This window comes from Dasypus novemcinctus, chromosome 19 (assembly GCF_030445035.2).
Source record: "Dasypus novemcinctus isolate mDasNov1 chromosome 19, mDasNov1.1.hap2, whole genome shotgun sequence".
Classification (NCBI taxonomy): Eukaryota; Metazoa; Chordata; class Mammalia; order Cingulata; family Dasypodidae; genus Dasypus; species Dasypus novemcinctus.
Genome location: NC_080691.1, coordinates 83327583 through 83460345, shown reverse-complemented (window position 1 = coordinate 83460345; position 132763 = coordinate 83327583). Strand labels below are relative to the sequence as shown.

Here is a 132763-nt window from a genome sequence, read left to right as displayed (position 1 = left end):
GTAGGTGGCCCTGATGCGAATCGTTAGCTCAAGTGCGTGCTCCGTCCGGGTCTCCTCGGCTTCCCCCAAGGCCCTGTGTCTGCGCTGGGCCCAGCTGGTCCCCACCTGACGCTCAGTCGTCGCGTCTCGGGGCTGCCCGGGCAGGGCAGGGGCGGCCTCCCTGCGAGCTGTGGGCCTCTTCTGCGGTTTTCTAGGGGCTGGGCGGGCTTTGGGGAAGATGAAAGAGGGAAAGTGCCATTTTCATCCCACAGGGCACGCCAAGCATTTTTCAAAATCGAGTTTACGTGGACCGCGAAACGTTTTAACTACGTTTATGTGTACAATCCAGCCGCAGGAATTCCGTTCCTGATGTCCCGCCGCCACCCACGCATTCTCATCAGGCGTTTACCGTCTGCGGCAGGCAGGGCCCTCTCTTCTCCCTCCCACCCCCCCAAGCTCAAACCCACTTTCACTCTCTACAAATTTGCATACGTTTTTAAAAAAAAATGTCCTTCCTCTTCCCTCCCCCCCCAGTTGTCTGCTCTCTGTGTCCCTTCGCTGTGTGCTCTTCTGTGTCCTCTTGCATTCTTGTCAGCAGCACCGAGAATCTGTGTTTCTTTTTGTTGCGTCATCTTGCTGTGTCAGCTCTCCGTGTGTGCGGCGCCATTCCTGGGCAGGCTGCACTTTTCTCACCTGGGGCGGCTCTCCTTACGGGGCGCACTACTCGCGCGTGGGGCTCCCCTACGTGGGGGCACCCCTGCGTGGCGCGGTACTACTTGTGCGCATCAGCACTGTGTGTGGGCCAGCTCCACACGGGTCAAGGTGGCCTGGGGTTTGAACCCTGGACCCTCTGTATGGTAGGAGGACGCTCTATCAGGTGAGCCAAATCCACTTCCCTGATGGATGGATTTTTAAAAATGTATTCTAGGAAGCAGATTTGGCCCAAGGGATAGGGCGTCCACCTACCACAGGGGAGGTCCAGGGTTCAAACCCTGGGCCTCCTGACCCGTGTGCAGCTGGCACAAGCACAGTGCTGATGTGCTCAAGGAGTGCCATGCCACGCAGGGGTGTCCCCTGCGTAGGGGAGCCCCACACACAAGGAGTGCGCCCGGCAAGGAGAGCTGCCCCGGGTGAAAAAAGCACAGCCTGCCCAGGAATGGCACCGCACACACGGAGAGCTGACACAGCAAGATGACGCAACAAAAAGAAACACAGATTCCCGGTGCTGCTGACAACAACACAAGCAGACACAGAAGAACACGCAGCGAATGGACAGAGAGAGCAGGCAACGTGGGGTGGGGGGGAGGGGAGAGAAATAAATAAAATAAATCTTAAAAAAAAAAAAGTGTTTTGTTACCGTGCATATAGTCCATTATTTCCCCTTTAACTAACCTCAGGTACCTATTTCAGGGCTAATTGGGTTGGGTTCCTGATGTGAGTTTTTAAACACAGTATTTTTAAAATAAAGTAGGTGCTTTCCAACATCAGAGGCCGCACCGCACGCCGTTTTGTAAGGACGCGCAGACCTCACGGGCGTTTCCCGTCGGGGCGCTCCACCGTCCCCGGTATTTGAGACAGGTCTTTGGCACTCTGGGGCAGCCCCCCCACACCCCACCCCGGCACCGAGGGTGGAGCCCCCTCGCGCGCAAGGCCGGCCTCTCCCGGGCCTGCTCTTCCTTCGCCGTCGGGCGGAATTCTCGGAATCGGGCTGCTGAGGCTCTCCCGGCGGGCAGCTGCCGTGCGCTCGCGGCTGGGGTCTGCGAGGCTGGGCCGCGCTGTCTCCGCAGCCCCGGGAAGTAGGTCAGGGCTGTGCTTCGGTGATTCATGTCCAAGGACGCTGGGAAAGCTCCGGAGCGGACGGCACGACCCCAGACGCCGGCCTGGCGGCCCCTGGGAGGACACACCCCCTTAGCCCCCGGGGACCCCCGCCCTGCCCCGCGCCCTCCGCTGTCGCCGGGACAGGTGCAGCCTCTGAAAGCCGCTGCGGCGATTCTTTCCACGACGGCCAGCCGGGCACCTCCCGCGGGGCAGCTGTCCCAGGACGCCGGCCCCGGGCCTCGCGGAGCTGGCGTCCTGCCCGCCGACGCCTCCCGGAATCTGCCCCTCTCCACGTCTCCCGCTCCGGTGCTGATTTTTATTTTTCCCGTTGGTTTTTATAAAGGGGTATTTATTTGGGGTCGGGGCTTACAGATACCAGGCCATGATTTTTTTTTTTTAATTAAATTCTTGTCCAATATTCTCTTTTTTTAAAAAAAGAGATTTATTTGTTCACTTTACTTTTTTCTCTCCCTCCCCCCACCCTGCTGTTTTGCTGTCTGTGTCCATTCATTGTGTGATCTTCTGTACCTATTTCTCCTTTTGTCTTCTTATTTTCTCTCCTCCAGGATTCACCGGGATTCGGTCCTGGGGACCTCGGATGGGGAGAGAGGCTCCCCGTCAGCTGCGCCACCTCAGTTCCTGGTCTCTGCTGCGCTTCACCTTGACTCTCCCCTGGTCTCTCTTTTGATGCGTCATCATCTTGCTGCGTGACTCACTTGCATGGGGCACTGGCTCACCACGTGGGCACTGGCTTGTCACACGGGCACGCTTTCTCTTCTTTTTCACCCGGAGGCCCCAGGGATGGAACCCAGGTCCTCCCATATAGTAGGTGGAGGCCGTATCACTTGAGCAACATCCGATTCCCTGATGATTTTTATTCATTGTGGCAAAATATATAAAACAGGGAGGGAAGCGGACTTGGCCCAGTGGTTAGGGCGTCCACCTACCACATGGGAGGTCCGTGGTTCAAATCCCGGGCCTCCTGACCCGTGTGGAGCTGGCCCATGCACAGTGCTGATGCGTGCAAGGAGTGCCGTGCCACACAGGGGTGTCCCCCGCGTAGGGGAGCCCCACGCACAAGGAGTGCGCTCCATAAGGAGAGCCGTCCAGCACAAAAGAAAGTGCAGCCTGCCCAGGAATGGCGCCGCACACACGGAGAGCTGACACAGCAAGATGACGCAACAAAAAGAAATGCAGATTCCTGTGCTGCTGACAACGACAGAAGCGGACAAAGAAGAAGATGCCTAAAATAGACACAGAGAACAGACAACGGGGGCGGGAGGGGGGAAGGGGAGATAAATAAATAAATAAATCTTTAAAAAATAAAATAAAATAAAAATAAAACAGGGAGGGCATGTAGCTCAGTGGCTGAATGCCTGCTTCCCACATACAAGGTACTGGGTTCGATCCCAGGTACCTCCTAAAAATATACGTGTATCTAGACGTATCACATAAAATTTGCCTTTTAGCCTTTTTTTCAGTGTCTGATTCAGAGGCTTAGTTACCTGCATGAGCTGTGCAGCCACCGCCCCTGTGTATTTCTAAATTCCTCTTATCACCCCCGAAAAAAACCCCCTGCCCCTTAGCAGCCCTGGCCCCCCAGCCCCTGCTGCCCGTCCCCGTGGCTCTGCCTCCCCTGGACGTTTCCTGTCAGCACGTCACACGGCAGGGGCTTCGTGACCGTGTCTTCCGGGGGGAGATGGAGCAGCGCGTCGCTCCTCTCCACGCCGGGCGCCCTTCCTGCAAACGCAGGGGGTGAGAGGCGAGGGTCGGGGGGATCAGAGACCCCCTCCCTCTCCCTCTCCGGGGGCACAGACACCCCCATCACTGGGGGGCACAGACCCCTCCCCCTCCCTCTCCAGGGGACCCGGCTTGGCCTGATGGGGGCTCTGGGTGTCTCGGGGTCCACCCGTCCCAGGCACTGCCGAAGGAGCCACAGCGAGAGCAGGAGGCCCCGGGCCAGCTCTGCAGCCGCCGCGCTCCTAGAGCCGAGTGCAGAGGCCTCTGGCTGAGCTCAAGCGAGGGACCCCCAGGGGCGCGGGGGTCTCAGGTTGGCCTTGGCTCCCGAGACCCCCTCCCCGGTCCTGGGGTGCCCTTTCCCACCCTTCTCCAGCCCGCCTGGGGCGCCCTCCGGCTGGACACGGTGACGCTGTGGCGCCGTCAGCGGAGGGGCAGGCCCACTCTGCGGGGCCGTGGCACGAGCGGGTTGACGCGGGCCGGGCGCACCGTGGAAGTCCGCCCCGCGTGGCGGAGGCAGCCAGGGGCCCAGGGAGGGCAGCTGAGCGGTGACATCACCGGGAAGCCGCGAGAAAGACGGTGGTGTCCCGGTGTCCTTAGGCCTTGCTGTTTGCTTCCGTGATGACTGTCAAAGCAGGACACGCTCGTCGTAACACTGAGTCGGGGCCCGGAGAAGCCACCGCGGCAAACGGGAGAGCTCCCGGTTTCCGTCTGCGCTGAAACGACGCGCGACTCTCCAGCGGCTGCCTTGGCACAGCAGTTTGATATTGTCAGTGAATTCCAAGAAGAAATTCCGGATGATGTTTGTGAACTGGTCCGATCCTCTGGGCCTATTAGAATAGACTGGATTCAGAGGTTTCACTTTTACTAGACTGAATAATGACGAAGGGAAGCGGATGTGGCTCCGCCAATTGGGCTCGTCTACCAGGTGGGAGCCGGCCCACACGGAGAGCCGGCCCACGCGGAGAGCCGGCCCATGCGGAGAGCCAGTCCAGGCGGAGAGCCAGTCCAGGCAGAGAGCCGGCCCACGCGGAGAGCCAGTCCACGCGGAGAGCCGGCCCACACGGAGAGCCGGCCCACGCGGAGAGCCAGTCCAGGCGGAGAGCCAGTCCAGGCGGAGAGCCGGCCCACATGGAGAGCCGGCCCACACGGAGAGCCGGCCCACGCGGAGAGCCGGCCCACGCGGAGAGCCAGTCCAGGCGGAGAGCCAGTCCAGGCGGAGAGCCGGCCCACATGGAGAGCCGGCCCACACGGAGAGCCGGCCCACGCGGAGAGCCAGTCCAGGCGGAGAGCCGGCCCACAAGGAGAGCCAGTCCAGGCGGAGAGCCAGTCCAGGCGGAGAGCCGGCCCACACGGAGAGCCAGTCCAGGCGGAGAGCCGGCCCACACGGAGAGCCGGCCCACGCGGAGAGCCGGCCCACACGGAGAGCCGGCCCACACGGAGAGCCAGTCCAGGCGGAGAGCCGGCCCACACGGAGAGCCAGCCCACACAGAGAGCCGGCCCACACGGAGAGCCAGTCCAGGCGGAGAGCCAGTCCAGGCGGAGAGCCGGCCCACATGGAGAGCCGGCCCACACGGAGAGCCAGCCCACACAGAGAGCCGGCCCACACGGAGAGCCAGTCCAGGCGGAGAGCCAGTCCAGGCGGAGAGCCGGCCCACATGGAGAGCCGGCCCACACGGAGAGCCAGTCCAGGCGGAGAGCCGGCCCACACGGAGAGCCGGCCCACATGGAGAGCTGCCCACACGGAGAGCCGGCCCACGCGGAGAGCCAGTCCAGGCGGAGAGCCGGCCCACACGGAGAGCCAGTCCAGGCGGAGAGCCAGTCCAGGCGGAGAGCCGGCCCACACGGAGAGCTGGCCCACGCAGAGAGCTGGCACAGCAAGATGACACAACAGAGAGAGACACAGAGGAGAGAAAATAAGAGACACAGCAGACTGGGGAGCTGCGACAGACACAGAAGAAGGCACAGTGAATGGACACAGAGAGCAGACAGCACGCACAGAGCTGCAAGGGTGTGGGGAATTGACCACCGTGCTTGGGTGACTTTTTTTTAAGACTTATTTATTTTTATTAGATCAGTAATTGCGGTTCTCTCTGTGATGACAGTGCAGAGAACTTGCAGTCTGCTGGATTGTCGACCTCTTCCCTCCGTCACGACGAACGAGCCAGCATGCCGCGGCGTTGCCGCCTCCGGGCCGTCCTCGGCCTGGTGCCCTCAGACGCCCCAGGGTCCTGCTGCTGCCCCAGGCCCCCGCGCCGTGTCGGCCCCCGCATCCCTGAGGCCCTCGGTCCTTGTCTTGGGGGACCCTGCCGCGCCGAGGACAGCGGCCGGGGTGCTCCGAGGACGGCGCTCTGCCGGAGTTTGCTGGAGGTTTTCTCACGATTAGACGGGGCGCTGGGTTTGGGCGGCTCCTTCCACAGGCCACGCGGCTGAGGCGCAGGGCGGGAAATCATGAGCGCTCCCGTTTTCTGCAATTATTTAGGGGATTTTTTGCCTTTTTAAAAAACTTTATTTTGTACATTTAATAATTGAAAATATGAGCAATTAAAAGCTGAAAAGAGGGAAGCGGACTTGGCCCAGTGGTTGGGGCATCCATCTACCACATGGGAGATCCGCGGTTCAAACCCCGGGCCTCCCTGACCCGTGTGGAGCTGGTCCATGCGCAGTGCTGATGCCACGCAGGGGTGTTCCCCACGTAGGGGAGCCCCAAGGGCAAGGGGTGCGCCCCGTAAGGAGAGCCGCCCAGCGCGAAAGAAAGTGCAGCCTGCCCAGGAATGGCGCCGCACACACTTCCCGTGCCGCTGACGACAACAGAAGCGGACAAAGAAACAAGACGCAGCAAAAATAGACATAGAGAACAGACAACCGGGGGGGGGGAGGGGGGAATTAAATAAATAATCTTTAAAAAATAAATAAATAAATAAAATAAAAATAAAAAACTGAAAAGAAAACACAGTTGAATAAAAACATCCATTTCTCAATTAAATGTAGTGGATACCTATAGTTTTTTTTAATCATACATGACGTTACACAACATATTTGGTTCATAGTGACGCAGTCCTACGGCATTTGTCCTTTTGTGTCTGGCTTGCTTCGCTCAACATAATGTCCTCCAGGCTCGTCCATGCTGTCATATGCTTTGCAACTTCATTTCTTCTCACAGCTGCATAGTATTCCACCCTGTGACTAGGCCACAGTTTGTGCATTTATCTGTTGATGGACACCTGGGTTGTTTCCAACACTGATTGATTGATTTTTTATTTATTTCTCTCCCCTTCCCCAGCCCTCCAGCTCTCTGCTCTCTGTCCATTCTCTGTGTGTCCTTCTGTGTCCACTTATATTCTTGTCAGTGGCACCGGGAATCTGTCTCTTTTTATTGCGTCATCTTGCTGTGTCAGCTCTCTGCGTGTCCGGCGCCACTCCTGGACAGGCTGTACTTTTCTCACGCTGCGCAGCATTCCTTATAGGGTGCACTCCTTGCACGCATCAGCACTGCGCCTGGACCAGCTCACCACACGGGTCAGGAGGCCCTGGGTTTGAACCCTGGACCCTCCATGTGGTACGCGGACGCCCTAACCATTGAGCCAAATCTGCTTCCCTCCAACAATTATTTAGCTGTGATTTTCCAGAATCTGAAAACAAAAAATACCTTTTTGTATCCCTAAAAACAACCCCGAAACAACCCAAGTGTTGTGGTCAATTTTGATTAAAAAAACAGAAGGGGGAGTGGCTGTAGCTCAGTGGATGAGCACCTGCTTCCCACAAGCAAGGTCCTGGGTTCAAGCCCCGGTAACGCCTAGAAAAAAAAAGCACGCCTTTCTGGATTTCGGCAGGGACTGCCTCTCCTTACAGTCGGTGGCTTCCAAGACCATTTCTTCAATATGAAAAAGGCCGAATACGATGAGCTGCCCTCGATGCGTCTGTTTACAGCAGCAGGTCTCAGCCGGGCGGTTCCGCCGCCAGGGCGCGCGGGCCGTGCCTGGGGGCGTCTTCGGTGTTCACGACTGGGGAGTGGGCCCCAGGGAGGCTGCCCGCCACCCTCAGTGCCCGGGAGGCCCCTCTGCCGAGAGCCATCGCCCGACCTCCGCTGCGCCCGGGGAGGAGCCCTTCGCAGAGGGACGGAGGCCCAGTCCCCAGGGCCCTCGTCCCCGAGGTCACGCCGGGCCCTTACCGTCCCCGCCTGGCCGCCGGCACCCACACCCGCTCTCCGCGCACCGACCCCGCTGTCCCCGGAGCCCTCCCCCTGCCGCCGCATCGCTGCTTTCGCCGGCCAAGGCCGCATCTCCGTGTCGGGGCCGCGCTGGCAAGCCCCCCTTTGACAGGCCGCCCCCCGGGGTTGGCGCTGAGTTTGGGGCATGGACAGCGGGGCCCCAGGGCCGACGGGTGGCCAGGGCCCGGGGCTGGCTCCCTGCCTGTGCGGTCCCCAGGCCGTGGACTCGGGGGCTGAGGCTGCGACAGGCCGGAAGGCTCCTGGGGTGGGCTCGGCGCATCGTTTTTATGACCGTTATTTTGTTTTTCAAACTTTCGATTTTGAAAGAACTTCGAAATTACAGGAATGTTGCAAAAACAGTGCCTGGAGCTCCAACAGACCTGCCACCCAGATCCCCAAATTGACCAACTTCCAGCATTTTGACACTTTAGTTAGATCAACCTTTCTAGCTATTCATCCATCCACCTGTCCATCCACCCATCCATCCATCACTCGCCTGTCCATCCTTCTGTCCATCCACCCATCCATCCACACTTCCACCATCCATCCATCCTTCCATACATCCATCCACACATACATACAGCCACACTTCCACCCCCTCATCCATCCTTCTGTCCATCCATCCATCCATCCACCCTTCCAACCACCGTCCATCCTTTCATCCATCCACCCATCCTTCCACCCTTCTACCCACCCAGCCATCCTTCTGTCCACCCACCTGTCCATCCACCCATCCATCCATCACACACCTGTCCATCCTTCTGTCCACCCAACCATTCATCCTTCTATCTGCCCATCCATCGCCCTTCCACCCACTTGTCCATCCCTCCCTCCATCCTTCCATCTATCCACCCTTCTACCCACCTGTCCATCCTTTTGTCCATCCACCCGTCCATCCATCCTTCCAATCACTAGTCCGTCCTTCCATCCATCCATCCATCCATACACCCTTCCACCCACCCACCATCCTTCTGTCCATCCTTCCATCCATCTGCCCATCCATCCATACTTCCATCCACCTATCCATCCATCCATCCATCCACACATACATACAGCCACACTTCCACCCACTTGTCTATCCCTTCATCCATCCTTCCATCTATCTACCTTTTCACCCACCCACCATCCTTCTGTCCACCCACCTTCCACCCACCCATCCATCACCCACCTGTCCATCCTTCTGTCCACCCACCCATCCATCACCCTTCCACCCACTTGTCCATCCCTCTGTCCATCCTTCCATCTATCCACCCTTCCACCCACCTGTCCATCCACCCATCCATCCACACTTCCACCCACTCATCCATCCTTCTGTCCACCCACCCATCCATCCTTCCGTCCATCCTCCCTTTCACCCACCCATCCATCCTTCCATCCATCCTTCCATCTATCCACTCTTCCACCCACCTGTCCATCCTTCCGTCCATCCTTCCATCCATCCTCTCTTCCACCCACCCATCCTTCCATCCATCCATCCTTCCCATCCATTCATCCTTCCATCCATCCTTCCATCCATCCTCCCTTCCACCCACCCATCCATCCTTCCATCCATCCATCCATCCATCCTTCCTTCCCATCCATCCATCCATCCTCCCTTCCACCCACCCATCCATCCTTCCATCCATCCATCCTTCCATCCATCCTCCCTTCCACCCACCCATCCATCCTTCCATCCACCGCGCATTTTCTGAACACCTGAGAGTAGGATGTAGACATCCTGCTCCTCGACGTACATCCTGCCATGTACATTTCCTAACAACAAGGATTTCCGCTCACTTGTGTATCCACCTTTAGTGCAATTGTCACATTCAAGAGATTTAAATTTTCTTAACGCTCACCATCTATACTCTAATTTTTTGTGTGTCCCGACCATGTCCCTTTGAGCCCTTTCTCCTCCCTTGTTAGATCCTTGCTAACAAGCCCTGCGTTTAGTTGTCCTCAGCTCCTGAAGCCGCTCTCCTCTTGAACTGCGGTAGCACCCCAAGCCAGCGATGAGGAGGTGTTCATCGCATCACGGTGTTGTGCTATGCTCGCTGCCCGCAGTGCCGGAAACTTCCATCACCCCAAACGGGAAGGCGCCTCCCCGAGGGGCACAAGTGTCGCCTTCCCTCGGCAGGAGGGCTGTGGATTTAGCGGTGTCTGTTTTTGGAGGGGGGTTTCCCTTGTCTTGGGACAAGGGAAGAGGAATTTGAAGTCCCCGGGCAGTTCGCCTTCAAAAGAATTCTGTCCTCGTGGAGCTTGAGCCGTGGGTGGGACCGGCCTTTCCACGGGGGTCCCAGGAGCGGTGAGGACGGGGAGACCCCTCCAATCCCCAGGACAGAGTGGACCTGTCCTCTCTGGAGTGGGGGCTGAGGCTTGGGACAGAGCACTTCCTGGTTGGGCTTGTTTTTTGAGACGTATTTTTATTTCTCTCCCCTTCCACCCTGTCCCCCCGTTGTCCGCTCTCTGTGTCCATTTGCTGTGTGTTTTTCTGCATCCGCTTCTATCCTTGTCAGCAGCACTGGGAATCTGTGTCTCTTCGTTGCGTCATCTTGCTGCATTAGCTCTCCATGTGTGTGGCACCACTCCTGGGCAGGCTGCGCTTTTTTTGCATGGGGCGGCTCTCCTCGTGGGGCGCACTCCTTGTGTACGGGGCTCCCCTATGCACCCCTGCATGGCTCAGCACTCCTTGGGCACATCAGCACTGCGCATGGGCCAGCTCCACACGGGTCAAGGAGGCCCGGGGTTTGAACCGCGGACCTCCCATGTTGTAGACGGACGCCCTAACCACTGGGCCAAGTCCGCCACCACGTTATGTCATCTTGTTGCGTCAGCTCGCCTTCTGCAGGAGTCACTGGAGCCCAGCCCGGGACCTCCCATGTGGTGGGCAGAAGCTCAGGTGCTTGAGCCACATCTGCTTCCCTTTACTTTTTGTTTTGAAATCATTCTCTATTCGCAAGAAGATGCAGAGATGTAGCGGGAGGGCCCTCGCGGCCCCCGCCCGCCTCCCGCGGCTGCTGACCTCTCGTGCCAAGAGAGCGCCAAGCCCAGGACGCGGACGCGGAGTCCCGCTTACGCAGATCCTCCCGGTTCCACGCGCGGCCGCGTGCGCGTGGCTTCCCGCTAGGAGCGCTTTCGGGAAGAAGGCGCCTTCCGAGCGCGGATGCAGTCAGCTAATCCACACGTGTGGAGATAACAAACGGCCGAGGTGCCGAGGAAAAGCGTCACTCCCCTTCCGTCTCCGCCGCTCCCCTCTTCCGAGAAGCGGCACAATTGGAAGCGGGTGTCAGAGTTTCACACAACCAAGGAAAAAAGGCGCGTTTACCGAGAGGTCGCCAGCTCTGCTGTACCCAAAGAAACGTGTGCCGGGAGCGCCGGCGTCCCGGGGGCTCGGGCCAGGCGCAGCCGTCGCCGGACTCGCCTAACGAGGCCGCGCACCCCTCGTTCGGGACGTTCAATTCATGGACAGCAGCCCGGGGGCGGGTGCCGCGGTGGCAGCGACGGGCTCACGCTGCGCGGAGACACAGATGGCGCTCGACACCTCGTCGCCCTTCCTGACACGCTCGTGGCGTTGTTTTGGAAACTTCTCTCTCTCCACCTTTTGTGACTTTGACATGGAGTTTTCTGTCGAGTGTAACAGTCACAGAATGAAATTCTGAAAGGCAAGATGCAAGGAGACTAACGCTTCCTTATGTTGTACTCCACTTCCTTTTATCGAGATTATGATGTTAATTTTAACGTCGTAATCCTTTTTAAAGTCCTTAAGGGAAACGGACTTGGCCCAGTGGTCAGGGCATCTGTCTACCACATGGGAGGTCCGCGGTTCAAACCCCGGGCCTCCTTGACCCGTGTGGAGCTGGCCATGCGCAGTGCTGATGCGCGCAAGGAGTGCTGTGCCAAGCAAGGGTGTCCCCCGCGTGGGGGAGCCCCACGCGCAAGGAGTGCGCCCGTGAGGAAAGCCGCCCAGCGTGAAAAGAAAGAGCAGCCTGCCCAGGAATGGCGCCGCCCACACTTCCCGTGCCGCTGACGACAACAGAAGGGGACAAAGAAACAAGACGCAGCAAATAGACACCAAGAACAGACAACCAGGGGAGGGGGGGAAATTAAATAAATAAATAAATCTTTAAAAAAATAAAAAATAAAAAAGTCCTTAAAAAGCCTGCGGGAAGTGGGTGCGGCTCAAGCCCTTGGGCCCCCACCTACCACATGGGAGGTCCCAGGCTCGGTTCCTGGTGCCTCCTAGAGAAGAAGAGTAAGACAGCGAGCTGATGTAAGGGGCTGGCGCGGCAAGTCAAAGCCACGCAATGACGATGTAACAAGATGACGACGCAACAAGGAAACACAATGAGAGACACAACAAATAGGGAGTGGAGGCAGCTCAAATGATTGGACACCTCCTCTCCACATGGAAGGTCCTGGGTTCGGTTCCCGGTGCCTCCTAAAAAAAGGAAGATGAGCAGACAGTGAGCACAAAAACAATGAGGTGGGGGGGAGAGAAATAAATCTTAAAAAAGCAGGGGAATTGCATCCATCAGCCATGTGGGATCTAAGCCCCCCTCTCGATTTAGAGGTGTCCACAGGATGGAGGAATAAAATATGGATTAGAGTGGACTTACTGGTGTTCTACTGCAGAACTATTGTGACTCTAGCAATGGAAGAAACTATCATTGCTATGGAGACAGTGGCCACGGGAGTTGCTGAGGGCAGGAGAGGGAAGATGAAGTGTGATGGGGCACTTTTGGGACTTGGAGTTGTCCTGAATGATATTGCAGGGACAGATGCTGAACATTGTATATCCTGCCATAATCCACTGAATGGACTCGGAGAGAGTGTAAACCACAATGTAAACTATCATCCATGCGGTGCAGCAGTGCTCCAAAATGTATTCACCGAATGCAGGGAATGGGCCACGATGAGGAAAGAGCTTGTTGATGTGGGAGGAGGGGGGTGAGGGGTGGACGGTGGGATGTGTGGGAACCTCTTATGTTTTTTAATGTAACATTTTTTGTGATCTATGTTTTTTTTTTTTTTAAAAAGACAATAAAAAAAATAAATCTTTAAAAAAAAGAAAAGCCTGTGCACACCAAGGCTTGTACCGTAAACTGACTTGTGAACTGTCGTGACTATAAAGCCAACGCTTCCGGTTTTAATATTTTTAGAAACTTACTGTGATAGTAATAACATGAATGTGTGACTCTAAGTTATCCCCTTCAACCCTTCTCAAATGTACGTCCAGTGGAACTGCTTACAGGCCCGGGGTCCTGCGTTTACCACCGTCCGTTACCAAATCTCTCTCCGTCGCCGCAAGAGGAGCTCTGCCCCGGGCAGCCCCCGCCGCGCCCGCCAGGCCCTGCGCTCCTCTCTGCCCGCAGGGGTGCCCGCCCCGGCCGCGTCGTGGACGTCCTCGGGCCGCCTCCGCCGCGCTGCGCCTGGCCTGTCTCACCCTGCAGCACGCTCACGGGGTCTCCCCCGGGCGGCGGGCCTGGTGCAGCGGCTGAGCGCCTGCTGCCCACGGGGGGGTCCTGGGCTCGGGTGGCCATGCCTCCCGAAAAACCAAAGAAACAAACGACAAAGGAAACAAGTGAGAAAACTACCCAGGGCAGCCAGTGAGAGAGAGAGAGGAAGAGGGAAGGAAGGAAGGAGGGAAGGAGGGAGGGAGGGAGGGAAAGAGGGAAGGAGGGAGGGAAGGAAGGAGAGAAGGAATGAAGGAAGGAGAGAAGGAAGGAGAGAAGGAGAGAAAGAAATGGGGCTGCGGTCTCGGCGACGGCTTTAGACAAAGAAGAAAGCTGTTGTCTGGGGACAACGCACGAGGAGGCGACGTGGGACCTTGAAGGAACACGCGAAAGTCATGGTCCCTCAGTGACGTCTGGGAGAAGAACAAGGAGACAGAGAAGAGCAAGACAACAAATCCTGGCGGTGATGCTTTTTGAAATGCAGATGGCAGCGCGCAGCCTGCCCCGAGCCGCGGAGAGTTAAAAAGAAAGGCAATCGGGAAAAAAAGAGAAATCAAAGCCAAACGGGACGGAAGGTGCATGGGGACCCCGCGTCGACCGCGGCCGACTGGGCCCTGAGAAGGGCCCTGGGGACCCCAGGACAGTGGCACCTGGGGGGTGGTGTGCCCTTAGCGGGCGTCACCGTCGGCGCCGCTGTTGGACCCCAGTGGGGCGGCGGGCAACTGCCCGCCTTCTACGGACAGCTCTTGGCCTGTAGCAATGGCATTTGTGGTGCTGCCCTAATTTTTTTTCACACCCCTTCATAGTTTTGTGCTCACCGCGTCCTTTAAGAGGCACCGGGGACTGAACCTGGGAGGGAGGAGCTCAATTGCTTGAGCCATGATCGCTCCCTGCTTTGTTGTGTCTCTCATTGTGTCTCCTCTTCGTGTCTCCTTGCTGCATCATCTTGTTGCAGCAGCTTGCCGCGCCTGCCCGTCATGCCAACAGGCTGTCTTGCTCGTCTTCTTTAGGAGGCACGGGGAACCAAACCCAGGAACTCCCATCTGGTAGGCAGGAGCTCAATTGCTTGAGCCACATCCGCTTCCCCCTCATTTTTTTCTTGTTGTGGTAAAATATATAAGAGAGGAGCCACCGTTTGGCCGTTACTGAGTGCTCTGCAGTGGCGTTTGGTACATTCGATTCCCGGCGCCTCCTAAAGAAGATGAGCAAGACAGTGAGCTGACGTGATGGGCTGGGGCGGCGAGCTGACGCAACAAGGTGATGCAATGAAGAGACACAAGGAGGAAATACAATGAGAGACCCAACAAGCAGGGAGTGGAGGTGGCTCAAGCTATTAGGTGCCTTCCTCTCACACAGGAGGCCCTGTGTTTGGTTCCTGGTGCCTCCTAAAAAGAAGACGAGCAGACAACACACAGACATGGAGGGCAGGCAGTGAGTACAAATAATGGGGGGGAGGGGATGTAAATTCTAAAAATAAGGAAGGAACGAGGCCCTGATACGCCCAACAACATGGAGGTGTCTTGAAAACAAGACGCTCAGTGAAGGCAGCAGGTACAAAAGGCCAAGGATTGTCTGATTGCACTTACACGAACTGTCCGGCCAGGCAGAAACCCAGAGAGAAAGGAGATTGGTGGGGCCAGAGGCTGGGGGGGGCCTGGCGGAGGGGCCTGGGAGGGGCTGCTCATAGGTCAGGGTTTCTTTTTTTTTTTTTTAAAGATTTATTTTATTTATTTCTCCCCCCCCGCCCCCGCCGTTGTCTGTTCTCTGTGTCCATTCACTGTGTGTTCTTCCGTAACCGCTTCTATTCTTGTCAGTGGCACCAGGAATCTGCGTCTCTTTTTGTTGCGTCATCTTGTTGTGTCAGCTCTCCGTGTGTGCGGCGCCATTCCTGGGCAGCCTGCACTTTATTCGCCCTGGGCGGCTCTCCTTACGGGGGCGCACTCCTTGTGCGTGGGGCTTCCCTGCGAGGGGACACCCCTGCGTGGCACGGCACTCCTTGTGTGCATCAGCACTGCGCGTGGGCCAGCTGCACATGGGTCAGGAGGCCCGGGGTTTGAACCTTGGACCTCCCGTGTGGTAGTCAGACGCTCTATCAGCTGAGCCACGTCCACTTCCTGGGGTTTCTTTTCTTTTTTTTTTAGGAGGTACTGCGGTGGAACCCAGGACCTCATACGTAGGAAGCAGGCACTCAACCTCCGAGCCACACACCCTCTTCCCATAGGGTTTCTTTTAAGAACCATGAGAGAGTTCTAAAATTGGACTGCTGTGAATGCTGAAATGCCCTGAATTGCACATTTTAGACAGGCGAGCTGCATGGTGTCTGAATTCTTTCTCGATAAAGCTTTTTTTTTTTTTTTTTAAAAAAAAAGAATATCAAATGAAACAACTAGAAGTGGAGAAGGGTAGCTCTGAACAGAAGCCGGGGAGTGGCCAAGAGGTAAGTGAGTGGTCTGCTTTTTCCAGAACAAGCTATCTAATATTTTTTCAAAGTTTAGTTAAATTAGTTTTAAGTGTCTGACAAACAAACTAGTGCAGCATACATCCTTTCTTAAAATTATTTTATTTACTTTGGAGGTACAAGGGATTGAACCTGAGACCTTTTATATGGGAAGCAGGCGCTCAACCACTGAGCTACACCAGCTCCCCAGCAAAATAAATGTTTCTTAAGATTTATTCATCCCCCCCCCATCTGCTTTCTGCTCTCTGTGTCTGCTCGTCTTCTTTCTAGGAGACTCTGGGAACCAAACCCACGACCTTCTGTGTGGGAGAGAGGCGCTCAATCACATGATCCACCTCTGCTCCTGGTTTGTTGTGTCTCTCTCTCTTTTTTTTTTTAAGATTTATTTTTATTTATTTCTCTCCCCTTCCCCCCCACGCCCCAGTTGTCTGCTCTCTGTGTCCATTTGCTGTGTGTTCTTCTGTGACTGCTTCTATCATTATCAGCAGCACCAGGAATCTGTGTTTCTTTTTGTTATGTCATCTTGTGCATCAGCTCTCCGTGTGGGCGGCGCCATTCCTGGGCAGGCTGCACTTTCTTTCGCGCTGGGCGGCTCTCCTTACGGGGCGCACTCCTTGCGCGTGGGGCTCCCCTACGCGGGGGACACCCCTGCGTGGCAGGGCACTCCTTGCGCGCATCAGCACTGCCCATGGGCCAGCTCCACACGGGTCAAGGAGGCCCGGGGTTTGAACCGTGGACCTCCCGTGTGGTTGATGGGCACCCTAACCACTGGGCCAAGTCCGCTTCCCCGTTGTATCTCTCGTTGTCTTTCCTCCTTGTGTCTCTGTTGTTGCACCATCTCGTTGTGTCGGCTTGCCACACTTGCCCGCCGCACCAGCTCGCCTTCTCTGAGGAGGCACCGGGAACTGAACCTGGGACCTCCGGAGTGGTAGGCGGAAGCCCAATCCCTTGAGCCACATCCACTTCCCCTAGCAAAATCCTTTGTAAAGAACTTACCTCGGAACCAGTTTCCCTCACAATCCAGAAGCTTGTGCGTGCACGTGCACACACACTGTTAAAAGTTGCCTACAAAAGGTCTTGCAGGGATAATGAAATCATTGTAGATTCCTAAATTCACCTTGTACGTTGGACGTTTCCCACCCAAGCCTTTTTGGAGAAGACTCCGCAAATCCAATGCACAAGTCCCATGTAGCTAGAAGAGGGTTTGCCAGATGTAGCAAATAAAAGCACAGAGCACCCAGTCACATTTGAATGGCAGGTACATAATGAATAATTGTTTGGTTTGAGTGTGTCCCAGATATTGCATTCTAGAAAATATCTGCTATGTCCCTGAATTGAAATGCAACTGGGCGTCCCGTACGTTTTTCTGGCAAACCCTAATCCACGCTGCTGCTGCTGATGAAATTGAACTAGACTTGCTGCCCCGGGGGCCTTGACTGTTACCGCCGTATGGCCTGCTCTGGCCGAGACTCAGGCCGGGCACTTGGGAGACGCGCTGAAGCTCCCTGGGTGCAGCTGCTCAGGCTCAGGAAGAAGGGGCCATGTGAGCTGCGTGGGGCCGATGCAGGGGGTGGTTAGGGGTGGGGGCTGGACAGGGCTCGATTCTGAGGAAGAAATGTGGGAGCGCAAAGGGAAACCTGATTCTGCACACCAAAAGCTGATCCAGAAGGCCAAGAGCTAGTGGAGGCAGGGAGGAGAGGAGGCGGGGGCTGACAGTGGTCCAGGCAGACAGAGGCCCTGGAGCTCCCACCCCAGCTCCTACAGCCTCCACATGCCGCAACAGCCCCCAGGGACCCCTGGACAGCCAGTGGCAGTTCTAGAGGGAATCTTTTCTTTCATTTATTCACAGACCCATATGGGCATGTGCACTGGGTGTGGGCGTATACTCCTGCCAGTCTGGCTTCTGGTCGTCATTCTCAACCGCGGGCGTGGGGTGAGGTCTGCGGATGTGTTTGGTTGTCATGACTAGGGCTGTGGACATGAGCGGGGGCAGCCCGGGAAGCTGCTCCACCCCCCCCTCCCCGGTGCCCAGGATGATCTGGCCCCCTGTGCCGGCTGCCGCAGGGGGAGCTCCTGCTCTGTGCTCTTGAAGGCCATGGGCGCCAGGGCGGGTGGTGCAGGGAAGGGCTGTCCCCAGCAGCATCCCGGCGGTCCGTGAGGGCGTCCCCTTGAGGCCTGCAGGCTCGGGTGGGAGCCCGGGCTCACCCGGTCGGCTTACGGTCCAGCGGCCACCAGGACCTCGACACAGGGTGAGACGGCTCCTGTGGTGGTTAGCTCGGCAGTGGCAGCCGATGTCCGGGCGCCTGAAAGAACCTGCTCCAAGATCGGCCAAGGGCTGGCATCATGTCGACGGTGTTTACAATTCGTACCTTCGGGTTCTTTATTTATTTTTCTGTTTTAAACAATAACAAGTCCCACCGGCCCGCGCAACCTGCCAAACATAGCGCACTGCCCCAGGCCCTCTCCCAGGACGACCCCCACGCCCCCTGCCCGCAGCACGGCTTCTAAGGCCCCAGGGTTCTCGGGAGCCACGGCGCACAGAGTGATTGCGTGGCAAGAGGTTGCGTTGGGGCTTTGTTGCTGGCCTTGGTAGCTTGGCTCTCTCTGTTTTGTGTGGTGACCTCTCTAATAGCCGCCTTCATTTGATAGGTCTCGGCACCTGCCCCCGGTGCCTGGGGGCCTGCCTCGCCCCTCCGCCCCTGCCCTGCTGGCTCTCCCGCTGGGAACGCGTGCAGGAAGGGCTCGCTGTCCCTGCTTCACACACAGGGCCCCCAAAGGGAGGCTGCCCGTCCCCCTCCCCGTTCTGCCTTTGTCCCTCTCCAGTGCCGCCCAGGCACCCTGTTGTTCCCACTGCGGCGATGTCCTCCTGCAGGGCCCTTTCGCCGTCCCTTTGTGCCCCTTTCATCTGACGTCCGTGAGCACGGATTACGGCCTTTTCCTGCACACGCCCGGGAGCACCGTGGAGATGGACTCCGGGGCCAGCTGGAAAAATTAATTTCTCCCATGCTCTACAACACCGCGGGTGACATGCGGGCTCACCTCGGTGAGACGTCGCTGTCTGAGGGAGACAGCAGCCCGTGGGCGAATAATAATTGGGCCGCGTCGGAAGCAGCATCGTGGATGGGTGAGGCCGCGCGCGGCAGGGCTGCGTAACGAAACGGCTCTCGGGCCCTGGCATCCGCTGCGCCCCACAGAGGAATCGGGGGCGGGGAGAGGAGCACGTTGGCCTTGGGCTGTGCTCACACGGCCAAAGGACGTCACCTGGCCACGTTGGGGTTCAGTGGGACAGAAGGAGGCAGTTCGAAGCGCCCAATGAGGGAGGAAGAACTCAGCTGACGGGAGCGCGCAGGGCCCGTAAATAAGCTGTGCCCCCGATGTGGGGTTCAGAGGGAGACCTCGCCCCGTGGCATCACCAAAAAGCCTGGGGCGTGAGTGGACCCCAGGGAGAGGGAGACAGACGGACAGAGTCCTCGAGAACAAGGTGGACGCTATACGTGCTCTTTATTGGAGAGGCCCTGGGCCTGCTGTGAACGGGGGTCCGCTCCCCAAGGAGGAAGGGGGGCCAGCTAGCACCTTTGTCCCCACCCCCCGAAGGTGGCGGGCACTGAAGGAGCTGTGACAAGGGATCACGAGCTTAAGAGGCCCCAGTGGGTGACTGCGGAAGTGGGGGTCTGTACTGGTCAGCCAAAGGGGCGCTGGTGCAAAATACCAGAAGTCTGTTGGCTTTTTTTTGTTGTTTTAAAGATTTATTTATTTTTCCCCCCTCCCCTCCCCTCCCCCGCACCCTGCTGTTTTTGCTGTCTGTGTCCATTTGCTGTGTGATCTTCTGTATCTATTTCTCTTATCATTTTCTCTCCTCTAGAATTCACCAGGATTCGATCCTGGGGAGCTCGGATGTGGAGAGAGGCTCCCTGTCAGCTGCGCCACCTCAGTTCCTGGTCTCTGCTGCGCTCCACCTTGACTCTCCCCTTCATCCCTCTTTTAGTTGCATCATCATCTTGCTGCGTGACTCACTTGCACGCGCACTGGCTCACCACAGGGGGACTGGCCTGCGGCGCAGGCTCCTGTTCTCTTCTTTCTCAGCAGGAGGCCCCAGGGGTTGAACCTGGCCCTCCCTATGGCGGGCGGAAGCCCTATCATGTGATCCACATCCGCTTCCCACGTTGGTTTTTATACAGGGTATTTATCTGGGGCAGGAGCTTACAGACACCAGGCCCTAATGCATCAGTTACTTCCCTCACCAAAGTCTATTTCCACGTGTTGGAGCAGGACGGCTGCCGGCGCCTGGGAGGGCTCAGGCTTCCTGGGCTCCTCCCTTCCAGGGTCTGGCTTCCCTCTGGGCTCAGGGCTCCTCTCTTCTCTTGCTGTATCTTTTACCTGTGGGTTCCCACCCTCCAAGGGGTGGGGACTCAGCACCCTACTGACGTGGCCCAATCAGAGCCCCCACCATAACTCAGTCACACCCAGGTACAGACCAGTTTACAAACATAAGCCAGTACCTATTTCTGGAGTTGACGACCCTGTCAGACGGCTACGCTGGCCTTCCTCCTCGCGGGCTGTTCTGGCCCCCAGAGGCGCAGCGGCAGCCGGCCCTCCCCGTCCGCGCTCCAGTGGAGCACCCCAAGCCCAGGGTTCTGCTCTCCTTCCCACGGGGAAGCCCCTTTCCACTCATGACTCGACCCCCATCTGCCGCTCCACTCCTCGGCAGCCACTCCCGGGCTCCACATACCTCCCCAAGCACTCAGAGAACAGCTGCGGGCGAGCACGGGGGCGGGGGGGAGGAACGACACGGACACACCGGGAAGCTTCCGGAATCACCACTGCTCGACGCCGGGTACTGTCGCCCCCATTTTTACCCGGGCGAGTCAGGACCAGGGCAAGGCCCCCGAGAGGCAACACCAGCCCGGGTCCACGCTCCTCAGGCCGCCCCCCGGTGCTTCCCACGGCACCTCGCCTTCCCAGCTGGGCCCTCGCCGGGGGGCTCGGAGGGTGCGCCCGGCCACCCAGAGCTCTGCCGGGCCCAGGGGAGGCAGCTGGCGGAGGAGAGCCCCGTTTACGAGCCGGCCTGGCGTCCTCAGATGGAGCCCACCGGTGGCCCCGTCCCGCCGTGCGCCCACGACTGGCCGGTGGGGGCGGGCAGGAGCGCCGTGCCAGCACCGTCCACCTCCCCTCTGGCCCTGGCAGCGAGCAGAATGGGCCGCCACTCCTGGGCAGGCTGCACTTTTTACACGAGGGGAGGCTCTCCTTACGGGGCGCACTCCTTGCGTGTGGGGCTTCCCTACGTGGGGGACACCCCTGTGTGGCAGGGCACTCCTTGCGCGCATCAGCACTGCGCATGGGCCAGCTCCACACGGGTCAAGGAGGCCCGGGGTTTGAACCCTGGACCCTCCATATGGTAGGCAGACGCTCTATCAGTTGAAACACATCCGCATCCCCCCTATATTTTTTATGTAACATTTATGTAATCTCAAGTTTCTTTCAACATAAAAAATTATTTTAAAAAAAGGTGGGGTGGAAACCACCTTTCCTGGGCTGCCCACACCTCTGAGGGAGGGTAAAGACCCCTGCCGAGGACGCCCCTGGGCTCTCCCTCTCCACCTCGCACTTCCCTGGGCTCCTCGGATGAGCTGGGTTCCGTCACCTCAGGGCTTTGCACAGTGTTGCTGTGTAAGCTCTGAAAGCCCTGTCCTTGCTGGACATCAGGTTTCAAGGTGAAGTGGCACTTTCTGGACCCCTCCCCGTGCAGACTGCAAAGGGGTTATTCTCAGAGCTCCCGGCACGACTCTGTTGTCAGAACCTTAACAGAACCTGTCCTTTCTCTGGCATGCGACGCTGAGGGTCCGGGCCCTGCGGCCTGCTGCAAACCTCTGCCTTGTACCTCCTGGGACCTCGGTTTCCTTCTCTGTAAAGCGGGTGTGGCAGCCTGCTCTGCGGGCGGCTCCCAGCCCCGAGAGCTTCGTGTCTCCTGGAGTCTAGCCCTCTCCCTTCGTCGTGAGCCGGCCTTGGGGCCCGCGTTCCCCGGGAGAATCAGAAGAGAGGCCACGTGGCGCCAGGCCTGGGCTGCCTGGCACCCGGCAGCCTGCTGCTCCTGTGCCTAGCTGACCCGCAACCTGAACGCCACCAAGGCCCGTAGGAGCAGCCGCCGCCGAGCAAGTAAAATGTTTGCTGTGTCATCGGCTTTCGGAGAGGTTGGTAGGCAGTGATGGTCCAACTGGGGGAGATAATTATCCCAGCAACCCCGAGGAGTCTTGTGTGAAATAAGTTATAAAGTGCTAGTGCCGGCATAAAGAGCTGAAATGCTAGTTACTTTATTAAACATCTTCTCCATTGGGCTGTGAGCTCCCCAAGTGCTATTTCCCACAGCCCAGAGCCTGTGATCGAGTAGTCACTCAAATATTTGTTTAAAGAATGAATACAGGGATGCGGATGTGGCTCAACAGATAGAGCATCCACCTACCACCTGGGAGGTCCAGGGTTCAAACCCCGGGCCTCCTGACCCGTGTGCAGCTGGCACAAGCACAGTGCTGATGCACGCAAGGATGTCGTGCCATGCAGGGGTGTCCCCCGCGTAGAGGAGCCCCATGCGCAAGGAGTGTGCCCGTAAGGAGAGCTGCCCAGCGCGAAAGAAAGTGCAGTTTACATGGAGAGGTGACGCAGCAAGATAATGCAACAAAAAGAGACACAGATTCCCGGTGCCGCTGACAAGAATACAAGCAGATACAGAAGAACACAGCGAATGGACACAGAGAGCAGACAATGGGGGGGATGTGGAGAGAAATAAATAATAAAAACAAATAAATTAAAAAAAAAAATGAATACGGGGAAATGGATGTGGCTCGACCAAATGGGTTCCCGTCTACCATATAGGAGGTCCAGGGTTCGATGCCCAGGGCCTCCTGGGGAAGGCTAGCGGGCCCATGGGGAGTGCCAGCCCATGTGGGAATGCAGCCCCGAGCAGGAGAGCCAGCCGATGCAGAGAGCTGGCACAGCAAGAAGACACAACAAGAGACACAGGAGAAAAAATAAGAAGACGTAGCAAAGCAGGGGAGCTGAGGTGGTACAAGAGAGTGATCGCCTCTCTCCCACTCCGGAAGGTCCCAGGATCGGTTCCTGGAGCCGCCTAATGCGAAGACAAGCAGACGCAGAACACACAGCGAATGGACACAGAGAGCAGATGCCAGGGGCAACAGGGGCAGGGAGAAATAAGTAAAATCTTCAAAAAATATAAAAGAATGAAAATGTAGCCTGAACCATTTTGAGTCTCAGTTGAACTAAGGGTCTACGTCCAAACCCTCACGGATGCCTGGCAGTTCTAACAGGACCCACCCTGCTTAGAAGTCAGTTATGGTTTTAATTACATTTTTTTCTTCTAATGGAAATACAAACATTTCTCTCGTGTTTTTCAGACATGGTGAAAAACGATTTCCATTCATTTTTTCAGCCAAGAAATGGTGGGATGTTTAGGTGATTTCTGATTTTTTCCATGCTCTAAATCAGGCTGCAGAAGGCATCACTGCACAAAAATCTTTGTGCACATCTGATTCTGTTCTTATGATAAATCCTGGGAAGCGGAAATTGCGGGGTCGGAGGTCTGGACGTTTTCCAGCCATTTGACAGAGAACGTCAAGTTGCTTTTCCGAAAGGTACCAATTCACATCCCCAGCGGCGCCCGTACGTGAGTGCCGGTCTAATACCCCACACCAGGGTCGAGCATTATCATTTCTTTCATCTTTGTTAATTTGATGAGGGGTGAAAAATGTATTAAGTTTGTTACTGAACCATGAACTAAATCAAAGATTAAAACACACGCACACCTCAGGAGCCGGTCTGAACCCGAACTGAATCTATATTTTCCAAGATGATTGAACTGTAACATCAAAATAGCCTCTGAACTGAGACTCAACCAGGGTTTCCATCCATTCAAGTCCCTAATTAGGCCATAAGGGGACCCCACTGGAAACCTTGACCACACCTTGACCTTGTTAACACCGTGCCACAACCCCCAGCCCCCTGCTACGTGTTTCTAAGCAGCTTTCCCGGTGTCCAGGGCTCCCACCCTTCCCCCACCCCCTGAAAAGGGCCCGGCTCGAGCGGAAACTCAGAGGCCCAGGGAGGGCTGACTTGGCATCTGTGCAGGTCGGGAACCCAGCAGACAGGGGCCAGGGGGGATCTCGAAAGGCTGGGTGTCCAGACCGCGAGGCGGGTGTGTGTGTGCGCCTGTGCCTCTGGGGGCCAGGAGCCCAGCAGTGTGGGGCGAGCACCCCGGGGAGGGAGACGGAGATTCCCAACAGCCCCAGGGGCCCGGTAAACCAGCGGCCGGCTGCAGCTCCCCCCGCGGATCAACTGACATGCAGCCACCGGGGCCCCGTGGAAGCTGCTAACGCACAGCCTTTCCTTCCTGCTCGAGAATCCTTTAGCCCCGGGGCCAGATTAGGGCCTTCAGGGACCCAGACCCAGAAAAGCTGCAAATCGAACTTCCAGCCTCCCCGCTCCGCGTACTTTTTACGCAAAACTCCCATTTGGGAGGGCTGCCGGGCCTGCGGGGCTGGCGCCGGGTCCCTTGTCCGCAGACCGGGAGGCATTTCGAGGCCGGAGGGGACCCTTTTGAGAGCAGAGAGCTCAGGCCAGGGCCGCTTCCCTGTCTTGTGGTGGAGACACCTTCCTTCGGGGGCGTCTCACGGCAAGACGCAGGGCTGCCCTTTTGGGGGTACCTGCGGCGCCCCGCACTCCGCCTCGCAGGCGCCTGGGCCTCAGGGGAACCAGAACTTCTCCCAGGGGGTCCTGTCCCTCCCGAGGAGAGGCCAGGGCGGCCGGGAATGGCGGGGTCGGCGACCGGGGCCGCGGGGCCGCCGGTGGGGACGCAGCTCCAGCGCGGGGTCAGTGACCCGTGCGGGATGTGCGACTCGCTGGGGATCTGGGGCCCGTTCAGGAGGCCCACTGGGGATGTGTGCCCTCTGCGGGGTCCGCGGCCCACTGGGGATGTGTGCCCTCTGCGGGGTCCGCGGCCCACTGGGGATGTGTGCCCTCTGCGGGGTCCGCGGCCCACTGGGGATTTGCCACCCCTTAGGGATCCGCGGCCCCGGCTCCTGGAGGCCGCGTGGGACAAAGGGTCCCGGGCAGGCGTCGGCCCGCGGCCTGCCGGGGAGACAAAGGAGGGGAGCGGCGGCGAGGAACAAAGGGGACAGCGCTCAGGAGGCGGGCGCCCCGGGGCTGCTTTTCTTTTTTTCATTCCTGAAAAAACACAAAAAGCGGCCAGCAGTCCTGCGACGCGCGCGGGTAGGAGCCCAGAAGAGGGAGGCCGCCGCCGCCCTCTCCCCTCAGCCGCCGCCCGCCCCTCGGCCGCGCGCCCCCCTCTCCCCTCAGCCGCCGTTGCCGGCTTCGCGCCCTCCCGGGCGGAAGGGGCGGGGCGAGCCGCGCGGCGCGGGGGCGGGGCCCGCGACGCGGCGGGAGCGCGCGCGTCCTATTGGGCGACGGCCGTCGGGGGCGGGGTCCGGCGCCGCCGCGAGGCTGGCTCCGCCCCCGCGCCCCGCGGGGCGCGTCAGAGGCGGCGGCGGCGGCGGCGGCGGCGGCCGAGGCGGCGGCGGTGAGCGCGGGGCGGCGGCGGTTGGCGCCGCGGGCTGCGAGCTGCCGCGGTCACCGCCGCGGCCTCCGGGCTCGGGGACGCCGGGACGGGCCCGGCGGAGGCGCCCGGGGTGAGGGCGACGCGGCCCCGCGGCCCCCGAGGCGGCCGGGCCGAGGCCTGAGGCGGCGGGGCCGGGGGGGAGGGGCGAGCCCCGCACGGCGCTGCCCTCGGGGCGCGGGGCCCCGAGCCCCCTCCCCGGGCCGCGGTTAGCAGCCCGGCGCCGCGGGCCGCAGCTGTCCCTGCCCCGCCGGGGCCGTCGCGGCCGGAGCCGCCGCCGTGCGCCTCGCAGGGGGCTCTGTTGTGCTCGATTTGGTGGTCCTTTTGCGCCGCGGGCAGCGATGGTCTCCCGCCCCGGGAGGGGAGGGCTGCGAGCTTGGAGGGTGGACAGCGCCTCCGAGCCGAGGCGGGAGGCCGGCTGCAGCCCGGAGGCGGCTCATCCCGGAGCCTTTTAGAAAGACTCCAGGCCGAGCTTTGGGGAGGGCGCCTGGGCGCGTCTTGTTTATGGACGAGAAGGAGAACTGCGATCCAGGCGCCTCCCCGGGGGCCAGGCGCGTCCCAGCAGTGGGTGGGTTCTGCTGTGTGCCTCGAGCCCGCCCGCGCAGAATCGAGGCAGGCCCTGGAAGGCGAGCCCGGCTCCCCTTCGCCCCTGAGGGTGGCGCCTGCGTTTAAATGGCCAGCGAGCGGCTCTCCGAGTCACCGTGCCAATTTTGTTGCAGGGCACGCGGGCGTGAGACCTCCAAGTACTCGGTTTTTGCCAAAGCGTTACCGCTGGCCCCATGAGTCTCAATCATGATGGATGCCAAGTACGTCCTCTGCAGATGGAAAAAGCGATTATGGCCCGCCAAGGTGACAGCCAGTTCGTCTGTAATTTTCAGGAATTAGAAGTGACTTTTGGGTGACAAGTAAAATCTTTATCACGAGGTACCTAGGAGTAGCCTCGCTGAAGGAACTGAGCCGGAACAGTTGGCGCCCAAGTCTGTTGGCATCGGTTTCCCGTTCAGTGGGGTTTGGGCCTGTGCTTACCAGGTTACGCTCCCAGACATGAGCACGCTTAAAAAACAGCTGTAAAAAGGCTTGTAAGGCTGTAACTCAAGGAAGTAGCTGGCAGCGAGCCGCGTGATAGTAAACGATGCTAGGATCTTGGCGAGGCTTTCCAGCTATGCAGTAAAAAGAATGCTGGACCGCAAGGCCTGAAACCTGGCCCCTAGACTTGGTGTGCCACGGACCCCTTGTGCCTCCATTTCCCCATCTGTCAAATAAGGGGGATTGGACCCAAGAGCTCCGGAGTCCTGCAGTTGTACACCTTTAGAATCATCCCCTACGTTCCTATGTATGTTAACACTTTTTATTTTGTCAACTGTTTTGTCTTACCAAGGATTTCCTTTTTTTTTTTAAACATAGGTATTATTCAGATCCGAGATGTCAACAAAAAATAAGAGAAAAAAGGAGTTTTTTCTAGATGTTCAAATACTCTCTCTAGATGAAAAGTTAAGTGTGGCGGTTTATTTATACTATTTTTTGTATTTGATTTCTGATACATCAAAAAGAAAGGGGAGTACGTGCCCAAGGACATCACATCTGTTAACTCATTAGCACTCATAATTTTATGATAACAACTATTTATATCAGTTTGGAGATTGAAAAATCTATGCGAGGTGATCTATAAAGACAGCACTACAAAAATTAATTAAATATAAATTACATACCTGGGATAAACTCTTTGGGGTTCATATGGGGGTATATCCTCCCCACAAATCTGCGTGGGTTTTTTCCCCAGAAAATAATTGATTTTGAAATACTTGGTTTTTGAGCCTGTCACTCAATAAGAAACTATTATTCAATATGCAGAAGGCAAATAAATAACTATTGGGTAGCACTTTACTGTCCCGCTCTTGATTATTTGGTAACGTCTAGGTATAGCCCACCTGGAATGGTGGTGATTAAAATGCCCAAATCGTGTGGGATTGTGGTACCCACATGTAAAGCACTAAAAAAGCAATAAAACAAATTTAGCCCTAGTTTTAAGTTCCCTGACTTCCCCACCCCTCTCGCAGAGCTTTTCCCCCCTGCCCCACTCCTTACTGCTAGATGTGTCTTCAGAGCTGTCTCCTGAGCTTGTTTTGTCCCCAGCTCACACTTTCCCTGCGGCTGGGAAAGTAATTGAATACTTGAGTTTAAAAGGAAAGCACATCCTTTTAAACTAAAACACACCTGCTGGGCTGTAAACAGCTTTTAGTGACATTATCATCTACTCTGAAAACCTAACAAAGGAATTATTTGTGCAGTTGAAAGTAGGATTTGCCTCATAAAAGTCACAATTTAAATTCATCTTTACTCTTAAATCCAGCCAACCTTTTCTGTCTTAAAAGGAGAGAGAGAAAAAAAAGAACATTCACCAGGGTCCTTGCTGCCTCTCACCTCAGGCATATGAATTCCTAGTTGGCTGTGACTTTTGGTTTAAGTGGAAGGTTGAGAAGGAAGAAAATGAATTTAATTCTTTTGTCATCTAAAAGAAAAACATGTTTGAAAATGTCTTCGTGGCATTGGCTGATGGCGGATAACGGTTGTTTCTGTCTCTGCAGAATTAAGGTGAAAAGCACAGAGGTCAAGATCCTAAAGAAGTCTCAAATTGAAGACATTGCCTCCTTATTAGGTACGAGCCTATTTCTAAGGAACCATTTGGTTTTACAGTGAGTGTTTGGGAGAATATAGAGACTCAAACCTCTAGGTGAAAATTTATCGCCCTCACCGTTTTTTTTTTTCCTTCATACCAGGGATTGTGAATTCCCTGAGCTGAAGGAGAAGGAAAAAAAATGGATCTACATCCTTATTAAACATTTCCAGAATTTGCCTCTAGACCAGATCCTATTCTCCAGAATGGCCAGTGGTGAGCACCAAGCACCCCTGCTTGCATCCACGGCCTTCGGTGTGCTCAGGGCACTAAGTGGGTTTCTTTCCGTGGAGAGAGGGGAGAAGCACGGGCTCCTGCTGGCAGGGCTGGCTCCACATCTGCCCAGGGCTTGGAAGCATTTGGTTTTGCGTTGAGATTTCCACACCCGAGCCCAGGGGAGAAAAGACGGGCCCCCTGCCGTCTGCGTCCTCCGTGTCGGTGGCTGCCCATCGTTTGAGGGGCTTCGGCAGGTGGGAGTGGGAGCCTCCATGCCTCTTCCTCCCCAGCAGACCTTCCCTCCTGCGCTCAGCCTGGCTGCCCCCGCCCCACCCGCCTTGTGTTTTACGGTGAGGAAGACTTTAAGGCCCGCCAAGCCAGGGCCAGGGCCTCCTCGGCACGCACACCCCCAGCTGGGAAGTGTACGTGCGGCCTGGCGCTCACCTAGGCGCGGTTAAGCAAGCCCAAACACAGAAATTACTTTGTCCCCTCAGAGTGGGAGTGTTGAGTCCATTTGCAAAGAATTACTAGTTGTGCAGAAAGATTGACCAGAATTCCTTCCAGTGGTGTGTATAAAATAAGGTCTATTTTTATATCTCTTCAGAAAAACTATGGTTTAGGGCAGGATTCATTTCTAACATACCTTAGGCCGTGTTGACCTTCATCTCTTGAAAGCTGTCCTCATTGTTCAGCTCGTGTTGGGGGGATGGCTCTTTGTGGGTGCCTTTAATATTAAACGGGGAAAAATAACTGTTTTGATTGAGGTATTATGCCTGCTGAGTTGTGATATTGCATCCATCACCTTGTTCGAATAAATAGCACCATATCTGTATGTTGGGATGAATAAATAAAACTATTGCAGGAGGGAGGTTGGGCTGAGATTTAAAGGCCCAGGATGCTCTTTTCCGGCTTTGGAAATGCCCTTCCAAAGAAGTATTGACAATTTCCCCACCCACAAGGAGTCTTTTTAATCGGCTATTTCTTGCCCTCTCCCGGCAACTAAGAATACTTGTCAACAGAATTCTTTATTTAGTCTGCTCGGTTTTTATTGACCCTGATTGAATTTGAAATTCTCAGGCTGAGAGAGGATTTGCAAAGCATTTGAATACATTCCGTTTGTGGTATTGTTTTGTAACTTTGGGAATTTATCTCTTTAATGATGAGGTTAAGGTCAGTACATGTTTTTGTTTTTGTTTTTGTTTTAAAAGAACCGAAGCCTCAGGACCCTGAACAAATAGCTGTTGTTTTGTAGCCTTGTCCCTCTTTTGGGGAAATGGAGGTGAGAAGTGTTACTCCTCCTTTCCACTCACTTAGATGAGAGAAACAGCCATCAACATTATTAGACAGCCGGGGTTTGAAGGCAGTGCTGTGGGAGTGGCGCTCGGTGTGGGAGTGGAGCCAGCATGGTTTCTTTTCTGTTCTTGCAGCCACACAGAATAAGGTTACTGCCTCACCCCTGGAGGAGCTGGCCTACAGGCGGTCACTTCGAGTGGCCTTGGATGTTTTGAATGAGAGAGCCAGGTCGAATCAAGAAAGCTCTTCAAGGGAAGAAAGAACTGCTCTGTCTCAAAGTGAGAAGCCCGTGGAACCAGCCTCCTCGCTCTCTAATTCTCACTTTTCCTCTTTTTTCCATGAAGACCAATCAGGCAGTTCTGGACTTGAGGGAGGTGAGAGTGGACAGCAGAGCTTGTCAAGTTCGCCCTCTTGTAAAGAGGAGCTCCCAGGCAGAGCATGTCTAAGGAAGGAGCGGGGGGAAAGGGACACCCCTCGAGCCCTGCTCTTCTCTTCCGTCGGAGATGGTCCTCGGGACAGTATTGGATCAGGAATACTCCAGAAAAATTGGACTAACTCAAGTAAAAGGGGAAGAAATTCAGCTCAGAAGTCTGGCTTGTGCCAGAACGTGCCTTCACTTTCAGGGGGCACATGTGAGATAGACAGAGAGAAAGAGACAGGCAACTCAGCAGCTGCGTCCTCACCTCCCGAGGCCGGGGAGGAGGCCGCACGCGCCGAGGCGGGAGGAGACCCGGTCCAGCCATCCGGAAGCCTTGCCGTGCTCCCGGCCAGGCGGAGGAAGGCGGACGATCCCCACCACGGGACCAGGGCCTGCCCCCGCTGGCCCTGCCCTGGTGCCAGAGCACGCTCTCCAAAGAGGCTGTGCCCGGACAGCAGCCAGAGGCCCCCAGCCTGGGAAGGGGAGATGGGGGCAGCGCGGCCCCCCAGGCGGGGGTCCCGGGGCTGCATGACTTTGCGCAGTGTCTCCAGGCGCGGCCCGCCTCTTCACACTCCTGCAGACAGAACGGGAGACCTTCGTTGTTCAGGTTCTGAGCGAGCAGAGGAAGGTAAAAGTGTCTCGGTGGAAAATTGAGAGACGAGAGGGTGGAGTTTTGGTATTCCTGCTGCCCATTTTGGAGACAGGCCCTTGTGTATTTTTAACCAGCTCTTAATGAGCTCGTTACCAAAATAGATGCGGAGCTGAGATGTCCGAATTCTTTCTGGTTTGTCTCTCCCACTGGGCTGTGATTATGTCACCTGCTCCCAGATGTCTGTGCATTTTTTTGTCTTGAGCCAGAGGGAGCGGAGCGGGGGCCCGTGGTAGTGCACGGCAGAGGGATTGCGTGTGGAGGCGCCGGGAAGCATTGTGGCTGTGATAATGCTGCATCTGCTCCCCACCGGGGATTAGCTCCTTTTTTCTTAACTGTTGCAGAAGCAGTAATGCATTCCCATTAAATTGGGCAGGAATCTCAACGGTGATTAACTCACTTAAAAGGCCGCTGACTTTTGAAGAATTCCTGTGTAGATATATTTTTGTATGGTTGCAGTCATGCGCTATAATTTTTTCCATTTTAACATTGTATCATCTGACTCCGTTTTGAAATGCTAATTCAGAAATCCTAATGGCTGCATAGTTAAGCATCTTGAAGTCTATTCTCTCCACGCTTAGCGGATAGATTTTTGTCTTTATTCTAAACTTCTTTCGTGGGCCAGTGCCTCAGCACGGCTGGAAGCTGCAGGGAATGATTTGTATCCCTGCCATGTTCTGAGGAGGAAGTGCCTGGCCCCTGTGTTGGCCCGCAGCTAACTCTGGGTTCCTGGCACCCTGCTCCCGCGCCGCCGCGAGGGCTGGAGGCCGAGGACTAAACCACACCAGGTCACCAGGAATGCCCACCTGGAACGCAGCCAGCGGCCAGCCCTTCCGACTGCCGCTCCTTAGGCTTGTCTTTCACTCTCCCTCTCTCTCTTTTTTAAGCCTTTTCTTTCTTTAAAATGTCCTTGAACTGAAGCATACCCCATTGAATTTGTGAGTGAACTTGTGTGTGACACAGGGTCTTTCCTTCTGCACTGATGGTCTCGTATCTCAAAATATTTTTCTTGGGGTGAGATGAAGCACCAGGATAATACCGTGCCTGAGACTGACGGTCTGCTCTGACGCTGTTGACAGACCATCAGTCTTCTGGAGAGTCGGTGGAGTTTAATTCCATGAATTCCCTTTTGGAGGAAGACGAGGAAGATGAGGAACCACCAAGGATACTCCTATACCACGGTGAGAGACGACCCGTGTGCTTGCCGTCCAAACGATACGCGTGAGAGAGAGCCTCTGACCCTCCAGTTCAAGGTCTTGTGATTTAATTTTCCTCCTGAAACCGAGACCTGGACAGGCCCTAAGAGGTCTCCCGTTTAGGGTCCTCTGAGCAGGGAGAGACCCTTGACCCTGCCAGCCCTCCCCGTTAGAGCCCTGCTGCTTTAGCTTAGCCTCAGCCCCTCTCCTCCCCCTCAGTGGGCAGGAGCGGGCTAGGAGGGGAGAGCAGGGAGAGGGCCATTGCTGTGGGCCTCGCCCTGCCTCTGCTTGGGACTGCCCTCGGCCCGTCGGGGAAGGTGCTGCGTGTGTGTCCAGGGAGGCCGCGTGTCCAACGCGGCTGCAGCGCTTCACCGCCCCTCCGGTGAGTAGCTCTTTTCCCCAGAGGAAAGTAGGCATCCAGGTAGCACCGAGACCTGTGTGGAGGGGATTAGGTCTGAACAGACCCAAGGATTTGGAACCCACAGTAAGCAGCGAGTTTGTTTGGTGAATGAACTCATTTAGAATCAATGGCCTTTTTTTTTCATCTTGACATGGTTTATTCTTGTTTTTTATTTTGACTTATTTTTACCATTTTATTTTGAGAGAATTATAGATGCACAGAATGTGGCAAAAATCGTCTGGAGAGGTCCCTGGGCCCGTCCCCCGCTCCCCCAGTGCTAACACCTTGCAGAGCTCAAGCGCAGCAGCACAGCCAGGATGTTGGCTTGGGTTCTGTCCACCGAGCTCTCGCACTCGCTTCAGATCTAACACGGCTGCGTGCGGAGCCACTGCGCCTGCGTAGACTGTTGTTAGGGGCCTCGCTTCTCCCCAGACTGCCTGAGCGCTTCCGCCGTGCTGTCTGTGTGCCCGCAACTTCACGTTCTCTGCTTTTATTGCTTAATGATACCTTAGCCATTTTTATGTTTCCACATAGTTTTCTCATTGTTCTTAGTAGCAACTAGTTATTATTTACTACAGGCGGGTGAGGGGTGTCTCCGTCCTCTCGTGGTGCTGGGTGCTGGAGGGCGCGTCAGATTCTTCTGGCCTGCGTTTCTTTAGGAACGGCTCCAGGAGGGGGGCTTGCGGCAGGCCAAGGGGCCCTTGCTTCCCCAGAGGGCCCTTTCCAACCTCACCGCAGCGGGGGGGGTCGGGTTTCCCACAGCCCCGCCAGCCAGCGGCTGCTCTTACTTTTGCTTCCCTTTGGTTTGGTTTTTTGACGGGCAAGGCTGTCCTGATAGGGCCCTGGCGTTTCTCTTAGAAACTGCCCTCCCTCCAGGTGTTCTAACCCCTCCTCATTTTGGATGCAAGCATTTTTTTCTAGCTTGCCTTCCCCTTTTCATTTGGTCTTATTTTTTGCTTTACAGGCCTTTTAGTTTTTAAATATAATTAAAATTTTAGTTTTTCCTTTCTGTAGTAGTGTCAGAACTGATGCAGTCTTCATTTTGAGTGTCTAAATAGTTTGTTTTCTAGTAGTTTTTCTGTTACTTGATTTTTAAAATTATTTACTATGGTGGTTTTTTGGGTAAAAAGTGTAGTTAAATTCTTTTCTTACTTTTGTGGATACCACATGATCATTTAAATAACCTTTTTTTTTTTTTTTCGGACCCATATTTCTCAGGCAGATAAGTTTCTTAGAAATTAAGATCTTCTATTTGGGTCTTTATCGTCTCATTACTGTTTTCTGTCACTCCTTTTTTCAAAAAATGTTTTACTTGGAAGTAATTTTAGATGTACAGAAGAGTTGCAGAGACAGCCTAGAGCATGCCGCTGCCCCTCACCCAGCCCGCTGCATGGCGGCATCTCCCGTCCCTAGGACCCAGCTAAGAGGTTGACGCTGTCCCACACCCTCTTCACGGGCCTGTTTTGTTATGTCGTTGTAATTGGCCGTCAGACTCTGCCTCGGATTTTAAAGTCACCTTTCAGACCTCTTGATCTTACGACGTGAATTGTGTTGCCATCCAGTTTAAACAATACCACAACCATTGTTTTCTGTAGCTGCTGCACTTGGTGCTCGATATGGATTTGACTTGTGTCTTCTCTCTTTTTGTTTTTCTTTCTTTCTTTTTCCCTTTAATTCTAGAACCACGTTCGTTTGAAGTAGGAATGCTAGTCTGGCTTAAATACCAAAAGTACCCCTTCTGGCCAGCAGTGGTAAGAGCAGCCTCCGTCTTCGCCGAGAAGTTGAGTCACACCCCCACAAATTTCCCTTCCACTTGTCCTCAATTTTTGATAATTTGATCTGGGCAAAATGTTTTCATGATTTCATTATTGGAAAGAATTGGTGGGTTTATATAAGCAGGATTTCTGGAGATAAAAATTTAACTACGTAAAAGTGGGTTTGGTCATTTCAGCCCAATTTTTGGTTGGTAGCTTAGTGACATATTTACCAAGCAGGCTTAGAAAAACCATGCTTGAGAAAAACATGAGCAGTTTGCCTCTCTTCAGTGTTGTGCACTTCAGACTTTTTTCTCATTAGACCTCGTTACTTTAGATTCTCTGGTAGGGGTTAGTTTGTATAAAAGCAGATATTTAAAATCCTATCAAAGTTGACCCTTGTGTTGGATGAGCTTAAATGTAGCCAGATTCTCGGCTTTGTTTCTCCCTAAGCCTAGAAGTTGCAGATTAGTGATCTGAATGTTCTGTTAGGCAGAGGCACTGTCCTGACTTACTCCGTCTCTCTTTCATCTTCTCCTCTTGATCTCCTCTGTCATCGACAGCATTCTGATTTTTCTAGCGGTATTTCTTTAATTTTATTAAGACACATTGAAGTTTAAGTCCAAAAGTATTTGCTTTGCAGCAGTCAGGAGAAGCTTTTGTTGTTTGATAAATCTAATCTTACTTGTCACCAATGCGTCCTTGCATATGGTTATAGGAAAAATAGAATTAAAATCTGTAAAGTATTTTTCCAAGATAAAATTTATACCTTAAACAAATTTATAGATAAACAGGGGACAGTGAGGCTCCCCCTGGGGTTTCGTGCAGCTTCTGGGTGTAGCTACAAGGGAGGCTGAATCCACCGGGTGCTTCTCTGACCTCCCTGGAGCACGAGCTCCCCAGCAGGCGCCCGGACTTCTCTGCCCTGGGTTAGCACCCTCTCCCCAGACCTTTCTGGTCCTTTCCTCATTTGCATGAGTCCCCCGGGGTCTCCGCTGGGTTAATGGGTAACTAATGTGAAGTAGACTGCAGGGGCGGAAGCCCAACAGCTAACCTTCCCTGAGACTCTGAGAATCTGCTCTTTAACAGCTGTTCGGCCCTCGCTGTGAGGTGGGGAGCGCCTTTACACTATCCACATGTCCCCGTGTGGCCGGCAGCTGTGGAAAGCACTAAATTTGAGTCAGGTCAGCGTGGTACCAGTCCACGACTGGCGACCTTGGCATGTCCCTGAGCCGTTCTCAGCTCACTTTGCTCACTGAAAAATGAGAATAAACCTCAGTTTATTCAGTTTGCCGGTGGGGGAATCGAGCAGGATGAGTGTGCAGAAAAGCAGCCCGCAGCAGAGCAGTAGAAGGTGCTCCTCCTCTAGTAGAACAAAGAAACAAGTGCCTGCTTCTGCTCAGGTGCCAGGCCACTTAGCGTGGCACACGCAGCGATGTGTGGGCCGACCTCTTGGGGCTTCCCTGCTGTAGACTGCCTGTACCACCCCCAGCGTCGGTGACAGTTCCCGTGTGGGTCACTCGTTTACCAGAAAGCTACCTGGGGCAGGGGGAGGTAAATGCTTTGTCTTTTCTTTGTTCTTGATGCTTCATTTTCTTGGATTTGCCAACAGGTCAAAAGCGTCAAGCGAAGAGAAAAGAAAGCGAGTGTGCTCTTTATTGAAGGAAACATGAATCCAAAGGGGAAAGGGTAAAATGCTGTCCCTTTCTTGTCAGTGGCCCTGTGTTTCCGTTCCCAGGTGAAGACCTCTGCTCTCAGCAGACGCCCACGGGCCACGGCCGAGCCCCGGCGAGTGGGACGCGGCAGTGCGTAGTGTGCCCTTCAGACTGGTCAGGAAGAGAAACCCAGAAAAGCTGGATTTAAAGAAACGGGCCAGACCGTCCAGGTTCTCACACCTGTGTGCTGAGCCTGGAGGCCCTGCGCCCATCCCTCGGGGGACCCCACCATTTCTCACAAGCTTTGATGCAGTGGGGACAGCGCCCCTGCTCCACCTTGCGTGTTGCCGTTGGGCTAACTGGCCATCACGGAGGCTTGGTAACAAGGGTGTCCAGCTCCCTGCTGCCGAATTTTCATCAGACACTTCTGTGGGTGGCAGATAATTCATTCGCTTTCTCAACTAAGTAAAAACTAGCCAAGTTTTTATCTCACACCAGTCGTTTTTGACCAGGTCCTCCTTTGTGGGATGAAAACGTGCATGTCTTGGCCTATGAAAAGCCAGCTTTGAAACAGTCCCAGGACTTGGTCTGGGCTAGCCAGGCATCCCTGACCCTTCCGTATTTCTGGGGTGCTGCTGCCTCCCACTGGTGGCTGCGGGTGTCAAGTGAAGAAGGCTTGCAGGGTGTGGGGCCGTACCCCCTGCAGCCTGGTCATGTCCCTCAGACCCAGGTGGTGTCCCCTCGAGGTCACCCTGCCCCCCCCCCATGCTCCTGGCTCTGGGCGTCTTCCACAGGCAGCCGGGGAGAGCACAGGAGCATCTGATAGAGAAGCTGGCGCTGCACGACGCTCTGGTGGCTGCTCTAGCAGGAGGGGAAGGTTTTCTAGCTCAGATGAAGTTCATTCGTGTTAACTTTCTCCTCTCTGCTTCATCAAGTTTCACAGTGTCTCTTAGAAGATTAAAACACTTTGACTGTAAAGAGAAACAAATACTTCTGGTAGGTGGATATTTTTTGTGCTTGTTTCTTTAAATGGTTTATCTTGTGACTCGTGCCTTTGTCCTCTGTATGTAGTTCTTGAAACCCAGGGCTTGTGTGTACTTGTGTAAATGACCCTGGAAGTAACTCGCAGCCAGCCGGGCTGCCAGGAGCGGCCCGTGCCCTGCCCTGGGTGCTGCTTTGTGGGCTTCTCTGCACTGATTCCTCACAACCACCCTGGGACATTTTTGGCTCTTTCCCCCACGTTACAGGTGAGGAAACTGAGGCCTGGTGAGGAGGACAGTTGCCCAGGGCTGCGGGTCGAGGCGGTGGGGAGCACAGAGGCAGGCGGGTTCTGTCCACCGCCTCCCGCTCAGGCCGGGCCGCCCTCGCCGGTGTTCACAGACGTGCGTCGAAGGCGGTTCCGGGAAGAACAGCGCCCTGTGCCCTTGTGGCTGACGTCCCCCGAGATCCTTAGCTCTAACACATGCCGTGTCGGTGACTGACGGGCGGCTGCCCTTTCCACCCATCGTGCAGCCTGGGCACTACTCATTTTTGTTGTACCAACTTTCAAAAAAGATTCGGTGTGGAGCACTAAGGGGCTTGTTTGGCTCCCACCTAAGGCAGGTATTTTCCCTTCCAGTGAGTGGGGGGCGGCCTTTGCTGTCGGGGGTGGCCCCCACGAGCGTCCTCTGGAGAGAGCGTCTCTTCCTGCCGAGTGGGCTTCTCGGACGGGAGCGCTGCCCGGCCGGCCGAGGCAGAGGGAGCGCGGTCTTGGCAGGCAGCGCGCTCCTCCTGGGGCTCCGTGGCGGCAGCCCATGGGCGCTGACCGAGCGCGGGGTCTTTATCTTTTTTAGTCCTTTGAAAGGTCGGCCCCCAGGAAGCACCCCGCGCTTCTTTCATTTTAACACTCGAGGGGGTGAGCCTCACTTCGCCTCTCTCATCCGCTTGAGCGTGCGAGGGACTTCTAACCTGTGGCCGCAGCTGGGCACCCAGGTTCCAGTCGGAGCACCCAGCAGCAGGTGCTGGCGCGGAGCACCCCGCTTGAGTCAGCTCTGCTCGTGTGAGGAAGCAGCTCTTGGAGCCAGTCTCAGGAGTCCAGATAACTCAAAATGGGGCAGTCCAGGCTGAAGGGAGAGCCCTTGAGTTGAACTTTAAACGGAAAGAAGGCGTTTTATCACAGAAATACGGGTTTCGAGAACATTGCGCGCTGTGTTTGAGGTGGCACACACACTCTAAGGTCTACTGGCTGACCTTTGCCCCTGGGAAATCTTAGTTTAACCTCTTGTGAAGTCGCGTGCATGGGGATCTTTAAAGGGTGGTGAGTTTCGCCTCTTGGGAAGTGGGTTGTGCAGGTGGCACCCCCGTGTCCCTCGGTGCGCGTTTTTTCCCGTGGCATCGTGGGGGTGATCACAGCTTTGTGGCACGTAGCGGCGTGCTCTGTAAGCGTCTCCCTTGGAAGGAGCTGCCTGTTGGCCATCCGCCTGTGGGCGTGTGCGGCTCCGCTTTGCCTGGTGGGCCGGCCCCTTCTCCCCTGGAGCCACCTGCTCTGCTCTCACCCCATGACTCCACACACCGCAACAGGCACTGGACGGTCCAGCACGCGACGTGCGGGGGAGCGGCGGGGCGAGGGGCTGGGTCATGGTCAGCCCCGCGGTGCCCGTCTCCCTGCGTGAGGCTGCCCTCAGTAGTTTCACTGCTGACTTTGCCCAGCCCTTTGGGGCACCGTGGCAGGTCCTGCCGCTGTGCCGAGCTTCCCCCTGCAGTCTGCGGTCAGTGCTTTGTCTGGGGTGAGTCCGCCCTCTCTGGGCCTTGGGCAGGTCCCTGCGCTCTTAGGATGGTTCCTGCAGAAGGCTGTCGAGCCCGCCTCCGCTGGCAGTGCCAGTGCCCTCAGCCCAGGCAGCCCATCAGGGCCCTTGTGTGCGATTCCTTCCCGGGCCTGGAGTGGGGCGAGGGGCGCCTGGAGGCACGCAGGGCCCAGGGCTGTGTTGGGGGCTTTTGGACCCCTGCGCTTACCGGGCTGTCGGGTCTTGTTGCAGGACAAGGCCAGGGAAGCTTTCAGCCAGGCCATCGGCTGGTGCATCTCCCTCATCACCGACTACAGAGTCAGGCTGGGTGAGTGAGGGCAGGGCAGAGGCCCGGGCGGGCGGGACAGAGGCCCCGGGCGGGCGGGGCGGGGCGCGCCCCTCCAGGACTGTGGCTCCCCGAGGCAGGCAGAGCTGCCTCCACACCCCCAGACCTCTCGAGTCGGGCCCAGGCCGGCCTTCCCGTTGGCTGGAAGAGCGGCCGTGTGAGCCAGTGAGGATTATCCTCAGGCGCACAGGCCCCTCGGCACAAGCAAAGTCGCCTGGGGGGAACTTCACGGTGGCATTGTTAGTAAGAATGCCCTGACTTTTTATTTATCCCTTGGAGACTCGCACCCTCAAGCGCTGAGAGCAGCTTTTTGGGGTGGTTGAGGCAGTAGCCCGTGTTCTGCCCCCCTTGATGGAAAGCCTGAGAAGGGGTGTCTGGTGCAGGCTTCGCCGAGAAGCCCTGAGACGAGGCTGTAGGTCTGCTGGGCCTGAGAGCATTTCCAGAGTCTCCTCTCAGGTCGGCACGTCTCCCCACCTCCTCCGCAGGCTGTGCTTCCTTCACCGGCTCCTTCCTGGAGTACTACGCCGCCGACATCAGTAAGTGCACGTGCCTCTCCACTGGTGCCACGCTCTCGGAGCCCTCGGGCGCGTGCCGCCTGGGCGCCCCGGAAGGAGGACCTCCCGGCTGGGCGCCGCCAGCAGTCTTAAGCCCCTCGTTGTCTCCTGGGAGCGGAAGTGTGACCCTGCCCACCCCCTTCTGTGGTTCCACCTGCATGTCAGACGTGGGGCAGGCAGCGGGGCTGCCAGCGGGCCTTGCTCTCCCTGCAGTGGGCACCGGGGCCTGGACACTACCCACGTAGTGGCCTCAGAAGCCCGCCCCGGCACCCCTGCTCTGCGGGCCCGTCAGCCCAAGGGACTTTCTAAGTTAATGTTTTAGAGTGTTGCCTAAATCCACTGTCAGCAGGCGTTTTCATTTGTTGACAGTGGAGGAATATGCCGTTGCTCCTAATTGCTGAAGGAATGATACCCGTCAGGGGGCTGAGGGCTGGCAGCGCTGTGTCTTCTTCAGGTTGACAAGCAGAGGTGGGGAGGCCCTGCCAAAGGCCACGGAGCATTCCCTTTAGTGGCTGATTCTAGAACGCGCGTGTCAGGGAACCCGCAGCCTCTACCCTGCCCTTCCCCACGCCCCAGGCGGCAGGGCCTGCCTGACCGCGCCTGCAGAGGCCCCACGGTGTGCACTGCTTTTGCAGGTTACCCCGTGAGGAAGTCGATCCAGCAGGATGTCCTGGGGACCAAGTTTCCTCAGCTGAGCAAGGGGGACCCCAACGAACCCGTGGAGGGGACCCCCCTGGGGAAGGGGAGACAGCCCCACAGGAAAGTCCTCCCAGACCGGTCACGGGCCGCTCGGGACCGGGCTAATCAGAAGCTGGTGGAGTACATCGTGAAGGCCAAGGGCGCCGAGAGCCACCTCCGGGCGATTCTGAGAAGCAGGAAGCCGTCCAGATGGCTGACGACGTTTCTGAACTCGAGCCAGTACGTGACCTGTGTGGAAACGTACCTGGAGGACGAAGAGCAGCTGGAGCGGGTGGTGAAATATTTACAAGGCGTCTACCAGGAAACGGACAGCAGAGTGCTGACGCGGATAAACGGTGACAGGATACGATTTATCCTGGACGTGCTGCTGCCCGAGGTGAGCGGCTGGCGCGGCTGGAGTCGGGGTTCTGCGGCGCTCCAGGCTCACGCGGCAGCAGCTCCGGGAGCCCGGCGCTCATCCGAGTGCTCCGCGCCCGAGCCTGTGGCCGCCCGGAGCTCGGCTCCTGCTGCTCGGCCGTCTGGTGGGCGTCTGAGTGGGTCTTGGGAGTTGAGAGCGCGGCGCAGCTGGGGAATGAAAGCCGCACGGGCTTCCTCCGGGTGTGTAGATAATACCTTCCCTCAGCGCACGGCGTGCAGTCTTGACTTCAGCTGGGGATCCGGGGTCTGGCGTAGGATGCACACGACTATTTTGATTGTTTTTAAGTTCACATTTGGAATTTAAGAGAAGGCACTGTTGGGGGTCTGTTTGCATCTGTTGAAAAACGTTACCAAACTCCTAAGGTCTTTGCTTTATAACTGTGGGAATCTATGGGAAAATAAAATGGGCTGATGGACCCTGCGGTGTCCCCGCCCGCTATTCTTGATCAGTTACCACTTCCTGGTGTACCTCTAAACGGGTTCTTAGTGCGGGTGAGTCTCCCCAGGGCACCGGGACCATGTCTGGGACACTTGGTTTTCACGGGGCTGGGGGGCGTGGCTCCTGTCAGTGGGTAGAGCCGGGACGCTGCCCGGCAGGGGCTCTACAGTTAGTGCTGAAGGACTCTAAACGCTTTTTCACTTGACCTCAGAGCTGTTGTTTTACCTGGCATCTGCTGAACATCTGTTGTGTGTTTTATGTTTTCACGGTGAACTGAAGAGTCCTCAGCTCTGCCTGTCACGGTCGGGTCCTGGCCCTTAGTCTCTGCTTTCAGTGCCGTGAACGTTCACTGCTAGCCCAAAAGATGAGGTTACTGACATAATTAATTCAGAGCTTTCCTCACAAGCTGAGGCTTCTGGGGTTATACAGGAAACAGACGTGCTCAAGCCAGGCCAACAGTTACAGAGTCTCAGGCCTGAGGCTCCCTGGCTGAGTTGGCATGCCCTCTTGCAGGCGATCATCTGCGCGATCTCTGCAGTGGACGAGGTCGATTACAAGACGGCCGAAGAGAAGTACATACGAGGACCATCGCTGAGCTACCGGTAGGCTGTTTGACTCCGCGTCGTCATTCTCTTGTTTATCTTTTTTTTTTTTCTTTCAAGATTTATTTATTTCTCTCCCCTTCCCCCACCCCCACCCCAGTTGTCTGTTCTCTCTGTCTATTTGCTGTGTCGTCTTTGTCCACTTCTGTTGTCGTCAGCAGCTCAGGAATCTGTTTTTTTTGGTTGCGTCATCTTCTTGCGTCAGCTCTCCATGTGTGCAGCGCCATTCCTGGGCAGGCTGCACTTTCTTTTGCGCTGGGCGGCTCTCCTTACGGGGTGCACTCCTTGTGCGTGGGGCTCCCCTATGCGGGGGACACCCCAGCATGGTGCGGCACTCCTTGCGCGCATCAGCACTGCACATGGGCCAGCTCCACACGGGTCAAGGAGGCCCGGGGTTTGAACTGTGGACCTCCCATGTGGTACACGGACGCCCTAACCACTGGGCCAAGTCCGCCGCCCCTCTTGTTTATCTTAAAGCCTTCAGTTCCCCTACACGCTAGTAGCTTTGATTCAAGGCCATCAACCTTCACCTCTTTCTTAGAATACTTCAGATGCCTGGTTGTAAACATATGGCATAAACTTAAAATACTCAGCATTGGGGAGCAGGTGCGGCTCCGTGGTTGAGCGACTGCTTCCCAGGTACGAGGTCCTGGGTTCAATCCCTGGTATCACCTAAAAGAAAAACATTGTAGAAAAACTGAAAAACCCAGCAGCACTTGGCAGAGTGGTTGCCGCTTGGCGGGCTTCCTTTTCCCTAGACAAGCTTGGGCAGTGGACCCAGGGCCCCCAGCTGGTCACTCGGGGGCCTGTCCCCCGGTGGCAGCCCTCCCTCTTGCTGTCGTCGGAAATCCACCCAGAGTCCCGCTTGCCACAGGAGCGACACAGGGCTGAGGCCCTGCGCGTGCTGGGGCTGTGCCTGCTTTTAATCTCTTGTTGCAGGGACTGATGTGTGTGTTTTCAGCTTTCTTCTCTTCTCGCTCCAACCCTGTGGCTGTTTCAGAAAACAGCAAGATTAAGAAGCCCCAGCCGCCCCTGGCTGGCAGCTGGCCGGCCAGAATAGAGCTGTGATCTCGTTGTCTCTTTCCCTCGGTGTGTTTAGCCACCCTTGGATTTTGGGCCCCGGAGCCCCTAATCCCAGCCCGGGCGTGTTGCCAGGCCTTGCCGGGGCCGGGCGGGGCCGCCTGCCTGGCAGTGACAGGCTGAAGACTTAACTTGAGCTGGGGAGAGGGTCTGCGGCCAGGCCCGCCCGGGCCAGGAAGGCGGGGCTCCCCCAAGTCCAGGAGCCCCGCAGGTGCTCCCCGGGGCCCAGCGTGGGCAGGGGGCCTGCCGCTGCTGTGTGGAGCCCGTGCCGGGCCTCGCTGGCTGACGCCTGCGCCAGGAAGCCCTTCTGAACCGTCCAAAGAAGGTGGAATTCGGCGCTGTTTACCGGAGTTTTGACCCAGCTGAATTAGCAGAACACGAAGGGCCTTTTGTGACAGAACCTTGGTGTTTTTGTCACTTTAGTGCTCTAGCAGATGCCCTTGATAAAGAAACGAGGAAATGGCGGTCCCAGGAGAATCCAAGGTCGTAGCTGGGGCACCTCCAGGGCCGGGCCGTGGCGCTTTCTCTTCTCTAACTCCTCCTCAGAGATGCTTGCTGGCGTAGCCCTGCTGTGGCAGCCTCCGTGCCGGTGTAGGCGAGCAGTGCAGGGTAGTTAGGCCACCATCCTGTCGCCACGGGGACACGACGAGCAGCACCAGTGAGCAGCGTCCGTCGTTGGCCTTGGTCCCCACCGGTGCGCCGCTGTGGCCCAGCGTTGGGGGCCCGTCCGTGCTGGTGCCTGGATGCCCTGTGGTCACAGTCCCCTCGTCCCTGTCATCCGCGGTGACATTTACATCATCACGTGGAAGTTTGGCTCTGTTTGGCCTCAGCACCACCAGGCTGTGCTGTAAAGAGCTTTTGCGTTCTCTCCACTGTTGTCAGAAGAATGCCTCTCTGGGCTGTTTTCTGTTGAAGTGGAGCACTGCCATTTATCTCACCGATACCTGATGCTTTGCTCGGCTGACCTTCAAGATGGGCGTCCCCGTTGGGTCACCGCCTCTGGCCCTGCAGCAGCGCCTCCTCCCTGGGGCGGGCTGCTCCGTACGGGTCCGCGTGTTCCTGAACGGGTCGGTTCTGGAGGGTGATTTGACGCCTCCTGTTCTTTAATTACTGAAGTATCAACTTGTGTTTTCTGAAGGGAAAAGGAAATCTTCGATAACCAGCTGCTGGAGGAGAGGAGTCGGCAGCGGCGCTGAGCAGCTCCGGCGCCCATGGAGCCCACGCGTCTGCGCCGCAGGGAGGCCTTGGCCGCGCGGTTGGCGTGACGTCAGCCCCGCGCCCCGCTGTACGCGAGCAGTGCCTGCAAGACGACGAGGGGCAGGGGTCGTTCTGGCTCTGCCTCCGTGTCCCCTGCATCTGGATTTCCTCCTTCCACACCTGTGAAAACACGCTTTTAATTAACTTGCGGGTCGCCGGGACTCCTTACTATCTTTTGGAAGAGTGGATCTGAAAAAGTTTTTAAAAGGATAAAGTAGCATTTTATTTCGTATCATTGTTTGAAACTATACGCACAGTTTAAGGTGTTCGTTCTTTTTTTTAATATTAAAAAGCAGTGCTATCAGATAACAAACAGCAGGGCTTTACCAGACTGACGCGGCGACAGCGCTCCAGAACGTGGTTTGACTCTGCCGTGTCCCCTCCCTGTGGTTCTGTTGGGATAGTCCCTGTGTGTTCTCTGCCAGGCATTTATTTTTAGGGAAAAAATCTTTGGAAGAGGTAGGAACAAAGCCGAGGCGCTTTCTTATGTCTTAGCGTTTGCTGTGCTTGCTCGGGCAAGAGAACAAACTGAAAATAAATTTTTCCAGTGGCCTCTTTGCATTGAGTCCCTACATGGGTGGACGGGTTCAGGTGCGGTGCTGGCCCTGCCAGGCCCCCCCGTGCACGTGCGGCTGTGTCCACTCCCCGGGGCCGATGCTGGGAATCTGGCTGGGAGGCGGCACACCATCCACAGCAAGGGACCGGCCAGTCCTGGCTGGCGGGTCCCTCCGGGTGCTCAAGGCGAAGGCTGTCTGCGCCCCGGGCTTCTGTGCCAGTGGCTGCCTCAGGCGAACTTGTCTGTCCTCAAACACATCTACAGAAATGCTCTTAAAAGGCAGAGCCACAAACCCATGAGTCACCTCTTCAAGGTGACACGAGACCAGCTGGCCTCCAGGGCCTCCCATGAGCATGGATGCGGAGGGCAGCATCGCACACCCGACCTCTGCGCCCTCCTGCCCTGGAGCGCTACGCTCCACGCATGGTTCTCGCTGTGCCCCTCCCGTGCTGACGCAGCTGCTAGCCGACCGGACGCCCTGGGGGTGGTGGGAAGGCCCGTCCACCCCCTTCACCCTAACCCTCCGCTGCAGGGGAGACGATGAATCCCACCAGATGCCAGTGTGCGGTGCCCTGAGAAGCGTCCCAGGCGGAGGGCGAGGGTGCGCGGTCAGTGAGCACGAGGCCGCGTCGTCACGCAAGGGGCCCTTGCAGATTTCACCAGGTGTCAGAGTAGAAAACCCGGGCTGGGCGAGCCCCCCCGCCCCCCGGGCCTGGGGCGCAGGTACGCAAGCCTCCCAACCTTTGCACCGCGCCCCGGCAGGTCGATGCGCCCTGCGGGGGATCCTTCTGGGCCTGGACAAAGGCGGGCGCAGGCCTCGCAGGCAGCTGCCTGCGCTGGCGCCTACCCTGCGCGCGGTCCAGCACGGGAGGGCGAGCGCCCGTCTTCCCAGGAGGTGCCAGGCACAGCGCAGGCCTAGCCTTCCGTGTTCTGAACTGGGTAACGGGGAGCGAAGGCCGCGGGCGTAGACGTGACCTTGTAGGTGAAACATGCCTGGGGTGGGGGACGTGGCCTGGCCGGGCGTCGGGGTCCTGAGGTCTTTGGCGTGTGCGCTTGGCTAACCCTTACCGCCGTCTTAAGGGCCGGTGGTTGAGGTCACTCAGGCTGGAATTCAACGCTCGCCCAGGGCCCAGCTTTCCTTTTTCCACCCCAGACCCGGGAGGTCCGCGCGGGGGCTGGCCTCCGCCCTGCGCGCTCGAGGGCGCGCTCTGATCCCGTGGCCTGGCGACCGGCTGCCCCACGCACATTTCATGACCTCACAGGAGGGACCTGGGGAAGCTGTTGAAGCGTCATGCGGCGCAGAGCGAACACGCGACAGGTGAGAAGATCACAGCAGGTCACGTGGGTGCTGCAGGAGGCATGGGCGCGCAGGCTGCCCGCTCGCGCGTGTCCCTTCACCCGGCGCTGCTGGTGAGCGGTTTCCGGGGACCGCGAGGTTGGCGTTTGGAAGCGGCACTAAGGCCATGGGGGTGGGGCTCGGCCCTCTACATCGCCAAGGATGGGACAGAGAGCTCCAGAAAGGCCCGGAGGAAACGGCTGGCTGCTGCTCCCCCGTCCTTCCGCCGGTGGCCGCGTCCCGGGGGGGTAGTGCCCAGAGCACGCGGGCTGCGCCCCAGCCCGGGGCCTCCCGTGCTTCAGTGCCCCCCGCGCCCCCATGCCCCCTGCTCTGACGCTTGCCCTTTGCAGCCCGAGCTTGTCAGCGCTGGGGGCTGAGAGCGTCCCGGGCGCCCCCATGCCACGCTTGCCCTGACCGTGCCACGAGGGGAGAGCAGCCCCTGCCTGCGGGGGCCCAGCGCGCACCCCCTGCCCGCCGCCCATCCAAGGCCGCGGCTCCTGCCCTCCTGCGCCCCGCAGCGCCCGTCCCGCTCCCTGGCCGCCCGCCCGCGCCCCGGCCTTCCCCTCTCCCCAGCGCCCGCCTCTGGGCCGCCCCCTCCCCGCCCCTCCCCTCCGCCCTGCGCCCCTGCCCTGCGGGCACGCCGCAGGCCTGGCGGCTCCCCCGGAAGCGGCGACGCGGCTCGACGGCAGCCGCTCCGGTACCAGGGGCTTCGCACCCCGCGGCGGGCTGCCGACCTCCGCCTGCCTCGGCCCCTGCGCCCCTAGTCCCGGCAGGCGTGGGGCCTGCGGTCCCGTCTCTGGGTGGTCCACAGGGCCACGGGCCGAGGCAGGCCGCTCCCCCGAGCCAGGCCGACGTCGGGGGGACCTGCTGGCCCCTTAGGGAACTGCCCCGCGGACCTGCAGGGCGGGGGGCGCCAGTCAGCCGGGCCGGGAACGGTGGGGTGCGTCCTCGTTGGCGTGGAGGCTGAAGTCCCGGTACGCCTGCTAGCAGGCCACTCTTTCCCGAGCTGCCCTTTCTCAGGTCACCAGTCACTGCGCACTGGACTTGGGCCCACCTGATGACCTTTTTAAAATTTTTAAATTAAAAATTTGTTTTTCAGATTTTTGAAGAAGCTTTAGATTACGTGTTTCATCGAAAATATACGGGGGCGGCGGACTTGGCCCAGTGGTTAGGGCGCCTGCATGGGAGGTCTACGGTTCAAACCCCGGGCCTCCTTGACCCGTGTGGAGCTGGCCCATGTGCAGTGATATGCGTGCAAGGAGTACCCTGCCACGCAGGGGTGTCCCCTGCATAGGGGAGCCCCACGCACAAGGAGTGCACCCCATAAGGAGAGCCGCCCAGCGGGAAAGAAATTTCAGCCTGCCCAGGAGTGGTGCCGCACACACAGAGAGCTGACACAACAAGATGACGCAACAAAAAAAGAATCACAGATTCCCATGCCGCTGGCAACAACAGAAGCGGACAAAGACGACGCAGCAAATAGACACAAAGAACAGACAACTGGGGAGGGGGGAAGGGGAGAGAAATAAATAAATCTTTAAAAAAAAAGAAAATATAAGGTGGGGAGGCAGACGTGGCTCAGGCGATCGGGCGTCCACCATGTGGCGGCCCTGGGTTCGATTCCCCGTGCCTCCTGGTGAAGGCCGGGCGGGCTGGCAGTGTGGAGAGCTGAGAGCAGACAGCAAGGCGGAGGGGGAGTAAACAGATGAAAAAAATCAGTAAATATTGAAAAAGAAAGTAGGGGACTCCCATATTCCCCACTCTCCCCTCCCCCACTCCCCCTTAACAACATCATTACTGTGTACATTACTGTGTACATTTGGTCTATCCATTATGGTTTACACTCTGCACCGCACAGTTTTACAGGTTTTGACAAAATATGTAACGGCCTGACTCCATCACTGCAACGTCATTCAGGGCGATTCCAGTGTCCCCCAAACACCCCGTGTCCCACCTATTCTCCCCTCTCCCCTAGCTCCTTTCCACCTTATGTATGTTGCTCCTCAATCTTGAGGAATTTTTTTGTTTTTGTTTCTTTCAGGCGCCAGGGACCTGGGGTTGAAACTGGGACCTCGTACTTGGGAAAAGGGCGCTCCACCCCTGAACCCCATTACTTCCCTGCATTGGTGTTTTCATTTGTTTGCTTGTTGTTTTTGTTTTGTTCAGGAGGCGTCGGGAATCAAACCCGGGACCGCCACGTGGGAGGCAGGTGCTCAACCGCTTGAGCCAATACGCGCCCCCCCCCCCCAATCTTTAGGATTTGGGGATGACGATGCCCGCTCAGCTTCCGACAGAGGGGGCTGACGGCCCTTCAAAGGACCTGCTGACAAGGGGGCTTGCGCCCCAGGGCCACGGCCTTCCCTCACGCACACCCAAACGCTTGAGGACGAGGGCAGCAGCCTCGGCGGCCGTTCTGAGGGGCTGGGATTCGAACCGGCAACTCCTAGACCCTCCACCTGGCGCCCTCCCGGCTGAGCCATCTCGGCCCTGCCCCGTCCTCTCCCCGCCCCTCGCTGAGGCCCCGCCCTCTCCCCGCCCTTCGCTGGGGCCCCGCCCCCGGCAGGCAGCCGGCGCGCCTCGTAAGGCTTCGGCCGCAGTCACCTGGCGTGTGTCTCTGTGGCGCAATCGGTTAGCGCGTTCGGCTGTTAACCGAAAGGTTGGTGGTTCGAGCCCACCCAGGGACGCGCTTTTTCCGGCTCCGCTTTTGCCCGCGCGCTCCACATCGCTCTTCCCCGCCGGCTCCCGGGCCAGCGCAGCCGTCCGGAACCTTCCGCCCCGGGGTCCCGCCCCCCGCGCGCGCTCGCCGGGCGGCTTTGGGCGTCGGCCCCGGGCACCCGGAGCGCGGGCGGCGACGGACCGCCGCGGTTGACTTGAAAACGGGGCCAAGATGGCGGCGCTGGCGGGTGAGCGCGGCGACTGCGCCCTGGGGGCCGTGGGGAAACTGAGGCCCGCCAGGCGCGACGCCGCGCGCCCTCCGAGTCGGGGCCCCGGCACAGCTGCCGTCCTCGGAGCGCCCGGCCGGGCGCGGACACCGCCGGGGGCCCAGTCCCCACCTGTCCCGGCCTCTCGGGGCAGCTGGGGATCCCCCGAGGGGCCAGTTACCCCGAGACGGACATCCGAGTGTGAACAGCCCCCACCCTAAGTCATGTCGTCAGTCTGGCCAGCGTGACCCAAGGCCCGGGGTCAGCCGTGCCATGAGGTCCCCTCCCTTAGCTGAGGACAAGGCCCAGACCCCTGGGCATCCTTTACACACCCCTCTTCCCCGGCACCTCTTCAGTGGGCGCCGGGTAGGACAGGGTGAGAGCAGGGCACGCCAGGCCGGGGGTCCCGCCGCGCAGTCACCCGGAGGCGCGCCCGGGGGGGGACGCAGGCCCCCGAGCCTGGCCGTGGAGCAGCGGGCCTGGGGGCCCGGGGGCCTGGGGGCCGCGGGAACCTCACGACACCCCGCGCCCGTTCTCTCTGCAGCTCCCAGCTGCCCGCACCTCCCGATGATTCTGGGTCTGCGGTGAGTGTGGCATCAGGGACCCCCGACCTCTGCCCGCCATGCCCTGCACAGCTCGGGACTCCTCGAGCGAGCGGTCTTAGGGGACCTCGGCGCTCCTGCGGCCCTTCAACGGCACCGAGCGCCCCCCTGGGCCCCGTGAGGCCCGCCCCGGCCTGGCTGGAGCCCGCAGAGCGTGCTCCGCCCGTGGGACGAGAGCGTGTGGCACGCACCCACCCAGCCAGGCTGCCCCACGACGCCGTACCAGAGAGAAACAGGGACCCTAGAAGAGGGACCCCGGGCCTTCGGGGAGGAAATGGCTCGGCCTGGCTTTCGGGTTTGCTTTCATAAGGCTTTTTTTTTTTTTTCCCTTACTTTCTAGCTCTAAAATCTTCGTTCATTGTAAAACAAAGAAAAACTCGGCCAATTCAGAAAATTATAAACTGAAAACCAGGCGCCCTCTAGAGCCAGGGCCGGCAAATATTTTTTTCTGCGCAGGACCCGAGTAGTGTGGCCTGTGGCTCTTGCGGAGCCTTCTGGAATTCCCTGCGGAGGCTGAGCGGGCCCCAGGGGCGGTGCGGGGGGCCCGCGGTGTGAGCGACGAGGGGGGTGGCGGTCTCCATGGCAGGCGTGGTCAGTGGCACGAGGCGGGGCAGTCGGGAGGGTCCCAGCCAGCTCCAGGGCCCCTGCGGGCTGCATCCCCACTCCGGCGGGGGCCTTTGGGGTCTGCGGCCACCACTGACGCAGGGTGCCGACCCCCCCGCAGCTCCAGTGTGTGCGCCGCTGGGCTGGCACGAGGGGTCCATCAGGCCACGCCCCCCGAGGGCCCGCGCAGGTGAGGCTGGCCTTGCTGGGAAGGTGCCCTCCAGCCCCACCCGTGCCCCCACCTCTGCATCAGCAGGTGTGTGTGTGTATGTGTGTGCGTGAGAACTGCAGGCCCTGCCTTCATAGCCCTGTCCAGTCCCGGCCGTCGGGTCCATGCCCCCTGGGGCCTGTCCCCTGGGATGCCCCCAGGATGAGGGCAGGTGCTAACCCTTGTGCCCGTGTGTCCCTGTGCCAGCGCCCAGCCCGCGACGAGGGCCGGAGCCGTGCTCCCCAAGCCCGCGATGCTGCCCAGCAGCCGGGGCGAGTATGTGGTGACCAAGCTGGACGAGCTCATCAACTGGGCCCGCCGGGTGAGTAGGCGCCTGCCCGGCCCCCGGCCCACCGCTGCCACGTGCACGGGCATGTGCAGACACACGCACCCATGCAGGCTTTGCAGCCCATGCGGTGGACTGGCCTCTCCTGGTGCCCCCCATGAGGCACCCCTGCTCCCCACGGGATCTTGGGGTACCCCCTCCTTTTGTGCACCCCTCTTTCTAACCTGGAAAAGTCATCCTGCCGGGAAGTACAGAGGCTTCCGGGTGACAGTCCTGCCCTCGGCCGCCCTGGCCGGCAGGGGCTCCCCTCGGCGCCCGTGCGGCTCGGCTGGGCCTCCGGGACAGCGAGCCCGGGCCCGATGTTTTCACGAACGATTAGAAATTGAGATCGGTTCCTGCAAGCACCGTGGCCCGAGCACTCCGTCTGTCCAGGTGCCTGGGCCCCCTGGGAAGGCTGCTGGGCGAGCCCCCGCCCCCTGCCCCTGACGGCCGCCCCCCGCAGAGCTCCCTGTGGCCCATGACCTTCGGCCTGGCCTGCTGCGCCGTGGAGATGATGCACATGGCGGCGCCCCGCTACGACATGGACCGCTTCGGCGTCGTCTTCCGCGCCAGCCCGCGCCAGTCGGACGTGATGATCGTGGCCGGCACGCTGACCAACAAGATGGCCCCTGCGCTGCGCAAGGTGGGGTCCGTCCCGCTGCCCCGCCACCCCGCCACCCCGCCCCGCTGCCCGCCCCGCCGCCCCGCGCCGAGCAGCTCGCAGACGGCCCGTCTCTTCCAGGTCTACGACCAGATGCCGGAGCCCCGCTACGTCGTGTCCATGGGGAGGTGAGTGCGGGGCCGGGCCCCGGGACGGGGGGGCCCTGCAGCCGCTCTGCCGGCTCCGCTCCCATCGGGGGTGCGGCATGTAACGCGCGTTCAGGAAAGCCGCGCGCGGGGCGGCAGGCAGGGAGCCCCCAGGCAGGCTCCAGCGCGCCCCTCCCGGCCCCCCAGCCAGCAGCAGCGGGCCTCGTCCTGACGCGTCTGCGCTTTACAGGCAAAGCAATTCCTTTCTTTGCAGATGGTTTTATTCTCACCTTTTTAACTTACCATCATTTCATCATTTGTCCATTTCTTTAAAACTAGTGGATTTTAAAAATTGAAATGCGATTCGGTTGCCATAAGCTACCTGTTTAAGGTGTGGGATTCGGTGACTTCACCTCCTTCACCGAGTTGTTCAGCTGTCACCACCACCGATCTTAGAACATTTTTATCACCAGTGCCCCCAGCCCCCACTCCCCAGGCCCGGCCCCGGCTCCCTGCAGCCGCGAGTCCCCTTTCCGTCCCCGTGCAGTCCCCTCTTCCGGGCTCTTCAGATCCGTGGACTCATCCGGGACGGGGCTTCCTGTTGGCTTTTTTCCGCGCGCATCACGCTGGCAAGGTCTGGGCAGAGCGTACAGTGTAAACGTTCTTTCTCTTCTGACGTTTCACCGTGCTGACGTACATAATGCAAAACTCGCCCTTTTAACCGTTTTGTAAGTGTGTAACTCGGTGGCGTCAGTTAAATTCTCAGGGGTGTGGCACCACCACCACCGCCCATCACCAAAACTGTTCCTTGCCCCAGACACTCTGCGCCCTTGAAGCAATAACGCCCCCACTTCTACCCCAGCTTCCGCCAACCCCCAAGGCAGTTTCTGACGATGTGTCAGCTTATTTTAGGTATTTCATCTCGGGGGTTTATGTGACATTTGTCCTTTGGTGTCTGGCTCGTTTGGCTCAGCAGAGTGTCTTTAACGTCCTTTGTGTCGTGGCATGTGCCAGCACTTCACTTTTTTTTATGGCTGAATGATATTCCATTGTACAGATGTACTAGTATCTTTTTTAAAAAAAAAGATTTATTTATTTATACCACCTCACCCCCTCATTGTTTGAACTTGCTATCTCTGTTCGTTGTGAGCTTGTCTTCTTTTTAGGAGACACTGGAAATGATCCTGGGACCTCCCATGTGGGAGGGAGGTGCCTAATTGCTTGAGCCACCTCGGCTCCCTGCTTTGTTGAATATCTCTTTATGTTTTCCTCCTTGTGTCTCTGTTGTTATCTTATTGCATCAGCCCTCTGCTCCTGCCTATCGTATCAGCTCACTGTCTTGCTTGTCTTCTTTAGGAGGCAATGGGGATAGAACGAGGACCTCCCATGTGGTAGGCGAGAGCTCAAAAGTTTGAGCCACACTCATTTCCCTGGACTAGTATCTTAATACCAAACGGGCATAGAATATTCACTTAACTAGTTCCCTGTTGCTGGGCATTCCAGTGATTTCTGTTTTCATGGTAATGCCATGTGTTATACTTTCACGCTTATAGTTATGTTTTGTTTGAGATCATTTTTCTAGGATGGATTTCTAAAGCTTCATTTGAGTCAGAGACGGGGACTGTTGGCGAAGGTTTTTTTTTTTTTTAATTTTTTTTTTTTAAAGATTTATTTATTTATTTAATTTCCCCCCCTCCCCTGGTTGTCTGTTCTTGGTGTCTATTTGCTGCATCTTGTTTCTTTGTCTGCTTTTGTTTCTTTGTCCGCTTCTGTTGTCGTCAGCGGCACAGGAAGTGTGGGCGGCGCCATTCCTGGGCAGGCTGCTCTTTCTTTTCGTGCTGGGCGGCTTTCCTCACGGGTGCACTCCTTGCGTGTGGGGGCTCCCCCACGCGGGGGACACCCTTGCGTGGCACGGCACTCCTTGCGCGCATCAGCACTGCGCATGGCCAGCTCCACACGGGTCAAGGAGGCCCGGGGTTTGAACCGTGGACCTCCCATATGGTAGACGGACGCCCTGACCACTGGGCCAAAGTCCGTTTCCCGTTGGCGAAGGTTTTTGACATATTGCCTGATTGCTTTGCAGAAGGGGCTGCACGCGGGCTTCTGCCAGCGCTGGCTTTTTGTCCTTGCCAGTCTCGGCTTTCTCAAAGCGTCTTCTGACTCGACCCTTGCCTAGCCCTGGGCGTCAGTCGTGGAATGCCTTCCATGGGGGTGAACGCTCTTCTGCGTGTTTATCGGTCATCACCCCCGTGGAGGGTGTCCAGCAGCCGGCTCGCGTGTCCAGCTGCTTCTCTGACTCCTCAGCCCACTTCTTCCCCTTTGCCCATCGCCCAGGCCCCTGCTTGCGCCGAGGGCGGGTGCAGGGCTGGGCGGGCCCTCGGGCGCAGCGCCCACAGCCCGCCCCCTCCCTCCCTTCCAGCTGCGCCATCGGCGGAGGGTACTACCACTACTCCTACTCGGTGGTGAGGGGCGTGAACCGCATCGTGCCCGTGGACATCTACGTGCCAGGTGAGGGCGCCCTCGCCGGCCCCACCCACCCGCGGAGGCCCTGACGCGGTGGGCTCCCCCCGTCACGAGGAGCAGACTCGGGCCAGGAGCTCGGCAGCGGGGGGTGAGGGGGCTCAGCATTTTAAGCAAGCGTCTATTATGGTTGTGCCTGGTAGAAGCCAAAGGCCAGGAATGCAGAACCAAACCAGACACAAAAAACGCTTCTGGAGGTCAGGGTCATCGTCCCAGAGCGCTTGTTCCCAGGGAAGGATGTGGGAGAGTCCCTCAGAGCCAGGCCGGCCGGGTGACCCGGCCTCGCAGGTGGAAGCACGCTGCCGCCTGGGCCTGAGCGCCAGGCACGACCGCTCGCGCGGGGCTGTGAGGGTATCCTCGTGGTGTGTGAGCTCTTCTTATACAAGGTACAGACGTGGCCGGGACGTTCCCATGGAGGCCGGCGTGTGTCTAACAGGCCGTGCTCGGCAGCCCCCCTCCAGGAGAGTTCACGTCATTCCCAGCCCCTCTCACACGGTTTGCCCTGTGACTCCAGTTCAGTGGGAAACTGCACTGCTTCGTTTAACACTGAGCAAGTATTTGTCGAGTGGGTGTTCCAGGCCCGCTTGGGCCAGGCTGGGTCCCGTGCAGGCCGAGGCGCCTGTGGTGGGGTGGGCGCCTAATCGGGCAGCCCCCGCTCCCATCCGGGCTTGGGGCAGCTGGTTCCTGCCCAGCTCCCCGGGCCCCTGGGTCTGCCGGACCACCCAGGCCCAGCCGGACCCTGGCCCGGAAGTCGAGCTTGGGGACCTCAGGCGCGGCCACGCTGGCACTCTGCAAGCTTCCGCGGGCACAGGCGCCCACAGTCCAGGGCTGGTTCCCCACAGCCTGGCCCAACGCAGGCAGACCCCCGCCTCCCCGAACCCCCCCCCCCCCGGAGCCCTGCCCCCTGCGGGGACACCAAGGCCCCAGGAGAGCCCCTTGGCGGGGGAGCTGAGTCGGGGTCCTGTCCGCAGGCTGCCCACCCCCCGCCGAAGCCCTGCTCTTCGGCATCCTGCAGCTGAAGCGGAAGATCAAGCGGGAGAAGAGGCTCCGGGTGTGGTACCGCAGGTAGTGTGGCCCGCAGGCTGCCAGGCTGCCGCCCGCGCAACTCGAGGCCGCGAGCACATCAATAAACCGTGAACCCCACAGCGCTTCCCGCTGCCTGCCCCGCGTGCCCGGGGTGGATGCGGGGGGTCGCCCAGGCTGGTGGAGGCCCGAGGGGCGGTGGAGGCTGCCGCCGCTTTGGGGTGCACACGGGTGGGCCCCTGGGGGCTGGGGAGCGGCTCACAAGGTCTCCACCTCCTCTGCCTTATGGATGAAGCCACCGCGTGGGGGTGACAAGGGGTGATGGGTGATAAGGGGGGCCTGGGCCCGGGGCTCCAGCAGGCGGATGCTCCTGGGAGGGTCTGCGCCCCGGGCGGGAGGCGGGGTCCGGGGCTCGGCACCGGGGGTCCGGGGCGCCCGAGGCGGGAGGTGGGGAGGGGGCGGGCTCGGCCGGGGCGGGTGGGGCGGGCGCAGACGCTGCCGAGGTCCGCGGGGAGCGGCCGCAGCCCTCGAGCACCCGCCGAGCGCCTGCGGGCCCTGCTCCCCGCCTGCCCTCCGCGGGGCTCGGCGGTGCGGGCGGGCCTTCAGCCCAGGGCGGGGGGAAGCCCCGCACGGGGACCCGCCCCGTCCCCGCCGCGCGGTCCGGCTGCTTCGCGGGGGCGCGCACGGCGCGCCGGAACCTTCCTACTCCGGGCTCGGCCCTCCGTGCGCGCCGGACGGCTTTGGGCGGCGGCCCGGGACCCGGACGCCCGCGGCGACGGACCGCAGAGGTTGTCTCAAGGCCGCGGGCGGGATGGCGGCGCGCGCGGGTGAGCGGGCGGGGGTCGGGGCGCGCGCGGGTGAGCGGGCGGGGGGCTTGCGCCCTGGGGCAACAGGCCCGTCGGGCGCCCCGCGGCCCCGCAGTGTCGGGAGGCCCCGCGCGGCCGCACCCCGGTGACGGCGAGGACACGGCCCGGCCCCTCCGCCGCGGCCCCGGGAGGCCGGTCCCCCGCCGAGCAGCTGCGCCGCCCGCGCGCCCGCGAGGTGGCCGAGGGTCCGCAGGTCCCCAGGCAGCGGGCGCAGAGGGCCTGGGATCCAGCCCTGCGGCTGCGAGGGAGGCGCTTCCAGGGGGCGCGGGGCGGCGGGGTAAAAAGCCCCCTGAGCTTGAGGGCGCCAGAAGTGGGGAGTCCCTCAGATGCCCGCAGCCCCCCGCAGCCCCCGCAGCCCCCGCAGCCCCCGCAGTCCCCGCAGTCCCCGCAGCGTGGGGGGGCGGAGAGCAGCTGAGATTTCTGATGGCGAAGAGTTGCAGGTCCAGCTCAGCCTTCCTTGTTTTGTTCGGGTTTTGTTTGTGTTGTCCTCCTCCTTCCTTTTACTGGTCTTGCTTTCTTGCAGTTTTTCAGGTCCTTACTCAGCCCTTATCTTCCTCAGAATCTTCTTTCTCTGTCCATACTTTATTTTTCCATGTTCAACCCAGGCCCTTCTGCTTATACTTCTGTGTTTGTTGGCTACGCTCAGAGCTGGCTGGAAGGTTCGTAGCCTGTAAGCAGTTGAATACCAAGACGATACTTTCGCTCCCAAGCAAGTCCCTGGCCCCCTGAATTCTCCTCCGGGCCCCGGTTAAGAGTGCCTGATCTGGAGAACCGTGGCTTTGCCGGGAGCTCGTCCTGATGGGGACACGGAGGTTCCTTTGAGAGGGGACGCTCACCAGGAACCGGGGCTTCCCGTCAGCAGCCTTTCCCGCCTGTCCTCCCCGCCCCGCCGGGGACATGCGGGGGCGCAGGAGCAGGCTGTGTTCTCGACTGGGCCACAGTTGGGGCTGACAGACCCTGGCCTGGCCCCTTGGGCCTCCCACGGCCCCCACAAAGCCCCTCTCTCAGGCTCGCTTCTCCGTCAGGCCTACACCCTGGTGTCCTGGTGTCCCCTCACGTGCCAGATCCCTGGGGAGCTCCTGCCCCGAGTGCCCCATCTCTGCCTGGCAGCACTCCACTCATGCTCCAGGCCTGCCGTCCAGGAAGTTCTCCAGGGAGGCCTCCGTCTGGACGCGTCCCCTCTGCCTTCCTCTAAGCTGGCTGTCCTCGGGGGCACTCAGCTGGTAGGACAGCGCGGTGCCATCTCTTGTCCCGGAGGAGGAGGGGCCGTGCGCACCCCGGGTCTGTAACCCTCCTACCCCACAGCCAGAAGCCGGGGGGCGTCCACGGGGTTGCCTCCTAAGCCGTGCCTGTTGAGGGTGCTGAGCTTGCGCAGGCGAGGGGGCGCTCAGGGCGGCCCTGCTCAGGGACCCGCAGGAAGCAAAACGGTGGCGGGAGGGAGAGGGCCTGGGCTCGGGTTGCTGGGGCTGAGACCTGAGCCACGGGAAGGCGACGGAAGAGGCCCTGGGGCAGGCGCAGGTTGGCCCGTGTGGAGAAGGGGGACCGGGCACCTGGGCGCGGCCAGGGAGGGCGTCCCGAGAGGAGGGCTCTCCTTCCAGGGGCCACCAGGCTTTACCCGGGAAGGGGCGCTGCGTCATGTCCTAAAGGACCCCTCGTGTAGAGCTCAGGCCAGCGATGGCGTTTGAAGAGACGGTTTCCTGAGGCTGTCCCCTCTTCTGACACCAAGGGCGGGTTTGCGGAGGGTGGCTCCCAAAACAGAGAACATGCTGGAAGGACTTGGAGTTCACCGAGAGCGACTTGGAGTTCACCGAGAGCGGTTCTGCGGGTGGTTACAGTTCCCCAGGGAGGGGCCACAGGTGGAGCCGGCGGGGAGGGGCGCCCGGGGCAGCGTCCAGGAGGGGAGCCACGGCCAGAGCTGCCCTTGTCCTCTCTCCGACAGCCAGGACGGGTGACTCGGGGGCGTTGCCTGCCAGGGCAGCTCAGCCGGGCCTTGGAGCCCGGAGCTGACGGAAGGCTGCTTTCCCACGGAGTTGATGTCTGTCTCTGGGTAGATGAGGCAGGTTGCCCGCCCTTCTGCCGTGGCCAGCCCCCACCCAAAGTCCTATCGTTAGGCTCCCCAGCCAAGAGGCCCCCCGGCCAGGCGTGACGCTGGACCCCGTCCGTGAGCTGAGGACAGCCCATCCTGGGCAGGGCTACCCTCCGCGCTGCTCCCCACCCTGCTTTCCTCAGTGGGAGCGGAGATGGGCGGAGGGTGAGAGCAGGGCCCGGCAGGCCACGCGGTCCCCTGGAGCCGCACCCGGCGGGGGGACGCAGGCCCCCAAGTGTGGCCGTGGGGCAGGAGGCCTCTGGCGTTTGCCCTCCTGGGCCCCAGGGCTGCGAGAACTCACTGCCCCCCCCTTTCCCCTGCATTGTCTCTGCAGCTCCCGGCCTGCTGCGGCTCCGGATCCCAGGACTGCGGTGAGTGGGGGGCCAGGACGCATGGGGACGGGCAGGGGGAGGCTGGTCCGAGCAGACGGGGGCTGGGGGCTTTGAGGGGGTGGGTTTGGGCTGGCTTTTTGGTTTCTCATAAGATTTTTTTTTTTTTCGCTATAAAGAAAATACATCTGTGTTGTGAAACTAGGGAAAAATTGGCAAAATCAGAAAAGCATAAAATGAAGACTGGACACCCCGTAGGCGTGGGGTGGGCGAGCTTTTCCCACCGAGAGCCGGAGGAGACGTGCCGCCGCACTGCAGGGCGCATGATGTCTGTCCCGGCCGCAGCTCTGCCGTCGCAGCGCGGAAGGCCCCCAGGACAGGGACGGGGTGGGCAGGGCCGGGCACTGGTGAATCTCCTGGCACGGCCTGGCAGTGGGCTGCTTTGGCCCTTGGCGCCCGCGTGCCTGCAGTACCCCCGTGGCTGTCCTGGCGCCCGCGTGCCCTGTAGTACCCCCGTCGCTGTCTGGCGCCGCCAGCTCCCGTTTCTGCACGCCTGCAGCTGTAGGGTCATGTGGGTGGAGCTCCCTGGGGGCGCAGGCGCCTGCCGCGGGGTCTGCCGTGCGGGGTGAGTGCCACGGCCCCCGGTCCCGCTGCAGGGCCTCTTCCTCGCACGCCCCCCGCCCGTCCATTTCCCGGGAGGATTCCTGCGGGAGTTCTCGCTGGAGTCCGCCCTCGGGGGTGACGGCCCTGCAGCGGGCGAAAGAGGGTGTGGTGGTCCCTGCGTCCTCTGCCCGGTGTGCTCGGCGGGGTGAGGCGAGGCGTGTCTGGGGCTGCGCTCCAGGGGCCTCTGCGGGCCTCGGCTTCACCAGCTCCGGGAGGAGCCGTGGCGCCTGGGATGGCCCCGACCGACGCGGGGTTCCCTCTGCAGCTCCGGCGTGGGCGCGGCTGTGCGGGCACGAGGCGTCCACCAGACCCTGCCGACGGAGGGTCCCAGCAGGTGAGGCCGGGCTTCCCGACACGTCCCCCGCTTGTCCCAGACCGGGGGCTCCTAACCAGGGGTGCGGCGGCCGGGGTTGAAGTTCAAAAGCACATTGTTCTTGTAGGGACAAGGGTGTGAGGAACTTAGCAGGTGACACGCAGCAAGCGTGGGCCTAGCGAGGGGCTTAGGACAGGAAGGGCTAAGGAGCGCTGCCCTCGACCCACTCCCCTTGGCCCCGGCCTGCCCCTGGGGCGCTGCTGGGGGCCGGCCCGGGACGGGGGCAGGTGCTAACCCTCGTGCCCGTGTGTCCCTGTGCCAGCGCCCAGCCCACGACGAGGGCCGGAGCCGTGCTCCCCAAGCCCACGACGCTGCCCAGCAGCCGGGGCGAGTATGTGGTGACCAAGCTGGACGAGCTCATCAACTGGGCCCGCCGGGTGAGTGGGCGCCTGCCCGGCCCCTGGCCCACATGCATGCGCCGCTCGTGCACTCGCGGGGCCGTGGCCTTCCTCGCTGGGCTTCCCGGCAGGACCGCGGGGTCGCCTGCTCTCGTCTGCCCCTTCCCTGACCCCTCACGGCGCTGCCTGGCCCTGCCGCAGCGCCCACTCCGCTGAGCGCACCCCGAGCGGCCCTTCCTGCAGTTCCCGGCTTCCGTTGCTCATTTCCCTTTACTGTGGAACTAGTTAGAAAGGTAGACTCCTCAGAGAGCAGGCCCCTCTGCCCTGAGTTAGGCCAGCACGTGCGCGCGTCTTCCCTGGCTGTTGACGCATGTCGCGCACGTGTGTGACCCGCCTCAGCCGCCCTGCCCGGGACAGCGGCCCCTTTCAGCCCGGCGTGCTGCTCCCACGCTAGGGAGCAGGGCTCCTCGGCCGCTAGTGACGTGGCTGCACCTTGGCGCTGTGCCGCCGCTGCCGCGCGCCACCGCAGGAGGCTCGGTCCTGGGAAGCACCGCCAGTGGCGTTGGGCCCGCCAGCCCGCAGCGTCACCCGGGGGCCTGGCCCTCTGCACTGCCCCATGCACCGCCCAGCCCCCCCAGGCCCTGGCACCGCGTGCATCACCTTCCCAGCGGCCGTGGGGGGAGGGCAGCGGCGGGGGCCAGAGCGGTTGGCGCAGGGGCTGGCCCAGGGGCGTCAGGGAAGGCTGGGACCCGCACACAGAACCCTCCAGAAGCCGGAACGCTGCCGGCTTCCGGGTACAGGCCGAGCGGGCCGAGCGCCCCGGCCCCTTCCTGAGGCCCTCCAGGAAGGGGCGCTGGGGTGGCTCCCAGCACTGGGCCTGGGAGGCGCTCAGTGGGGGCTGTGTTCAGGCGTAATTTCACGCGGTCTCTTCTTTCCCCACGTGGTCTCGGGGTGTGGGAGCGCGCGTTACGGTTCTCCTGGCTGCACCGGGCCGAGGGCTCAGGCCCAGCTCGTTTGGCCCATGGACGCGCGCCCGAGGCGGCCTCTGGGCCCGGTGTCGTGTGTCTCGGAGGCGGCTGCTACAGGGCAAGCCTGGGCCTGCAGGGGTGTTTTCCAGTCGAGGCTGGAAATTAGGGTTTTCTCTTAACGCATCCTGTTTCTTTAATTGTGGGCGAAGGGAACCCATTTTGGGTAGTCCCCGGGCTCCCTGGAGGGGCCAGGCCCCCCCCACCCCTGACGGCCGCCCCCCACAGAGCTCCCTGTGGCCCATGACCTTCGGCCTGGCCTGCTGCGCCGTGGAGATGATGCACATGGCGGCGCCCCGCTACGACATGGACCGCTTCGGCGTCGTCTTCCGCGCCAGCCCGCGCCAGTCGGACGTGATGATCGTGGCCGGCACGCTGACGAACAAGATGGCCCCTGCGCTGCGCAAGGTGGGGTCCGTCCCGCTGCCCCGCCACCCCGCCACCCCGCCCCGCTGCCCGCCCCGCCGCCCCGCGCCGAGCAGCTCGCAGACAGCCCGTCTCTTCCAGGTCTACGACCAGATGCCGGAGCCCCGCTATGTCGTGTCCATGGGGAGGTGAGTGCAGGGCCGGGCCCCGGGACGGGGGGGCCCTGCAGCCGCTCTGCCGGCTCCGCTCCCATCGGGGGTGCGGCATGTAACGCGCGTTCAGGAAAGCCGCGCGCGGGGCGGCGGGCAGGGAGCCCCCAGGCAGGCTCCAGCGTGCCCCTCCCGGCCCCCCGGCCAGCAGCAGCGGGCCTCGTCCTGACGCGTCTGCACTTTAGGGGCCTGTAAACGTGGTGCCCGGCGGTGCTTTCAGACAGCTCCGCTGAGGTAGAAGCGAGAGCCAGCGGTCCCTGGAGAGGGGCGTGTCTTCCCTGTGTCATGACGCGGTTTAAAGTCTCTTGCCACATCGTCAGGGCGCCTCAGTCCCTTGACTGGTAGAGATACAGTTCACAGGCCGTGACGCTCGCTGCTTTGACGCGCACGATTCAGGGGCTTTTACATAAGCCCAGAATCACCCAGCCGTCAGCACGGCCGCTTCCTGCCCGCAGAAGCCCTGTCCCGGCAGCCGCCCCTGCCCGCCCTGGCCCCTCCCGGCCCCCTTTGTGTGGATCGGGCGGTGCGCCAAGGGGCCTGCTCCACGCTGAGGCGTCCCGGCGTCGCTCAGCACGTCCCGGCGTAGTCGGGACGCCGTTGCACCGACTGGTGCTGGTAGCTGAGTCTTGAACAGCTGTGGCGTATTCCAGGGCTCGCTTTACTGTCCTCAGCTGGACTTTCCGGTGCTTTCCGCCTTTGCTGCTTGGCGGCTGGGGGTGGGCCCGGGGCCGGGTGAGGTCGGGGGGGCCGGGCGTGTCCTCAGGCTGAGCCACCCCCCCACCCACCCAGCTGCGCCAACGGCGGAGGGTACTACCACTACTCATACGCCGTGGTGAGGGGCTGTGACCGCATCGTGCCCGTGGACATCTACGTGCCAGGTAAGGGCGCCCTTGCCGGCCACACCCGCCTGCGCTGCCCCCACGCGGTGGGCTCCCTGTCACGAGGCATAGCCTCGGGCCAGGAGGAGGAGGGGCACAGGCCTCCCCGGCTGCACCCCTCGAGTAGGTGCTGCGGTTCTGCGCAGACGAGACAAACTTCCTGGAGTTCAGGGCCATCAGCCCAGAGCCCTTGCCCCCAGGGGGGACGCGGGAGAGCCCCTCAGAGCCAGGCGGGCCAGCCCCGCAGTGGAGCACACCGCCTCCTGGGCCTGAGCGCCAGGCCTGAGCGCCAGGCACGACTGTGCGAGGTGCGAGCCCCCGTGGCTACGCCGGCCCTCACCCGTGGGGCAGCGTCCAGGGCCCTTTCCCCCGTCCCAGCAAATGGCCCAGCCTCAGCGCAGCCCCCCAGCCCAGGGGCCCCAGCCCTGCTGCCTGGCCGCCTCCCACCGCCCCAGCCCTCCCTGCACCCCCACGGACCCCAGTCCTGGGCTCCAGCCTTTGCTCTGGCACCGGGGGCTGAGGCCTGGGGTCCCCACAGCCGTGGTCTTGCACCTGGCTGGACGCCTTCACCTTCTCGCCAGGCCCCTCCGTCCACTGCAGCCCCCCGAGGGCCAGGGCCAGCCATCCGAGGGTGTCCCCTGCCCTGCAGGGCCAGGAGCTGCTAGTGTCCCCCGGCCCCAGGCGTGAAGGCGGCTCCGACCCTCGGGTGTCCCGCTGGTGTGCACTTTGCAGCGTCAGTGCCAATGGTGCCCCGGGCCCGCCTGGGGGCTGAGGGAGGAGGGGGCTGTGGGGCCCAGGCCCACCCTGCACCCCTGGAGCCTGGCCTCCCAGCACCGCCCCCGCCAGGCCCCGGGAGTCACAGGCCGGCCTGCCCCCAGGCTGCCCGCCCACGGCCGAGGCCCTGCTCTACGGCATCCTGCAGCTGCAGAAGAAGATCAAGCGGGAGAAGAAGCTGAGGATCTGGTACCGCAGGTAGTGCTGCGGTGCCGGGCTGCGTGCACCTGCCAGCGCGGGCCGGACGTAGTCAATAAACCCCCCGCTGCCTGCCGCCATCGCGTGCTGTGTGCCCTCCTCCCCACGGGGTCCCCAGGGGAGGGTGGGGCAGCAAAGTGGGGGCCCCCGGCAGGCCGTGTGGTGCCAGTGCGCCCCCAGGCCCTCACTGCACGGTGCAACCAGGCGTGGCCTCGGGGATGGGGTGGGGTCCCCAGGCCCTCTGGCCTGGCTTGGCAGCAGGGCCCCCTGAGGAGTCCCCTGGGGTCCGTGGGCTCTGGCCCCCATTCCCGCTGGGCAGCTGGGGTGGGCACTGAGGTCCGCCGGGCCCCAAGGGGCCTGCACGGCGGCCCCAAGCCCACGCCTCCTGGGGTCTCTCCCCACCTCTCTGCCCCTGGGGAGGTCTGGGATTAAATGAGACGCGCTGCGCGCTGCCTGCAGGGTGGCTGCGCCGTGTTAGCGTTTATTTCAACCCCCACTCTGGGAGGGAGCGAGGGGTCGGGGCCCTGGCCCAGCCCACCAGCCCACAGGGCACCGGGACTTGAACCCGCGGCTGCGGGCTCCTGGCACGGGGCAGGGCGGCGGGCGGCGGGGCCTGCGCTCAGCGCTTGGTGACCATGGGTGTGATCATCTGCGGGAAGGCGTAGTAGCGGCAGTCGGCCGGCGGGCGCAGCGCCATCAGCTCCGTGCGGATGTCCTCCCGCCGGAAGCCCGCCTCCAGCAGCGCCGGCACCTGCGTCTCCTGGCGGGGCGCGGGGGAGGCGCGGGTCACGTGCCGCGTCCTGGTTCCTGCGGCAGCCCTGCCCTCCCGGGAAGTGCCCGCACCACGGTTCACCCCCAGAGAAGGGAAAGCGCAGGGCGTGCCGTGAGCTGCTGCCGAGGGGCGGCGGGCTCCAGGACTGCAGGAACCTCCGCGCCTGGCCACACCTGGGCCACCGCCCCCGGGGCTGCTCGGGGCAGAGCGAGGCCGCCCTGGACGTTACCAAAGAAACCAGCTCGCGGGCCGGCCCGGCCAGCGCCCTGCAGTGCCCCCCTTAGGCTGGCGCCCTGCGGCCTCCGCTCCAGGCCGGGAGCCGTGGACAAGGGCCTGGACAGACCCACGAGGCACGTCCTGGAGGGTGGGGCCGAGGGGGAGCGCCCGGTGGCCTGGCAGCGGGACCGGAGCCTGGAGGGTGCGGGAGCCGCAGGGCGCCCAGTCCACCAGCACCCTCGGAGCGGGGTCTCTGCACGTGTAGGTGGTGGAGACGAGGGTCCCGGGTCAGAGTGCCCCAGCCCCGCCCCTGCGAGGAGACCCCGCTAGGGGGCCGCCTGGCGGCACCCCCAGGCCTCCCACCCGCTCGGCTTCTGCCACCGTAGGAAGCATCTCCGTGGTCTCCCGCCACGCGTCCCCGAGGGCTGGGGAGGGGTCTGGGGTGCGGGGCCTCACCTGGAACATGGCGGTGAGGTCCGAGAACGTGGACCTCATCAGCTCGCCCCAGGACGTGAGGTTGCAGTAGGTGAGCACGCCACCAGGCTTGAGCAGGCGGAAGGCGTGGGCCTGCGGGCGGGCGTGGGGCGCAGGGCGTGGGGCGGGCGGGCTTCTCGGCCGGCCCCCCCACGGCCCCCGTGCCCGCGGCCCCCCTTCGGGCCCCCCCAGCCCCCATGCCCGCGGCCCCGGTGCCACCCCGCGAGGGCCTACCTTGATGAAGCTGAACTGGTGCGTGTGCCACGTCTCCTCGGACAGCGGGTACGTGTCATACAGGATCCCTGCGCAGAGCCCAGAGCTTGCGCCGAGCCGCCTCCGCGGACGGGCACGGCCTGGGCCCTTCACTGGCCTGACCTGCCCTCCCCCCCGCCCTGGGCTCTTGTCGCAAGGACACATCGCGGACGCCCACCTCTTCAGAAGGCGCTTCCGCGAGCATGTCCCCAGGCTCGTGTCTCCCCTCCCCACCTCCAGCACCCAGAGCCCCTCACCATCAAAGTGGCCATCTGGCAGGGTGGGCGCCACCTCCTCCCACAGGCCTTTCAAGGGGACGACCTTGGGACAGAGAAGACTGAGGGTCAGAGTGGTCCCTGGGCTCTCCCTGCTTAATCTTTTACTGACAAGGTGGGAGCAGAGGAGCTCCCAAGGGAGACCAGTGCCCCCTACCCCCTCGGGGAGCAGGGCCTTCACCAGAAGCAATGGGGTGCTGGGGGGGCTGCAGCCAGAGGGCACCTTGTGGGGCTGCCTCTGGGCCCAGTCCTGGAGCCGCTGGAAGACGCCGTCGTTGCACTCGATGATCCAGTGCTCGTCGATGGGCGCCTCCTGGATCTTGGAGGCCGCGATGGCCATCCCAAAGCCCACTTCCAGGACCCGGCCCCCTGGCAGATGGAGGGCACGGAGGTCGGGCGGCGGGCCCGGGCAGAGGAGGGCACAGGGTGGGGGAGGGCCTGCAGGCCAAGGCCACGGCGCGGGCGGAGGGGGGCGGGGGCGGAGCTCGGCGGCCCTGAGAAGGCACAGCGTGGGCCGTGGCCGAGGGCCAGTGCGCGGTGCATGGCGGGGAGGGGTCCGTGGCCTGCCGGGGCGGCCGGGCCTTGGACTTCGAGCTGTTTGTGCTGGCAGCCCTCACCTCTGGTTATTTTTCTCTCCCCTGCCCCCCTACCCACAAAGCAATCTGCAAGGAGGGCAAGGCGGGCCTGGGTTCAAGGTCGTGGGCCGAGCTGCCGGGGGGCGGGGGAAGGCCTGGGAGACCCCCAGCCCTCTGCAGGGAGGTAGTGGCTGTGCCTGTCAGGTGGGGACACTGAGGCCCGCCTCTGGAGGAGGCAGCAGGTGGCTCCAGCTGGCAGGGCTGTGGAGACAGCTGTTTCCCCGCCCTCAGCAGCCCAGAGCTATTCTTAGCCCAGGGTAGAGCGCAGGGGGGTTCCCGGGGTGGGGGTGGGGGTGGGGGAGCCCTCTGGCCACTGCACGCCCCCCACTGTCCTCTGGGGGGCGGCCCCCTTCACCAGGCCACCGGCCCCTTGTGCTCACCCCAGGCTGGGAGCTGGGGCTGACATCCACCAGGATCCCCCCTGGCCCGCCTGGAGTGCCCGCCCCCCTCCCAGTGGCATGGGGACCCTCACTGCCCCCGCGAGAGGAAGTGCTTGGTGCTTAGGAAGCGCCTACTGTGCGCAGGCCCTGTGCCTGCAGCACCCCCATTTCCAGGTAAGGAAGTGGAAGCACAGAGAGGCGCGGGCGCCAGCCCCCGGGTCTGAGCACCGTTGCTGCCCCAGCCTCAGTTTACCCCCGTCCCCGGGGGCCGCGGTCCCGGTCCGGCAGGGGCCCACCTCTGGAGGAGGCGGCGGCCGCCAGCGCGTGCATGTACGGCGCCTCCCAGCGCTCCATCACCGGCTTGCCCAGGATCTGCAGGTGCGTGTCCGACGCATCGTAGGCCGCGGGCGCCGCGCGCCACTCGGGGCTGCAATTCTCGCCGGGGGCGAAGATGGGGGTCGCGGCCGGAGCGCTCATGCTGCAGGCTGGAGGACGGCCCCCGACTGGGATCTCAGCCCGCGCGAGCCCGGCCCTGCGCGGCCTTGTGGGCCGGGGGCGGGGCGTGCGGGGGGCGGGGCGTGCCGGGGGCGGGGCGTGCCGGGGGCGGGGCCCGGGCGGGCCTGCGCGACGGGCGGCCCCTGGCGGCCACCCAGTGGCCCCGACGCCCGGGGCCGGCGCTCGGGGGATCTCTGCGGCCAGCGGCGGGCTCAAGGCCCCACCCTGCCACTGGCCCGCCCGGGGTTCCTCTGTCGTCCCAGCGCAGAGACCCAGGAGGCGCTGTGTTTGTCCTCGGGTGAGGTCCTCCCGCCTGGCCCCTCGGCCCCCTCCCCAGCTGCTGTCCAGGCCACCGTGATGGGACCTTGGCTGAGCATGGCTGGGGCTGCTCCGCGGATGTCACCCAGGTCCACGGACGCCCCAGACTGCCCTGCCTGGGACAGGAAAAGGCAGGCTCTTAGCTGGCTATTCCCATGCAGCAAACACTCCCAGTCTTAGCAGCTTAAAACATTTGTAAGGATTTTTTTTTTTAATAGCAGAGGGGAAGGCGTAAAGGAAAAGTAAGGACAATCTTAAAATACACAAGAAAATATTTTCTTAGTAAGCTCAGACCATTTAGTAGAGCAATAGTGAAGTCTGATCTGTTCCAAATGGATAGATGTCTTCCCATAATACCTTACTATTTTTCTAAAAAAGTTGTAGGTTTTTAGAAAAGTCAGGCAGAAAATACAGAGTTCCCAAACACACGTTTATTATGACACAGTTTCTGTGGGTCATGAATCCAGGTTTGGCTGGTGGCTTAGGCAAGCATTTTATCTTTGAACTTGAGTTTCCTCTCCTCTACAATGAGATAACCACCATAGCTTAATGTCACTGGATGAATGAAATGTGATCGTGCATTGTCTCCACTCCTCATGGGAGAACCTAGCTGTTGAGTAATTATTGCCTCATTTCATAGAGGGCAGACAGGCTCAGAGAGGGCAAGTGACTTCCTCAAGGGCACACAGCTGGGGGGTGGCACAGGGAGATCTCACTTCCAAACCTCACTCTTTAACAACAAAAAAAGAGAAAATGTAAGAACTTTTTTCTTAGAAAAGTGGCACATTTTTATAAAAATACTCAAACACTGTACAACATGAGTCAGCAGACTACAGCGCACAGGCCAAATCCATCCTGTTACCCTTGTTTGTACAACCTGCTAGCTAAGATTAGTTTTTGCCTGTTTATATGGTTGAAAAAAATTCAAAAGAAAAAACACTTAGGGATCGATCCCAGGACTTTGTACATGGGAAGCAGGCACTCAACCACTTGAGCTACATTCACTCCCCAGAAAAATCTTTTTTCTTTTAAAGATGTATTTTATTTATTTATCCCCCCCTCATTGTTTGCAGTCGCTGTCTGCTCTCTGTGCCCATTTGCCGTGTGCTCTCTGCTCGTCTTCTCTTTAGGAGGCACTGGGAATGAAGCCTCAATCGCCTGAGCCACCTCAGTTCCCTGGTTTGTTGTGTCTCTCATTGTCTTTCCACTTTGTGTCTCTTTTGTGTCATCTTGTTGTGTCAGCTCACCTTCTCCAGGAGTCACGGGGAACCGAATCTGGGACCTCCCATGTGGTAGGTGGAAGCTCAGTCACTTGAGCCACATCTGCTTCCCCAGAAGAGTATTACTTGACATGCAAAAATTACATGATTTTGTGTGATCAATGTATCTTAAAAAAAAAAACAACTAAAAACAATGACATGACATTCACATGTCCAAGTCCACAAATAAAGTTATGGACACACAGCCATGCCCCTTTGCTTACATGTCAGCCACGGGGCTTTCTGCTACAAGGGCACAGCTGAGCCGTTTCGATGGAAACTGCCTGGCTCCCAAAGCTGAAAATATTTATTATGTTTATAATATTATGTGTTTATTACCTGACCCCTTTTATCAGGAGTTTTGAAAAAATTACCTAGGGTGCTTTTTTTATTTTTTGTAGGTTTTTTTCCACTTATTTTTTAAAAGATACTTTGAATGATAAAGTAAAAAAAAAAAAAGATACTTGGATTACATAAATGTAGCTCTTAATGAGGGGCCCATGAACTTGAATTGAAATTCAAAAAAACATGACTCTCGTGGGGTCATGTTGGTCGGGGTGTGACGTAGTTATGAAATGATCCGCAGTACACTGTGGCCTTAGCAAGGGGTCCGTGGCTTTCACCCGACCGGCAAAGGGGTCCGTGGAACAAAAAAAGGTTAAGAGCCCCTGCTTTACGCAGAAAGCTTGCAGACTCCTATTTTAGAGCAATGAGTCACGGAAAGTGAAATTTGTTCATTCATCAAACACGCACTGTGCACCCTACTTGGTGCAGGCCCCGAGCCCAGCCTTGACCCTGCAAGACCACACAGCCTGCTGGAGAGAACAGGGTCCCCCCAAAACCCTTGCCCCCCCTAAAACATGTGACCGTATTTGGCAATAGAGTTTTTGCAGATGTAGTCGGTTAAGCTGAAGTCACACTGGGTTAGGCCCTAAACCCAACGCCCGGTGTCCCTCTACGAAGAGGCAAGGACAGACAGGGACGCAGAGGGGACGTTATGTGAAGACGGAGGCAAGAATGGAGCTGATGCTGCCAGCAACTAGAAAAAACAAAGGAGAATCCCTTCCCAGAGCCGCCTGCCTGCCTGCCTGCCGCAACGAAAACATGTCAGGCGGCTACCACGATTACAGGTCTCCATCGCTGCCCCCACAGCTCAGACCCCTTGAGGTCTCCACCCCTTGCCCAGGCAATGGCAACGCACCGGCTGCTCATATTCCACGACATCATTTTTAAATTAGTAACCCAAACTATATATTGTGTGTTGGACACACATATATTTAAGCCAGGAGCAAATTCAGACCAGTATTTGCACACCTGTTTGGGCCTGGGGTGGGAGAGAGGAAATGAATCAGGAGGAAAGAAAACAGGAACTTCATCTCTTTAAAATGATCTGGGGGAAGTGGACTTGGCTCAATGGATAGAGTGCCCACCTACCACGTGGTAGGTCCAGGGTTCAAACCCAGGGCCTCCTGGCCCGTGTGGTGAGCTGGCCCATGCGCAGTGCTGATGCGCGCAAGGAGCGCCCTGCCACGCAGGGGTGTGCCCCGCGTAAGGGAGCCGCACGCGCAAGGTGTGCACCCCATAAGGAGGGCTGCTCAGCGGAAAAGAAAGTGCAGCCTGCCCAGGAGTGGCGCCACACACACAGAGAGCTGACGCAGCAGGATGACGCAACAAGAAGAGACACAGATGCCCGGTACCGCTGACAAGAATACAAGTGGACACAGAAGAACACACAGCAAATGGACACAGAGAGCAGACAACTGGGGGGTGGGGGAGGGAAGAGAAATTAAAAAATGAAATCTTTAAAAAAAATGATCTGGAACATGTGACAAAATGCGGCCATGTTCATTTCCATGGCGGGTATGTGGCTGTTGGCCATTTTAGCCTTTGTTGGTGTTTGTGTTTTTAAGAATATATTATTCTGAGCAGTTTGTGTCTGGTTTCCTTCATTTGACCCCATTGTGTGCATCTTATATGCCCCCCACTTCATTGTTTACCACTTACCAGTGGGCGGACATGTGAGTTATTTCAAATTTTCAGGACTTCTAACAGTGGGGCTCTGTTATCCTGGGGCATCTGTGTCTGCACACTTGGCCCAGTATTTGGGGATAAATTCAAAGTGCGGTTGTTGAGTTTGCCCAGTTAGGAAGGAACTTGCCAGCTCGTCCTACATTTGTGCTCAGCACGTCGCCAGCAGGAGGCCCCACCCCAAAGTCCTCTGCTCTCCTCTGTGAACTTCCAGGGCTCACCCGGCGAGTAGCCAGACCCTCCTCTCCAAAACCTCACTGAGCAGGGCAGCGAGGACCGTCGCTGAGGGGGGGACAGGACACGCGCCCAATGCCACTCGAGGCCGCTCACTTCTCCTCTGCGGAGCCTCCATTTACCACCTGGAAACAGGTTCTAGTAACTGTGACTCCCTGCCAGTGGCTACATAACTGCTGAAACGGGTATGGCAGTGCCTGGCACACTCCGACGCAGGCAGGCGGGCATGTGTTACGTGTTTTACTATCTGCCTGTGACCTAGTTCCTTTGTCCTTATATATATTTAATTCTACATTGCTGAGTACATTAAAATTTCAGGCTATGGAGAGGCTGGGAGATGGAGTGGAAAGTCACCATCTAACAAAACCTCGCATTTCATCTATTCATTATCTGTCAGTGTAGACCCGGGCTCCTCCCCGCGGCACTGCTGACACATGGGGCCGCATTTTCTGTTGTGGGGGTTGTCCTAGGAGGATCATCTAGCAGCACCCCTGGTGTCTGCCAGTAGCACGCCGCCTCCCCCGAGTCCCAAACTGTCTCTGCCAGCCCGAGTGTTCCCTGGGAGCCATAATCGCCCCCAGGGTGAGAATCAGGGGTGTAGACGATGTCGGGAAGTAAAACATCCCTTGGTACACGGCAGGGGCTCTTTGAATATTTGTCGGTAATCACTGGATTAACCGATAGGCGGATACGATGCCAGTTCTGCCCCCGACTCTCAGGAGTGCCCTTGCGTGACTCAGCCTCTCTGACCATCGGTTTCCTTTTCTCAGAAACGGGAACACGGGACGCAGTCAAGGCGAAGGAAACGACGGCGACGTGCCTCGAGCGGCGCCAGCCCCGGCGCACCCCAGCCGCCAACCGCGCGCGCCGCGGGGACTTCCGCCTTGCCATTTCAAAACGGAAACGGAAGCCGCGCCGCCGTCCCGCGGAGCCCAACCCTGGCGCGGGAGGGGAGTTGGGGGGGCCCCCCCCGTCCCCCCTCCCTCCGGCACGCATGCGCCCTCGGTCGCCGCACCCGCCCACACGTGGGCCGGCCCGCGAGACTCCACTTCCCAGAGTGCCCCGCGGCGCAGCCGGAGGCCGCCCGACGTACGGCGGCCGCCACTGCGACGGCGCCGGCCCCGACGCACGCACGCCGCGCCCCTGGCTCCGCCCCCGGAGGCCCCGTGCGGGAGCGCGCCCGGGCGTGCGCAGGGGCGGCGGCGCGGTGGCGCGGGGACGCGCGGCGACCGTTGGCGCTGAGGGGAGGAGGCAGAGCCGCCGCCGCCGCCGCCGTTGCGCAGATCCGGGCCGCGGCTGAGGGGCGGGCGCCGGGGCGAGTGACCTTCCGGAGGCGGGAGCGAGCGAGCAGGCCCGGGGACGCCGAGCGCCGCCGCCGCCATGAACAACTCGGGCGCCGACGAGATCGGGTAAGGGCGCGCCGCCGGGGGCCGCCCCCCGCAGCCGCGGGCCCCGCCGCGCTCAAGGTCACGCCCGCCGGGCCCGGGACCCCGGGAGCGGCCCGGCCCGGGGCGCCCCGACCTCCCCGGCCCCGCGGCCTGCGAGCTGCGGGCCGCCCCGCCGCCCCGCGACTTCCGGGCCCGAGGGCGCCGGGCCCAGCCCCGGGGGGCTTCCGGGGCGCCCCCGCCGGCGCCCGCGCTCGGCTCGGCGCACGTGGCGGGCCCGGCCGGGGGCTCGGGCTGCGCCGCCGCCGGGGCCTCGGGGCGCCGGGGGGACCCGGGCCAAGGTCACGCGGGGCCCCGGCGCGGCTTCCGTCCTCGGCGGGCCGCGGGCGAGCCGGGCCCGGCCGAGCCCGCGGCCGCCGCTCCCGGGAAGATGGCAGGGCCCGGCGCGCCGGGTGGCCGCGTGGCCGCGTTTCCGGCGCCGCCGGCGCCGCCCGGTGCCCTTGGCCTGGGCCGTGGGGCCGCGCCTGCGGGCGCTCGGGGGCCCCGGGCCGAGGCCACGCAGCAGCCGGGCGGCGGCCCCGAGCACCGGGGGGCCCGCGGGCAGGGCGAAGCTGCCCTGCGGTATTGCCGATGTGAAACCGGGGGTCGAGGAGAGGCGCCGGGGGCGGGGAGCCGGCCTGGACCGGGCCCACCCGCCGCAGGGGAGGGGGCTTTCTGCCCAGAGAGTAACCAGGCGCCGGCGGGGTCCCGGGACCGATCCTGGTCGCTTAGGGGCAGGGACGGCGGCCTGGACAGCCTGCTCCATAGGCAGGCGGCGAGTGACGCGCCCAGCGTGACCTCACTGCAGTGCACGGCCGCCCGTGAGAGGTCTCACCTCAAGTGGGAATCGGGGCCACAGGGGAGTCGTCCCCGCCCCTCGCATCCCCCCCACGCGCTCTTGGACACCACCAAGCCAGAACGGAGGTGCGCAAGGCGGGGCGCAGACCTGGCGCCCCGCTGGGTGCTGTCCCCTTCCCTGCCCTGGCGGACCCTCCCGGATCTCCCCCCCCCCTCCCCCCCCCGAAGCCGGCATTTCCAGGTTCCACAGGGCCGGGCCCCGGCACCGTTTCGGAATGCCTGGCAAATAAAAACTCGTTGATATGGAATACTGACAAGTTTCTACTTTGTTTAGGAAACTTGTGTCCGTCCAGAGCGGAAATCGCAGGTCAGCGCTTTGAGCTCCCTGCCCGGGCTCGCGCTGGAAGTTAGGAGAGCTGGGGCCCTACCCGCGCCCTGGCCGTGGGGTGCTCTCGCCGTTCCCCGTTGGAGGACCACACGCGCAGGCTTCCCAGCGGCTGATGCGTGCGGGAGGCCAGTCGTGCTCGGTCAAAGCCGTCTGTCCTGGAGCCGGCGTTGTGGTGACCCGCACCGCCGCTGGTTCCGCTGTAGCAGGTCCCCAGGGCTTGAAGGGTGCAGGAGCCGCTCTTCCTGCCCTGGAAACGCCGGCCCGCAGCTGGGGCCCCCTCACTGGGGAGAGCGAGGCAGGGGACACCCGCGTCTCCTGTCGAGCTGCCCCCTGCAGGGCCGAGGCTGCGCGAGCACCTGCCTTCAGCAGCTGCCGCTGGGGGGCGTGGGCGCGGGCGCCGCGCGCGGTCTCTACCTGAGCCAGCCTGCCAGGCGGCGTGGGGCCGGGTCAGCTGCTGCCGCTTGGGCGGCGAGCATCTCCGGGGGAGGTGCCAGGGTTCTGGGGGCACTGGGGTGGCTCCCCCAGCAGATGGACGTGTGCGCTCACGTGCCCTCACCTCTGAGCAGCGGTGCGGCTGCTGGTGTGGAAAGGGGAGCCAGGAGCTGCCCTGGGCCTTAGAGTGTCAGGCCCTGGTGTGCGTGGCCCATGCGGGGTGGGGGGGCAGGTGTGCCATCTTGGCTGTGGGAAAGCCATTCTGGGCTTTGCCGCCTCACAGGATAGACCGCTCTCCTGGTTTGGGTGCGGGAGCCCGGGCCGGCCCTTACCATGGGATGCCCAGCTCCCTGGGAGGGTCCCCGTCCCGCCGACATCCTGGCCCACTGTCCCCACAAGGGCGGGCGCGAGAGCAGCCGGGGGTGGGGGTGGGGGCGCTTCCTGCTCAGCTCAGCGGAGGGGCGGGGCGGCTGTGACGGCCAGGGTGGCTGGGCTCTCACTGGAGCCCTGGTCCTGTGGGCTTGAGCCGTGGCTGGAAGTGTCTCCAGGCATGCCACGGGTGCCCCGGGAGGCCGCCTCCTGCCCTGGTTGAGACCCGCCGCCCTGGAAGGGCTTGGCTCTCGGGGCCGGGGCCAGGTGGGGCTGGGGGCTCGCCTCCTGGTCGGGGCGCCGCTGCACGTGGGTGGCAGCAGTGTGATCCCTCAGGAGCTTGCCTGGGGTCGTGGTGGCTGAACCAGGGCTGTGGTCAGCCTTGATGCCCCTGCCCTGGGCCCATGGGGGGCGGTGCGTCCTGTAGGCTTGAGTCTTGCTCTGCTCCTTGCGGGGCTGAGGGGTGGATGGGGCAGGCCCCGGGTCCCCGTGCTCCCAGCCTTTGCAGAGAGCCCGCAGAGGTCGGCCCGCACTGTGTCCTCCCATGTGGGTGTCCGGTTGTGTCCCGCACTGCCGCGGGGTCTTACCCTCGTGCAGCGCTCTGTCCTTGGAAGGTAGTGGGAGCAGTTGGACGGCGAGGCCTGCTGAAGGCACGAATGGGCTTCTGGGCACAGGGTTACGTTTCTCCAACACGCGCTTCTCGCCCGGGGCCGTGGGATGGTCCAGTGCTGGGAGGTGGGTCGGTGGGTTTGAAGGCGGAGGACAGGGTGTCAGCAGTTACCAGCACCCCGAGGCCCCTGGAGAGTGCACTGCACCTTACAGTTGGGCCTCCAGGGAGGGGCTTCTGCTCTGTGGCAGGTGGGGACGTGGGCGGGGGTCACAGCTCAGGAGCTTTGGGCTGGAGCTCCCTGGCTTCCACCCCTGGCCGGGCGCCTGGCCACGTGACCAGGGAGTCACTGCCCCCCATGCCCTGGGCAGCCTTCCCTGGGCGCTTGTCTCTGCAGGGAGGGGAAGGGCCCAGAAGTCCCGGTCCCCAGTCCCCCGCCCGTGCCCCCAGCCCCATCCAGCCCTGGTGCTGCCAGCCCTGCCTTGCGCGGGGAGGCCAAGGGTACACGGGCCTTCCCCAGGCTGCCCGCTCCACGAGGCCAGGCCCTGCGTGTCCCCGCCGGAGGGGCGGCGGTCGGGCTGATTGTCCAGCATGGGCCTTGTATCGTTTTCTTGGTATCCTCCCTCAAACCCACCCAATTAAGTTCTTATAAAGTTGTATTGAAGTGCCCCATTCATACACGAACATACGTAAACAGTAAGCACATACTAAAAGTGGCAAACAAATAGCAAACATGCCCGTCTTACAGAGCGCTCCGTACGTCCCCCAGCAGCCCCCCCGCCTTGCTGTGGAACGTTTCCTACACACGATGGAAGAGCGTCGCTAGGCCGTGTCTGCACTGGGGTGTTTTCCCGCCCCACACTGCTGCCAGCCCCTGCGCTAGAGCGCGTTGGTTGTCGCTCATGAGCGGGCGTTCCGGTTGTCCCGCTGACCACAGCGCATCGCCCACCGCGGGCGTCCCTGTGCTGCGCAGCCTCGTGCCTTGTGCAGTCCTCTGAGGTGTACGCCCGGCGGCTCTTGCTTTCGTCAGAGTTGCGCTGTCACCAGCTCGGCCAGCTTTTCAGAACGTCTTATTCCCAGAGGGAGAACCCCCAACCCCTTGTCCCCCGTCGTCGTCCCTGAGAGGTGGCATGGTCACTCCTCGCCAGCTGGGTCCTGTGCTGACGTTCTTGAAGGTTGAAAGCCCGTGTACTACCCCACCCTGCTTGCCCGTGGCCTTGAGGCTACCTGCTGCCCGGGGAGGCCCAGCAGGCGGAGGAGACGGCCCCCGAGAGCGGCCCTGGGTGCCCGCCGGGGTGGAGGTGCGGGGTCCAGGGGTCTGCGCAGCCATGGAGTGGACATCGCCCAGCAGCCGGCCTGGGTGCTGCCCGGAGGGCAGGAGCGTGGCGGCCGGCGTGGGGCTGCGCCATGCCCAGGGCCTCCCCTCTGGCGTCAGCCGCTGGCAGTGGCATCCGAGCGAAGGCTGGGGAAGCGGCCAAGGAGGGGGACTTGCTCGGACACTTCTGTGAGCCCCCTGGGGCCACGTCAGGGCAAGTCACCTGAGTGTGGACAGAGCGCCTACTGTGTGCCCGGCTCTCTGACCGCCTTATTGCGGGCTCCCAGGCCTGGGGGCGGCCTGCAGACCCTGACGCCGTCCGCCGGTCCCTCGGCACGGCTCTGTGCCCGTGTGGAGTAGGAGCCGGTGACGTGTCTGCGCCCACACAGGCCAGCACTGCTCCGAGCAGGCCAGCGCCCCCTTCCCGCCGCGTGTGCGGCCGAGGGGCTGCCGGGAGTCCCAGCGCCGGCCGCGGGCGGGGCAGGTGGGGCACAGGGTGTTCCCAGCTCAGCCCTTAATCTGCGAGGCCCAGGGTGAGGGACCCCACGCAGGCTGTGGAGCCGCCCAGCACCCGGGAGCAGTCGTGCGGGGAGCTGCTGAGCGGGCTGGACCCGCGGCGCTGGCCCAGCTGCTTGGGCCCCAGGGTCACACCTGCCTCCCACGCCGTGACCGCGCTCTCTTCCCTTCTGTGCGCGCACCGTCCCGGCGGCTGGCGGCCGGTGTCCTTCCTGTCTCCTACGTGACGGGTCCGGGGCTCTGCCGCTGAGGGGGTGGGACCCGGGAACTGGTATCGTCTGTGGGCTGGGGCACGTGCTCTGGGCCCACGGGGGCCTAGCACAGCGCCGTCTCCAGGGCACAGAATGCGCAGCTCCTGCCGTGGCCTCCCCGGTGTTGCCTGCCACGGCCCCTGCGCCCCAGGCCCCGTCCCAGAGCATGTGCGGGCGTTCCCGAGGCTGTGCATCGTTTTCACGGCCTTAGACTTAGACATTGCAGGAACGGTACCGGCGTCCACTCGTGGCCGGCGTCTTGCTCCGCGCTGGAGGTGGGACGTCCTTGAAAAGAGCCGCGTGCCTGGGTGAGCACTGTGCTGCGGCTGGCACCTGGCCTTGAGGCCTCGTTCTGGCTAGTCCCCGGGCCATGTCCAGCCCTGTCACTCAGCCCCGTAACGGTGGTGCTAGCCTTTCCCTCAGAGCCGGGCCTTGCGTGCCAGCGAGGGCCGGGGCGGGCCAGAGGCCCAGCAGCCTGAGGGACGCCTGCTGCGGCCACCTGCCTGCTTGGGTTGGACGGTGGCGGCTGTTTCTTGGAGGGAACTGGGTTTTGCTTTCCTCGTTTTTGCGACTCTTTGAGCTCTTTCTTCTTGTCACCACACTGCCCTGGGTGCCCCTGGTGGCCTCAGCAGGCCCGAGAGAGCCCTTGTGCGCCGCGGTGGCCTCGCGCACCCGGGCTCCGGGGCCTGCCGCCGCCTCTAGCCTGCGTCAGGCAGGCGTGCCTCGCTGCGCTTCCCCCCTCGCGCTTCCCCCCTCGTGCTCCAGACCTCAGGCCCTGGGCTCCTGGGCGGCGCCTGCTCCGCTCCTCTCATGCTGGGAGATGGCAGCAGTGGCTTAGTGGACTGCGCTGGGCTCCAGTCACCTCTCCAGCGAAGAGAAGGCTGGAGCGGTCCAGCCCCTGGCGCGCTTGCGCGGGGCGGGCTGAGGCGGCGGCTCTGGGGGGGGCCCCGGCCCGGCCTGGCGGCGCCCAGGCCAGGGGGTAAGCTGCTGGAAGGGTGCAGCCTGGGCCCCTGTGGCCTCCCGTCCTGCCCTCCTCCAGGTGGCCTGTTGTACGGGGCTCTGCTGCAGGGGAGCTGCCCTGTCCCCGCCTGGGTCACGGTGCCCGGGGTCACTCCTGCAGGGTCAGTGGTGAGAGTCCTCACGAGTGGACTGGAGTGGCCGCCGACAGGAGCCGGGGCGCGGGCTCGCGGGTGCTGGTTGTGCCGGCCTCTGCGCACTCCTGACCCTCAGATCTGCCGAAGGAGCGGCAGAGCCTCCGACCCTGCGGAGAGAGCGCGGCCTGGCGCACGTGCCCCCCCCCCCCCCCCCCCCCCGTGTCGGCACGCCAGCGCGGAGGCGCGCGCCCCGTCCGGCTCGGGCCCTGGGGCGCGTGCGGCCCCTGAACGCGCTTGTGTTGGATTGCAGGAAGCTCTTCGTGGGTGGCCTCGACTGGAGCACCACTCAAGGTAGGCGCGGCCAGGGGTCCGCGGGGGTGGGCGTCACCCGTGTCCTTGGCCCTGCTGCTAAACCTGTGACTTCAGCCAGACGGGGCGCCTGATTGGGACCTGGATGGGGCAGGAGCAACTGTGCGTTTGCTCTGAAGCTGTTGCATGTCACTGAGACAGTGCCCATGGGGTGGCAGGGTGGACTCTGGACCGAGGCTGCCCGGAGAGGCCGAGGCAGGTCCTGAGCGCAGCAGCGCCACTGAGGCAGCTCGCCAGCCTGCTGGTCACGCTCGCGCCCCTTTAGCCATCTTCTCCTGGGTGCCGGGACCAGCGTGCCCTTCCTCCAGTGCTTCCAGCGCAGGGCCGCCTGTCCCTGCCCCTGGGCCCTTCCCGCCCCTCCCCTTCCTCCTCCCCCTCCCCACTCCCCAGGTGACCAGCCAGCGTCGGCCCAGCTAGGGCCAGCCCCCGCGGGGGCTGCTGGTGGGCCGGGCGCGCGTGCCCCATGCCGGTTGGGAGACTGTGCCTCATGCTCTGCTCCTGTGTGCCTTGTGTTTTCTGTCCCCAATCTCTGAGCAGAGACACTCCGCAGCTACTTTTCCCAATATGGAGAAGTTGTGGACTGTGTCATCATGAAAGACAAAACTACCAACCAGTCTCGAGGTTTTGGGTTTGTCAAGTTTAAGGACCCGAACTGCGTGGGGACGGTGCTTGCCAGCAGACCACATACATTAGACGGCCGAAACGTGAGTCCTGGCCCAGCCTCCCTGGGGTCTCGTTCCCCGGCTTGGCTCTGTCCCTGCCGGGGCGGTTTTTCTATCAGGGGTTTCAGCGTGGGGTTGACTGCAGAGGCCTGCGCCCTGCTGCTTGGGCTGGTGCTGGAGCTCGAGCAGCGGAAAACAACCGTGCGGGGCGGGGACGCGCAAGGTGGCTGTGCCACCGCTCGCTGTGGCTGACAGCTGCTCTTCTTGTTCACAACTGGATGGTCTGAAACTTCCTGCAGATCGACCCAAAGCCGTGTACGCCTCGGGGGATGCAGCCAGAGAGGACACGACCCAAGGAAGGCTGGGTAAGGGCCGGGCGCCGGGTGCCGGCGGTCAGCCCTGCGGAGGGGACGGGGCTGTGCTTGCCAAGATGGGGCGGGAGGAGGCCTTTTCATCTTGCCATTCGAGCAGCAGAGAATTGCTCAGATTATTCTAAAGCTGAAAGCCTTTTTAAATGTTACAGCCAAGAAGATTCTTATTATTCTACCTTAAAAAATACCCAAACGGTGGCAGTACACGCAGCTCCCATTGCAGCCTCCCCTGGCCGCCTTGGCTGGTTGCAGAAGTTAAAAATGCTGCTTCTCCCAGGGCCGTCCTCCTTCAGCCCCTTAAGCCTGCACCCACCCGCCCCCAGGCGCTGGGCGTCCGTAGCAGCCATGGCCGAGCGCCTTTAAAACCACCGAGGAGGGCCTGGGGTGGCCACGGGGGGCGCTGGTGTTTGGCTCATGGCGGAGACTTGTCCTGGCTCGACAGTCGCGAGTGCCGGGTTCCCCGCCCGCCCACCCGCAGCACCCAGCAGCGGGGTGCATCCCCATCAGCGTGGCTGCGCGGCCTGTGCCGAGGGCATGGGGCACGCCTGCAGCTCTGGCCACAGAGCTTGTCCCGCCCAAGCCCTGGCCCGCCCGGGCTTCCTCGCCAGCCGGTGGGGGTGCTCAGTGCGCACTGCTAACGGGTGCCTGCAGGCCTGGGGGCCAGAGAGCAGGCAGCAGACACCCCGACACCCGGCACACGTGCGCTGCCGAAGGGGCGGCAGGGACAGTGTGACTTCATCTCCCAGATAGGAAAGGGGTGCTTGGGAGTGAAGGCCGAGGCAGGGGTGTTGGGGCGGTGGCGTGTCGCAGGGCCTTCCCGGGAGGCGGGCAGCGAGCTGAGCGTGGCGCAGATGCGCGCGTGTGTGGGGGCCTGGGCAGTGTGGCCCTTCCCCCGCCCTGGCCACCCCCGGGGGGGCGCGTCCATGTGGGGGCGCTCCAGGGGCAGGCGCGGGCCCCGAAAGTGCGCCGGCCGTCATCGGTTACTAGAACGGCATGGCCACTATTGTCACCAGCTTAAAAATGGCGACTGAAAACCATCCTCGCTGCCAGCCGCACCGCGCAGCCTCCTCCACTCCCAGTCTCACCCTTTGCAGCCGGTGGCACGTGGGCCGCGGCGCCGGGCCCCTAGGGAGGCGGGAGAGGGCTGGGGGCTCGGCCGCGCTGAGGAGCAGTGGGTGGTCCTGGCACGAGCCGACGCCTTCTCCTCCCCGACAGCAGAAAGGGCCCCGGAGCGACAGCAGCAAGTCCAACAAGATATTCGTCGGCGGGATTCCTCACAACTGTGGGGAGACGGAGCTCAGAGAGTACTTCAAGAAGTTCGGAGTGGTGAGCTGTCCACCGGCCGCGCGCGCCCCCGCCTCGCCGCCCCTGCCCGTGCCCGGCCTTGCAGTGGGACGGACGGCAGGCTGCTGTTAGCGGCACGGCGCCGCCTGGGCCCTCGTGCTGGCAGAGGGGCTGGGGCTGAGGGAGCCGTGGGCCTGGGGCGCTGTCGTGCCCGCGGGTGTGGGGGTGTCCCGGTTCTCCTGGACCAGCCCCCCCTCGGGGCCGCAGGTGAGCACCTAGCCCTCCCAGCACCCACCGGGCAGAGCTCGGCCCCCGAGGGCGGTCGGGGCGGCTGTGGGAGGCCCTGTCCCCCACTGGGCTGTTCTCAGGGCTGCAGGCCTTGCTCCCAGGGCGGCTTGGTTTTCTGGGAAAGGCTGATCCCCTTGAGGATCTCGTGTCGTGAGGGGTTTGGGTCGGTGACGAGGAGGGCGGGGGGTGCCCTGAGGCAGAGGCTCTAGGAGGACAGGCAGGACAGAAGGTTTGAGCTCCTCCATCCTCCACTGGGACCCAGGCCGGGGAGAGGAAGGCCCAGGCTCGCGGTGCCTCCTGCCAGCCCAAGGCCGCCCCCTCGGTCTGGCAGTCGTGGTCGGTGGACACGTGGCTGGTGGCACCCACTGTGCCAAGAGTTCAGGCCACCAAGACCCACAAGAGGCCTGAGCAGAGCGCCCAGCTTCCCTGCCTGAAGGGAAGGGTGCTTGGTGGCCTCCGCCCTCGCCCGCATGGAGCAGGTGGCCTTGCCATCAGCTCACCGCCACTGGCCCTCCATGCATGCCTCCGGTCCAGCCGTGGGGCCGCGCCACCGGAGCTGGGGCTGGCGCTGCCCTGGCCTTCACCCGGATGCGCCTGGGGCTGGGCCCTTAGGTTTCCTTCCGTCTGCTTCTGGCTCCTCTTCGGACACCCCGCACTCCCCGAGTCCAGTTCCGAGGTCCCCAGGCAGTCGCTTGGGGGAGGGTCTTCTGGAACGGAAGTGCGTCCCCGCCTCGTGGCCTCTGCCGCCACCGCAGCCCTGACACCCGGCCTTCCCTTCGCAGGTCACCGAAGTGGTCATGATCTACGACGCGGAGAAGCAGCGGCCTCGAGGTAAAGCAGCCCTCGTTTGTCCCGAGCCTTCCTCACTCCTCCTTTCCTCAGATGGCAAACTATTTCCCCCACAGACAAAGCCAGGTGGTCGTGGCGAGCCCGGCCTGGGTGAAGCTAGGGGCCTCGGAGGCCCGCGGGGGCTGGGCTGCCCCTGGCGCCTCGCGGCCTCTGCGCTGCTGGAGCCAGCGCGGCACGCCCCTTTTTTGGCTCTTTCTTTTGAAGTTTTTACAACTCGACACGCATCTCAGCATGGTTTCTGTTTTTAAACGTGTATCAAAAGGTTTGTGGTTCTTTTAAATTGTGACCTTGTCCTCAGTCAGCACGAGTGGCAGTCCGGCCCCCGCCCCTGCTTGAAACCTAGAATTTCCTTTTTCCATCCCATGCTTTTTGTTTGTTTTTCTTTTTTTCTTTTTTCTTTAAGTCCACGGGGCAGGTGGGAGGAGGGGGTGGCAAGGCACGGGAGGGGAGTCCCACGTTGTTTTTCCTCCAAAGCTGCCCACACGTGCACGTGCCAAGGTGGCTTGTGGAGCGGGGGGCGGGGCGCTGCTCTGTGCCCCTTTTTTGTGGCTGCTGCTGCGTCCCCACCCTCAGGATTTTTGGCTCATCCACTGCTTTGGGGCCAGCTGTGCGTACAGACCTGCCCGCCCGGGCTCTGTCTGCAGTAGCTTCCACGGCGTGTCCCCCGTCCTGCGCAGAGGCAGTCGGAAGCCACACCTTCCACCGCGCTGAGCCGGCGCCCGCAGCATGCGCCGCCATGCTGGAGAATAGTTTGCCATTTGAACTTGCATCCCTCCGTTAAGTAACGTTCTCCTCCCTCCACGTGATTAAGCTGTTAAGTCTTAGTCTTAATTTTACCGTAGAGTACACGCTTAGCGACATCTTTTAAGTGTTCCATAGTAAAGTACAGTAATGTTAAGTAAGTTGTTTTCCTTTTCTCCCTGTGAATTGTTTGTGATTAACCCTGTCTCTAGATTTCTCTTCTCCAGGTGCTAAATTATATCACACAGGTACAGGCCAGTGCCACAGGCAGAGGAGGGAACGGGCTTTGGCTCCAGTGGGGTGTAAACGAAGTTTCGGTGTTTTCTGGTCCGCTGCTGCGGTGGTGAGGTCACCTTCCTGCCAGATGCCTCCCTTGCCCCCTGCCCGGGGGCTCCTCCTCACCCAGGACCCTGTGCTTCTCGCACTGTAGCCCGCGGTAGAAGAAGAGCCAGCTCTGGGGTTCCCGGCCTTCCTGCAGTTTGAGAAAACGGGCGAGCTGGTGTCAGTCCCCCAGGCCTGTTCCAGGACCGCCTCCGGGCTTGTGGCGCCACGGCCTGCGTGGGCCTTCGGGGTCCTCCCAGGTCACTCTGGCCTCCCGGGGCCTCCCCTGCAGGCAGCCCCGGGCAGGTGGGCAAGGCAGGCGGCCGCCCTCCGTTCTGGCCCTCTCTGGATCTCTCCACGTCCGTCCATCCCCGCCCCTTCTCCCGGAACCAGTGGGCATGTCTGTGCGGGTTGTGGGCGAGGGCCAGGCCAGTTGGTCCTGGCAGGACACGCACCATCCCCTGTGGCGACGCGGCGCCCTCTGTGCGCCCCAGCCCTGCTCCGCCCCGCAGCCAGCCCTGCTGCTTTCTCGGGTTGTCGGTCCCGCTCCGCTCTGTCTTGGCACATGCCGCCCCGTCCCCTGGCCCCGTCCTGGAGCCACGGTGCCCTTCTTCGCTTCTGCGTCCTCGCGCAGGCCCCATGCTTGTGTGTCTGTCGCACGCTCGCGTTCACACGTGTGCACATGGAGCCGTGCCATGGTCTGGAGCTGCCCACCCCCCTCACTTCCCGCCCCTCTCCTGCCCCTTCCCGCAGTTTTGCTTCTGTTTAGCGACGTGGTCCCAGCTGACTAGTGTCAGCCTTCCTCCTTCCTCTGCCCTCCTCCATCCGCTGGCAGGCCGTTTTCAGGCTGCCCTTTCCGGGGTGCTGCCCCTGCGGCCTTTGACCCTGCACTCCTGCCGCGGGCCCCAGCAGTGGGCCTGGCTCCTCCCTCCTTTCCACCGCGCTCTGCTCGCACACTGGACCGCTCCTGCCTCTATTTCCCCCTCCCCACACGCACAGACCCCGCGAGCCCCACGTCCCCCGGCCCCCTGGGGTCTTGCGGCACTCACCCTGCCTTGCGCGGCGGCGCGGGCCGGGCGCCTGCTCAGCTGCATCTCCCTGCCGGGGGGCATCCGCGAGCACGCAGAGCTCCAGCTGGCCCCGCCGGGTGCCCGCGACGCAGACCTGCCGCGCCCCTAGCGGGAGGCCGCTCCACCCGACCAGCCAAACTTCGTTTATACTGCCACGTTCTCGTGTGGGAAATGCGAAATTGTTTTTTCCCTTTGAAATTTTCTTTTTGATGACGTGATGCCTCTTGCTCTTGCTGCTGACAGCAGAATTGGACCTGCTGGAACCCGTTTTGGCCTGTATCTCTGTGTCCTTTGTATTTACTGGTAGATACATTGATATTTATATCGATACGCCTAGACGTACATACGTATACTGTATATTATCTTTGGTAGGACTCCGTGAGCTTACCCAACAGCGTTGGGTAAGCTTAGTGAGACGCTAGCTGTGGTAGGCCCTGTACTCCCGTTTAACGCTTTAGAACGATATACGCTGCTGTCAGCACTAGCTGCAAAGCAAACTGCAAGCCGAGGGGGAGAACCTGGGTTTCAGACAAGTGCCGACGCCCCGAGCCGCCCCACCTGCCCAAGCGGCCCCGCGCTGGGTGCACCCCTAAGGCGTAGCCCCGCCGGGCGCAGGTGCCGCCTCTGCCCGCGCTGAAGTCCAGGCACACACGAGCCGGGCCCCGTCGGCCAGAAGGCTCCATCCTCATCCCGGGGCCCCCGAGTCGCCCGCCAGCTCCGCCCGGGTGTCCAGGGCAGAGGCCTCGGTCCCCCGTCTGGCCGGCGGCCCCGGGAGGGAGCAGGGCCCGGCCCCCACGGCGCTTGGCTGAAACCCTCAGGCGATCCCTCGGCCTGTGCCTAATACTGTTCATCATCCTGTTTTGTGTCACAACACCCTGCTACCTTGATTCACTCTTCGTCGTTGGCTAGGTTTTGGATTTATTACTTTCGAGGACGAACAATCAGTGGACCAGGCTGTCAACATGCATTTTCACGACATCATGGGCAAAAAAGTGTGTAGTTGTAGTTTTATTTTACCTTAAGTCTAAACCAAGTCTTAGGCAATTTCAGGATTTCACTGGTGAAGGAAAACTCATTCACAGCCAGAAAGGGTCAGGCGGTCGCACCCCTCAGGTGTCGCGGCCTCCGCGTGCGGCAGCCAGGGCACGTCCTCGAGGCCCGTCTGCGCCCACCTGCCTCCACGGGCACACGGGGCACAGGGCACAGGGCACTGGGGCGGGCGGGCGGGGCCGGCCAGTGAAGTCCAGGGTTGCCTCAGGCTTGGTTCCTGTCACCACTCCTTCAGATGGCGCCCTTGTAGCGGGTCGTTTAATCCCCGGCCAATCATGTGCCCGGCGGTGGACTCTGGGAGCCCGCGGTTCCCGTTTCAAAGTGAACGAGGCGCAAGCGTCATGAAGGATTGGTCTTTTGAATTGGGTCACTTACTGTGGGACTCCGGTGCCCCCACACGCTCTAGTATTTAACACATGCAGTCAAGTGACCTCTGGTTGTCCCGTCTTCATACTGTGTTGCTGCCACCAAGGAAACAGGGAGAAGAAGCCGAGTGCCCCCATCATGTCACGACCTTGAGGCCGGTGTCAGGAAGTGGTCCCCAAGCCGCCGCCCCCCCCGGAGCCTTGAAGCTCTCTGAAGCGCTGACTCTCGAGCGAGTGCCTGGGTGCCCGCCCCGTGGGTTTCTATAGTTGGCAAATGCTCCGGGGTCCGGGTGGCAGCAGAGTTTGACCGGGATGCTGGCCCGGCTGCTGGCCCAGCTGCAACCTGGCGTGGCCAGCTGCGCATCCCAGCCTCCGCGCTGCCGGCGCTTCAGACAGCATCATGGCCGTTTTTGTCTTCCCTGCCCTCCTGCCTTGAGAGTTGACAAACAGTCAGGGTAGCGTGTCACATCCTTGTTAGGCGTAGGCGGTTCCAATTTGGTTGAATTAATCCTCTACGAATCTAACAACAGGAGAAACAAATCCTGTTCTGCCATCCATTGGATCCCTTAGTGTAAAGTTAGCACGCGGATTGCAAGGCTGCGTGGCAACTCTGAACGTGCGTTCAAGGAGTCTGCTCTCGTCGCCTGAAGGTACTGTGACGTGGTCTTGAACGTGTGCAGGCAGGACCCCTCCGTGGGTGTACAGCGTGGCCCCCACACGGCCCCTTTCCTGGACAGCCTCCCCACGCTCAGCCGGAAGCGGAGCAGAGACCTGCACCCGCTCCTAAGTAAGACCCGACATCCCAGGAGTCCAGCGCATCCCGGGGTCGCCACCTGCTCTCAAGGGCAGTGTTCGTTTTCTAGTCGTTAAGAAGCTTGGCGCCGAGTGCCTGCAGCCTGGCTCCTGGGAGGCTGGGGTAAAGGGTTTTTTTTTCTCATTTTTTTGAACATTACAAGGACTGCTTTGCTTTGAAGCAGGAGCCATGCTCCCTTTAGGGGAGTGTGTGAAGACTCGCTAATTTGAGGCCCCCCGTGCCACGCAGCCCTCAGTGGAGGGGAGCTAGTGGAGATTTTGTTCCTTGGGGCATCACAGAAGGTGGAGGGAGAACGTTGTGCCTCTGCGGCCTGCTTCCGCTTCTTCTCTGACAGGAAGGGTTTTTCAGGCAGAACTAAGGAACCCTGAACACGTCATCCTCAGCGTCCCTTGGCTCCCGTTCTTAGAAGAGCCGCGCAGGAGCCCCCGAGGCCGAGGCGGCGGGCGGGGTGGGGCAGCAGGGCCGCTTCGTGGTGGCTCCAGGGAAGCCGGCCTGCCGGCCACAGCCCTCTTGTCCCAGCCGCACAACGCCCTTTCCTTTAGCTGGCGGTGCTTCTCCCGTGTTGGAAGAGGAAGGGGTGTGGGTCGCTGACTTAACACAGTATGAAGATTGCTTACTGATTCAAATGTCCATTTTATTGCATGTTTGTTTACTTTTTTTTGTTAGATGTAATGTAAGATTCTTACCACATCCATTCCCTCTGACATTATTTTGAGTTATTTGAGATTCTTTAAGCGTTAGCCTGGGGAAGGTAAGTCTTTATCTTCCATTAGACATTTTAAGTAAAAGCCTAAGTAACCAACTGTGTTTCTCAGGTATGAGCTCCAGTTGCAGGCAGGGGGCGGGGGCTGGGGGCGCTTGGGCTCCACCCGGCAGAGGAGCCTCCCCCCCAAGGCTCCAGCAGGCCCGGGGAGGTGGGTGGTGCAGGCGCAGGCGGGAGGGGTCCTGGCCCTGTGGCCGCGGCGGTTCTGTGAGGCTGCGGGAGGGCAGCTGCCTGAGCCCAGGCAGGACCCCGCGGCGGCCCGAGCCGAGGAGCTCAGTGCTCGGCCCCTGCTCTGCAGTCAGGGCCTCGGGGGCTCGCGGCTGCACCTGCTGTACCTGAGAAACATCTTTAAGGAAAAAAAATTAGAAGAATTTTTTAAGGACAAAAAGCTATCTGTTTAAGTAAGGTTTATAGTTAAGTATTTAGTCTTAAGCTGTAAGATGCTAAGTGTAGCTGTAAGCACCCGCGGGTGTGTCTTGACGGGACGGGGCGCGGGAGCAGCGGCCTACTAAACCAGGGCTGGCTTCCTTTAGGTGGAGGTCAAGCGGGCAGAGCCTCGGGACAGCAAGAGCCAAGCGCCGGGCCAGCCGGGCGCCAGCCAGTGGGGAAGCAGGATCGTGCCCAACGCCGCCAACGGCTGGGCGGGCCAGCCGCCCCCCACGTGGCAGCAGGGCTACGGCCCCCAAGGTAAGCCTCCCGCCGGCGCACGCCACGGGGCCTCGTCCCCAGGTCCCCCGCAGACACTGCGGGCCGGGCCGCCTCGCCCAGCCCTGCCCAGCCCTCGCCGTGGAGACGGGCCGCCTGTCCCGGGCAGCCCGCCCGTGTCCTCGCCCGGAGCGGGCGACTTGGAGGGCTGGGCGGCCTGGGGCTCAGGCCAGCTGCTCTTCACAGAAGCCTTCCCTTGCTCTGGAGTGTCGAGCGTGGGGCCACTGGTGCCAGGCTGTGGCTTCTCGCCCACGCCCTGCCTAGCTGCACAGCCCTCTGCAGGCAGCCAGCAGACGAGGCTGAGAGGGGCACGTGCAGGCCTCATGTACCTCAGACCCCGGAGCGTTAGGCCGTGGCGCTAGGGGTCCAGCTGCAGGCGGGCCTGGGCCTGACCCCCTCCAGAGGCCGGGAGCTGGTGGGGCTGGCAGCCACGCCGGGCGAGGGGCTGGCCTGCACCTCCCGAGCGCCATCTGGGGTCTCGAGCACTCTGTGAGGAGAGTTTTCATTGCAAAATGAAAGAGCTGCAGGAAGCCGCTGGCCCTGCAACGGGCACCTTTGCATCCGCAGTCCTTCAGAGCTGTGCTGGCCCCCCGAAGCCCTGCTGGGGGGCGTCCTGCCCTCCCTGCCAGCCAGGGCCAGTCTCACGGCTTCTTCTCGAGCCTTATGCTGTCGTGAGCAAAGAAGTGGGTCTCGGGACGGCTGCGTTCCTCGGGGCTGCGGAAACCCCATGGGGCTCTCCAGGGCCTTCCCTAGGAGGTGCGCCTCCCCTGCTCTGGTCCGCAGGTGCTCTCGTGGACACAGTGGACAGAGGGCGACGCCCTGTCTCCAGGGGCCGAGGCGGCTCGCAGCAGGGGGCGTGGGGCGAGTGCCGGCGCTCTGCTGGGGCCCCCGGGCTGGCAGTGCTGGAGGCGGGGCCCAGGGCTTCTGCAGCTGTGCCCCTGGGCAGGTGTGGGGCTGCGCCCTGCGCCTGGACCCGGGGGAGGTCCCTGGCCTGTGACCACCGCTTCCCACACGCGTTGGTCGACATCGGGCCAGCGGGAACGTGGCTCCAACCCGCCCTTCTCCTCTCTCGTTTAGGAATGTGGGTGCCGGCAGGACAGGCGATCGGTGAGTCGTGCTTGTCGAGGAGGGGGTGGGGCGGGAAGTGCCTGCGTGCGGGTGTGGCCCTGGAGCAAGGCCTGGCAGGCGGTGCCTGGGCAGTAGCTCCCTCACGTGATGAGGAAGTGGGCGCAGGCGGGGGGTGTGGGCCCCGGCCTGGTGCTCCAGCCCCTTACCTGCTCTTTTTTTTTTTTATTATTCTTTTTTTTTATTTTTCATTTTTCCATATTTTTCTTAAGTATCCCAAACTTCACACTAAGAATTTTTTTTTTCCTCTCCCTTCCACCCCACCCCCCAGTTGTCACTGGGAATCTGTGTCTCTTTTCTTTGCATCATCTTGCTGTGTCAGCTCTCCGTGTGTGCCGCATCATTTCTGGGCAGGCTGCACTTTTTCTTTCACGCTGGGCGGCTCTCCTTATGGGGCGCACTCCTTGCACACGGGGCTCCCCTATGCAGGGACACCCCTGTGTGGCACAGCACTCCTTACGCACATCAGCACTGCGCATGGGCCAGCTCCACACGGGTCAAGGAGGCCCGGGTCTTGAACTGCGGACCTCCCATGTGGTAGGCGGACGCCCTGACCACTGGGCCAAGTCCGCTTCCCTCGCCTGCTCTTCTGCTTTCCAGGTGGCTATGGACCCCCCCCGGCGGGCAGAGGGGCCCCGCCACCGCCCCCGCCCTTCACCTCCTACATCGTGTCCACGCCTCCGGGAGGCTTCCCGCCGCCCCAGGGCTTCCCGCAGGGCTACGGTGCCCCCCCGCAGTTCAGTAAGTGTCCACCTCGCCACGGGCCCACTGTGGGGAGGGCAGCGTCCTACTTCCCAGTCCCATGGAGGCCCCTGGGTGCTCCCCCGCCTACTCCCGGCACCCAGCCCTTCACCCTCCGTCAGAGCGAGGGCGGCCTGGGGGAGCTGGGGGCGGCCGTGCCCGGGAGAAGTGGGGCTGTCCCTCCCGGCTGCACGCAGCGTGCCGCCGCGGTGGAAAGGAGCCGGGGTTGCTGTGCGCGCATCCTCTTGGGTTCTGCCCTAAAGCTGCTGCCGCAGGCGCTGGAACTGGGGGTCCGGCCTTCCGCTGGGTCTTGGGGAGCTGGGGGCGCTGTGTAGCGGCCACGTGGGACGTCACTTCATGTCTAGACGGGTTGGCTCTCCGCTCGTCGACAGGACGCACCGTGTGCTTGCGCCGCGATTCTCAGCGACTGAGCCGACGCCTCCCCCCACGGGGCTCACGCTCGATCGCCGCGCCCCGTGTCTGGTGCGCCCCGAGCCACCTGCCTGTCCCGGCCCCCGTCTCGGGTTCTGTCCTGCGGCTTCACACAGAGCCCTGCCCCTGGCCCGGCGCAGGCGTGCCCCCGGGGAGGGCCGGCTCAGGCCCACTCCTCTGCCCACTCTCCGTCTGTTCGCAGGTTTTGGCTACGGGCCTCCTCCGCCACCGCCTGACCAGTTTGCCCCCCCGGGGGTCCCTCCTCCGCCTGCCACTCCGGGGCCAGCCCCTCTGGCCTTCCCGCCACCCCCGTCACAGGCCGCCCCAGATATGAGCAAGCCCCCAGCAGCGCAGCCCGACTTCCCCTACAGCCAGTATGGTGAGTGCCCCCCGGGCCCCGGCACCCACGGTGGACACAGCAGGCTGACCCGCAGCGCCCCGCGAGTGGCACCTCGGAGGACAGAGGGACACCTGGTGGCAGAGCCAGCGGCCAGGGTGTCGTTGGGGAGCAGGACGGGGTCTCTCTGGGTCTTGCCCCGCAGCCGCCTGCAGCAGCGGCCACCAGCCGTGGGACCTGAGGCGAGGGAGAGCCACAGCACGGGGGTCCGCGCTGGGGGCTGAGGCTCGTGTTTCGAGGCTCAGGCCTCATGCCGGCATGTGCCATGCCACGTGGCGGCTCGGCGGCCGCCCTGGGACGCCTGCCCTGGGACAGCCTTCCTCGGTGGCCCCAGGCTGGCTCCGCCTGGCTGGCCGGTGCCCTCTGAGCCCCAGGGAGCCCGGGGCCCCCCCGCTTCGAGGCCATGCTGGTAGCAGCGTGGACGGTGGGCTCCAGAAGGTGCCCTCACGGGCAGGCCCTCGTGCCCTGTTGCCTACAGGGGGAGGGCCTGGCCCTCAGGGTGGCTCCGAGAGCTTCCCCAGCCAGAAGCACGGCCGACGCCTCGAGGCCTGAAAGAAAGGCCCCTCCTGCCCTGTGGCCTCGCCGGCCCGGGACCTTCTTCCTCTGCCAGAGCTCTGTACGCAGCTCTGCGCGCGGCGCGCGGCCGCCCCACCACGGTGCTGCGGCCGCCCCTTCCCAGGCCTCTAAGGCCAGCCAGTGGGGGCTGGGGCCTGGCGAGGGACACCCCAGAGTGCAGCCAGGGCAGAGCCCGTGGGGCTTGCCTCCTTGGGCTGTTCCGTTGTGTCCTTCAGTGCCACAGAGCCGCGCTCAAGCCGTCGGTGCTTTCCGTGGAAGTGAGCTCATGGAGCTCATGCCCCAGGCACGCCTGACCTGTGGCCTGCATTCAAAGACCCCTGGTGGCTCTTCCCTCCTGCCAGGAGGAGGCACCCCCACCAGGCCGCCCCCAGCACCCTACTTCCCGGAACCGGGGGGGAGGTCGTGAGGAGGCTGCTTGCCTTCCTGTGAGGGCTGCCCCCTGCCCAGGCCCCTCAGGCAGCGCCCTGGGCGGGTCTCCCTGCTGACTGGGCCACAGATGGCATGAGGCCTCCCACCCCGGCCCTGGGGCCTGGCAAGAGGGGGCGGCCAGGGGCCAAGGCGGCCCGGCCCACACCCTGCAGCCCCATGGGGCAGCCACGGTCCTTTGGCCTGGAGGGGGCCGGGCCTGTGCTATTGCCGTCATAAGGGAGAGGGCAGAGGGTGGCGTGAGCGGGGCGGGGTGGCGTGCAGCCCACTGGCACTCACGGACTCTCCCTACCCCCAGCAGGTTATGGACAGGACTTGAGTGGCTTTGGACAGGGTTTCTCAGATCCCAGCCAGCAGCCCCCCTCCTATGGGGGACCCTCGGTGCCAGGGTCGGGCGGGCCCCCCGCCGGCGGAAGTGGCTTTGGACGTGGCCAGAACCATAACGTGCAAGGCTTCCACCCCTACCGCCGCTAGCCGGGCCTGCCACGCCGCCGACGGGCTCCAGTGAGACCGAGGACGCCACGCTCGTGAACTCGTGACAATCACGCTGGACAGAAGAGCGACGAGACGGTGGGGGGCGGGGGGCGGGGCACCGGGCTTTGGAGGTGAGGCTGTGGGTGTTTGGACTGAAGTTTTTAGACATATTTCTTTCTCTAACCCATCAGCACAATAAAAAAAAAGTCACTGGTTCAAACAACAGGGTTTTAAAAACGTCTTCAGCTTTAATTCAAAACTTCAGGTTTCTTTTTCTTCCTTTTTTTTTTTTGAAATTATTTTCCTGAGCCTTTTGTTTTACCGTAAATTGTAAACTTTTATGTTTAAAGAAAAAAATATACATTTACAAAATTGTGAGATTTTTAAGAGAAATTTTCTACGATGTATACTGGCTTATTTTTTAATTTAAAACAGGGTTTCCGTCAGCACTGGTGGGAGTGAGGAGCGCGCGTCGCTCGCGCTCCTGGCTTTGGGGTTGGGACTCGTTGGTCCAGAAACTCTGGGAGCTTGAAGTCTACTGAGCGTGTTTCTGTTTTCTGTTGATTCCTTGCTTTTGTCGGCCGACTTGAAGGCAGCGCCCGCAGGTGCACCGAGGGCCGCGGCGACCACGACGCTGTGCCGGCCCTGGCCGTGGCCGGGCCGTGGGAGCCGATCTGCCCTGCCCGGGCTCTGGCCCTGGTTTGAATAAAGAGCAGTGCGTTTGGATTAGAGGCACCGTGTGTCTGTTCTTCTGCCCGCGCCACACGCCCTGGCCTCTCGGCCGGGGTCCCTGAACAGGTCCCCAGCCTCTGCCCTGCGCTGCGCCCAGCCGGGCAGCCAGGCCGGCCTGGAGGGGACCGGGGGCCTGGGTGGGGAGGCGGGCAGGAGGGTCTGTGGGGGGGGCGGGAGCCGGGTTCCCCTCGGCTTGGCCCCGTGCCCCCATCTCCTGGTCTTCTCTCTCCTCTGCCTCTGGTTCCCCAGCGTGAAGGGCAGCCCTGCCCCCTCGGGGGTCTCGGCCTTCTGATTCGGTCAAGGTCGCAGCCCTCGCCTCCAGGTGCAAGGCTGTCCTCCCGCTCCCTGGACCTGGAAATGGGACTTCGGGGCGGCCGCAGCGGGGAGCACGGGGCACTTCCCCGGGGTTTCCATGAGCAGCGGCCTCAGGCAAGTGGGGGCAGGTGATCCCACAGGAGGCGGCCTGGGCTACGGCCTGCGTGCTGGCCCTGACCTCAAGCCTGCCCCGGGCACGCCTCCACCACTGCCCCAGGTGCCTTTGCCGGCTTCTACAGGTGCCCCTTCCTGGGCTTGTGGCCCTTCCATGGGCAAGGCCAGCAGCGGGCACCGCCCAGCCCCTCTGCAGAGGCCTCTGCCTCCCTGTGATGCCATCGGGCCCACCTGGAGAGCCCAGGGTCGCCCCCCTCTCAGGGCCCTGCTGCAGAGGCCCCTCTGCCTTGTGACGGTCCTGGGGTTAGGCCGTGGGCATCTACAGGCCGCTGGCCTGCATGCCATGTTCCAGCTCAGGAAGGCAAGAGAGCCGCCGGGGTCAGCGCAAGAGGCACGAAGGAAATAGCCAGAACTCCCCATGCCTGCACACTTGTGGGAGCAGCCCAGTGTGGCTTCCACCTGCTGCATTACCAGAACTCCCCAGCACCCCTGCGCGAGGCGACTGCAGCCCCCACAGGCTATGCACACCCAGTTCCCGCCGTCGCAGATGGGGCCTCTCCCCCACTGAGTTCTGGAAACGTCTTGGCGTTAGATTTGCATTTGAGTTAAAGGCCTGAGGACCCTGTAGCTAAAACTGGCGCTCCCTACTTCCCTGTCTTTGCTGTCTTCCGCCTTACATTCCGAGTCATCTCTAAACATTGAGTGCGAACTGTGTACCATGACCTGTGCTGGGTGCCAGCAGTACAGGAGCAATAGACACAGCCTGCCTGGCCCTGTGCTCACAGGCAGAGAAAAAGGCATGATGGCGTCATGGCAGAGGCACTGGCCCATGCTCTCACCCCAGGACCTTTGCATGCCTGCTCCGGCCCCACTCTCGGGATACTTCTTCCCAGCTCTGCTTTACTCCCTTCACACCTAAGGTTATGACCAACTCGGTTGGATTTGTGCCGGCCGTTTTGGTTTTGTATCCCTCCACTTCTGCTTCCTTTGGCATTAATGAATATTTTCTAGGCTAACTTCTAATTCCATTCGCGCCTTTTTCACTCTTGCTGCTTCTCAAGCTTAACTATATGGCAACCTGCAAAAAGCAGCTTCGGGTTTATGCAGGTTCCCGGGAGTTCCTTAGCGCTCTTCTGTCCGCCCCTCTGCGCAGCGCATCTGTGCGTGTTAAACCTCAGCTACGCAGCCTTATAATCAGCTCATCTTGAAGTCGGGGTCCGCACACCTCGGGCCGCTGGCCCTTTCATCCCCGCAGCCTGTGCTTCGGCCTCCGGGCGGCAGGGGGCGCCAGCCTGCCGCCGGGAAAGCGGCCACGCGTGCGCGCGCACGGCCGAGGGGCGGGGCACGCGGGCCGGTTCGCGTTAACTGCGCAGGCGCGGCCGCGGAAGGGCCTTTCCGTAGAGCCGGCAAGATGGTGAGTGGTGCAGCTTCGCGCGTCTGCGCCCGGCCCATCCGGCGCCATCCGGGCTCCGGCGGCGCCTCGGGGACCGCGTTCAGGCCTTGCGACTGCGGCGGCCCCCCCGCGGGCCTCCGGGGGCTCTGGACGTGGGGGCGCGGGGAGGGCCTGCTGCGTGTCTGGACGACGCGGGCCGGAGAAGGCCGGCGGGGCTCGCATGTCCCAGACAGGCCCCCGTAGCGGGGAGCCGCGCGCGTCTCCTGGGCCGGCGGTGGTGTGTCCCCGCGGGCTTCCGTACCCGGGGCACACGCGGTTTTCTAGGGGCAGCCTGGGCCGGGTGACCCCTGCCGCGCGACCCCAGGGGTGGCCTTGGCCGCGGAACCTGGATCTCGGGGTCCCGCTCATCCACGTCCCGTGCCCGCGCAGGCGGAAGTGGAGCAAAAGAAGAAGCGCACCTTCCGCAAGTTCACCTATCGCGGCGTGGACCTCGACCAGCTGCTGGACATGTCCTAGTAAGCGGCCGGGGCGGGCGCGGCGGTGCGGAGGGGGCCGGGGGCGGGCGCTGCGGCCTGAGCGCCGGGCTGGCATCGGGCGGAGCTGACCTCTGCAAAGGTCCGGTGGTCGCTTGGCGCTCGGGCACTCTGTCGCGGAGCCGCCTTAGCCTGAACCCAGCCACGGACTCTGCAAGCCAGCGCGCGTGGTTAGCAGGCCGGGGTTTGGCGTGTGGTCGGAGATTTGCCGACCCCTTAGCCTGTTAGAAGCTGCCCCAGCTGCTGAGCGGATGTGGGCCCTGCTCTGGACAGGTGGATGGGAATGTTGGGGAGGCTTGTCAAGTTCCTTGTAGGCGGACCTAGTGGTGGGCGTGGGGTGGGGGGTGGAGCAGACACCTGCCTGTCTGCGGGGGGGGGATTTGCAGGGTTGACTTTTCTCCTGGTTCCTGTTAGTGGCCTTGGCTAAGTCTTCACTGCTTGGTCTTGAGCCTCAGTTTCTACATCTATAGACACCTGCTGTGGCGGTTCTTGAATTTGAAAGGTTTGGCGGGGACGTTTGGCACCGGCTGTCCCCCCAGGGTCTGGGCCTGCCCCTTGCCTTTGGTGGCCCCCCCCAGGCTCTGGCAGGTGGGGTGGGCTCCGCCCGGGACTGAGCCCCGGGGCCTGGGTCCACAGCGAGCAGCTGATGCAGCTGTACAGCGCCCGGCAGCGGAGACGGCTGAACCGCGGCCTGCGGCGGAAGCAGCACTCCCTGCTGAAGCGGCTGCGCAAGGCCAAGAAGGAGGCGCCGCCCATGGAGAAGCCGGAGGTGGTGAAGACGCATCTGCGCGACATGATCATCCTGCCCGAGATGGTGGGCAGCATGGTGGGCGTCTACAACGGCAAGACGTTCAACCAGGTGGAAATCAAGGTAGGAGCCGTGCCCGCCAGGGTGGGGGGCTGCCCGCTGCGGTCGCCGCCCCCTAACACCTCCCGCCTCCCGCAGCCCGAGATGATCGGCCACTACCTGGGCGAGTTCTCCATCACCTACAAGCCCGTGAAGCACGGCCGGCCCGGCATCGGGGCCACCCACTCCTCCCGCTTCATCCCCCTCAAGTAGCCTGGTGCAGCCAATAAAGGCGCGGACTCCTCAGCCCGAGTCCGGCTTCTCCTTGTGCGTGTCTGGCTGCCCTGGGTGGGGGAGGCTCCTGGGAAGTGTCCAGCTCGGTAGAGGAAGGACTCGTGAAGGGCTTGGTGAGCGGGCTGCACCGCGTGTGTGCGGCGGGCCGAGGAGCTCCGGGTGACAGCCTGGCCCGGGCTCTGCCCAGCTCCCCTGACCCCCTAACGCAGCAGCCTTCAGGCCCAACCTGGCCTCGGGCATTGCCCGTACAGAGGCAGCGACCCCGCGGCTAGCACCTCTGCTCTGGGCCCCTCTGCCTCCTGCGGGCTCACTGGCGAGGCGTTGTCCTGCAGTGGAGCACAAGCACCGCAGGACCAGAGGCTCTGCCCCGGGCCCTCACCACGCCGTGCTCCTCCCTCTTGGGCCCTCCTCCACCCAGCATGGCTGCAGGCTGTTGATGGGGCGGTACGCACCACATCCGCGCGGGGCGTGGAACAGGAAGACACTTGCACACCAGCCGAGCTGGCCCCTCATGCTGGGTGGGACCCCACAGGCGGCAGGTGTGGGGATTCTGGGACACCCTGGTGCCCCTGACTGCACGGGAGGAAGTTGAGGGTGATCTGCTAGAGCATTCTGGGGCAGAGCTGGGAAGAATCATCCGTTTGGAGAAGACCTTAGGTGGAACAGGGCAGGTGGGCACATTTGTGGTACTAGAACGTCCAGCTTGGCAGAGAACCTCGGCTCTGAGGTGAAAGGAGCTGAGAGAATGCCTGCAGCCAGCCTGGCAGTAACGTCCCGGAATGAGGGAGCTGTCTGTCTAGAAAAAGAAGGGGCTTCCATCCCCTCCTAGGAGAACCCAGCTCCTGGGTCAGATGGCCAGGGGGCACAGAACAACTGCCAGGGAGCAGGAAGGCGAGTGGAGGCAGCCTGGGGCGAGCAGGGCCTTGGAATGAGGACACGGGCTGGGGCGGTCAGGCATGGGAAATGCTGCCCTGACGTGGGCGCTGCGTGGAGCTGAAGCGCGAGGGGCGGTCGTGTACCACGGCAGGTGCCCCTTGCCTGGCTCCTGACAGTTGGACGCCGGCTGGGGTCTGGGTGTTAGGGCTTCCCTGAACAGGTGGGCAGGACGAGCGTGTGGGGAGCAAGTTGTTTCCATGTGTGCTTGGAATGTGAAAAATGAGCTGTTTTAATGTGGCATGGAGAGAAAGGACGCCAGCTTGGAATGTGGAGCTTGCCCGGAAGTTGGCTTTTGTCCCTAAACACTTCAAAGTCCAAGAGTGGACAGAACTCCGAGCGCCCAGGTCCAGCTGCGGCAGGAGCGCGTGGGCAGGCGCTGGCGAACCGGCCCAGGTGGCGTCCAGGTGGGAACGGTGCCTTAGAGCCGGTCACCTCTGTTGGTGAGGTGCCACCAGTGGCTGGTTCCTGCCAGTCAGGACGCGGCTGGGACAGGAGGACAAGCTGTAGGTAAGAACTTGCTGCTCTGGAAGGTGGTTGTAGGTGTTCCCTGCACCTCTGACCTCCAGCTGCCTAGGTGGGGGGGTCAGTCCCGGAGGGGCGGGCCGCTGCTCTGACCCCCCAGACCCCTGCTGGGAGCCAGTTTTGTAAATAAAGTCTTATTGGCACACAGTCGCGTCATTTTTAAGTCAAGGGCTGCTTTCCCACTACGGTGAGGCTTGGAGCCCGAAAAGTTGCTTCGCCCTGGAAAGCAGATGAGCATCTCAGCAGGGGGCCGCCCCCCTTAGCTGGCACAGGACACCTGCGGGCCCCCTGGGGCAGCTCGGGAGGGCTGGGGCTGTGTTGGGAATGAGGGGCCAGGGGCCGTTCAGGCGGGCACACGCTCCTGCCCTCACTCAGGTGGGCTGGGCAGGGGGCGCCCAGGGACTTGGACCTAGGCTCTGGCCCCTGGGCTGTGACCAGCAGTGGCTTCTCCCTGCCCCATCCCATGGACACCCAGACGCAAAGCTGTCCCCTGGGCGGGGAGCCTCTGTGACCCTCCTCAGGCCCAGCTGCCTGCGGCCCCTGCCCAGCCTGGCCAGAGCCCACCATGTCCCACCTGGACTTCAACTCAGAGGCCTCAGTTGTGTCCCTGATTCTCAAGTGGCTGGCCTGCCTCGTCCCTGCCGTGGCTGTCCCTGCAGGGCTGTGCGTGTGCCCCTCCACCTCCAGGACGGGGCTGGCACAGCACCTGCTCCAGGCCTGCCCCACACGCAGGCCGGGCAGCGCCCTTTTGGTCTCCCTGCCTGCTTGGCTCCCCAGGACACAGTTCAGTCCGCGCGGGGCCCCTCTGCTCACGGCCCCCCAGGGATCCTGCCAGCTCCCTGGGCCTGCACGACCTGCGCTGGCCGCCCTGCCCTTCCCGGGGCACCCCCAGCCCTCGGGCGCCTCTTCAGCCCATTTCCAGCTGCTCCTGCTTGGGCCCTGGCTCCCGGGCAGGGCTTCGGTCTTGTTCATTGCACGGGCTCATCACACAGTAGGTGTTTAATTAGTTTTGGCCGAGGGGTGCTGTCGCCCCACCAGGCGGCCCCGAGTCTCCAGTTCCAAGCAGCGGTTTGCGCGGCCAGATCTGCTGACCAGTCACAGAGGAAGCTCACTGAGCAGGCGGCTGCCTGCGGGGCGTCCTCTGCGTCCCTGGGGGTCCCCATTCCCCCGAGGTCCCCACTTCCCCCTACGGGCATCCCTGTCCCCCCTGGGTCTCCTACCCCCGCGTGGGAACCCCTCCAGGGTACCCAAACCGGGTCGGAAGCCCTCCCCCCGCCTCGGCGGCCACGGGACCCCTCCGAGCTGGGTCCCGGGAGCTGCGGCCCGCCCCGTTGCGGGAGCCCGGGGGCGGGGCCTCGGCCTGGGGGGCTCTGCGGGGCGGCGCCCCTCCCTCCGCGCAGGCGCACGGGCGGCGCCGCCCTGACCCCCGGCGTCCGCGGCGCGGCGCGGCGGCTCCATGGGGCTCCTGGGCCTGCTGCACTCGGCCTTCGGGGACCAGGTAGGGCGCGGGGCCCGCGGGCGGGGTCGGGCCGCGGCGGGGCGGGGGGACGGCGCCGGCCAGCGGGGGTCCGGGCCGCGGGAACGGTGGTCCTGGGGGCCGGGGGCGCACGGGCACGCGCGTAGCGGCTGGACGGGCCGGGGTCTCGGGTGGTCGCGTGGAGACGGTTGCCGGGGAAACCGCCGGGGGAGGACAGCGGGGCTGGCCGGGGCGGAAGCCCCTCCCCCGCGCCGCAGCGGACCCCCCCCCGCCCCCTGGTCTGCGCAGGCGCGGCCCCGCCCTCGGCCTGGGGACCCCCGGATCCCTCCCTGGTGTGCAGACGCGGAGACGCGCCTGCGGGCGGTGTGTGCTGCGGCGGGGGCGCGCCGCGCCGAGGGGTCCCGCCCCGGCCCCCTCCTGGTCTCAGTTTCCCCTTCTGGCCCCGAGCGGAGGCTCGACCCCGCCGTCCGCTGCGGCTGGCGATCTGCCGTGAGAGCACCTGCCGCCTGGGCCGAGCGTGTCGCCAGCCCCGGGGCCGTCGGGCCCTGGGGCGCCAGCCGCTCCCACGGTGGGGTCCCCGCGGCGGCGGGGGCGCGCCGAGCCCCGGGTCAAGCCGGAGACACCGCGGAGCGCCCGCGGGGGCGAGGGCGCGGGCCGCTGTCCGCGGTGCTGACCCTTCCGCGCGCCCGGCGGGGAAGAGGCCGGGGCGGTGGTCGGGCTCGAGGCCTGGCCTGGAACCGGGGCGCCCGCCGCCCCCCACGTCCAGCGGCCAGGCCCCAGCGGCAGGACCCTGCCCGCCCCCCACCTCGTCGCGGCCCTGACCTGTGTCTCCGTGCTTCCCTGCAGCAATCTGTCCCCACCCAGCCCTGTGCGGAGCCCCCCGCCCCTGGCACGGTGGGGAGCGGGGGCGTCGAGGGCCGGGGAAGGATCAAGCAGGCTCCACGTGGCTGACGTGTCCCCTCAGCAGTCCAGCAGGGGGGGAGGGGGGAGGCGCGGGTTGGGGGTGTCTCCGCCCCCTGAGGTTGGGCCGGGGTCCTGAGGGGCTGTGGGGTCTCCCAAATCTCATGCAGTTCTAGAATTTCCGCCGCTGCCTTCAAGTATCTGTGGCTCAAGGGTTTGCAGAGTCAAGGATTTGTGGGACCTGATGTTCCCCAGCCCCGGCCATCCAGGCCTGAGCTGCGCTGGGGTTCTGGTGGGGGGCTCCCCTGTGAACTCTGACAATGTGCCCCTGGCCTGAAGCTCAGTTTCCCCATCTGTATGAGGACAGGGCTGGCCACAGGACCCCCAAGCTCCTGCCAGCAGGAGCTGGGACATCTGAGATTGGGCATGTAGGATGGGGCTCCGTTCCACTGGGAGGAGTTATCCACCCCCTCCCCAGGGAACGGAATGGGACACTGAGGCCAGAGAGAGGCTCAAGGTCACACGGGGAGATGGAGGCAAGGCAGGGCTGAAGCCGGAGCCGCCCTGCCCAGCTCCACCCTGGCCTCGCCGGTCAGCTTGTCCCCGTGGCCTCCAGACCCTGCGGCTCTCTGGCTCAGCCCCATCTCCCGCCCTCCTGGCACCCTGGGCCACCCCCCTCCCTGTGTCCCCAGACCCTGCGCTGATCGTGCACTGCCCCCACTTGGCCCCCGGTGTCCCTCGGCCTTGACCGTCCTGGAGAGGCCAGCACTGGTGCCCCCTCCCGGGGCAGCCTCTCCAATCCCCAGGAAGAGCCCTTCTCCCCTTTGCACCCCCCACCCAAAGCCCACCGTCCAGGGGTGGCTGTGCCTGGCTCTGGGGGCTCCCCGAGGCCCCTCGGGGCCCTGTTTCCACTCCCAGCAGCAGACGGCGCGGCGCCCCTGCCCTTGGCTCCCCCTCCCCGCCTGTCCTGGCACTCCTGGCGCCAGCCCTGGCCAGGGTCCACCGGCAGCGCTGTCCCCACACTAGAGAAGGAAGCGGGGTCGCCAGCCGCGGGCCTGCAGGGGAACGATTCCGCGCGGGCACCCCGCCAGCACAGCGCAGAGCCGGGGGGCGGGCGGCTGCCTCGCCCCGTCTCCTGGTGCCGCAGCTGCGGAGGCAGTTCTGGGGTTAAACCCTCAAGGGGCCTCCAGAGATCCGTGGAAAATCCAGGCCAGGGGGCACGCGGGCTCCTGGGACCCCAGGCCCCCGTGCCTTCCAGCTCCCGCTCTGCGAGGGCAAATTAAGTGTGAGGAAGGACAGAGCGCCTGAGGCTGGGGAGGGGCAGATGGGGGCGGAGGAGGGGACAGGCGAGCGCAGGGTCCCGGGCGCTCCCTGCCGAGCCACCCATCCCCCCCACCCCCACGCACGCCGGGGCCCTCGGGAAGGTCCAGCGAGATCCACGTGCCCAGGCGGGGCCGGGTGCGTGCGGGGGGCTCCCGCGCCGGGCCGCCCTTCTAAGATGCTGATGTAACAGCCGAGACTCAGCTTCTGCGAGTCCAGCCGGTGGAGGCGCCGAGGGGCTGTCGCCCTGGGTGCAGGGCGCAGGGGTTCGCGGGCCCCGTTCCCGGAGCGCCCCTGCCCTGGGAGGGGGGGCTGTGCAGGGCTCCACGCCCCTCCCCCCGCACACGCAGCCCCTGAACCCGCGCCCGGGCTCAACGCCCCGCGGCCGCCGGGCCCCGCCCCGGCCGCCCATTGGCTGTTGCCATGGCACCAGCCGTCTTCCCGCGCCGCCATTGGCCGCCGCGCCTGCATCCCGCAGCCGCATCCTCCCCCGCTCGCGGTGGTTTCGCCCAGTGCCGGGAGGCGGTGGCGGCGCCCGCCAGGCCCGGCCCCGGCTTTGTGCGTCCCGGAGCCGCTGCCCGCGCCGCGGAGCCCCTGGAGGCCCCGCGCCCGCCCCCCGCCCGGGTGGGCTGGGATTTGGGGCCCGGCCCGCGGAGCGCGCGCGAGAGAGAAGCCACTGCAGGGAACCCAGTAAGCGGCTCGTCTTCACGGGCCGGGGTGAGGGGAGGGGGCGCGGCTCCGCCCTGTGCCCGGGGTCTCCCCGGACGGCGTAGAGCCTCCGTTTCTCTCGGGTGGAGCTAGAGGGGAAACTGAGTCTGGGGGGGGCGCGTCCAAGTCAGCAGCCCGTGACGTGCACACACCCCCCTCCCAGGCTCCGACCCCATTTCTCGATTTCGGGACCGCGAGGGTGGGCCAAGGAGCTGCGGGCCGCGGTGTGTTGGGGATGACGCTGTGGCTTCACCTTCCCTCTGGGGGGACCTGGGGTTGGATTAAAGGAACGAGGTGCTCTGCGCCTGTGCCATTCCCGGAAATGCAGCCGCTCGCGGCCCCGCCAGACGCCCAGCGACCGCGGTGGCCCTTCAGTGCTTGGAAGAGGGCCCCGGGCGGTGTCTGACCCAGGGGGGTGAGGGGCAAGCGGGAGGCCTTCCTGGAGGAAGAGGCCCCACACCGCCTCACCTGTGGGGGATGGCAGGAGGCAGGTGAAGGGGCGGCCCAGGCAGTAAAGGGGCAAGAGAGCAGCTGGGTGGCAGGGAGGAGGCGGGTCTGGAGCCCGGGGGCCCTGGGGAGCCATGGGAGGTGTTTGAGCCAGGGAGGGCCAGGCTCAGCCTTGCGGCTCTCACAGCTGCAAGGGGCTGCTGAGGACGCCCCCGTGGTCTCGGGAGCTGGGGGAGGGGCTGCTGGGAGCCCCTCGCCAGGGACGCCCGGCAGGAGGGAGAGTCCGCTGGGCAGCCCTCCGGCCAAGGTCAGCGCGTCCAGCGGGTGTGGAGGCGAGGGAGGGCGTGCGAGGCTCAGGCGGGCCATCTTGGGGCGCCTGTGGGGGCCGCAGCGCCGCCGGGGCTTTGGGCGTGGGAGGGGCCCGCGCCTCTGGACCGGCACGGTGGGTCAGCCGGGATGCGGGGCTCCAGCCGGCCCCCAGGGGTGCGCTGCGTGTGGCCTGCAGCCCCCGCCTGGCCCCCGGCTCGGGCTCCGTCCCGCGCCGACCTCCCCGCCCGCTGGGATCGTGTCTGTCCCCCGCCCCACATCAGCCCCGGGACGTGTCCGGCCCTCCCCGACCCTCAGAAGGGCAAACTGAGGCCAGAGCAGAGGGTCCGCCTTCCAGGCACACCTGCCCGTTCTCTTACCTTGGGTCCTCCAGAGGGTCTGCTCCTCCCCCCCCCCCCGTGGGCCTCAGTTTCCCCCTCTGAGCCAGAAGGCGTGGCCAGGCCCACAGTAGGCCCTCCCCCGGGCTGGGCCCGCTGCCCCCACTCCAGGCCCACCCGGGGCCCCCTGGCTGGGTGGGGGGCATCTTGGGGTACGAGGAGGGAGAGAAGAATGAAGGAGCAAGCAAATGAATGGGGGCAGGGGGCGGGGGGAACGGCGCGTGGCCCTGGGGGCGGGGCAGGCCTGGGGGGGGGCGTGGGCAGCAGGGGGGGCTCCGGGGAGGAGGGGCGGCGGGCGCGCGGCCATTGGTGGGCCGCAGACAAAGGCGAAGGAGGGGCGCTGCTGGGAAGGGAACAAAGGGGGAAGGGGGGCGGCCCTGGTGGGCGGGCAGAGGGAGGGAGGAGGCGGCGGCCAGCTGTCCAGAGGGAGGAGGCGGCGGCCAGAGACACAAAGCGGGCGGAGGGCGTGGGGGCCCCGTGGGTGTCCGCCCACCTGCCGGGAGGGGACCTCGCCTGTCAGTCCATCCTCCTGGCTGCTGTCCCCTCTGGCTCTGCCAGCGCCTGGCGGCAAGTCCATCCGCTGGCTTAGACGGACAGCCCGCAGCTGGCAGTCTGTCTGTCCGGCCATCAGGAGCCCGGCTCTGAGAGGCGCTGGGCCGTCTGTGCACCCGGCGGCCTCATCCCTCCGTGTCCCTGCCCCATCGCTGCCGTCTGTCTGTCACGCCCTCCAGGCCGGGCCCCCTGCCCAGGGTCAGGCGGGCGGGCTGGGCTCGGCACCCCCCCCCCCCGCCCCCACTGAGCCGTGCTGCGGTGGCCCCACGCGCTGCAGGAGCTGAAGATGACGAGCTCCGTGGCGTCTTACGAGCAGCTGGCGCGGCAGGTGGAGGCCCTGAAGGCTGAGAACAGTCACTTGCGCCAGGAGCTGAGGGACAACTCGAGCCACCTGTGCAAGCTGGAGACGGAGACGTCGGGCATGAAGGTGGGGCCGGGGGGACAGCCCGAGGGGACAGGGACAAACGCCAGGTCCCAGACTGGAGGATGGACAAACACCGGGCGGGGGGGGAGCTGGATGGAGGGGCGCGGCCAGGGGGTGGCCCCTGGAGACCCCGATGCCCTCCCCCCCCAGGAGGTGCTGAAGCACCTGCAGCGTAAGCTGGAGCTGGAGGCCCGGGTGCTCGTGTCCTCGGGGCAGACGGAGGTGCTGGAGCAGCTGAAAGGTGAGGGGCCGAGCTCACCCCAGGGGGCTGGGAGCCCGGGGGCGGGCAGGGAGGGGTGCTGACCTCGGCCCCCACCCTCCCTGCCCCCCAGCCCTGCAGATGGACATCACCAGCCTGTACAACCTCAAGTTCCAGTCCCCGGCCCTGGACCCCGAGCCGGCGGCCCGGAGCGCCAAGGGGAGCCCCACGCACTGCTCGGGGCCCGCCAAGGACTGCGGCGGGGGCGAGCTGAGCCGGGCCACCGTCCAGCAGCTGGAGGAGCTGGACCGGGAACGGTGAGCCGGCGAGCAGCTGCCGAGGGCAAGGCTCTGGGGTCAGGGTCCCAGGGGTCCCCAGCGCCCGGCCTCGGGGGCAGACCCGGAGCCAGAGGGGCTCCAGGCTGCCCCTGGAAGGAGATGAGCACCGAGACGCCGGGGCTCTGGGCCGGCCGAGGAAGGCAGGGTCAGGGCTGCCCGGCCCGCGTGGGCTTGGACAAGGGGACTTAAGTCGGGGCTCTGCTGTGTGACCTTGAGCAAGTCCCCCAACTCTGCCAACCTCAGAGTCTGCTCTTTAGAAGTGGGGGTGCGCTGCTGCGCCTTGAGCACTCTGAGCCTGAAGCCCATGCGTGGTGGCTGGAAGGAGGTGAGCGAGTGCGGGAAAGATGCCCGAGCAGGCAGCCCCGGCGGAGGCTTCCTCCCAGGACAAGGGCTCCTGTGGCACTGTGGACAGTCCCCCTTGCCAGGGGTGACACCTGCCTGCTCTCCCTTTAATTCACGTTGTGCCCCGCCCCAGTCACCACAGCCCCCTGCCCCTCGGTGCTGGGAGCCCTCCCCCCCCCCCCCCCCCCCCGGGACTGTGGAGCTGCCTGTGAAACTTGTCCCACCGCCCCGCTCTGTGGATGAGCGGCAAGTCCAAGTGGACCCCTCCACGGTGTGCCCCCCCAGGTGCTTCCTGCTGAACGAGATCGAGAAGGAGGAGAAGGAGAAGCTGTGGTACTACTCGCAGCTGCAGGGCCTGGCCAAGCGCCTGGACGAGCTGCCGCACGTGGAGACGGTGGGCCCGGGGTGGGGGGACTGGGGTGGGGGGCCCGGGCGGGGGGCCCCTGGCCCGCCTCACCACGGCCGCCCGCCCCTCCCAGCAGTTCTCGATGCAGATGGACCTGATCCGGCAGCAGCTGGAGTTCGAGGCGCAGCACATCCGCTCGCTGATGGAGGAGCGCTTCGGCACCGCCGACGAGATGGTGCAGCGCGCGCAGGTGCGGCGGGCGGGGCGGGGCCTCACGCCTGGGGGCGGGGCCGGCCGGCGAGGCGGGGTTATGGGACAGCCTCCGGCGGACCTATCAGAGGGCGGAGGTTTGTGGGTGGGGCCAAAGGAGGCTGTGGGCGGAGCCGGCCCGGGGAGGCGGGGCTTTGGGGCAGCTGCCGGTGGACCTATCAGCGGGCGGAGAAGACTTGTGGGCGGGGCCAAGGGGAGTGTGGGCGGGGCCTGGCGCAGGGGCGGGGCCGCACCTGAGCGCGCACCTGTCCCGCAGATTCGCGCCTCGCGCCTGGAGCAGATCGACAAGGAGCTGCTGGAGGCGCAGGACCGCGTGCAGCAGACCGAGCCCCAGGTGCGGGGCCGGGCGGGGGGAACCCGGCCCCAGGGGCGGTGGCGCCGTGTCGGGCGCTCCGTGGGGGGCTCTCAGGGCGAACCCCAGGTCCACACTCTCCCCGCAGACCCTGCTGGCCGTGAAGTCGGTGACGGGGGACGAGGACCCCGAGGCGGAGGTCCCCACACACCCTGAGGAGGGCGGCCCCCAGCCCGGCAACAGCAAGGTGAGGGGTCCGGCTCCAGGCCCGGAGTGGGGTCATGGGGAGCGGGGAGCAGGTGGGCGTGGGCCCCGCCCTGTAACTGGGGGTCTGTGTAGACGCCGTGTGGGGCCTGTGGGGTGAGCACTTGGCTCTCCCCGGCTGAGGGCCCGGACCCCCCTTGTTTTCGGGGTCCCCCCGCCCCTGACCCCGCCCCCGCCCCGCAGGTGGAGGTGGTCTTCTGGCTGCTGTCCATGCTGGCGACGCGCGACCAGGAGGACACGGCGCGCACGCTGCTCGCCATGTCCAGCTCGCCCGAGAGCTGCGTGGCCATGCGCCGCTCGGGCTGCCTGCCGCTGCTGCTGCAGATCCTGCACGGCGCCGAGGCGGGGGGCTGCGCGGGGAGCCCGGGGGCGCCGGGCGCCAAGGACGCGCGCATGCGCGCCAACGCGGCGCTGCACAACATCGTCTTCTCGCAGCCGGACCAGGGCCTGGCGCGCAAGGAGATGCGCGTGCTGCACGTGCTGGAGCAGATCCGCGCCTACTGCGAGACCTGCTGGGACTGGCTGCAGGCGCGCGCCGGCGCGCCCGAGGGCGGCGTGGGTGAGGGGGCGGCGCGAGGGCGGCGCGGGTGAGCGGGGGGCGCGGGTGAGCGGGGGCGCGCCCGAGGGCGGCGCAGGGGAGCTCCGTGCGTCATCACGCACAGGAAGTGGTCTCGTGCCCGCCGGCTCCTCTGTGTGCCGTGCCCCACTTGGGCCCGGGTGCGCCCCGGAGAGTACCCGTGCCTTGCACTTTTTTTTTTTTTTACATTTTTTCCTCTTTATTTTTTAAAGAAATGTTACATTCGAAAAATATGAGAGGTCCCGGTATACCCCCACCCCACCCCACCCCACTCCTCCCACATCAACAATCTCTTTCATCCTCGTGGCACATTCATTGCATTTGGTGAATACATCTTGGAGCACTGCTGCACCGCGTGGATAATAGTTTACATTGTAGCTTACACTCTCCCCCTGTCCACCCAGTGGGCCATGGCAGGACATACAACGTCCAGCATCTGTCCCTGCAGTACCACCCAGGACCACTCCAAGTCCTGAAAAGGCCCCACATCACACCTCTTCTTCCTTCTCCTGCCCTCAGCAGCTCCCGTGGCTGCACATCAATGCTACAATGTCTTGCACTCGTTAACACAGGAGACGAGTGCAGCCCGCCCGGGGCCGGTGGCAAAGCTCTTAGGACCATCCCTCCAGGCCTGTGGGGTGGGGAGGTGGGCAGCGAGCTGCAGGGCAACTCGAGCCGATTCCGGGGGCGGCTCTGACCCCGTCCCCTCGCCCGCAGCCCCCGTGCCCATCGAGCCGCAGATCTGCCAGGCCACGTGTGCCGTGATGAAACTGTCCTTTGACGAGGAGTACCGCCGGGCCCTGAATGAGCTGGGTGAGCGCCGCCGCCTCGCCTCCCCCTTCAGGGGGCTTCCTTGGGTCCCCGCACAGCCAGTGGCTCTTTGGCCGCCACAGAGGCGGGGTCGTCTGTGTCTGTCCTGGGGGTAACACAGCACGTGTCCCCACGAGCTGCCCTCAGCCCGTGGCAGGTTTTCTGCCATCATCTTGGGGCTCAGACAACTGGAAGTAGATGGGACACCCAGGGCAAAGGTTGGAGACGGGTCTGAGCCCCAGGAGCAGAGTGCTGGGTAGTGGGTGCGGAGAGCCTGCACGCTTATGTGTGAACATCACGCTTTGGTTTGTTCATTCCACGGCACCCCCCCTCGTTGTTTGCACTCGCTGTCTGCTCTCTGTGTCTGCTCATCTTTTTAGGAGGCAACGGGAACCAAACTGGAGACGTCCCATGTGGGAGGGAGGCACCCAATCGCCTGAGCCACTTCCGCTCCCTGTTTGTTTTGTCTCATTGTGTTTCCTCGTTGCATCAGCTTGCTGCACCAGCTCACTGTCTTGCTCGTCATCTTCAGGAGGCCCCCGGGACCAGCCCTGGGACCTCCCGTGTGATAAGTGGGCACCCAACTGCTCGAGTCACATCTGCTCCCCACATCTTTCTTTATACCCAGTGTCTTAGCTTCCCAGAGCTGCTGTAACAAACTGGGCGGCTTAAAACAATGCTCATTAGCATGCCCCCCCCCTCCCCCAGAGTAGGGGAGGGGGCCCTGGGCTCTTTGGGCTTCTGCGGGCTGCCAGCCACCCTGGAGGTCCTTGACCCACGAGAGAGGCATCCCAGCATCTTCTGCCCGGCCGAGCCGACACGAGAGCCCCTAAACCACGCCAGGTTTGACGAGCGCCTGGGCGAGGAAGGAGAAGCTCCTTGTTCAAAATTAGAGTACGGCCGAGCCCGTGGAGTGTTTTGGGCGTGCCGTGTTTCCCCTTCCGTTTTCAATTCCCTTTATGTTGAAAATGGGAGGCTGCCGTCCGGCCTCTCTCGTGCATCTGGAACCCCCGTGGAGGGGAGAGGGAATCGGCGCGGGCGTCCGATGGGAGCGGGAGCCCTGCCTGCCCTCGGCCGCCCTGCCCCGCGGGAGCGCCGCGCGCGTCCAGCTGTGCTCTGCGGAAACGAACCCGGCTCTCCCCGTCGTCCTGCCTCGAGCCCCGACGGCCGCGTGGTAGCCCCCTGCACCTGTTTAAGCAATCCCCCCACGCTGGATACGCGGCTTGCTTCCCGCGCCGTGTGTTTTATCACTTTGCTATCTGCCGTGTCGTCTTCCTCCCTGTGTCCGGCCAGAGGACAGACCCCCAGCTAGGGGGTAGGGGCCGAGAGGGAAGGGCTCAGCGTCCGGGCACCCTCAAACTGTCGGGCAACACTGAACATCCCTTCAAAAAGTTGGCGCCAGTTTGGGGAGAGCCTCCAGCCCTGCCCGGTCGTCTCCGCTAAGGGAGCAGGGAGAAGTTTCTCCTTTGCGCTGCGACTTCTCTCCCTTCCACCCGTTCTGTCCCTGTGTGCTTGACTTTTGTCAAGTGAGTAAAGAATCAGGCACGTGGCAGCTGTCTGCCGAGGGAGGGGGGGAAGGACCCCCTGGCCCTCGGACCCTACGGCTGAGCAGTTAGGGAGTTGGGGTGCTGCTTCCCTGAGGAGCCGGGGGGTGGGCTGGGAGGCGTAACCGATGGGGAAGGGCGGCCCAGGCCAGGCCAGCGTGTGCAAAGGCCCTGCGGCCTCGGGCAGCTGCCAGGGGAGCGGGGCTGACGGGCAGCGGGAGGAGGCCTCGGAGGGCGCGGGCAGGGGGCTCTGCGCCGTGGTGTCCTGGGCGGGTGGAGAGGGTGGCCGGCCGGAGGCGGCGGGAGCGGGCGGAAGCGCGACCGCAGCCTCGCGCCCCCGCGCCTCCCCGCAGGCGGGCTGCAGGCCGTGGCGGAGCTCCTGCAGGTGGACTTCGAGATGCACAGCGGCAGCCACGACCCGCTCAACCTGGCGCTGCGCCGCTACGCCGGCATGACCCTCACCAACCTCACCTTCGGCGACGTGGCCAACAAGGTGCGTGCGCGGCCCCGGGACCCCCGCCCGCCTCGGGACCCCAGGGCGCCGCGTGGCGCGGCCCGGCGGGCAAACCGAGGCCCCCCCGGCGGCTCCCGGAGCCTCCGCTTCCCCGTCGGCGAGGCTCGGGCGCTCCGTCTCGGGGAGCAGGGGCGGCCCCGGGGCGCCCCCGCGGCCCTGACCCCCCGCGCCCCCCCAGGCCGCGCTCTGCGCCCGCCGCGGCTGCATGGAGGCCATCGTGGCCCAGCTGACGTCGGAGAGCGAGGAGCTGCACCAGGTACCCGGGCGCCCCGGGGTCCCCCTCCCCGGGGCGGGGCTGGGCGGGGCCCCGCGCGAGCTGGCCCGGCCCCCTGCGCCCCCAGGTCGTGTCCAGCATCCTGCGGAACCTGTCGTGGCGGGCGGACCTCAACAGCAAGAAGGCGCTGCGGGAGGCGGGCAGCGTGCCCGCGCTCATGCGCTGCGCCCTGCGCGCCAACAAGGTGGGCGCGCGCGGGGCCGGGGGGGGGCCGCACCCGGAGCCCCGCCCCGCGGCCGCTGACCGCCGCCGCCCGCGCAGGAGTCGACGCTGAAGGGCGCGCTGAGCGCGCTGTGGAACCTGTCGGCGCACGGCGCGGAGAACAAGGCGGCGCTGTGCCAGGTGCGGGGCGCGCTCGGCTTCCTGGTGAGCACGCTCACCTACCGCTGCCAGAGCAACTCGCTGGCCGTCATCGAGAGCGGCGGCGGCGTCCTGCGCAACGTGTCCAGCCTCATCGCCACGCGCGAGGACTACAGGTGCGCCGGCGGCTGGGGCGCGGGGGCAGGGGGCAGGGCGCAGGGGGCTCGCCGGCCGCGGCTGGGGCCCGGGGGCAGGGGGCAGGGCGCAGGGGGCAGGGGGCAGGGGGCTCGCCGGCCGCGGCTGGGGCGCGGGGGCAGGGGGCAGGGCGCAGGGGGCAGGGCGCAGGGGGCTCGCCGGCCGCGGCTGGGGCCCGGGGGCAGGGGGCAGGGCGCAGGGGGCAGGGGGCAGGGGGCAGGGGGCTCGCCGGCTGCGGCTGGGGGGCTCGGGGACCGGGGGGCCCGGGCGCAGGGGGCTCGCCGGCTGGGGCTGGGGCTCGGGGGGCCTGGGGGCCCGGGCGCAGGGGGCAGGGGGCTCGCCGGCTGCGGCTGGGGGGCTCGGGGACCGGGGGGCCCGGGCGCAGGGGGCTCGCCGGCTGGGGCTGGGGCTCGGGGGGCCTGGGGGCCCGGGCGCAGGGGGCAGGGGGCTCGCCGGCTGCGGCTGGGGGGCTCGGGGGGCCTGGGGGCCCGGGCGCAGGGGGCTCGCCGGCTGGGGCTGGGGCTCGGGGGGCCTGGGGGCCCGGGCGCAGGGGGCTCGCGCCCGCGCCAGAGGAGCCTCCGTTCGCCCTCCTGGGAACAGAGCGTCAGTATATCCCAAATGTGGGGTGGGCTAGACTTACACCAAAAGCGTGCCCTTTGCTGTTAGTGACTTAAATGCTTCGTTTTGCTTTGTCTTCAATTTAAGTTTCCATTTTCTTTTTTTGGGGGGGCGGATGGGAAGCAAGTTTTTTTTTTTCCCCCAAACAAATCAATTTTTATTTATTTTTTTAAAAAACCAACTTTACAGATACACATTGATAAAGTAAACAGTTCATCCAGAGTATATAATCACCCTTATGTGGCATAACCTCAGAGTTGTGCATTTATCACTTGATTCATTATTAGAGCATTTTCATTATTGCAATAATAGCAGTAACAAACAATAAAGCAGATGAACCAGAACATTTTTTAAAGTAACAAATCAACTTTATTGATAGGTATTATTAAAGCATACAGTTTATCCAAAGTGTACAATCAGAGTTCTTTGGTATAGTCACACAGTTGAACATTCATCACTTAATCATCATTAGAGCATTTTCATTTCAATAATAATAATAAACAAAAAACAGACAATCTCTGTTTCCCCTGCTGTACATAGCTGCTATTTCTGGCTACTACTGCACAATCATTTATTTACTTAGCACTATTGTTGAGATCTATTCACACACCACACAATCTCTCCAAAGTGTGTCATCTATGGCTTTTTGTATAATCACAATATTGTGCGTCATCACCACAAAAACTTTTAGAACAATTGCATTACTCCAAAAAGAAAACTCCACAGCCCTTAGCAGTCCTTCCCCAGCCCTGCATAGCCACTGAGCTAATTTCGTCTTTATAAACTTATTTGTGTTGGCATTTTATATAAATGGAATCATAAACTATGTAGTACTTTGTGTCTGGTTTCTTTTCACTTAGCATAGTGGGTTTTTTGGAACTGATATTAACATCTCGCAGTATTAATATACATTTGTTCAGCTTCAAAGAAAACGGTCTTTTTTTTTTTTTTTTTTAAAGATTTATTTTTATTTATTTAATTCCCCTCCCCTCCCCCGGTTGTCTGTTTTCTGTGTCTTTTTGCTGCGTCTTGAAAAACGGTCTTGTATGTGCAATTTTACCCATATTCACACCTCCCAGGCGGTTTCACTCTGCTGTAAATCCCATGTTACATTTTCTGGCTTTCCTTTAAATCACTGTCGTATCCACATAATAGTTTTGCTAGTGACAAGTATTCGGTTGGGCTGTCACCTTTTCTGTTCATTTCCAAAGACTAACACACATCCTTTTACCAGTTCTGCACAAGTTAACCCTCAGCTTTCCATTCTCTACCCTTATTCTATTTTCTTGTGACTCATATCCAAGTTATTAACTCCATGAGATTACATACTAGTTCCTAGCAGCACAGTCCTACAGCGTTTGTCCTTCTGTGTCTGGCTTACCTCACGCACCATAACGTCCTCCAGGGCCATCCATCTGTCAGGTGCTTCAGGACTTCATTTCTTCTTCCAGCTGCGTAATATTCCATCGTGTGCATACACGCCAGTTTGTTTAGCCATTCATTGGTTGATGGACACCTGGGTTGTTTCCAGCTTTTGGCAATCGTGAATAACACCGCTATGAACATGGGTTGCAGGTGTCTGTTCGGGTCACTGCTCTGGGTTCTTCTGGGCATGTACCAGTCGTGGTACTGCAGGGTCACGTGGCAAGTCTGCATTCATCTTCTTTAGGAACTGCCCAGCAGCCCTCCACGTGGCTGCACCCTTCTGCATCCCACCAGCAGTGGGTCAGTGTTCCCTCTCTCCACATCCTCTCCCACACTTGTGGTTCTCTGTCTTTTTAATAGTGCCATTCTGACAGGTGGGAAATGAGGTCTCATTGTAGTTTTGATTTGATTTCACTAATTGCTAGTAACGTTGAACATTTTTTCATGTGTTTTTTTTTCCATTTGTATTTTTTCCATTTGTCTAGTTGTTTGCCCATTTTTAAAATGCATCATTTGTCTTTTTATGGTTCAGTTGTAGCATCTCTTTATATATCATGGATATTAAACCTTTATTGTCTTGTGTGATTTTTGTATATTAAAAAAAAAAGATGATAATACAAAAAACAAAACAAAAAACCCATTATCGGACCCTTATTGGACATGTGATTTCCAAATACCTTCTCCAGTTGAGTCGGCTGCTTTCTCACTCTTTTGACAAAGGCCTTTAAGGTACAACGGTGTTTAATTTTGAGGAGGTCCCATTTATCTATTTTTTCTTTTGTTGCTTGTGCTTTGAGTCAAAGGTCCAAGACACCACCAGCTATTACATGGTCTTTAAGATGTTTCCTTACCTTTCCTTCTAGTAGTTTTATGTCCTGGTTTTTATATTTAGGTCTTTGATCCATTTTGAACTGAGTCTTGTATAGGGAAAGAGGGTCCTCTTTTATTCTTTTGATTATTGATATCCAGTTCTCCCAGCAATATTTGTTGAAGAGGCTGTTGAGTTCCCGTTAACATTAATGTGGTAGGTTTGTCTAAAACCAGTTGACTGTAGAGGTGAGGGTTTATTTCTGGGTTCTCAATTCTATTCCACTGATCAATGTCTCTCTTTATGCCAGTACCATGCCGTTTTGACCACTGTAGCTTTGTAATATGTTTCAAGGCAGTGAAAGTCCAAGGCAGAAAGAGTCCATCACTCTTCTTTTTCAGAATGCTTTTGGCTATTTGGGTGCATTTTCCCTTCCAAATGAACTTGGTAATTGCCTTTTCTAGTTCTGTAAAGAAGGCTGTTGGAAATTTGATTGGTATGTCATTGAATTTATAAATCAGTTTGGCTAAGATTGGCATCTTCACGATATTTATTCTTTCAATCCATAAACACGGAATATCTTTCCATTTGTTTAGGTCTTTTAAAATTTCTTTTAGCACCATTTCGTAGTTTTCTGCACATAGGTCCTATACTTCTTTGGTTAAGTTAATTCCTAGGTATTTGTCTTTTTGTTGCTATTGACAATGGAATTTCCCCCCTGGTTTTCTCCTCAGATCATTCAGTACTAGTGCACAGAAACATTACTGATTTTTGCCTGTTGGTCTTGTATCCTGCCACTTTCTGAACTCATTTATTAGCTCAAGTAGCTTTGTCATGGCTACTTCAGGATTTTCTAAGTACAGGATCATGTCATCTGCAAACAGTGAGAGTTTTACTGCCTCTTTCCCTATTTCGGTGCCTTTAATTTTTTTCTCTTGTCTAATTGCCCTAGCTAGTACTTTATGCAATATTCAGTAATAGTGGTGACAGCGGGCATTCTTGCCACGTTCCTGATCTTAGAGGGAAGCTTCCAACCTTTCCCCATTGAGTACGATGTTGGCTGTGGGTTTTTCGTGTATGCCTTTTATCTTATTAAGGAATTTTCCTTCTATTCCTATCTTTTGAAGTGTTTTTATCAAAAATGGACGCTGGATTTTGTCAAATGCCTTTTCTGTGATGGTTGAGATGATCATGTGGTTTTTTTCCCTTCAGTTGGTTAATGTGGTGTATTACGTTGATTGATTTTTTTTTGATACTTCTCTCCCCTTCCGCCCCACCCTGTTGCCTGCCCTCTGTGTCCATTCGCTGTGTGTTCTTCTGTGTCCGCTTGCATTATCAGGCAGTGGCGCCCGGAATCTGTATCTCTTTTTGTTGCGTCATCTTGCTGCATCAGCTTTCTGTGTGTGCGGCACCATTCCTGGGCAGGCTGCACTTTTTTCACACTGGGTGGCTCTCCTTACGGGGTGCACTCCTTATGCATGGGGTTCCCCCATGCAGAGGACACCCCTGCGTGGCAGGGCACTCCTTGCGCGCATCAGCACTGCGCATGGGCCAGCTGCACACGGGTCAGGAGGCCCGGGGTTTGAACCCTGGACCTCTCATATGGTAGGTGGATGCTTTATCAGTTGAGCCAAATCTGCTTCCCTGATTGATTTTCTTATGTTGAACCAGCCTTGCATACCAGGAATAAATCCCACTTGGTCATGATGTATGAATCTTTCGATATTTGCAAATATTTCATTGAGAATTTTTGCATCTATGTCCATTAGAAAGATTGGACTGTTATTTTCGTTGCTTGTAGTGTCTTCATCTGGCTTTGGTATTAGGGCGATGTTGGCTTCATGTTGGGTAATTTTCCCTCCTCTTCAATTTTTTGGCAGAGTTTAAACAGGGTTGGTGTTAATCCTTCTTGAAATGCTTGGTAGAATCCACTGTGCGGCCATCTGGTCCTGGACTTTCCTTTGTTGGGAGATTTTTTTTGTTTTTTTGTTTTTAGGTACAGGGTCAGAGAGTGACCCTGGAACCTCATATGTGGGAAGCCAGTGCTCAACCACAGAGCTACACTGCCTCCCCTGAGTTGGATTCTCTGGGTTTGTGTTTGTTTTTAGGAGGTATCGGGGATCGAACCAGTGTGGGCACCTGCTCACGCCATGGGCAAGGACCTCTAACATGGGAAGCAGGTGCTCAACCACTGAGCGACATCCACTTCCCTGTTGGGAGATTTTTGATGACTGGTTCATTATCTTTAAATTTGATTGGTTTGTTAAGTTCTTGTATTTCTTGTAGCATCAGTGTAGGTTGTTAATGAATTTTTAGAAATCTGTCCATTTCTTCTAGGTGTCTAGTTCGTTAGCATACAGTTGCTCATAATATCATCTTATGATCCTTTTTATTTCTGCGGGGTCAGTTATAACTTCACCCCTTTCATTTCTGATTTTATTTACTTGCATCTTCTCTTTTTTTCTTTGTTAATCTAGCTAGAGGTTTGTCAGTTTCTCAAAGAACCAGTTTTTGGTTTTGTTGATTTTCTCTCTCCTTTTGTTTTTTGTTCTCAATTTAATTTACTTCTGCTCTAATCTTTTTTCTTCCTAAGATTTACTTATTTCTCTCCCCTTCCCTCCCCACCCCGAGTTGTCTGCTCTCTGTGTCCATGCACTGTGTGTTCTTCTGTGTCTCTTTTTGTTGCATCATCTTTCTGCATCAGCTCTCCGTGTGTGCAGCACCACTCCTGGGCAGGCTGCACTTTTTACACACTGGGCAGCTCTCCTTATGGGGTGCACTCCTTGCGTGTGGGGCTCCCCTACATGGGGGACACCCCTGCATGGCACGTCACTCCTTGCGCACATCAGCACTGTGCGTGGACCAGCTCACCACACGGGTCAGGAGGCCCGGGGTTTGAACCCTGGACCTCCCATGTGGTAGGCGGATGCTCTATCCATTGAGCCAAATCTGCTTCCCTGCTCTAATCTTTATTATTTCTTTCCTTCTGCTTGCTTTGGGGATGGTTTGCTGTTCTTTTTCTAGTTTCTGCAGTTCTTTTTCTAGTTTCTGCAGTTGTTCAGTTAGATCTTTGATTTTAGCTCTTTCATCTTTTTTAATATAGGCATTTAGGGCTATAAATTTCCCTCTCGGCATTGCCTTTATTATATCCCATAAGTTTTGATAAGTTATGTTCTCGTTTTCATTTGTCTCAGTACCTTTACTGATTTCACTTGTGGTTTCTTCTTTGATCCACTGACTATTTAGGAATGTGTTGTTCAGCCTCCACACATTTGTGAATTTACTTTTTTCCTGTCTATTATTGATTTCCAGTTTCATTCCATTATGATCTGAGAAGGTGCTGTGTATAATTTCAATCTTTTTGTATTTATTACATCTACCTTGTGCCCTAACATGTGGTCTATCCTGGGGAGAGATCCATGGGCACTTGAGAAAAACGTAGAACCCCCTGAGTTTGGATGCAGCAGTCTGTGTATGTCCGTTAGGTCTAGGTCGTTTAGCATGTTGTTTTACTTCTCTGTTTTCTCGATGTTCTATCTCATGATGTGAGTGGGTGTTAAAGTCTCTGACAGTCATCGTGGAGATGTCTGTCTCTCCCTTCAGTTTTCGCAGAGCTTGTCTCATGTATTTTGGGGCACCCTGGTTAGGTGCATGGATACTTACGACTGTTATATCTTTCTGGTGGATTGTCCCTTTTTAAAAAAAGATTTATTTATTAGTATAGCTACTCCTGCTCTTTTTTGGTTACTGTTTAGGTGGATTATCTTTTTCCAACCTTTCACTTTCAGCTGGTTTGTATCCCTGAGTCTAATGTGAGTTTCTCGTAAGCAGCATATGGACGGCTCATGGTTTTTTATCCGTTCTGTCAGTCTGTATCCTTTTATTGGGGCGTTTAATCCATTCACATTCAGGGATATTACTGTAAATGCGCTATTTACTTCCACTATTTTATTCTTTGGTTTTCATGTGATATGACATGTTTGTTTTTGTGTTTCATGTTGTCATTCAATTCTGAGCCCCTACTCAGTTTTTTTCCATTTCTTTCTCTCTCTCCTTTTCTCTCTCCAATTTCAGCTGTTCTGTCTTCTGTATCACTTATTCTTTCTTCTATCATTTTGAGTCTGCTGTTGTCTGCCTCTGTGTTCTTTCTCTCACCTTTCATGTCTCCCATTCCTATGAGCTCTGTTATTTTTCTATTTAGGTTTCAGATTCTTCTTTGTGCTTACTTGGTGTGTGTGTGTGTTTTTAACAAATTAATTTTACATATTAGTAAAGCATACAATTCATCCAAAGTGTACAATCAATGGTATTTGGCATAATCATAGTTGTGCATTCATCGCTTCAATCATTACTAAAGTATTTTCATTATTTCCATAATAATAAACAACCACACGAATGTACAAGAACATGTTTCACCTCTCAGTCTGTTTCCCCTGCTGTACATAGCTGCTATTTCTGTCTTTTCTTGCTCACTCAGTCTTTTTCTTTCCCTCCTCCCTGGAATGGCTCCCTCATCTGTTTGCTCATTGTTTTTGCACATTGTTTGCACACTACTATTGTTGTTTTGCTCATTGTCTGCTTGTGGCTTTTTGCTCGTTGTTTTTTCTTTAGCAGGCACTGGGAACTGAACCCAGGACCTCGCATGTGGGAGGCAGGCACTCAACTGCTTGAGCCACATCTACTCCCACTGTCTTCCTGATTTCCTTTATTTCTTTAGTCATATTGTCTTTCAGCTCAATTTGATTTTGGAAATCTGTGTGCATCCCATTGATTAGTTGTCTCAAATCCTGTGTCTCTTTTGGGGCTTTAATATATTCCTTTTCTTGGGCCCTGTGTTAGTCAGCCAAAGGGGTGCTGACGCAAAGTACCAGAAACTAGTTGGTTTTTATAAAGGGTATTTACTTGGGGTAGGAGCTTACAGTGACCAGGCCATAAGCATAAGTTACTTCCCTCACCCAAGTCTATTTCCACGTGTTGGAGCAAGACGGCTGCCGACGGCTGCCAGGGCTCAGGCTTCCTGGGCTCCTCCCTTCCAGGGTCTTGCTTCTTCCTGGGCTCAGGGCTCCTCTCTTCCTGGGGCTGGCTCCTCTTTCTTCTGGGAGCTGACTTCCCGGGGCCCCAGCTTAAGGCTTCAGCATCAAACTCCAACATCAAAACTCCAACGTCAAAACTCCAACATCAGAAACCCCAACTCTGTCCTTTGCCTTTTACCTTGAGCCCCCACCCACCGAGGAGCGGGGACTCAGCGCCCTAATGACGTGGCCCAGTCAGAGCCCTAGTCATACCTCGATTATGCCCAGGTACAGACCAGATCACAAACATAACCCAGTACCTATTTTGGAGTTCATAACTACATTAGACTGCCACAGGCGCTGTCTTCCATTTTCTCAGTATGGCTCTTAATTTTTTGCTGATCTCTAGGCATCTGATTAGGATGTAATTTACGCCGATGCTCGATTTCTCTCGTTTGTAGGGATTTCGTGGTGGGAAGCTGTGTGTCACTGCTGCTCTGATTCTTGGCTGGACCTTGATTGATAGGGTTTCCCCTGTTAGTTGCTCGAGCTATAAAGGCTGGGAAAAGCCGCTTCTACTTCATTTCCCACACGCGCTTCCTTGGCCTGCCAGCAGGTGGCGATCCCTGGCAGCTCTCAGTTCAATGCCTTGTCCAGGTGTATTTTATCCTATTTCCTGCAACGCTGACAGGATCAAGGCGGTGGCGCTTCCCGCCAACAGGCCGGGTCCTCGCGATTCACGCTTTCGCAGGGTGTTCTCCCGCCTTCTCTGGCGGCCCCCTCCCTTTCTCGGGGTGGGAGATATTTCCCCTCCCCTCTGAGTTAACGCCCAGTCCCTATTAGCAGAGGAGATCGGGGGGTCGCACATCTCTAGCCCCTCGCCGGCTCCAAGGCATCAGTGGTGCAGCCCCCCCAACCCCAGCCCCTCACCTGGACACAGACCAGACTGTGGGCCGGACGCCGGGGCAGCCTTGGGCCGTGTCCCTCTCTGTCCCCTTCCCTGGAGCCCCCGTCTGTAGCCGCTGCTGCTGAGGAAGTCAACAGAGCCTCCAGCGTGGGACAGGGTGCCAGCCGCTGCCGCCGCTGCCCCCAACTCAGCTCTGCCTTCGCGATTCTTGCCCTTTGCCCCTCTCTCTTCTGGGGCCCTAAACCCTAGACCATTTTTTCCCCAGGCCGTTTCTACCCGTCCTGTAGCTGTTTTTCTGGGAGAAAAGAGAGTCCCCTGGCTTGCTAGTCCACCATCTCCCCAGAAGTCCATTTTAATTTAATTGTCCTTTTAATTTGAGTCAGTTTTATTTATACTTACTTTCAGTTTAATTGCAATGTCATTTTATATTCTATTATTTTACTGTGTCTTTACCATAAGTACTTCCCAAATGTTGCATGGGATATAGTCATGCTAAAATTTTTTCTTTAGTTTTTAGCTAATGTAGTTCCTAGATTTTATTTTTCTCATGTTGTTTAAAGCAGTTTTATTGCGATATATTCACATACCATACAATCTATCCAAAGTGTACAATTAATGGCTTTTAGTATAATCACAGTGTTGTGCATCCATCACCAAAAACAATTTAGAACAATCTCACTACTCCAAAAAGAGAAACTCCACACCCCTTAATCACCTCCCAGCCCATCTATAATTTAACACTAATATAATTTAATATTTTTAAACTCTAACATAATTTAAGTTTGTATTTTATTTTCTTGTATTAGAGCAGTTGAAGGTTTACCAAAAATAATGTAGCAAGTAGAGATCCCATATGCCCGACCACTTGATTTTTTATGTGCTTTTCAGTATGGCACAAGTGTTGCATGCGATACGTATACTAAAATTTTGTTTTTAAATTTTTAATTGAACTTAGATTTTTATTTTACTTTAATGTAGTTGTATTTTTTGTGTTTATTTTACCTTATTATCGCTTGAGGGTTTTTGTTGTTGTTTTATTTTTTTTGCTTGAGTTTCAAGCCCTCTGTTTTGATGGGAGGAGTTGACGGGGTCCAGGGAAGCTCCCGGACAGCGCCGCGGGCCGGGTTAGGCTCCCTTGGGCTAAGTCCCGCGGGGCGGCGCTGGGGACGGCCGGTCCCCGCTCACGGCGCCTGGGCCCCAGGCAGGTGCTGCGCGACCACAACTGCCTGCAGACGCTGCTGCAGCACCTGACCTCGCACAGCCTCACCATCGTCAGCAACGCCTGCGGCACGCTCTGGAACCTGTCGGCGCGCAGCGCGCGCGACCAGGAGCTGCTGTGGGAGCTGGGCGCCGTGGGCATGCTGCGCAACCTGGTCCACTCGCGCCACAAGATGATCGCCACGGGCAGCGCCGCCGCGCTGCGCAACCTGCTGGCGCACCGGCCGGCGCAGTGCCCCGCGGCCGCCGCCGCCGCCTCGCCGGGCGCCTGCGTGCCCAGCCTGTACGTGCGCAAGCAGCGCGCGCTGGAGGCCGAGCTGGACGCGCGCCGCCTGGCCCAGGCGCTCGGCCACCTGGGCGAGCGCGCGCCGCCGGAGGCCGCCAAGAAGCCGCCGCTGCGCCACCTGGACGCGCTGGCCCGCGACTACGCCTCGGACTCGGGCTGCTTCGACGACGACGACGCGCCCTCGCTGCCCGCCGCGCCCGCCGAGCCGCCCGCCGGCCTCCCGCTGCTCCCGGGCGGCGCCGCCCTGCAGGGCCCGGCGCCGGCCCGCGCGCCCCCCGCGCGCCGCGGCCCCGACGCCGAGGAGGAGGAGGCGGCGGTGGCGGCGCGCGCGCGCGCCAAGCTGGCGCTGGCGGTGGCGCGCATCGACCGGCTGGTGGAGGACGTGGCCGCCCTGCACACCTCGTCCGACGACAGCTTCAGCCTCAGCTCGGGCGACCCCGGGCGGGAGGCGCCGCGGGAGGGCCGGGGCCCCGCGGGCGGCGCGCGGGAGGCGGGCGGCCGGGCGCACCCGCTGCTGCGGCTGCAGGCGGCGCACGCCAGCCTGTCCAACGACAGCCTCAACAGCGGCAGCACCAGCGACGGCTACTGCCCGCGCGAGCACCTGCGGCCCTGCCCGCTGGCCGCGCTGGCCGAGCAGCGCGAGGACCCGCTGGCGACGCGGCCGCGGCCCAGCCGCCTGGAGCTCGGGCCGCCGGAGCCGCCCGGGCCGGACGCGGGCGCCGCGGATGCGCGCGTGCGCACCATCAAGCTGTCGCCCAGCTACCAGCACGTGCCGCTGCTCGAGGGCGCGCCCCGGGCGGGCGCCGCCGCCTCCCCTGGCGCCCGCAGGCAGGCCTGGCTGCCCGCTGGCGGCCGGCGCAAGGGGCCCGAGCCCGAGCCCTGCCTGTCCCGCTGCAGCTCCCTGTCCTCGCTGTCGTCAGCCGGGCGCCCGGGGCCCAGCGAGGCCGGGGACCTGGACGACAGCGACTCGTCCCTGGAGGCGCTGGAGGCGCCGTGGCGCAGCCCGGGGCCCGGCTCGCTGCCCGTGGCCATCCCGGCGGCCCAGCGCGCGGCGGCTGAGGACGCCACGCCGTCCAGCTCGTCGGAGAACTACGTGCAGGAGACGCCGCTGGTGCTGAGCCGCTGCAGCTCCGTCAGCTCGCTCGGCAGCTTCGAGAGCGCGTCCATCGCCAGCTCCATCGCCAGCGAGCCGGACAGCGGGCCGGGCAGCGGCGCCGTCAGCCCCAGCGAGCTGCCCGACAGCCCCGGGCAGACGATGCCGCCCAGCCGCGGCAAGACGCCGCCCGCGCCGGGCCCGGGCGAGCGCGACAGCAGCCAGTTCAGCCTGCAGTGGGAGAGCTATGTCAAGCGCTTCCTGGACATCGCCGACTGCCGCGAGCGCCGCCGGCCGCCGTCCGAGCTGGACGCGGGCAGCGTGCGCTTCACCGTGGAGAAGCCCGACGAGAACTTCTCGTGCGCCTCCAGCCTGAGCGCGCTGCCCCTGCACCAGCACTACGTGCAGAAGGACGTGGAGCTGCGCCTGCTGCCGCCCGCCTGCCCCGAGCGCGCCGCGCCCGCCGGCGGCCTGCGCTTCGCGGGGCCCCACCGGCGGGAGGAGGCGGGCGGCCGGGCCGAGGGGCCGGGCCCGACCCGCGCCGCGGCCAAGCAGAGCCTGGAGCTGCTGCGGGACTGCCTGGGCGCCGCCGTGCCCGCCCGCCTCCGCCAGGTGGCCTCCGCACTGGTGCCAGGCCGCCGGGCGCTGCCGGTGCCCGTGTACATGCTGGTGGCCGCCCCGGCCCGGGGTGACGAGTCCGGCAGCGACTCGGCCGAGGGCACACCGGTCAACTTCTCCAGCGCCGCCTCGCTCAGTGACGAGACGCTGCAGGAACCCTCCAGGGACCCGCCGGGCCGGCGGGTGGACAAGCAGAAGGCCGCGGGCCACACCGCCTCCTCCAGGCAGGCGTCCGGGCACCGGCACAAGGTAGGGGGTGGCGCCGGCCGGAGCGCGGAATCGGCGCGGGTGCTGGCCAGGCCCCGGGCAGACCTGGAGCTGCCCCTCGGCCGGTCCCCTAGCGCCCGCGCAGAGGGCGACAGCGCCTGCCCCAGCCGGGCGCGCGGCGATGGGGCCCTGCAGTCGCTGTGCCTCACCACGCCCACCGAGGAGGCTGTGTACTGCTTCTACGGCCACGACTCGGATGAGGAGCCGCCCCCCGCGCCCGTCCGCCGCGCCTCCGCCATCCCGCGCGCCGTCAAGCGCGAGCGCCCGGTGGGCAGGAAGGAGGCGGCGGCCAAGGCTGGGCCCCCCGCGCGGGCGCAGCCGCGCCTGATCGCCGACGAGACGCCGCCCTGCTACTCCCTGAGCTCGTCCGCCAGCTCCCTCAGCGAGCCCGAGCCCCCCGAGCGCCCCGAGCGCCCCGAGCGCCCAGAGCGTGCGGCCCGTGGGCACCCCGGCCCGGGCCGCGCCGAGGAGAAACCGCCGAGGCGCTGCGTGGGCCCCGCCCTGGCCCCGCGCAGGCCTCCCGCAGCCGGTCCCCGGCGTCGCAAGCCGGGTGCGCCCCCGCCCGGGGAGCCGCCGGCCGGAGCGGGCCGCGAGCAGAGCGAGGAGGCGGCGGGCTCGGACCGCGCGTCCGATCTGGACAGCGTGGAGTGGCGCGCCATCCAGGAGGGCGCCAACGCCATCGTCACGTGGCTGCACCAGGCGGCCGCCACCCGCGAGGGCTCTTCCGAGTCCGACTCGTTGCTGTCCTTCGTGTCGGGGCTGACCGGGGGCTCCTCGGTGCCGCCGCCGCAGGACACCCCCGGCCGCCGGCCTCCAGCGGGGGCGGCCCGGGCCGCGCAGCCCGAGAAGCGGGGCGCGGCGCCGGCTGAGCGCGGCAGCCTCCGCGCGCCCGAGAGGCCCCGGGGCGCTGCCAAGGCCGCCGCGGGCGTGCCCGCCGTGCTGCGGGGGCGGACGGTGATCTACGTGCCCAGCTCGGCCGGCCGCGCCCTCCCCAAGGGCGCCCCAAGCCCCGGCTCCCGGCCGGCGGCGCGGAAGCCGGGCTCCCCCCGCACCTCCCCGCCCACCGCCCCGGCCAAGGCCTCCAGCCCCGTGCAGCCACGCTCCCGCAGCCTGCACCGGCCCGGCGCCGCCTCCGAGCTGGCCGCGCAGCGGAGCGCCACACCCCCTGCCCGCCCGCCGCCCACGCCGTCACCCGGCTCCTCGCAGACCTCCCCCGCCTCCCAGCCGCTGCCCCGCAGGCGCCCCCCGGCCTCCCCGGTCGCGGGGACTCTGCCGGGCCCCGACGCCCCGCAGATGCCCAAGACGCCCGCCCGCGCGCTGCTCTCCAGGCAGCCCAAGGCGCAGAAATCGCCCGTGCGCATCCCTTTCATGCAGAAGCCGGCACGCCGCGCGCCCCCGCCGCTGGCCAGGGCGGGCACAGAGCCGGGCGCGCGGGGCCGCGAGGGGGGCGCGCGCGGGGGCCGCCTGGGCCTGCTGCGCGTGGCCTCGGCCCGCTCCAGCGGCAGCGAGTCCTCGGAGCGCTCGGGCTTCCGGCGCCAGCTGACCTTCATCAAGGAGTCGCCGGGGCTGCGCCGCCGCCGCCCCGAGCCCGCCCCCGAGGCGCCCCGCGCCGCGTCCGACCCCCGCGGCCGCCCGGCGCTGCCCGCCGTCTTCCTCTGCTCCTCGCGCTGCGACGAGCTCCGGGCGGCCCCGCGGCCGGCCGCGCCCAGGACCCCCGCGACCCGGCGCACCAGCTCCGAGAGCCCGGCCCGCCTGCCCGTGCGCACGGCGGGCGCGCGGCCCGACGCGGTCAAGCGCCACTCGTCCCTGCCGCACATCAGCGTGGCCCGCCGGCCCGACGGGGCGGCCCCGGGGACCCCGCGCGACGCCGCCCGCCGCGGCAGCGACGGCGAGCCCCGGCCCCTGCCCAGGGTGGCCGCTCCCGGCTCCACGTGGCGACGCATCCGCGACGAGGACGTGCCCCACATCCTGCGCAGCACGCTGCCTGCCACCGCCCTGCCGCTGCGGGGCGCCGCCCCCGAGGGCACGCCCGCACCGCGCGCCACCACCGACGCCGTGGTGCAGACCGAGGACGTGGCGGCGGCCGCCAAGACCAACTCCAGCACGTCCCCGAGCCTGGAGAGCCGGGAGCCGCCGCCGGTCCCGGCCGCCCCCCTGGGCAGCGACGTGGACGCGCCCGGCCCCACCAAGCTGCCCGCGCCCGCACCCTTCGCCGAGGGCCTGGGGGTCCCCGCCGGGGCCTTCCCCGCCAGCCGCCACGGCTCCCCCAGCCGCGCCGCGCGCGTCCCGCCCTTCAACTACGTGCCCAGCCCGATGGCGGCGCCCGCCCCCGCCTCCGCGGCCGAGGAGAAGGCCGCGCCCGCCGCGCCCGCCCGCCTGCTGGAGTAGCGCGGCCCCGCCGCAGCCGCAACTCTCCCGGCCCCGCAGCCTGGGCGCCGCGCGGTCTGTTCCGCGGACCTCCCGGGAGGTCGTGGGGGGCCGCGCTGCCCCCCAGCTTCTGCGCAGACGCTGTCTTCTGCACCGGGGTCTCCGCCTGGAGACGGGGGCTCCCTGCTCTGGCGCCGGGGCCGCTGTGCGCTTGACGGGGTGCCCAGGGACCCTTCTGCCGCCGGCCAGGGCAGCCAGGGGTGGGAGCGTCAGCCAGCTGGGGCGCAGCCTGTACTCATCTCCTGGGTGTGCTCCCCAGCCCGGGGAGGGTGTGTGGCCAAACACAGAGGAGAACCCCCCTAAACGGTTGGGGGAGCCCCGAAAGGAGAGGCGCTGCCAGATGGGCCCCTGCACCCCGAGGGGGACGTGGACCTGCGGACAGTGGAGGCATTCGCTGACGACAGGTATGACGCAAGGACACAGAGACAAAGAGCACCCCTGGAGGGGCTGCGCCTTAGGGCAGGGCAGGGGCTGGGGGGCTGCCACCCTCGGGGCTGCTCCTTGCCACTTACGGACCCAGAAACACCAGACCCTGGGAAACTTGCACCCAGGCCGGCCAGCTGCACCCCCCAGGCAGCCGGGTCCCAGGGGACGGAACTGGACACAGGACGCAGCTGGCGGGGCGGGCTCTGTGGAGCCTGGGCGGCTCAGTGGAGCCAGCAGCCTCTGTGGCCCCCAGCGGGAGGCGGCCCACCCCTGCCGAGGCCTCTGGAACTCTCCACCGTGGACCCTCTTGGGCATGGCCCCGCCCCTGGCTGCTCTGAGCTGCCCAAAGGGCCCTCCTCCGGGACCGGGCACCAGGGATGTCCCCACCCGCCGCCCGGCTGCCGTGGCCCCCAGAAGACACGAGACGACGTGATCAGCCTCGTGATGCAGGGACAGTCGGGAAGACGAGCCTGCTGGCGAGCCCGGTGGCCCATCATGGCTCAGGGGACAGCTGCACCTTGGAGGGTCCCACAGAACCGTGGGCGCCGGGAGGGGCCGAGGACGTGGCGGGGGGCCAGGCGAGCCCCCACGCTGGAGACTGGACAGCTTCGCCTCTGTGCCTCGGTCTCCCACGTGGTCCGTGGGGGGCACACACTACAGCGCTACCTCTGGGACGCAGGACAGTGCCCGGCAGCCAATGAGGACCAGGCATGGCCAGCAGAGCTGGGGTGCCTCGCCCCCCGGATGCCACCCAGGGGCCCAGGGCCTGGGGCCGCCGTGTCTGCTTCGTGAGCAGCCGTAGGCACGCAGAGGCCCCCGGGCGCCGTGGGGGGGCGGGGCCCCTGCTCCCCAAGTCCACAGCCATGGCCCAGACGCCAGCAGACAGCCCCCAGCCCCCTGAGTGGGTGCCAAGCCCAGGGTGGCACACCCCCAGCGTTCCCGCGCCCCGCCCCCAGCTCACGCCTGGCCCCCTCCCCGCAGTATCACGAGGACACGTGTAAATAGCCCCCCACTGCCGCCGAGCCCCGCCCGCCTGCTCCAGGCGGAAGGGGGCATCCATCCTCGCCGCTAATAAACGGAGCTGTGGAACGGCCCGCGCCCCGCGCCTCCGCTGCTCAGCCGCCCCCCAGCAAGTGCCGGCAGGGGAGGGGGGCCTGGGGGTCCGCTCAGGAGGAGGGGTCTGGGGGGCCCGCTCAGGAGGAGGGGGAGGCCAGGGGGGCCTGCTCAGGAGGAGGGGGGGCCAGGGGGGCCTGCTCAGGAGGAGGAGGGGGACCAGGGAGGCCTGCTCAGGAGGAGGGGGGGCCAGGGGGGCCTGAGGGCCTGCTCAGGAGGAGGGGGGGTGTCCAGGGGGCCTGCTCAGGAGGAGGGGGGGCCAGGGGGGCCTGAGGGCCTGCTCAGGAGGAGGGGGGGCCAGGGGGGCCTGAGGGCCTGCTCAGGAGGAGGGGGGGCCAGGGGGGCCTGAGGGCCTGCTCAGGAGGAGGGGGGCCAGGGGGGCCTGCTCAGGAGGAGGGGGGGTGTCCAGGGGGCCTGCTCAGGAGGAGGAGGGGGACCAGGGAGGCCTGCTCAGGAGGAGGGGGGGTGTCCAGGGGGCCTGCTCAGGAGGAGGGGGGGGCCAGGGGGGCCTGAGGGCCTGCTCAGGAGGGGGGGGGGCCAGGGGGGCCTGCTCAGGAGGAGGGGGGGCCAGGGGGGCCTGAGGGCCTGCTCAGGAGGAAGGGGGGGTCATGGGGGCCTGCTCAGGAGGAGGGGGAGCCAGGGGAGCCTGAGGGCCTACTCGGGAGGAGGGGGGGGTCCAGGGGGCCTGCTCAGGAGGAGGGGGGGCCGGGGGGCCAGGGGGGCCTGCTCAGGAGGAGGGGGGGCCAGGGGGGCCTGCTCAGGAGGAGGGGGGCCAGGGGGGCCTGCTCAGGAGGAGGAGGGGGGCCAGGGGGGCCTGCTCAGGAGGAGGGGGGGCCAGGGGGGCCTGAGGGCCTGCTCAGGAGGAGGGGGGGGCCAGGGGGGCCTGCTCAGGAGGAGGAGGGGGGCCAGAGGGGCCTGCTCAGGAGGAGGGGGGGTGTCCAGGGGGCCTGCTCAGGAGGAGGGGGGGCCAGGGGGGCCTGAGGGCCTGCTCAGGAGGAGGAGGTGTCCAGGGGGGCCTGCTCAGGAGGAGGGGGGGTATCCAGGGGGCCTGCTCAGGAGGAGGGGGGCCAGGGGGGCCTGCTCAGGAGGAGGGGGACCAGGGAGGCCTGCTCAGGAGGGGGGGGTGTCCAGGGGGCCTGCTCAGGAGGAGGGGGGGCCGGGGGGCCAGGGGGGCCTGCTCAGGAGGAGGGGGGGCCAGGGGGCCTGCTCAGGAGGAGGGGGGGCCGGGGGGCCGGGGGGCCAGGGGGGCCTGCTCAGGAGGAGGGGGGGGCCAGGGGGGCCTGCTCAGGAGGAGGGGGGCCAGGGGGGCCTGCTCAGGAGGAGGAGGGGGGCCAGGGGGGCCTGCTCAGGAGGAGGGGGGGCCAGGGAGGCCTGAGGGCCTGCTCAGGAGGAGGGGGGGGGCCAGGGGGGCCTGCTCAGGAGGAGGGGGAGCCAGGGGGGCCTGAGGGCCTGCTCAGGAGGGGGGGGTCCAGGGGGCCTGCTCAGGAGGAGGGGGGGCTGGGGGGCCAGGGGGGCCTGCTCAGGAGGAGGAGGGGGGGCCAGGGGGGCCTGCTCAGGAGGAGGGGGGCCAGGGGGGCCTGAGGGCCTGCTCAGGAGGAGGGGGGGTCCAGGGGGCCTGCTCAGGAGGAGGGGGGGCCAGGGGGCCTGAGGGCCTGCTCAGGAGGGGGCGGGGGCCAGGGGGTGCACTCGGGAGGTGTTGGGGGCCTAGCGAGGGGCAGCCCCTGTGCCCACCGCATAAGTGGGGCCGCATCAGCAGGTCTCGGCCTTGGGGGTTGCACGGCAATGCCAGTCCCCAGTGTGCACCCAGGGCCTCGGGAAGGGGTGGAGCTGAGCGGGCCGTGGCCACCTGCACCCCGAGGCGGGGGGGGGGGGGGGGGGAGGGAAAGCCAGGACACGGGGCCAGCCCCCCACATCCTCCTGGCCCCACTGCTCCTCGGGGGTGGGGGGAATGCCCGTTTCCTGGCAGGGCCCAAGAAGGCGCCGGCAGGGGAGGCAGCTAGGGCAGGTGGTCCCCGCGCGAACGGCCGCAGGCCCCTCCCTGAGCCGCCTCCACGGGGCCTTCGGGTCCGTCCAGCTGGCGGGGGCGTCCTCGCAGGGGCAGGGGTGGAGCCGCCCCAAGGCCCTGCGCTGTGAGGACTCACCTGCGGTGGGAACACTGAAGGGGACCAGACCCCCGGGCCCCGCCACAGACAGCCCCCTCCCCCAGACCAGGGCGCCAGGGGCCGGCGGGCGGGTGGGAGGCTGGGAGTCTAGATCGCCCCCCTCCCAGGGCCCTCAGGGGTCCCTGCTGTCCACAGATGGGGAAAGCTGAGGTCCTGCCAGCTGTTTAATGGGCTGATGCGGCGACCTGGAGTGGCCAGAGCGAGGGGGCAAGCAAAGCTCGTCTGGACCCCGGTGCCGGGGCCCCCAAGAGGTCAGTCGGCCCAGACGGGCTGGGGTCCCTGCAGAGAAGCTGTGGGGTGAGCAGTACAGGGACCACAATCCCCGGGGAGGCTGGCCTGCCCGCCACCCCCGCGGCCACCCCCGCGGCCAGTCCTGTGATCTCAGATCTCGGGACCTGGCCACGGGCCAGGAACCCAGAGCGCCCGGGACTGCCCCGGGGATCCCGTGTCTGCGGGGGGCCGGGGACAGGGTCCGGCAGGAGGGAAGAGGCCGCTAGGGGCGCCCTGCCCTGCTGGTGGCAGGAGAACACCGGCCGGGTGAGCACCGCTGTGTCCTGGACGAGTCACAAAATGGAGAACTGGAAGTTGGCCCCTCTCCCGGGCAGCCGGGCCGGGCCGTGCCAGCAGCAGGGGAGGGGGAGGGGGCGTCCGGAACGTTCCCGGCTTCTCCGGGGCCGCCGTCAGCCCGACGAGGGGGTCGCGGGCACGGGCAGTGCTGCCCGCGCCCCCTGGCCCACGGCCCGCTCCAGCTCCGCGCCCGCGCGCCGCAGCTCCTCGAACTTGTGCCTCAGCCCGCTGCCCGCCCGCTGCAGCCGCTGGTTCGCGGTCACGTAGGCCTGGCTCTGCGGGTAGAGCCGCTCCCGCTGCGCCTCGGCGTCCTCGGCCGTCCCGGAGGGGCCTGCGGGGTCTGGGGACACAACACGGCCTCGTCACTGCCCGCCGGCCGGGGGACCCCGTGAGGACAGAGGGGCGGAGCGTGCACCTGCACATGGGGCCCCGGGAAGAGCCTGACCCGGGGGGCTTCCCCTCCCACGAGGACTTGACACCGACCCCCTCCCGGGGACCTGCCCTCGAGAACCGGGTTTGGAGAATCTGGAGGTGGCCAGGATGAGGAGGACATGGAGGCCACCCCGAGCCCTGGGCTAAGCAGGAGCCACGTGCAGGCCACGGAAAGCACAGGCTGTGGCCGTGGGTCACGGTCAACCAGAGCCCGGCTTCGCGCTACTGCAGGGACACGCCCGCAGGAAGCAGGCTTACGCATCACGCCGGGCAGCACACGGGGCCACCCAGCGCCGTGCCAGCCGCGCCCCCGCTCCCGTGGCTATCAGCATCGCCGCCCCATAGAACTTTCCAGATAGGAAAAGGTCCCCGTCTGCCCTCTCCAGTAGAGCAGCCATGTGGAATGCTGGATTAAGCAAGTGGGTTTTTAAATCTCACTTCGTTTGAGTTTAAACCTGAGGGCTCATCGTGGGCAGTGGCTGCAGAAGCGGGCAGCGCCGCCCTGCAGTGCTGACTGATTTTACTTTTTTTTTTTAAGATTCATTTATTTATTCCTCTCCTCTCCCCCCCACCTCAGTTGTCTGCTCTCTGTGTCTGTTTGCTGCGTCTTCTTTGTCCGCTTCTGTTGTTGTCAGCGGCATGGGAGTCTGTGTCTTTTTGTTGCGTCATCTTGCTGTGTCAGCTCTCCGTGTGTGCGGCACCATTCCTGGGCAGGCTGCACTTTCTTTCGCGCTGGGCGGCTCTCCTTACGGGGCGCACTCCTTGCGCGTGGGGCTCCCCTACGCGGGGGACACCCCTGTGTGGCAGGACACTCCTTGTGCGCATCAGCACTGCTCATGGGCCAGCTCCACACGGGTCAAGGAGCCCGGGGGTTTGAACCACGGACCTCCCATATGGTAGACAGATGCCCTAACCACTGGGCCAAGTCCACCGCCTGATTTTACTTTTATTTTACTTTATTATTTTTAAAATTTATTTTACTTACTCTTTTATTGTATAGTTTTATATTTCATTTATTTACTTATATTTTATTTTGTTGTTTTTTGTTTTGTTATTTTTATTGTATTTTACTGATTTTATTTTCACTGTATTGTATTGCATTTTATTTACTGTATTTTATTTTTTGTTGTATTGTATTGTACTTATTTTTTTATAGGAGATACCAAGGACTGAATCCAGGACCTCGTGTGGGAAGCAGGCGCTCAACCCCTGAGCTGCATCCGCTCCCCAGAGAGAGGTGGTTTTTGGGGGTGCCGGGGTCGAGCTGGGACCTCGTGCCCGGGCAGGGGCCTCCCCCCGCTCCGGGCAGTACCGGCGTGACGGCGCGTTCGGGGGAGCCGCCCGCTCTGGCAGCACCCCCAGGTGGCCGTCCAGGGCGGCCCCGCGTGCTGGCCCCGCTCGGGCGCGCCCCCACACGCCTGGCCCCTGGCGGGGGCCGCCCCGCGCCCCCGCCCCGCGCCGGGACCCCTACCTTCCGGCGCGGGCGCGGTGAAGACGGGGTCGGCGGCCGGCGCGCCCCGCACGTCCTCCAGGATCTGCTCCACCGTGGGGGGCGCGGGGCGCGTGGGCAGCACGACGCGCTTCTTGGCCTTGGAGCCCATCGCTGCGGGGCGGGCGCGGCGCCGCGCGGACTCGTAGGCACCCGCCGGAGCCCCCCTCCGGGGAAAGCCCGCCCCGCCCCTGCCTCCGCCGAGCACACCGGGCCGGGGGCGGCGGGGGCTCGGCCTTGGAGTTCCCTCGGAGAAACCCGGGGCCGCCTTGGGCGCAGCTCCGGCGCCGCCAGCGCAGCCACTTCCGCTTCCGGCCGACGCGAGGCCCCGCCCCTCCCGCGCGCCGCGCTTCGGGGCTCCCCCCCCCCCCCTCCCCCGCGCTCCGCGGAGGCCCCGCCCCCGCTTAAAGGGGCCGCCGCCCGGTCCGGGAGGCGCGCCGCCCCCATCGCCCAGCCGGCCCGGGCCTCGCCTTGTAAATTGCTCGTATGGCGACGTGCTTTGCTCAGTTCAAGGGTCGGGGTGATGATTTGCTTTTTCTTTTCTTTTCTTTTATTTATTTATTTATTCCTCCCCCCCCCCCCCCCGCCCCTGCACCCCGGTTGTCTGCTGTGTCCATTCACTGTGTGTTCTTCTGTGACTGCTTCTATCCTTATCAGCAGCACTGGGAATATGTTTCTTTTTGTTGTGTCATCTTGCTGTGTCAGCTCTCTGTGTGTGGCGCCATTCCTGGGCAGGCTGCACTTTCCTTCGCGCTGGGCGGCTATCCTTACGGGGTGCACTCCTTGCGCGTGGGGCTCCCCACACGGGCCAGGAGGCCTGGGGTTTTACCACGGACCTCCATGTGGTAGATGGACGCCCTAACCACTGGGCCAAGTCTGCTTCCCTCTTCTTTTTTTTAAATAACCCCCTGGTGGGCGGCCACTGCCTCTACGTCAAGGTCACAGGTTCCTCTGTTGCTAGAATCATCTAAGTCTACTTCACCCCATACTTGCACCCCCCGCCTCTGTTTGTTCACGCCTCAGTCTTGATTTTATTGGGACGGTGCTGCCCATGCTGCTTCCGATCGAGGGGGCTTAGACCCATAAGCTGATGGCTGGAGCTGGCCCGCCTGCCGCGGGGGACACTGGGCTTGGGTTTGGGGCGCTGCCCGTCATCACCCTCTTGTTGTTTGTCCTGGGTGAGGGCAGCGAGCTGGAGAGCAGGTGTTTGCTGCAACGCTGCTGAGATTCGGGGCTCAACACGTGAACGCCCCGAAGATTCGAGTCTCTGGGATGTGTATTTAACAATAGCGCTAATTACAGGTTCCAATCAAAGGGGCAGAAGAGCCGTGTAAGGGGGTTGCTTCCCCCTCCCTCCGTCTGCTCTGTGTCCATCCGCTGTGCCTTCTTCTGTGCCTGCTTGTCTTCTCATTAGGCGGCTCTGGGAACCCATCCTGGGACGTTCCGGAGCGGAAGAGAGGCGATCATTCCCTTGCACCACCTCAGCTCCCTAGTTTCCTGCATCTCCTATTGTCTCACCTCTGTCTCTTCTTGTTGCGTCATCTTGCCGCGTCAGCTCTCCGTGTGGGTGGCACCACTCCTGGGTGGGCTGTGCTCCTGCATGGGGCGGCTCTCCTTGTGTGGGGGGCACCCCTGCACAAGGCAGCATTGCGCATGAGCCAGCTCATCACACGGGCCAGGAGGCCCTGGGTTTGAACCCTGGACCTCCCGGTGTGGTAGGGGGACGCTCTAGCCGTTGAGCCCCCTCTGCTTCCCGACGGTTGCTTTTAACAGTTGTGCAACCCTCGCCAGAATCTAGCTCCAGGACCCCCGAGAGAGACGGCGAGCCCGCCGGCAGCGCTCCCCGTCCCCCGCCCCGGCACCCCTGGCCCACTTTCTATGGGTTTGCCGGCTCGACATTTAATATGCTCGGACTCAGACCCGCGCGTCGCTGTGCGTCGTGAAGCCGGCAGGCTCTTCTGCCCGGCTCGGCGGGGGGCGGCGGGGGCGAGCGAGGGGGCAGGCGCGGCCGTCTCGCCCCTCACCCGCCACCTGCTGCCCGTGGGCCCGGAAGGACACCTGTTCCCTGCCCCCACGCGGATCCGGGGCAGGAGGGCACAGGCGGCCGGGCTCGGGGCCTGTGTGCGCCGCGTCCCCCCCGGCTGTCCCCGGGAGGAGGGGCTCCTGGAAGCCACCCCCTCTGAATATGGGGACCCGAGTGCCCGCCTCGCTGTGTGGAGCCGGGGGCAGCCCTTCTGTAGCTGTTGCCCGAGCCCCCCGGGCCTGCCGGCGCCACCTCTGGCCCTTCGCCATCTTTTGCAATTCCGGGGGCGGGGGTGGAAGACCCACTCCTTGGATGGGGAAATTGAGGGCCGTGCCAGGGAAGGCGCTGGTGACTTAGCCTCAGGCTCTATTTAGATCACAGCCCCATGGGAGAGGAAAAGAACCACCTGCTTCGTGTGGGGGGAATTGTCTAACCGAGCTTCTGTTACGTCTTGGCGCTTAGAAAAGAAAAGAAAAAAAAAACC

The 132763-nt window shown here is 62.2% G+C and overlaps 8 protein-coding genes and 1 non-coding gene across 27 annotated transcripts; 7 read left to right on the top strand and 2 right to left on the bottom strand.

The window, feature by feature from the left end:
• The first annotated feature begins 25121 nt into the window (after nucleotides 1-25121).
• On the top strand, nucleotides 25122-44216 carry PWWP3A (PWWP domain containing 3A, DNA repair factor). Of its 10 annotated transcripts, XR_011646576.1 has the most exons (15): nucleotides 25150-25217; nucleotides 25973-26102; nucleotides 26658-26743; nucleotides 27839-27909; nucleotides 29571-30482; nucleotides 31583-31684; nucleotides 33780-33850; nucleotides 35466-35542; nucleotides 36444-36504; nucleotides 36756-37110; nucleotides 38523-38598; nucleotides 39102-39152; nucleotides 39806-40245; nucleotides 41239-41327; nucleotides 43546-44216. XR_011646576.1 is itself a non-coding variant. In XM_058282192.1 (14 exons), the coding sequence occupies exons 2-14, from the start codon at nucleotides 26033-26035 to the stop codon at nucleotides 43601-43603; spliced, it is 2121 nt and encodes a 706-aa protein (XP_058138175.1). In that variant the 5' UTR covers nucleotides 25138-25217; nucleotides 25973-26032; the 3' UTR covers nucleotides 43604-44216. The 10 variants fall into 10 exon arrangements, 9 of the variants coding, with proteins under 9 accessions (XP_058138177.1, XP_058138175.1, XP_058138173.1 ...); XM_058282192.1 differs by lacking the exon at nucleotides 36756-37110 and having other exon boundaries at nucleotides 25138-25217; nucleotides 25973-26059; XM_058282190.1 differs by lacking the exon at nucleotides 36756-37110 and having other exon boundaries at nucleotides 25144-25217.
• Nucleotides 44217-48166: 3950 nt separating this feature from the next.
• Nucleotides 48167-48240, top strand: TRNAN-GUU (transfer RNA asparagine (anticodon GUU)). Its single transcript has one exon. It is a non-coding gene; the product is annotated as a tRNA-Asn (tRNA).
• LOC101447262 (NADH dehydrogenase [ubiquinone] iron-sulfur protein 7, mitochondrial-like) lies at nucleotides 48239-54639 on the top strand. The gene is made up of 8 exons (XM_012526859.4): nucleotides 48239-48459; nucleotides 49022-49061; nucleotides 49804-49872; nucleotides 50098-50212; nucleotides 50679-50858; nucleotides 50958-51004; nucleotides 53382-53470; nucleotides 54454-54639. The coding sequence occupies exons 1-8, from the start codon at nucleotides 48444-48446 to the stop codon at nucleotides 54549-54551; spliced, it is 654 nt and encodes a 217-aa protein (XP_012382313.1). The 5' UTR covers nucleotides 48239-48443; the 3' UTR covers nucleotides 54552-54639.
• A 552-nt stretch (nucleotides 54640-55191) lies between these two features.
• On the top strand, nucleotides 55192-62686 carry NDUFS7 (NADH:ubiquinone oxidoreductase core subunit S7). Of its 3 annotated transcripts, none has more exons than XM_058282186.2 (9): nucleotides 55744-57622; nucleotides 57792-57828; nucleotides 57966-58411; nucleotides 58715-58783; nucleotides 59085-59199; nucleotides 60414-60593; nucleotides 60693-60739; nucleotides 61550-61638; nucleotides 62485-62686. In XM_058282186.2, the coding sequence occupies exons 1-9, from the start codon at nucleotides 57612-57614 to the stop codon at nucleotides 62592-62594; spliced, it is 1104 nt and encodes a 367-aa protein (XP_058138169.1). In that variant the 5' UTR covers nucleotides 55744-57611; the 3' UTR covers nucleotides 62595-62686. The 3 variants fall into 3 exon arrangements, with proteins under 3 accessions (XP_058138171.1, XP_058138169.1, XP_058138170.1); XM_058282187.2 differs by having other exon boundaries at nucleotides 57597-57622; nucleotides 62517-62686; XM_058282188.1 differs by lacking the exons at nucleotides 55744-57622; nucleotides 57966-58411 and adding an exon at nucleotides 55192-55332 and having other exon boundaries at nucleotides 62517-62686.
• A 378-nt stretch (nucleotides 62687-63064) lies between these two features.
• On the bottom strand, nucleotides 63065-66170 carry GAMT (guanidinoacetate N-methyltransferase). Of its 2 annotated transcripts, none has more exons than XM_004462740.3 (6): nucleotides 65911-66167; nucleotides 64823-64968; nucleotides 64582-64645; nucleotides 64307-64374; nucleotides 64055-64165; nucleotides 63065-63370 (listed from the first exon to the last, which is right to left on the bottom strand). In XM_004462740.3, exons 1-6 carry the CDS (start codon nucleotides 66089-66091, stop codon nucleotides 63230-63232), a joined length of 711 nt encoding a protein of 236 aa, XP_004462797.1. In that variant the 5' UTR covers nucleotides 66092-66167; the 3' UTR covers nucleotides 63065-63229. The 2 variants fall into 2 exon arrangements, with proteins under 2 accessions (XP_004462797.1, XP_058138172.1); XM_058282189.2 differs by lacking the exon at nucleotides 63065-63370 and adding an exon at nucleotides 63377-63851 and having other exon boundaries at nucleotides 65911-66170.
• A 4992-nt stretch (nucleotides 66171-71162) lies between these two features.
• On the top strand, nucleotides 71163-91696 carry DAZAP1 (DAZ associated protein 1). 4 transcript variants are annotated; one of them, XM_058282185.2, is made up of 12 exons: nucleotides 71163-71357; nucleotides 77453-77493; nucleotides 78049-78215; nucleotides 78473-78538; nucleotides 79763-79870; nucleotides 80899-80947; nucleotides 84007-84089; nucleotides 86623-86776; nucleotides 87872-87901; nucleotides 88520-88660; nucleotides 89295-89471; nucleotides 90793-91696. In XM_058282185.2, exons 1-12 carry the CDS (start codon nucleotides 71329-71331, stop codon nucleotides 90963-90965), a joined length of 1218 nt encoding a protein of 405 aa, XP_058138168.1. In that variant the 5' UTR covers nucleotides 71163-71328; the 3' UTR covers nucleotides 90966-91696. The 4 variants fall into 4 exon arrangements, with proteins under 4 accessions (XP_058138168.1, XP_058138166.1, XP_058138167.1 ...); XM_058282183.2 differs by having other exon boundaries at nucleotides 90790-91696; XM_058282184.2 differs by having other exon boundaries at nucleotides 71194-71357; nucleotides 79760-79870.
• A 1776-nt stretch (nucleotides 91697-93472) lies between these two features.
• On the top strand, nucleotides 93473-95145 carry RPS15 (ribosomal protein S15). Its single transcript, XM_004462735.2, has 4 exons — nucleotides 93473-93540; nucleotides 93949-94034; nucleotides 94689-94923; nucleotides 94999-95145. Exons 1-4 carry the CDS (start codon nucleotides 93538-93540, stop codon nucleotides 95110-95112), a joined length of 438 nt encoding a protein of 145 aa, XP_004462792.1. The 5' UTR covers nucleotides 93473-93537; the 3' UTR covers nucleotides 95113-95145.
• A 2858-nt stretch (nucleotides 95146-98003) lies between these two features.
• On the top strand, nucleotides 98004-124122 carry APC2 (APC regulator of WNT signaling pathway 2). 4 transcript variants are annotated; one of them, XM_058282177.2, is made up of 15 exons: nucleotides 98004-98089; nucleotides 102977-103126; nucleotides 103274-103364; nucleotides 103456-103639; nucleotides 104288-104396; nucleotides 104485-104598; nucleotides 104875-104952; nucleotides 105059-105157; nucleotides 105358-105733; nucleotides 106469-106564; nucleotides 108459-108598; nucleotides 108798-108875; nucleotides 108961-109077; nucleotides 109155-109369; nucleotides 119360-124122. In XM_058282177.2, exons 1-15 carry the CDS (start codon nucleotides 98048-98050, stop codon nucleotides 124026-124028), a joined length of 6558 nt encoding a protein of 2185 aa, XP_058138160.1. In that variant the 5' UTR covers nucleotides 98004-98047; the 3' UTR covers nucleotides 124029-124122. The 4 variants fall into 4 exon arrangements, with proteins under 4 accessions (XP_058138160.1, XP_058138159.1, XP_058138161.1 ...); XM_058282176.2 differs by having other exon boundaries at nucleotides 104482-104598; XM_058282178.2 differs by lacking the exon at nucleotides 98004-98089 and adding an exon at nucleotides 100861-100978 and having other exon boundaries at nucleotides 104482-104598.
• A 3796-nt stretch (nucleotides 124123-127918) lies between these two features.
• On the bottom strand, nucleotides 127919-130564 carry C19H19orf25 (chromosome 19 C19orf25 homolog). The gene is made up of 2 exons (XM_058282175.2): nucleotides 130239-130564; nucleotides 127919-128675 (listed from the first exon to the last, which is right to left on the bottom strand). The coding sequence occupies exons 1-2, from the start codon at nucleotides 130366-130368 to the stop codon at nucleotides 128449-128451; spliced, it is 357 nt and encodes a 118-aa protein (XP_058138158.1). The 5' UTR covers nucleotides 130369-130564; the 3' UTR covers nucleotides 127919-128448.
• Nucleotides 130565-132763: the final 2199 nt, after the last annotated feature.

Bases quoted from the DNA above. Each gene is read 5' to 3' on its own strand.
- DAZAP1 (XM_058282182.2), top strand. From the start codon at position 71,329: ATGAACAACTCGGGCGCCGACGAGATCGG. The intron at 71,358-77,452 runs GTAAGGGCGCGC...GTTGGATTGCAG, and splicing joins TCGGGCGCCGACGAGATCGG to GAAGCTCTTCGTGGGTGGCC. The intron at 86,777-87,871 runs GTAAGCCTCCCG...TCTCTCGTTTAG, and splicing joins GCAGGGCTACGGCCCCCAAG to GAATGTGGGTGCCGGCAGGA.
- PWWP3A (XM_058282190.1), top strand. From the start codon at position 26,046: ATGATGGATGCCAAGTACGTCCTCTGCAGATGGAAAAAGCGATTATGG. The intron at 30,483-31,582 runs GTAAAAGTGTCT...CGCTGTTGACAG, and splicing joins TTCTGAGCGAGCAGAGGAAG to ACCATCAGTCTTCTGGAGAG. The intron at 35,543-36,443 runs GTAAAATGCTGT...TGCTTCATCAAG, and splicing joins ATGAATCCAAAGGGGAAAGG to TTTCACAGTGTCTCTTAGAA.
- APC2 (XM_058282176.2), top strand. From the start codon at position 98,048: ATGGGGCTCCTGGGCCTGCTGCACTCGGCCTTCGGGGACCAG. The intron at 103,640-104,287 runs GTGAGCCGGCGA...GTGCCCCCCCAG, and splicing joins GAGGAGCTGGACCGGGAACG to GTGCTTCCTGCTGAACGAGA. The intron at 104,599-104,874 runs GTGCGGCGGGCG...CCTGTCCCGCAG, and splicing joins AGATGGTGCAGCGCGCGCAG to ATTCGCGCCTCGCGCCTGGA.
- C19H19orf25 (XM_058282175.2), bottom strand. From the start codon at position 130,368: ATGGGCTCCAAGGCCAAGAAGCGCGTCGTGCTGCCCACGCGCCCCGCG. The intron at 128,676-130,238 runs GTAGGGGTCCCG...TTGTGTCCCCAG, and splicing joins CACCGCGCCCGCGCCGGAAG to ACCCCGCAGGCCCCTCCGGG.
- RPS15 (XM_004462735.2), top strand. The intron at 94,035-94,688 runs GTAAGCGGCCGG...CTGGGTCCACAG, and splicing joins CAGCTGCTGGACATGTCCTA to CGAGCAGCTGATGCAGCTGT. The intron at 94,924-94,998 runs GTAGGAGCCGTG...CGCCTCCCGCAG, and splicing joins TCAACCAGGTGGAAATCAAG to CCCGAGATGATCGGCCACTA.
- GAMT (XM_058282189.2), bottom strand. From the start codon at position 66,091: ATGAGCGCTCCGGCCGCGACCCCCATCTTCGCCCCCGGCGAGAATTGC. The intron at 64,646-64,822 runs GTGCCCTCTGGC...CTCTGTCCCAAG, and splicing joins CCCAGAGGCAGCCCCACAAG to GTCGTCCCCTTGAAAGGCCT. The intron at 63,852-64,054 runs GTGAGGCCCCGC...CTACACGTGCAG, and splicing joins ACCTCACCGCCATGTTCCAG to AGACCCCGCTCCGAGGGTGC.
- NDUFS7 (XM_058282186.2), top strand. The intron at 57,829-57,965 runs GTGAGTGGGGGG...TTCGCTATAAAG, and splicing joins CTCCGGATCCCAGGACTGCG to AAAATACATCTGTGTTGTGA. The intron at 59,200-60,413 runs GTGAGTGGGCGC...CGCCCCCCACAG, and splicing joins TCATCAACTGGGCCCGCCGG to AGCTCCCTGTGGCCCATGAC.
- LOC101447262 (XM_012526859.4), top strand. The intron at 49,062-49,803 runs GTGAGTGTGGCA...ACCCCCCCGCAG, and splicing joins CCGATGATTCTGGGTCTGCG to CTCCAGTGTGTGCGCCGCTG. The intron at 51,005-53,381 runs GTGAGTGCGGGG...CCTCCCTTCCAG, and splicing joins TACGTCGTGTCCATGGGGAG to CTGCGCCATCGGCGGAGGGT.